We start from the raw sequence: 144,179 nt of genomic DNA on the forward strand, positions 1-144,179 counted from the left end.
GGGGGTGCCTGACTGTCCAGGGGGGTTGATGGCCCAAGGAAAGGAACTGCTTGTCAGTACCCCAGGGAAGGTTGCCTAAGGGGAGTCCACCCCCACCCACCCCCAAGCCCCAACACCTTTTGTCAGCAGTTAGGGATAATGTGGAAGAAGGATGTAAAATTATGAAAGCAGTCCATAATCGTAACTTCCGCTCCGCTTTGGATTGGTTGACTCGGTACATGGCTTATGGCCGTGACTCACTTCATATGGATTTCACATGAACTGAAGCGAGCGTCACCGTTTCACAGACTCAGCGCGGCGGCTACTAGAAGAAGGAAGGAGAAAACCCTGAGCGGCCGTTTTAATGAGGGGTCCCCTGAATAGCACACAGAACCAGACTAAATGTGATGTGCCGCTTAGGAAAAAAAAAATCAGCCGTGATGCGGCCGCGGCCTTGTTGGGCAGCTTCTAGGGGCGGAGCAGGCAGGAGACTGCCAGAGAGAAAGCATTGAGAAAAGGCCAGTTTCACTGCCCCTCTGGACAAACCACTTCGCACAGCCCACCTGGGGGAGATGACCACAGTCACCCCACTCTCCGGCCCTGACACACATGCAGAGCATCAGGGGCCTGGGGGAAGACAGCCCGACAGCGTCAGCTGAGGTGCAGAGTGGCACCGACTCCCACGGGTCTGGCCTAAGCACCCACTTCCGTCACCGCGTGCAAGGGCACCGCACAGCTCACCTTGGGAGATTCTGGGCCGCCTAGGAAACTCGGGGCTGCTGGTCACCTTGTTCGGCGTGAGGGTGACACTGAGTGAAGCGGACTCCCATCTGGTAGAACAGGGGAAACTTTCTCTGACGGGTGAGGCAGAATCCCCTGTGGGGCTGAGTGCGAGAGGCCAGCAGGCCACAGGGTTGCCTCACCTGGTCCTGGCGCTGGCCCTTGCAGACCCTCGCTGAAAGTCTCTCACCAACGCCCTGGTGATCCACTTAGAGTATCCGCTGGGATACTCTGCCCTCCCGGACCAGCCTCGGCCTAGCAGCCAACTGCATGTGCAGAGGATTTCCTGAGGCAAACGATCCCAAACAACTCGGAGTCTTCCGAAAGCACTTTCTGAAGCATTTGGTTTATGATGATCACCACAAATCAATCAATCAAAAAGGGGAGGTCGATTTCATTCTTTCTAAATGTTTCCTCAGTGGTACGATGGATGGGTGGAACAAAACTGGCTTGGGAGCAAATTGTCTTAAGCTGCTCTGTGGTGGAGAATTAGTCATCTACAGGCTAGGGCCAGGTGAGAAGGGGCCTGAGAAGACCTTCTTAATGGCTCATGGTGGCCGTGGCCACAGTGACAGGAAGCGCTAACAGGGCCGGCTGACTGCCCTGCGCTGGGCTGGGCCAGTGCCTTCCGGAATCCCGTGCAGTAACGGCCATGTGGCAGCAAATGCCCATTCAAACCAGCAAGCGTGAGCCGTCTCAGTCCATACAGGGCTGGCCAGTGGGGATCAGCGTGAGCTGCCCTCACCCGCCAACTGGAACCTGTGCTGCGGATCGGCCACGGCTGCCGATGGACGCACGCATGTGGCCCACCCTGCTGGGGTGGTCCTTCCCTGGTAAAGGCAAGCTAGACACAGCCCGGATCCAGGATGGACAGGCGTCCATCCGCAACCCAGACTTTAACATGTGCCTGGAATCAACCCAAGCAACCACTGCAACGTTCGGCCTGGAGAACGTTCGGCCACGGGCACCGCTGGCTGCCCACCCTGACCAGGCAGCTCGTGTGTCCACGCCTGGATCCTGACCACACACCGCCGCCGCTACCACCCCTCTGCCCTGCAGAACCACCAGCAGCTAAGGAGAAGGTGAACTTACTGCATCCTTCCCACCAACACAGCCAGCTTCTAAAACAGCTTCCAAGCTAAGGCTGAGTAAAATGGGGAGAATCTCAGAGTTCCACTGAGCACCAGGGGGTCCGCACAGGGTAAGATCCCAGCATTCCCGTCCCAGGACTGGGAGAGGGAGGGTCATGTACTCCCTGGAACAATGTTTTAGGTCAAACAGAGCCCGGAAACCTTTTGCATTAAAAAAAAAAAATACTTCCTTGGCCATTTCCAAGACCTCAAGCTGAAGTACTGAAGTACTCAACTGCACCTGAACGGCAGCATCTCCTGGGTCGAGGCTGGGAAACAGGCCCTGGGCACGGAGCTGGGGTGAAGGCTGTGGTGCTCATGGCCGGCAGTCAGGTCTGCGAGTTTCTCTCTTGGTGGTGGTATAAGGAGACGGGGCTCTGAGTAGAATTAGGCCTTGGAGCAGGCGGAACAGCAGCGGAGATGCACTCATACATCACGCTAATGAACCCCATTACTCTCAGAAGGAGGACTTCCCGGGGACAGGACAGCACAGCGGGGCGCTGGGCTCTGCACAGCTTGCCGCCACCGCCACCACCCCCACCCGTCTGCATGTATACCCAGCTCCCAGGACCTGCCTCTCCACCAGGGAAGCACCAGGGAAGCTTCCAGGTGGCAAGCAGCCAACCTTCATGATCTCCCTCCTCCCGCCCCACAGAAGAGCTTCATGGACAGTCCCTCGGTCTTCAGAAAACACTGCCCACGTGGCCCCAGGCCACTCCCAGCAGAAGAATGCCACCTGAGCTGACCAAACGCCTGAAAGCACAGAGATGCTTTGCATAGGCACACCTGACTATGCTAACACCGGGCCCTCGTCACTGTTGGGTGGCCACAGGCAGACGAGAGCAAGCGCCCAAGCAAGAAGAACATTCCCTGCACTTCCAGTGCTCCCCCAAAGGGCAGCTGGTTTCCTGGGCAGTTAGTTGGGACCAGTGGATGGGCCTGCTCCGTGAGGCAAAACATACTGGACCAAACAGAGGTCCTGGGAGGAAAAGTCCGAGGGACAAGGACGGGTGCTGGTGACAGAGGTGAGAGGGGCTGGACGGCCCTTTTATAAGGAAGAAGCCCCAGTCAGGGGCCGCAGGCACAGTGGTGTGCTCGGGTGTGCACTCTGCCCATGCCCCCCAGAGTCACCTGGGACCCGGGCACTTCTAGCAATCAGGTGGCACCCCCAGAACTTGTGGGGAGCCGAGAAGCCCGCCCAGGGAGCAGTCAGCTTCTCAGCCCGACACTCTCTAGCACGTGAGGTGGAAAGACCCGGCTGGCAGCGGAGATGGGAGGAAATTGTCTCCCCCAAATCAAGTATTGTCAGGAAATATCAAAGTAGAAATCTTTGTAAGCAGCTCTTTTGCATTTAACATTCAGGTAAAACACTAAAACCTTATAAAACAAGAACCTCTACTTGAAAACGCATCGAGAGGCTAGCAACAGGAGTCCTCTAAGTCGCCCAGGATCCTGTAGCACAGAATGGAGTGCTCCTGGGCCAAGGCGGCCAGCTCCTTCAGGAACTCCGGGAAGAGGGCCGCGGCCAGCATGGTGTTCCGCACCGGTGCGGGCAGGTTTGGGGGGGCCCCAGATACCTTGGCTCTGTTGGTCAGGAAAGGCTGAAGCACCTTGGGGGGGCCATCCAAAAAGTTCCTGCTAGTCCTGGTCCAGGATGCCTCCTGACTGGGTTCTGAAAGCAGAAACAAGGGCTGTCAGTGTGGGCCCCCCCACCCCAGTCTTCCCCGTCGTTATCAGGGGTTCGGTTCCTATGGCCCGTCAGTCTCAGGGCCCAGCCCTGCAACAGGGTGAGCACCCAGCATGTCCTACAGCGGCCCCAGCCGGCCACCTCCAGGACCGGGCCTGTCCAGGGACTCTGAGGCACTTCCACCTGAACCCACAACTCTCCAGGCCCAGGCTGGGAGGAGGGGAAAGAAATGAAGACGGCTTCAATCAAGTGGAGAAGTTGTTTGATTAATTTTTAAGTTTGCCCGAATCACGGGAATGTTGGAACTATTGAAGGGCCGTGAGGTGCTGCCAAGATCAGAAGAGAATTTCCACTACCTGGGGCGCCAATCACAGCAAATGTTTTGGGAACCTCCATATAAGGGCAGTTTACAGGGGGTTTTACCACGGGTTAAGTAACACAGGTCGAAAACGCTAGGAACCCAAATGATGACACTCTTCAAATTTACATTTTCCTGTCAAATCAGTTTCACAAATTGAATTGGTTCCATTTCGTTGATGGATTCTAGACCACCTCCCACCCGAGTCGAACCCTGGGAACCCCACTGCTCTCGGTGGGTTCTGACTCAGAGACACCCTGGGTGCCAGAACGCGAGCGCTGCTGGCCCTCGCCATCCTCACGATCGCCCTGAAGCTTGAGCCCACCGCTGTAGCTGCGGTGCCGATCCCTCTGGGTGAGGGCCTTCCTCGATTGCTGTGAAACGGTGTGCCTTCCCAGGGACCGGTCCCTTCTGATAGAGAACATGGCTGAAGCACGCGAGATGTGGTCTCTCCATGCTCACTTTCAAGACGCGTTCTCTGGCTTTATTTCCACCAAGACAGATTCGCTTGTTTTTCTGATCAAGCCACAGCCAAACTCACTGCCATGGAGTCGGTGCCCACTTACAGGGACCTGTAGGACAGGGCAGAACCGTCCCTGTGAGCTTCCGAGACGAACTCGTCACAGACGGAGAGCGCCCCATCTTTCTCCCAGAGTGGCCGGTGGTTTGGAACTGAGGCCGACTGGAAGCCACTACACCGCCTGTTCCCGTGGCATTCTACGACAGTCACTGTTCTTCGCCAGCGCACCGATTCTCCCCAGGCTTCCTTAGGAACCACCCAACTCTCCCGTGTGTTTGCGGCAGCGGGGAATACCCTGGTTTGTTTGCATCAGCCACGTGTTAGTCCTCAAAGTGACATCTTTACTATTTTATTTTTAATCATTTCATTGGGGCTCTTACAAGTCTTGTTACAATCCATTCATCAATTGTATCCGACACATTCGTACATATAGTCCATCGTTGTTTTCTAGAGATTTACTTTCTGTTGAGCCCTTGGGATCAGCTCCACTTTTTTTCTCCTCCCTCCTCTCCCTAACACCGGTGGCCCCTTGATAGATTGTAGATTGTTAATTATTTTCAAATCTCACACTGACCACTGTCTCCCTCCCCTCTGGATTCTGTCATTCTTCCCCCTGGCTGGAGGTGTGTGGTTATGTCCTGGTCACCATGTGCTTCAAGCCCTCATTGCTTTGATTAAGTGGTGTCATCTGCATAATCACAGGTCGTTAATGAGCCTTCCTCCAATCCAATCTTGAGGCCGCTGCCTCCTTCAAACAGGCCCACTCCTGAGAGGCCTCGCTCAGCTCGCAGATCACACAAGCAAGGCGACAATATGGTGAAACCATCTCACTGCTCCTTATAAATCATTATACTCAAGTTCTTCATTATTTTGACTGCTTTTTGGAATTCAGTCCCATTTCCAACACTTTCCTCAGGGTGGGAAGCCTTCACGACAGCACTAAAAACTCTTGACATTTATAGTACTTTCCACATCGTACCACTATAGTCTTTAGAGTTAAAAAAAATCCTCCTTTGCTGCTTTAAATGTCCTATTAAATTAAAACGATAAAGAACAAGAAAAGTCGGGAGTCTGTCTGTCTGCTGCTACCTTTCAGCTAAAATCCATGACAAAGAGGACAGAAATGGTAGGGCGTCCATGAGAGAGACTGTCAACCTTGGAGACTCCCCTCTGCCCTGCCGCACTGGCCCTGAGCCCTGCAGTTCTCCAAGTGGCCCAGAATAACTCCCCAAAGAAACGGATTTGCATGCTGGTGGCAACGGTTAAAGTGCTGGGCTGTAACCGCAGGATGGAGGTTCAACACACCCCCACCCAATCCCACACCACCATCCACCATCCCCCCCCCCCCCCCCCCGGCACCTTTGAAGAGGGCAGTCTGGGCCACAGACTGTCTGGCAGCAGGTTCAGCTCCTTGGGTTTGGGGCGTGAGGGGCTAAGGTCTGCTACTGCTGACTCTGGTTCTTCTGCCTTGAATCCCCTACCACACAGATCTGCACTCAAAAGTCTTACTAACCTCCCGGAGCCTTGGTGGCATCATGGTTATGTGTTGGGCTGCTAACTGCAAGGTCAAGATCAGGCTTCCGATTCCTATAAAGAGGGATCGTCTCTGAAACCCACAGGGGCCATTCTGCCCTGCTCTGTAGGGTCACTGTGAGTCAGCATGGACTGGGTGGAGTGAGTTTTTGAGAAGGGGCACTAGGTACATATACTGGGCTACCTCCTGGGTGGGGTGACCTCAGGCCCCATGCTCTTCTCCTTCCGGGTGCTTTCTTTGTCTGTCAATTGCTCACACGTGATGGGAAGGGTTCAGTGACCTCTTGATAAGTGCCGACCCAGCCGCTGACCTCAAGAAGCATTGCCTGTGTTCTGAGCCCAGGGCCAATCCTGCTTCAAAACCCCAGTCCCATTTTACCCACACCTCCAGAGGCCTGCATCCGGGTGCTGAGCCCCACCCCCATCACAGTCCCTAGGGAGAGGGGCAACCAACTGCTCAGCAGGTGCGGAACGGACAAGTGCAGGAACGAGCCACATGAAGTCCTGGCCCCCCCCTTCCCCTCCCCCCCCCTCGCCTCACTAGAGCTGGGTTATCCGGTTTCTCCTCATCTTCCGCTTTCCCTTTCAAATGCACTCACCCTCCTCTCTCCCAAGAGGGCTGATGGAGGAGGAATCCATGAACAGAAAGTGCCGCCATCGTGAAGCCTCCTTTACTGGGCTTGAACCCAGGAATGAATGTCGTCCTCGCTAAGCAAGGCAGGGGGACGCCCTGGGAGGAAGACCATGGCCACGGCCTTGCAGGTCTTCTGTGCAGGGGCCCAACGACAGGGGTTCGCCTCGGTGGTGCTGGTGATGGTCCCTATGGGCAACCAGCGAAGGGTGTCGTGCGCCCCTCTGCACAGTGGTGCCCGGTCGGTCCCAGAGTTAGGAACCGGGGAAAGCGCTCGGGGTGTGAGGTAGCCAGGAATCGCAGCCCATGGTGTGGAGGTATTGGAAATAAAGCCAGGCGGCGGCTGCTCCTGAGAGGCAGGAGCGCACGGCAGGCGGCACAGGAAGCCCCTGCTCCAGAGCACGCGCCATGCTGACACGTGCAGGGCGGTGGGGCGGGGGCCTGAAGGGAAAGGCAGGGAGGATGGGAAGTAGAAGCCAATGGCCGAATCCGGCGTGGCTTCTGGAATGTTTCCCTGGGTCTGAAAACCTGCACTGGGGGGAGGGACGCGGGGGGGGGGGGGGACAGAGGCACCTCCTGAGCAGGGTTGGCACGGCCTGAGGGCAGTGTCCAGGCACTGGCGCCATCCTCTGTGGGTCAGGCGCCAGTTTCGTTCAAGGGCGCAGGCACCTCTCATTCTCTTCACGCTTGTGAAGATGTTTAAAGTCGGGGTAACGGTGTCGCTTTGCTGGCCTAAGAGAAGTTAGAAAGCCGGGGGGAAACTCGTGGAAACGGACGGTCTTCTAAGGGAGGCTTTCTACCAGTCGGAGCCCCCTCTGGGTCACAGACCTCAGACCACTGACAACCTGGGGGCGGCTGAGGGTCCCTGGTACATGTCCGGCAGGCACGGCCGGCTCCATCACTCCTCTCCCTAGGCGTGCTGTGAGGGCTCAGGCAGCAGTGCTGTCAAGGGAGCAGTGGGTGTGAGAGTGGGTGTGAGAGCGTGTGTGTGAGCGTGTGTGCGTGCGCGTGCACGGTGTCTGTTCATCAGCAGGAGTCAGGCGGGACCGTCTCACCCGGAGAAGCTCAGGATCCCGCCCCCCTGGGCCTTCAGCTCCATCTGCCCCGTCTGAAACGGAAGCAAACGCTGCATTTCTTGTCCACCTCGCAGAGACAGTGTCTCCCGAGCCCACTGCCACGTAGTGGACTCTGCCTGACAGCTGACCGGCGACAGGCTTTCCAAGCTGTCCACCTTGACGGGAGCCGATGGGTTTGGGTTCCACGGGCCCGTGGTTAGCAGCCCACCATGGAGCGCACAGACCAGAGAGACACGTAGGCCACGTAAGCTACTGGTAGGTGACGGCAAGCCTCCCGAGTCACGGTGGCCCTGCCCAGTCCGGCACCATCTTCACAGCCGCTGCGACGGCTGAGCCCACTGTCGTGCACAGCTTTCGGTTTAAACCAAACTCACAGCCGTTGAGTCTATGCCAGCTCATAGCGACCCCATAGGAGCCCCGGTGGCATTGGTAGTTATCTGCAAGGTCAGCAGTTCTAAACTTCTCCTGGGGAGAAAGATGGGCTTTGTACTCCCGGGAAGGGTTAGTCTCGGAAGCCCACAGAGGCCGATCTGCCTTGTCCTACAGGAAGGGCCACTATGATGACCTTCCATACGGTAGACTGCGAAACTGCTCATCTTTCTCGGCGGCCCTTCGCACCAGCAGGTACGGGGTGTTCTCCGTTCTGAATGTGGGCTGGCCCAGGGACTCGTTTGGCCAGGGGAGCACAGCAGAGTTGACTGTAAGTGGATCCTGAGCCTGAGACTAGCAAGACTCACTCAGAACCGCACAGCTGTGAAGATGGCAAGACGGAGCTAGCCATGGATGACAAGGAGCACATACAACCAGTCGATTTGGGTTCTTATCTGGTGAAGCCCAACACCCTCCTCTTATTAACCTCTTGCTGTTCAAGGTTTGAGTGTCACCTCAGGGCCCATCACACCCAGGGCTGAGCGAGAGTGGGAGGCAGAGAGAAAGGCAGAGACAAAGAGACAGATAGAGCAAGCGAATGCAGGGCCTCTATTTAACAAGCAGCCCAGCAAGGCCAAGTGACTGCGACCACAGGCAGCCAGAGGCAGGGCCAAGCCTTCTGCGTCTGGGTTCTTCTCTGTTGCTTTGTGTTTTAGTCTTTCTGAAACCTGCCCTGTGTCTGCGGCCACTCCCAGCCTTGTTTGAGGCCGTGGCACGAGGGCAGGCCAGATGCCCCGTCTCTCTTCTGCGTGGGAAGCACCGAGGCCGGGCAAGATGGGCATTTTGGAGTTGGTACTCGCCAAGGCCCAAGTCACTGCTCAGAAACAACTGGTGGGATTTTTGTTTTGTTTGTTTGTTTGTTTTTTAAAATCCATCCCACCCAAGCTTTCCTGAGGCAGGGCCTGGACTCCCTGGCCATGCCCAGTCCCCCCTCAGCACCGATGCCACCCTCCCGCTCCCTCTGCCTCAGAGCATCTCCTCCAGAGCCAAGGAAAGGGTCTCTCAGGAATTTTAGGCTGAGTGTCACCTTCACTCCCCACAGTCCGATCAAGCAGTTAGCTCCTCGAGCCCAGCAGCGTGTTTGTGCTTCTGCCTGAGAAGGTCTGAGAGTGTAACAGAGAGCGCAGATGTCCTCCGCAGGTCGGCGTTCTCTGAAGAGAGCCTGGGTGTGCATGCTGCTTTCAGCACAGTCATTTACTGACAGCAGCGCCTTTCCGAAACCGTTCTAAGGAGAGCGAATGCCCTTGACTTCCTCCCTCGGTGTGGAAAGAAATCAGATAAGGCCAGGTATGGGCGCATTCTCCAGCCATCCCCTCGGATAGGCGACACTAATCCTGGGCTGTGTCCTGGTGAGTGACAGTAACACTGCCGAGGCTTCTCCAGATGGAGAGTGCTGACTCACGGCGCCCCGCGGTGGGGGTCTGAGACCAGTCTTTCTCCGATGAGCTGCTGCTGCTGGTCTATCACTGCCGACCACGCGGGCTGCAGCCCAACACGCTCCTGCTACGCCACCAGGGCTCCTAGGTGGAATGTACAGGAATCAAATGGTTGCAACCATGGGAAGAGAGGAAGCAGCCGCTCAGTATCCAAAACAAGGGCAGGGGCCGACTGTCCTATGCGAGTTCTCGGGGAGGCGGGAGAAAATGAAAAGGAGGCCAGGAGACACCGAATGTGACGTCAAGTACGCTATTGTGGGAGGTCGGTGCTATCCAGCCGGTTCCAAGGACCTAAGGCGACACGAGACACAACCGAATGAGGTACCGCCCAGTCCGGTGCCAACTTCACAACCGTTCTCATGTTTGAGCCCGCTGTTGCAGCCGCTGTGCCAATCCACCTTGTCAAGGGCCACCTTCTTCATCGCTGCCCTCCACTTCGCCCAGCGTGATGTTCTTCTCCAAGCACGGGTCTCTCCTGACGACATGTCCAAACTTCATGAGATCAAGTCTCATCACCCCTGCCTCTAAGGAGCCCCTGGCTGGAGTTCCCCCAAGACAGATCAGTTGGTTCTTTGGGCAGTCCATGGCACTTTCAGTATTCTTCACCAGCACCACAATTCAGATGCGTCAGTTCTTCTCTGTCCTTCTTTATTCAATACCCAACTTGCATATGCACATGAGGCCATTAAAAGTACCACGGCTTGGGCTTGGGTCAGGCGCATCGTAGTCCTCAAGGTAACAAACATCCTAGCTTCTCAACACTTTACAGAGTTCTTGTGCAGCAAGCTTACTGAATGCAGTGAGTGACCGTGACCTTCAGAGTCCAGGAAAGGGTGCAGTGTCTGTGAACCCAGGCAGGATACCCAGAGCAGGAGGCTGGAGAGACACAGGGGAGACCCCGGTTGGTTACCTTTGGTTAGTGACTCGGGGGCCAGGTCACACATGTCCACTCGGAAGAGCAGGTACTGCTGGGCTTGTATGAGGAGTCCTGGGAAGTCTCTCTCCACTGAAGCAAACTGCTCGATCTTGTTTTTCACAGATGCGAGGACCTGTCAGGAACAACGGTAATGGAGCTGGGGCTTCACCAGGGGAGCACCGCCCCACCCCGTTAGCCTTTGAGCTCCCTGGTGCCGCCCTCAGTGCGGGGTAACTAGCAGAGAACTAGGCATTTATTTGCTCATTTTTAACTGTCTGGGTGTTCTTTGTAGGGCACCTTGGAAACATGGAATTCAATGAAGCTTTGCAGGTTGTCTAGAATTATCTAGACAACCTGCTTAACAGGAGAACAGAGGGATTAAAAACACATAAACAGCAAGGGAATAAAGGGAGGGAGGGAGGAGAAGCCCCACCCCTGTGCAGTCAGGGCCTGGCTGGGGCTGCAGGGCGCAGGGGGTGTACCTGGTAGAGGGAGCGCACGCTGGGCTGGAAGACCATGTTGGTGTTGAGCAGAAAGGAGCGCAGCAGGGGCTGCGGGTAGCTGGCCAGCTGAGTGATGATCCCAATCAGCAGCAGGTTGACGTGCAGGGAGTTCTCCAGCATGTTCTCCAGCTTGGACAGGACCACGCTGATGAAGGGGCCTGCATGAAGAACACACGGCTCAGGGCTGGCGGGCCTCTCCCTCAGCCAGCAAGGGGCCCCTGGAGTCCCAGCTGCCGCGGCACACAATGACAGCCAGGGCTCCTTCCGCCTCAGACCCACCCAAGCCCAAAGGAGGCAAAGACACTGGGGAGCGACTGTTTTCCTCCCGGGAACAGTGTGGACGACTGAAGAAAATGACCGGATTTGTGAATGGGAGCGGGGGAATAGACTCAGTAATGTAATGCTTTAAAGTCAAGTCTGCCTCGCTCCCTCGCTACACGCCCAGGGGCTGCCCCAGCTCAGTGGCGGGACGTGCACCACGTCAGGGTTCCTGTGCAGTCACCCCCCAGAAGCCAACAGTCAACTGCGGAGTGGATTCTGACGCAGACCCTGTAAGACAGCGGTTCTCAACCCTTCACTGGGTCACCCGATTCTTAACAGTAGCAAAATTACAGTGATGAAGTAGCAACGAAAATAATGTCATGGTTGGGGGTGACCATGACATGAGGAGCTGTATGAAAGGGCGGCTGCATTAGGAAGGTTGAGAACTGCTGCTACGAGAGGCAAGGAGCCTGGCTCCCTGGGGATCCTGTGACGTTCTGTGCGGAAGTGGACTGTAACATCAGTCCCCCTCAGTGAACAGTGAACACTGACGACTGCCTGACGGGGCTCCTTGCGCAAACGTTCCAACCTCCCTGCCATGGAGCCCTGCTCGCCCACAGCCACCCCACAGGACAAAGCAGGACTGCGCTTCTGAACACGGGAAAACTCAGTGACAGTTCGGAATGCCACCGGTGGTGTGTGGGGACCGTGGAGGGGCAGTTTCTTGCTCCTCTCCGAGGAGGGTGATGCATAAACTAAGCATCCATAAACAATTCCTTTTCCAGAACGTCTGAGATGACCTCTACGGCCACTCAGTCCTGCCCTTCACGTTTCTCCCTCAGCACCCTCATCCTGGACCCCAGCCCACCTCCAGCTCCTAGGATGGAGGCCTCCCGGGATGTGGGGCCTCTCAGAAATACCTCTGAATTCAGAACCCCCTTCCATCCCAGTCAGCTCTGCCTTGGCTCATAACCTCATCCTTTCTTTCTGGACTCTATTTTCATTGAGATCTATTCATGGAAAGACAGATGGATGGATACAAAAAGTATAAAGATAACCAATTAAAACAGAAGCCGCCTCCTTGTAGGCAATAGATTCCAGCATGTTCCCCCAGAATTGCGAGTCCTTGGTATGTGGCCAACCATGGCCCTTTTAGGCATCAAGTTGCTGACGACAACTGGGCAGTCTGCACATAGCGGTAAGCGCCGGCGCCAGGCCTAGAATTCAGCCTCCCGTCTCCAGAGCGGCTGCTCCGCGCCAGCACACCATCGTGGCCCCAGCTGGGTACCTCCGTCTGGCTGCCCCCATGCACCTCTCCAGCGCGGGTGTGCCTGCTCTCTACACCCAGCTTTTAAGCTTAACTATGGTCCTTCAGTCATCCTGCCAGCACACCCACGCCGCCTCGTTCTTCTCCGCGCCACAAGCTGCCCCATTGCTCTGCGTGGCCTTTAGTCAGCCCATCTCCAACCCGTGGGCACTGGGAGTGCGTGCCGTCTTTTGTTCCTAAGAGGAGCCGTGGTGGCAGAGTGGTTACACACTGGGCTGCTACCCGCAGAGCCCGCCGTTCAAAACCACCAGTCGCTCTGTGGAAGACGGACAGGGAGTTCCACCCTCGTAAAGAGTCACAGTCTCAGAAACCCCCAGGGGCAGCTCTACACCGTCCTATAGGGTCACTGTGAGTCAGCCTCAGCTCGATGGTAGTGAGTTTACACGGGCATCGTTGCGTGTAGACAAGAGGGCTTCGAAATGTTTATGGATTAATCCCATTGTGTGTTCACTCCATTTCCCACTAACATTTTGAAGCCACCTGAAACCTGCAGGCACAGAAGTATGAGGCTGCCACTCCTAGAAACAGTTTTGCTGGATCAAAACATGGTGCGTTTGGAATTTCAACAAGCCTACAAGAGTCTCTCGGGATACAGATGAGACTTCCTACCCCTGTAGAGCAGTACCGTCTCAGGAACCCACACCGGCAGTTCTCCCTGTCCTCCAGGGTCGCTGGGAGTTGGAAGTGACCCGCTGGCACGGAGTTTGGTTTGGGTTTTGACAAGTCTCTGCTGTGATCTTCCTGGCACCAGCTTCCCTCCCGGCCACCAGGGCAACTCTGCCATGCACAGGTCCTGCCACGACGTGACTCCCCAGCTGGGCCCAGACTCACTGCCCTCGAGTCAATGCAGAATCGAGTAGAAGGGCCCCTGGGTTTCCAAGACTGTTAACTCTATGAGGGTGGAAAGCCTCATCTTTCTTCCACAGGGCGGCTGGTGGTTTTGAACTGCTGACATTGTGATTAGCAGCCCAACATGGAAGCATACACACCAGGACTCCTAACCAAAGATTCCCACCCCACCCCCCCAAAAAAAACTGGCATCAACCAAAATTTTCTACCTGCTTTCCCCACCTCCCGGCCCCCAAACTCCACGCTGTAGGCATTCAAAGGGGAAAGGAACAGAAAAGCACTCTGCCGACAAGTTGACTCTGACGCTCAGCACCCCTTTGTGTGGCAGAGGGGAGCTGCTGCGTCCCAGAGGGATTTCAAAGGCGGGATCTCAGGCCTGTCTTCCAAGATCTTTCTGGGTGCACTGAAGCCTCAACCTTTTGGGGAGCAGCTGTGCGGGCTGTTTGCAGCGCCAGAGACTCGGCTCCAGACATTGTCTTCCCACAAGCCGTGCACACACGCGCACACGCCCCTCAATGTCTGCCCTCCTGGTGACTCTGGTCCTCCTGGCCTACCATCCTCTGCTACTTTCACTTTAACCTGGGAGCTCAAGCACTACAGAGCCTTGCCAAAGCCCTCCCAGGGCTCCGCGGGGCTCTCCTTCAGAGCAGACTGGGCTTGGGGAAATCTGTGAGTTTGTTTTTGTGTCCTGAGTACTTAGCACAAGCCAAACGGATAGCCACGGGAGTCACAGTGACCCCGTGGGACAGAGGGGAACTGACCCACAGGGGTTCAAGGTATAATCTTTCCAGAAGCAGCCTGCCACATCTTTCTCCCAGAGTGGCTGGTGAGTTTGGTTAGCAGCGGAGAGCTTCACCACGTGAGACCACAGTTCTTCGTCCCTAGCATACCCACTGCCAGCTCCTGGCAGCCCTAAGTAAGGTGTCCAAGATGGCCAAGCTTTCCAAAGCAGACAGCCTCCATCTTGGTCCACAGAGTGGCGGGTGGGTTTGAACCACCGACCTGGCAGTTGCCAATCCATCATCTGACCCACAGTCCCACCAGGCCTTCTTAGTAGTTAGTACTCAACCCAAACTCACTGCCACAGAGTCAATGCCAGCTCGCAGCAACCCTGTGGGTTTCTGAGACTGTGACTATTGACGGGAGAAAGGCCAGTCTTTCTCCCAAGGAGCCGCTGGTGGTTTCAAACTGCTGACCATGCAGATCGAAGACCCAACTCGTAACCACGACACCACCAGGGCCCCTAGCAATTAGTACAGCACCTGCCAAAGAGCAGTACAAGAATGGCAAATGCACGAGCGAACTTAAACATAGCTCAACTGAAGAGCTGGGAGTCCCTGCAGAGAAGTCAGGCAAGCCCATGACTACAGAAATGCTCAGAAGCTGGGAGGCCGCAGAGCTCAGACCCAGAGGGGAAAAGACGTTTCCCGAAGCCTTGTACACACTTCAGAGGATGACAGGCCCCAGGTTTCAGGTGAAATGATCTATCTGTATCAAAGACTAACATTATGTTTTCTCCATTCTCAGGTGCGCCACATGCAAAAGACTGTTATTTCATAAGGTGCTGTCTGTGCTTTAGTGGGTGGTGCTGCCTCAATTTACAGGTTCCTCAGGCTCACAGCGCCTGTCCACGGTAGCCGGCTTCATTAGCCGTGGGTCGTCCTGCGGGCCTCGCATGCTGTGTGGGGGACACGGGGCAGGCTTTCAGCAGGGTTGCCCTTCCTGGGTTACTCTCCTAGGGAGCCCTGGTGGTATAGTGTTTAGGCACTGGGCTGCTAACAAGGTCAGCAGTTCAAAACCACCAGCCACTCCTTGGGAGAAAGAGGGGCTTTTTGCTCCCACAAAGAATTAAGTCTCAGAAACGCATGGGGGAGTTGCCCTATGGCAGTGGTTCTCAACCTTCCTAATGCCGCCACCCTTTAATACAGTTCTCCATGTGTGGTGACCCCATATGTGGGCGGACATGCCTGGAGACGGATAGAAGAGCGGTGTCTCAGTTAGTAAGACCATCAGAAATATGGTCTTAGGCGACCCCTGTGAAAGGGCCGTTCAACTCCCAAAGGAGTCATGACCCACAGGTTGAGAACCACTGCTCAATGGGGTCGCTGTGAGCTAGCATTGACTTGATGGCAGTGAGTTTGATTTGGGGAGGTTGGCTCCTCCTGGAGAGGTGCTAACGGCTAACACGCTCAACTGCTACCTGAAAGGTTGGCAGTTCCAATCCACCAAGAGGCTCATCAAAAGAAAGGCCTGGTGGTTGATCTGGAAAACCACCCACTGTCTCCAGGTTCAAGACTCAGCTTGGTGCTGCTGAACTAGCGTCACACCTCCTCCCGTCAGCCAGATTCACTCCCCCCATCCACACCCTTACTTACCTTCAACTGAAGAAAGCAAGCTTATGTAATCCTGTTACTTCTGACTGACTGGGTAGATGGAATGCTAATGAAAAGGCATTTACACTGAAATGTTATCTCCATGAGAATCTCAGGCCCTTTAATTTCATTTAAAGGGGTTCTCCCAGGTTCAACAAGTGTTCCGGCATCAGCGAACAGACAAGTAACCACCGGGGAGGAGGTGGCCATGCCCTGAGATCACATCAGAGGCTATAGGGCTGGGCTGCACTGGATGGTCAGTGATGACACCAGTCTCCTCCAGGTGGTCGTAGATGGTGGAAGCCTGGTCCCCGGCAGGGCCTGGGCAGAGAGCCCAATCTCTCTGTCGTCAGGACCAAACAGAGAATCCCAGAGGCCCAAGCTACATGCTCAGTGAGCAAGCACGGGAGTCCGCCTTGGGCCCAGGCCCGCCCCTCATCTGTCCTTCCAGGACCTCTCCTTGCTACTTGAACTCTATTGGGGCAGGGAGGGGGGCGAGCGCAGCATGCCACCTTCCCTGCCCACAGGGAACTCTGCACCAAGATGTGCAGGTTCAGATGCTACTGGTTGACATGTAGTGATACTTTCTAACACAAATTCCTCAGCCCCAAACCTACTTGCCTGCTACCCTTTCCTGTCACATGACAACCACCAGTGGCAGTGGGGTGCCCTGGGAGGCACCCTGGCTTTAAGGAGAGCGAGGAGTTTATGGACGAAAGATGTGGTGCTGCTCTGAAAGGAGCCTCAGGCAAAGGAACGGCCAGCTCATTCATTCAGAGAGGGCTGTCACTCTACTGGGGAGAGAGCCGGGAGGAAACCGCCAGCCCCACCCTCACGGAGCACATGGTCTAGTTGGGGAGATCCAAACCACACCAAACTCGCTGCCTTCAAGTCAGTTCCAAGCCACGGCAACCCTACAGGACACGGGAGAACTGCTGCTGTGGGTTACTGACATGAACTCTTTCTTTCTCCCTGGGAGCCGGCTGGTGGTTTTGAACTGCTGACCTTTTAGTTAGGAGCCCAACAAGTAACCACTATGACACCGGGGCTCCTAGTTGGGGAGAAAACCATTCATTTTAAAGCAGCAACACGTGAAAAGTGGCATACTGGTCGCTTGTCGGGCTGTGAGCTGCGAGGCCAGCAATTTGAAACCTCCAGGCACCCAGCGGAAGAAAGAGGAGGCTTACCGGTAGCCTCGGCAACTCACCAGGGCAGGTCGACCCTCTGCCAGAGGGTCGCCACGAGTCGGCAGTCAGTTTTCAGTGTGGGTGGAGTAGTGAGTTCAGAGAGTTTGCTGAGCAAACGAGACCGTCGCTGCACAGAGTGACAACGTATAATTAAACTGAAATCAAACCGCTTCTCTTTACCCTTGACAAGAAATGTTTTCCCCTCGGTTAGCTGACAATGTGATTCACTCCTCCACTCTCCTGAGCCGACCTGCACAAACCCTTTGGAAAGCACAAAGCAATGTAAGGCGGTCACCTGTGAACGGAGTGCCCTGAGTCCTTGCAGGGTGGTGGCTGGCCCCGGCAGTCTCCTCTCGGGCTCCAAACGGGGAAGGCGCGGTCTCGACAGGAGTTTCTGCCAGGAGAGAGTCAAAGTCATCCTCATCCTCCTCTACATCCTTCTTCCGTGCCTCCTCTTTCTCCTCCTCTTCCGCCTGGGTCTCGCCTCCCTTCTCCTGGCCCTCCTGTGTGCCAAGCACAGGGTTAGGCAGAGTCTGTTCCATCAAGCCTTCTGTGCCCGAATCCAACTCTTTAATGATTTGGTCGTACTGGGCAATGAGGTCTTCACCCTCCTGGCCGAGCGCAGGCAGCACTGCGCAGAGCTCGGCCTCACAGGCAGGGGTGTTGGGGCCCACTTCTGCAGGGGCGTCACTGCCCACTTCTGCAGGGGCGTCACTGCCCACTTCTACAGGGGCGTTCTCGTGGGGGGGCTCCTGGGGCACAGTCTCCATCAGGTCCACGCTGGCCTTGGCATGCTCCTGTCCTGGGTCTGCTTCAGGCTGGGGGCTGGGGAGCGGGCCATTGTGGCCGGGAGTACACAGGTCCTGGGTCTGGGCCCCGACCGGGGCCTCCATGGGGTCCTCGCAGTCCTTGTCTGCGCATAGCCGGTACACCATCACATCGTCCTGGAAGTCCGACTCTTCGATGTACGACCCTTTGAAGAGCTGGATGGCGTTCTTCTTCATCTCCTGAATGTGTTTGGGGGGATCGATGGGCGCCGGGGGGCCGGGGCTCTCCAGAGCTGAGTCGGGCCCGGGCGAGTTCACGTCGGCCCCCGAGGAGATGCCCGTGTCATAGCTATCATCCCACTCCAGCTCTGTGTGGCCCTTGTCCTTTCCGGGGGCCGGCTGCGCGCTCGGCTTACTGGGGAGTGGGCACTGGAGCCTCCACACGGGGAAGGCGGGGTCCTTGCTGCCCTCCTCGCACAGGCTCCGGAGGAAGGTCTCAGGGTCGGGGGACTCCCCGTCATAGAGGGCGGACCAGACGCGGCAGTCCCGCATGCAGTGCAGGATGTTGGTGTGGGCCTCCCAGAGGTACTGCAGGTAGCTGATGTCCAGGGCTTTGCCGTACTCCACGATGCAGGCCGACGGGGACGAGGTGGCGGGCAGCGGTGGCGCCTCGGGCCCTGCAGGGGAAAGCAGCAGCAGTGAGAACGAGCCCCTGATTCTGACGGGGACAAACAGCGTGGACCAGAGGGGACTCACTCAGCTTCGGAGACTGGCTCACCAGGGACCTGACTGACCAAGTGATTTCTGAAGTAACAAGAGACTAGCTTCTCCAAAGCCAGGAAAGAAAAGGTTGGAGTGGAAACCCTACACTGATAGAAGCTAGGCATCCTGTGCTCGCCTGCCAATGAACAGTTGGCAGGTAAAGTCTAGCCACCCGGGAGTGACTTGGAAGAAAGGCCTGGCAAACAAACCAGTTGCTGAAAACTCTGCAGAGTCCACTTCTCTGGCACAGGGGTGCACAAAGTTGGCCTGGCTTGGCACATAATGGTGACGGGAAATGGAAACGTTAACAAGCAACCCAGGGGGGCTAGATCGCAGCTGCGGAGAACACAGCTGCTGTCCGGCAGTGGCCCCTGGCAGATCCTCGCTACGTTGGCTGTGTCTGTTTTGTCTGGTTTTCTGTACTGGGAAGTCAGCAACTGGATTCATAGTGACCTGGGGCACAGACCGGGGTGGAGCGGGGTGCGAGGAAATGGGGCATTCACAGCAATGGGGACAAGAGGGAAGAAAATGCTCCAAGGTTGATTGCGATGATGAATATGATGGACCCACGGAACTGTATGATATCTGAAAGCACTACAAGGAGAAAGATTGCTAAGCATGGCAGCCCCTCGGTTGTTGGGAGGGTCTCACGGGGGGCATACCCGGCGGGCGGCAGTGCCCGCTGTCATAGAGGTCCTGGTTAAAGTGCGCTTTAAAGGGCTTTGCCAGTAAAAGACCTGGAACCCACGTTGGCAGTTGAGGTTTTTAAAGAACAAACCAAAAACAACCACCTTGGGTTCTTACTAATGACTAATTCATTCTGCTTACCTAGAAGGAACTCCGATGGTGTAGAGCAGCGGCTCTCAACCTTCCGAATGCTGCGACCCTTTCATACAGTTCCTCATGTTGCGGTGAGGGGTCTCGACCCACAGGTTGAGAACCGCTGGTGTGGAGGGTGACATGTTGGGCTGGTAACTGGGAAGCCAGCAGTTGGAAACCACCAGCTGCTCCCTGGGAGGCAGACAGGGCTCTCTGCTCCCATACAGAGTTATGGTCTTAGAAACTCACAGGTCAGTTTTACCCTGTCATACAGGGTTTCTTTGACCCGGCACGGACTCCAAGGCTATGCATTGTTTTAGTTTTGCCTCCTTGGAGACTCTTGGGATGCTGGTAAGTAGTCCTTTTAACACAGTAATGTTTCTTGCGTTACTAAAGTACCTCTGACTGCTTCTGGCGTTGAAAGATCTCATCTTCAACCCTGAGATGAATATGAAAACATCTGCACTTACTTTGACATTTTCCCTAGGAGAACTTACTCAGACAAGGACTTACTCAGCAGCCACTGAGCTGACCCTGACTCACGGTGACCCGCGTGCGCAGAATAGAGTTGGACACCGATGGGTTTGCAGGGCTGTGACCTTCCAGAAGGCAGATCAGAGTCCTGACCAAGATTGTGTGAATCCGACTCATAGTGACCCATAGGACAGAGGAGAACTGTGTCACGGGGTTTCCTAGTGTCGGTCAGCAGTTCGAAACCGGGAGCCAATCTGTGTGAGAAAGATGAGGCCTCTCGCTCCGATGAAGATGTACAGTCCTACTGACCCACGGTGACAGCTCTTCCCTGTCCTACAGGGTTTCTCTGGGCCGGAATAGTTTCTTGCTGCTGTTGTTGCTGTTAACTTTACGAGAACAGAGCAAGCGCCAGGCCTTTCCTCCCACAGTGCAGCCGGGGAGAGCCAACTACCAGTAGTCAGGCTCCCCAGGTTGCCAGGGAGCAGAGGCTGGTAAACAAGGTGGCCCTGAACTTGTACGAGGTGGCCGAGGACACTACTCCACAAAGAGCCCAGGAGGATCGCAGCTCCTCTAAGGACTGACTAGTTCTGAGAGGCCCCTCATTAGGCGAACTGAATAAATTAGCTATCATTGCCATTTCAGAAATTCCAAGTTTTATAACAACATCGGAGAGAGTATCAAAAGGTATGGCTACTAGGATTCCAGGCCACGCCCGCAAGGACGTGTAGAAATAAGACACGCTTCGATGTGTCTCTGCGATCAGTGGGGGTGACAGACGAGCGGCCGCCCTCGTGGGCTGTCTTAAGCTAGTTGGGGTGCCTTCAGGAAAAGACAAAGTTCCGATCCAAACAGCGGCCTCCACAGGGTCTGCTGGGCCAGTTACATCCAAGGCGGAGCCGTCAGCTCTGATGGCTATTTTTGACAGTTTTCCGTGGCCTGAGGATAACCTGGATAGATTTTCTCAAAGGACAAAGCACAATCAGGAGGGCTTACTAGGAAGAAGTTTTTTTCAAAAACACTGAAAATGGTACTGTTGAGGGATAATTCCAGGAAAGTTTTGCACCACTGAGGAACTGGTGTCTGGGCTCAAAGAACGTTGAAAAGGAAGATGATTTGAGTCCCTTAAAGATGCCAGAACCGCTGTTTGTATGCTGTGTAAATCACCGCGTGTAGATTTTTTCTGGGAAGGGCTGGAGAGATGGGAACCCAGCTTTCAGAAGTATATAGACCTAGATGGAGGAGATGTTAAGAAGCAATAGCTTCACACTTGGCTATCCCTGCTTAACAAAGGTGCCTATGGCTTTATACTTTCTGACTTACCCTGGTATTGTCGATAGACAAGCCAGTCACAAACCTGTCATTTTGGAACTGAAAGTGAGGGCTAATTTTATATTAGCTTTAGCTGTGACTGACCCCCGCCCCCGCCCCATGCCCCTTCCCTCATTCTGTTTCAGAGACGCGCTGGTACGTGTTTTCAGTCATTGAGAGGGCTGCCAGGATGCAGCTTAAAGCAAAGACCTGGGAGTGCAGACCATGTGCTTCACCTGCCACTGACTGCAAAGTGTCTACAGCTCCTGATGATGCATCAATGACCAACTGTTCACTGCTCTCACGTCGATCCCGGCTCACCTCATCCTTACAAGGCAGAGCAGAACTGCCCCTGTATGTTTCTGCAGCTCCTTGCAGATACAGAATGACTTACCTTTCTCCTGAGGAGCAGCTGGTGGTTTTGAACTACTGACCTTGCAGTTAGCAGCCCAACGAGCAACCACGGTACTGCCAGGGCTCCTACTAGTCATTCATGACAGAAATGGGACTCACTGCATTATCTCCTGCCTACCGAAGAGGCCAGCAGCCCAGAGAACTGGGCGTAGGCACCCACCTGCGCTCTCATGCGTACACTTGGACCAGAGGATGAAATCCCGCTCCTGGTGCCCCAGTGTCAGTGTGATTCCGCTGGAGCAGCAGACCGGGGTCAGGGCCAGCAGCTTGGCCGCAGACACGGAGTAGCAGTCTCTCTCCTTCACGGCCCACCGCTGACTCAGCATCATGTGGTTGCAGGGGATCAGATACCTAGAACAGAAAGAGCCTGCATCAGTCTTTGCACACCACATTTCCTGTCAGGGCCCTCCGGAAGCATGAGCAGGGCCCGTCAGCCCGCCTCACCCATCCCAGCTAGACATCAGGTGTCACCCCAACTTAAAGTGTGTCAGAGGCTTTAAGTCCATTCTCCTCCAATTCCATTTGTCCACAAACTTTGCCAAGTCCCCTGGTATTAAAGCCGCCCCCCCCCCCCCAATGGTCATCGCAGCACTGTTCGCAAGTGCAGGAAGATGGCAAAGACCTCAATGCCCACCAGCAATAGAAGGGCTGAGGAAACTGGTCCCCATGCTGCACAATGTTCGAAACAGTGGTGACACCGTGACGCACCGCAGGGCATGCATGGCCTGGAGAACAGTCTGCTGAGTGGAATTGGTCAGAAAAGGTCAAAGGAGCACTGGCAGTGTAGTGGTTATGTGTTGGGCTGAGAACTGTAAGGTCAGCAGTTTGAAACTGCCAGCCAAGGAAACTTGAGGATTGCTAATCCTTGGGAAGTTCTGTCCTGACCTATGAGGTCACTATGAGTCAGAATCAATTCAATGGCAGTGAGTATTATGGGGGAGTTGGGGCGGGGGTCAAGATGAAGACTTTCATCCCCAAAAGGGTAGATTTTGGTCAAGCAGTGGGCTAGAGTGTTGATGGGTGTTAACTTGGTCAGATTGGGAGATAATAGCCTGTAAGAGAGAGAAGAGAAATCAGGGTGCAGGTGAAGGGTAAACTATAAGGGGGGTTCATTAGCAGCTTAAACTATTGTATACAAAATTAGATATAAACTCCTACCTACGTTATAATAAAAAAATATGATATGGAAAAGAAAAAAAGAAGCACCATGACCTTGGATCACAATGATGTCGGCATTTGCCTCAAGAGAAGTTGCTCCTGGAACAGGGCCCTACACCCACAGCTCTGTTGCTAGCCAGGAGCTGTGGCTCCAGTGGGCACGGAGAGGTCACGGCTGCAGCAGGAGCCTAAGAACCACTTCTCAGACTCAGCCCGGAGCGCATGAGGAAACAGACACACGGCGGCCGAGGGCGCACCAGTGGGCACTGGGCCCCAGACCACACCAAGAGCTTCCTGCTGGAGGTTGGTGTCCTTAAGAGGCTGCAGCCAAGAACAGTGAGCAATTGTTGCTCAGACCCCCGAGCACGTTGGTGGGCTGCACGGGGAGAATAAGGTGGTCTCAGAGAGAACGGGAAAGAAATGTGGCACAAACCTCAAATGATTTTACCAAGCCAGACAAACTGGAACAAAAGAGAATAGAGGACCCCTGAGCTGACTGCATGAATCTGGAACTGAGACCACACCCCAAGATCACGTTGGAGTGGAACAGCCGACGGACATGCAAAGACTAAGACCTAAAACAAGACTGGTGGCCCTCTTCAAAGCCTGACGGTCAATAATGATTCACAAGCACAGGTGAGAAGATACAGGGGCACGGAGACCCAGAGTCCTGGATGGGGAACAAATGGAGCTCGGACAGAGGATGCTGACACCATACGATCAGTACACCCAGTGTCGCTGAACAAGATGTGTGAGGTTGTTGAATGGGAACATGCTACAATTTTCTATGAAAATGTTCACCCAAAGCCCAATAACACATTATTCTAAAAAAGGAAAGGTGCTACGATGATGGATTCAGTAGAATAGATAAAATGTACTCTCTGAGCTTAGCGTGGGGTCTGTGGACATTCAGTTGTTTCCCACGCTGCCTATTGAGCCCAATGCGGAAACCCATGTGCATGTCGGTGACCGACCCACCCTGAAAAGCCTGAGTCAGGCAGAAAGAGAGTTCAATCTCTCCAGGAAGCTTTACACACACAGCTTTAAAGAGATGTCCCAGGTGGGAAATGACTAACTTGCCATTTAACCTTTAGTTCTTAAAAGAAAAAAAAAAATCGAGCCATTGAATACTCTGACCATCTCATGTGGTTTTTTATTTGCCTCTTTTTCCAGGTGCTGACAAGTTGATCCCAACTCCTGGCAGCCTCCCATGTGCTGAGCAGGACTGCACTCTGAGGAGTTGTCAAAAGCCCACTGCCACGCCTTTGCTTTCACCCACGGGGCCTCTGGATGGAGTCCAATCACCAGCCTTTGGATTCATAGTCAGGCACTTAACAGCTTGCTCTACCCAGGGGAGAGGCAGAAAGCCAACCAATCAACAAAATAAGTCCACAGTAATCGAGTCAACTCCAACTTATATGAATCTACATAGGTCACAGCAGAACTGCTCCACAGGGCCCTGAAGACTACCAGACAGCTCATCTTTCATAGGTTTGAACGGTTGACCACGCTGTCGCCTAACCTAGAGCACTACTAGGTCTCCTTCGGGGGCCCTTCCTCTCCCTTGTCCTCAGCATATACACACACTTTAAGCCTAAACTGCCACCACTGCAATCCAGACATCCCGCCAGATGGCTGATGGGATAGCATCTTCTTCGCTTACTTTCAAAATTGTCAAAGGTTCTGAGGACTGCAGGACAGACAGGGTGGTAGGGGAATAAGAGGGGGCTGCTCTAATTCCTGGACTAGCTTCAGAGACTTGACCCTGAGCCTTATTAAAAGAGAGACAGATGTTGAGGGCAGAGAATGAAAGAGATCTGCTCGTGAGGATCTCTGCAGGAACGAAGTTCTGTGATCATAAATGAAGCAGGGCAGAGGAAGGTGGTTCCATGCTACCAGTGATCACTGCCACTATGCGGACGAGACAGGGGCCGGGGGAGCAGTGGAGCTTGACCCACCCATTGCATTGCAGACGGATGACAGCCACCTCCTTGGCCTCCTAAGCTTTTTGTAGGAGACAGAGGCCTCGCAGAGTCAAATCTCTGTGGCCCTTCGCCTTCTGCGGGAGCTGGGCCTTGCGTCCGGATCCTCCCTCTCCTGCTGCATCGTGTGCTGATCCCAGGAGCCGTCAGCAGACTACCCACGGGGGACTCATTCCACTGACTTTGGACCTCTGCCCGCAAGTACTATGCTGAATGAAGCCAGTCATTCACAAAAGGCCAAATGCTGTAAGATTCCACTTGGAGGCAATGTCTAAGGAAGACGGCAAGTCTCCAGAGATCACAGTTTGTCTATCCACAGTTCCCGGGGCGGGGGTGGGGCGAGGGAGAGGGAGACGCAGTGCTGGGGACACTGAGCTTGTCGCATGACGGAGAGCTAAAGGAGCAAATAAGGCTGGAAGCCGAGCATACCACGAGCACAGTGCACGTCCCTGAACTGCAGAGGTGGGTGTTGCTGAAATGCCAAATATTTTGTGACACAGACATTTACCATGTTTTTGTTTTCAATCAGGAGAGATGAAAACAGAACAGAATAATGCAGGGGCAGGAGGCTGTGCATGGGCACCCAAGCCCCTGCCTGCCCTCTCAGGAGTCCGGCTGGCTGGGCAGGGAGAGGGAGAGGCAGAGCCAGCGCAGAGGGAGGAGCAGGAAAGAGGACGCTGGGCGGTATGTTGGTGGTGGGGTGAACTATCCTAATATGGGATATTAGGATAGTTCTATGTCTCTGCCACTCCCACCAAGCAGGGTGGATAAAACACGAACAGGGGGGTTGGTCAGTGTTCGTTGTCACTCTCCAGATTATACGGATAAGCCATTTCAGAAGCAAGAACAGAGAGAAACCCCAGGACCAGCAGAAGAAAGGCCAGCGGCGAAACCTGTTTGAGAGCTCCTTCTGAAGCGGCAAAGCCAGAGGCACCAGACACTGCAGCAAAGGAGCCAGTCTGAGACGAGAGGTCGAGGCAAGGGGACTGAGACAGAGCAGATGAACAGCACCAGGCCTGCAGGGCTGTGAGGCAGAAGAGCAGGCTGCTTTACTGGCACACAGCGAGGGAAGTCAGGGGACCACGTGGCAGAGAGTCTGAGGACCAGGAGAGACTTGCTGTTGCCTGAGGACAGGTGTTGCTGTGGACCGATGACTCTATCCTTACTGCTTCCTGATCCTGACTTGTGACAATTTATTAACTTCCCTAATAACGCCCTTAATCATGAGCATTACCTAGGAGTTCCGTGTGGCCAGCAGAACAGATTATTGAGCCTAGCAGAAAAGTAGAGTGCCGTGGGAGACATAGTTGTCCCGGAACAGGGGAAAGGGAGATGGAGGGTGGAGGCCTGTCTGACCTCTGCCTGGTGGCCAGATGGCTGCTCCTCCTCCCTGTGGAACCATTGTCACATGCTGCTGTGGCACCTTGGCTGACAGATCCACTCAGACTCCTCGCTTGGAGACTGGCCCTGCAAGTGCTGGCTGACACAGTGCAGGGGCGCGGGCGCTTTCAGGAGGCAGCCAGAGTGAGCTCCCAGAGACCTGTCTGGGGTTGTTGACATGGATGCTTCTGTCCTCACAGGCTGGTAACGACAGGGCACATTCCTAGCACACAGGAGTCACTGTATCCTTATTCTGATCGTTAATTATTTAAGAAGTAAATGGCTTCGATGCTTTTTATACAGTGCAAGAGCCCCATGAGTGTTCACAGCTCCAGTCAAGCATATTTCGTTCCTCAAGTCGATCGACATACATTTCTGCTCTTTGTTTGAGGCATAGTTAAAGGGGGGCAGTGGGAGATGAGAGGTGGGGGAGAACACTGGGTCAAACCCAATAAAGTTATTTATCAAATAGCACCTGAGAGTAGCTTGAATCTTTTTAATAAATCATTTTATTGGGGGCACGTACAACTCTTATCATAATCCATCCATTGTGTCAAGCACATTTGTTGTCATCATCATTTTCAAAACACTTTCTTTCTACTTGAGCCCTTGGTATCAGCTCATTTTTCCCCTCCTTCCCTCCCTCCCTCCCTCATGAAACCTTGATAATTTATAAGTTATTATTTTTTCATGTCTTACACTGACCAATGTCTCCCTTTATCCACTTTTCTGTTGTCCATCTCCCTGGGAGGGGCCTGTAGGCAGATCATTGTGATTGTTTCCCCTTTCTTCCCCCACCTACCCCTTCCCCTCCTGGTACTGCTACTCTCATTATTGGTCCTGAGAGGTTTATCTGTCCTGGATTCCCTGTTTCCAGCTGTTATCTGTGCCGGTGTACATGCTCTGGACTAGCCAGATTTGTCAGGTAGAATTAGGGTCATGATAGTGGGTGGAGGGGAGCATTAAAAAACTGGAGAAAAGCTGTATGTTTCATTGGTTCTATACTACGCCCTGGCTGGCCGTCTCCTCCCCAAGACCCTTTTACTGTAAGGGGATGTCCAATTGCCTACAGATGGGCTTTGGGTCTCCACTCTGCACTCCCCCCGCATTCACGGTGACATGGTTTTTGTTCGGGGTCTTTGATGCCTGATCCCATCAACACCTCATGATCACCCAGGCTGATGTTCCAGAGCAGCTAGGTTTGAACTTCAAACCTTGTAGTAAGCAGCTCAGTTCGCAGCCCACCACACCACCAAGGGCTCCTTCCAGGGCAGAGAACATATTTCCCTCCCCTTGCTCACATATTTCTCAACCATCGTGCAACCTGGAGCTGTGTTCTCCTTTCCTGGTGATCAGTCATTAAAATCAAGCACCGTCACCTCTGAAACTGTTAATGAAGCACACACGGAGCCTCCTGCTACACACCAGCAAAAACATACACAGCCGTGAGATACTGAAATAACCCTCATCACAGGCCAACAGGCAAAAATCCATACAGCAAGGCTGGTGAGTTTCAAAAAATGAGTTTGCCTCTCAAAGGAGTTCTGCCGTATTCATCTTACTCGTTGCGCCCTAGATGGGCAGGCTTTTTCCTGGTGCTGATAGAAACGCCCAAAGCGCCTGCGCGTGGCAAACATTCCCAGACACGCTCACACGCGGCTTCTCTTTCAGCAAGGCAGCGCCATGGGGGACAATGGGCCAGTAGTGGGCCAGGGCGGCACTGCCTGGTGGGGCTCTCTTAGAAGATCGCCAGGCCCTTCTTCCTTGGAGCTGCTGGGTGGGTTTGAGCCTCTGATCGTTAGGTTCGCAAACAAGCCTTCAACAAGAAAGAGCCAATCCCCAAACCAGAATAAAACCAGAGTGGCTACCAATCAATTCTGACTCAGGGTGATCTGTCAGAACGCTGACACACAATCAGTCATACCATGGTCCACAGGGTTCTCAGTGGCTGATGGTCTGGAAATGGATTGCCAGGCCTGTCTTCTGAGGTACTTCTAGGTGAACTTAGGCAGAAAACGAGACTAGGTCAAATCAAAACAGCAGCTCAGAGGCATACGGCCAGGAACTAGAGGTTCTCATGTGTCTACTCTCACTCACTTGTCTCACAGACTCCCCTAGGCAGTGCGGTAGGGCTAGAAATATAGGAGGTATTTAATATAAGGGCCAACTTGTATTATTATTTTTCTTATTCTCACTAAAGAAACTTGGGCTCAGAGAGCCTAGGGCAGATAGTTACGCCTGTCTTCTGATCCCAGACCAGGCATTTCCCACACTGTTCTATTTAATGTTTGTAATGTCACGACCTTCAGGAATTTTCCTGGGAAATAATAAGTCCTTATCTATACCAGAAAGGAGCTCTGATGGAACTGTGGGTTAGGTGTTGGGCTACCTCAAGGTTGGTGGTTGAAACACACCAGCTGCTCCAAGAGAGAGAGATGAAGCTGTATCCTCCCATAAAAACTCATAGCCGTGAATCCCTAGGGAGGCGCTCCTCTCAGTCCTACAGGGTCGCTATGAGTCAGAACAGACCCAGTGGCAGTGGGTGTATCCTCAGTGACCAGTCCAGACTTGGCCAGGTAATACGTGCTTCACCCATAGCCTGATTTCCTTACCATCACCAGGTACCAGCCTGGTCTCTGCCGTCTCTAGAACAGGGTTTGACACACAGGGGCAGACAGCAGGTGACAGGTGTTTACCTGGTGGGGGGGTCACTGAGCAGCATCTGGGCTACAGCTGCCCTAATGCCACAGCCTGGAAACGTATTGCTCCACCCTTCAGAGAAGTCGTCCCGGACAGGGAAACAGACTGCTCTTGAGGCCAGCTAAGGAGCATTACCAAAGAACTGAACATTTAAATGCAATGAGGTTGTGGCCAGGTTGGAGGCAAGCCTGGTTGGGGGTTAGAAAAAGGGCTTTTTAAACAAGTCGTTTCTGGAATCCATTCTGCTGCGCTGATGCCGCTGTGGCTGTGGTCTCAGGAGAGGCGCTGGGAGCTCACGTAATCCTTTTAGAGCAGACAACTCCCGCTCTGCACCCAGACGACCCAGGGAGCTCCTCGGTGACCACATCTGTTCTCTGCTAATGCCTGAAGATGAGTCACTGATGACCTGATTTAAACCCCCCGCCCCCAAAGTCTAAAATCTCTTCTTCCACTTAGACAATTATTTGGTGACACTCCCCCATAAAGCAATCCTTCTGTCAGGTCCTCCATGGCACATGACACCAGCCTCTCTAGTCTGATATTTTTTCTTGCTTTCTTTTATAGACTGTTCTAAAAGCAAGAAACCAGTTGCCATAGAGCAGAACTATGCTCCACGGGGGTTCTAGGGCGGCCAGGGGTTTCCTCAGAGGAGCCCGTCCACAGACTCCCATTCCTTACAGGGTGCGACCTGCCACAACCCCCTGGAGGGTCTATGAGCACCCAGCCAGCTGGCAGCACCCTGGAGGAGTTGCTGATTCTGCGTCTCCGATCAGGTGGTGAATACACAGACTGCTGGGAGTCGGACCACCCTGATGATACCCAATGACAGCAACTAGCTCCCGGTGAGTGTTACGGGGTAAATCGTGTCCCCTCAAGCACCTTGTAAATCCCAAGGCCTCTCTCTACCTGCTGTGCCTGGTGAGCAGGAATTGGATGACTAACTGCAAGACCAGCGATTCACACCCACCTGCCTCTCCAGGGAGAACAAGGAGGGCATTGTTCCCGTAGAAATTCACAAAGGGTGGAAAGCTGACACAAATGACTGCAGACCAGACACAGTGGCAATGGGGTTTGGGGTATACCTGGGGACATCATCTCTTTAGAGAATCACGTGTCTTTGTTATGCTGACACACCTGCAAGTGCAGGGTGTGCCCCAGGCATGAAGGGAGCCGGTTGAGCGGTTGCACGCAGGCACGCCTAGGGTGGGGGTAGAGAGGCGTCTTCCCCCCCACACACACACACAAAGGGCTCCTAACTGTGAGAAAATAAATCTCTGTTTGTGAACGATCTCTGTTTGTGAAAGGCACCCCTTGTTATTGGAGCACTAGGTCACTAAGGCACCAGAGGAACCTCAGGCTGTGCCCAAGAACACAGGTCCTCCGTGCTCTTTTCCCAGAGCCACCGCTTTGGGAACGTGCTTCCCTTCTCCCTGGAACGCCTTCTCCTGGGCACGCTCTCCTTGACCGATGCCAGAGCCCCACTGAGGATGAGTGGAAGATGCCAGGCTGCACAGAGATCCTGGGATAATAACTCTCAGTTTATCCCGCCCTCATGCCTAAGGACGGGCATGATGAAGCGCCAGGAAGCCCACCACAGAAGGACATGGGGGAGGGCACCCAGACCCTGACTGTGCCCTGCCCTCACAGGCCATCTCCCCTGCTCTTTTTTGGTTTAAATTCCACACCAAGAGCAGGGCGTGAGGAGCTGCAGCCTGCCGCCCACTCTCCCTCTAAAGTTTGTCTCAGTCCTGACCCTCCTGTCTGCCACGCAGCTTCGGGGGCTCCACTCCCGGTGGTGCTGGGATGGACCATGAGACTGGTCAACTCTTAAGGGTCAGGATCTGAGTTTCGAAGGAAGTGGAAACGAATGCACTGCAGTCTAGCCCAGATTCCCAGAAGCCTGATCTAGATTAGTTTTGGGGACCAAATCATTTGCTAATCATAAAGCATTAAACACATGTTCCAAAGCAGGAGTTTCCTTCAGGGCAGGTGTGGTGTTCCTGAGCCCCCTACATGTAGTAACACATCAGTGTCATCTTAAGTACTCACTGATGGCGATGGGGTTCTGTGCCAACTGTTAGCAATACCACAGGGCAAGGCAGAACTGTTCTGCTGGGTTTCCCACATCTTTCTCCCAGAAGCATTTGCTGGCCCAAACCAGGGACCTTTTGGTTCACGGCTGAGAGCTTAACCCCTGTGGCACCAGGGCCCCGCCTGACTCCCAGTAGCCATCGTGCAGTGCCAGCTCCTGCATGAAAGCTGGGATTCTGTAGGACACGCCATTTCTACCTTGTCTCTTTGTCTACTCCACACCTCCTTTCGGAACTGTCCACAGACAGCACTCAATAAATACTTACTACACCTGGCTGACACACAGGCCAGACAGAGCCCACAGCAGCAGTCAGAAATTATAGCTCCACAGTACTGCATATTTAGAAACGGTGTTTTCAGTATCACGGGTCTCCTAACAGTTGTACTCTACTCTGGGCAGACGCACTACCAGGGACCAGGAGAGCGTTCACACACTCCTGAACATCCCCAGATGCTCCACCTGCCTCTCCAGGGCCACGTTTGTCATGCAGTACAGATGGCCTCCTACAACTTTTATTAGTGAAACTAAAATTAACCTTGGGAAACAACGTGGGAAATCTAATTCATGTTCTTTATGATTTTCCTCCATAGCTGCCCTAATACTCACTGATTGTGACTCACAGCGACCCTAGATTACCAAAGGAAAATAAAGCTGTAGCAGAGGTGTGTGTGTGTGAGTGTGTGTGTGTGTGTGTGTGTGTGTGTGTTGTAATGGAACAAAATGCCAACTCACCTTAGAACCAGCTGTAACATCACATCTTCGCAATGTAAGCCGATGAGCGTTCTGAACAATGCCAGGGACACCACACAGAGCTGGGGAGCGATAAACACACATTCTATTTCAAACACTGGATGAGAGCTCTGCCTCCCACAGATGCTAAGTATCTATCTGAATTACAACATAAAACACCCTCATTTCGGAGCAATTTTGATAAAAAGCAAGGAGCTGCAGAGAGAATGTGAATTCGGGCTCTCAGTAGCCCTATAGGATTATAGGATTTGATGGGAAAGCCTATGCCTGCAATTATGCAGAACTACACTTCCACCAAATGCATGTCCTCTTATGTCTAACTTTTAAAGATATGTATGTGCCCTCCGACTCCCTAAAGTAAAAGTGGGTGAGGGGCGTGGACAGTGGGGGTGGGAGGGAGAGAAATGAGCAAACAGAGAGGAGAAAAGGACCCCCTGGTTCTATGGCAGATCTTGTACATTATTTTCCAACATGGCACTGGCTGGTTACAAAGCAGCAGAGCTAACTGCTTAGACACTGCACAGACCCTGCCCCTTCTCCATTTAAGAGTTCTCTGCCCCACGGCTCCTGTCTTATTTCTATCTCCCATAATGCTGAGCGTGTGGTGACATATCATCATTACAAACTCATTAAAAACAAGAGTTCTTCCTGGTTTGCTATGGAGTACAGTGGGAGCTCCGAATCCATTTGCAGGGTGCACACATGGAGTAAGCCCGGGGTGAATGCACTCCGATCACAGTCCAGGGATGGGAAACCCTTGCTCTCATGCACAGTGCACCGGAAAGCAGATTATTGCAGCCGCAGTGCTGTTAAACGTTACCATCCCCAGTCCTTCCACACGGCGTTCCTGTGCTTGGAATGTCTTTTCCTGCCTCCTCCACAGGCTAACTACGACTTATTCTCAAAGACGTCGCGTAAGTCAGCGTCTTTCTTCTCTTCCTCCCAGTCCTCCTGCCCCGCGCTCCTTTCCTCGTTCGCAGCTGCTGTCCTCCCTGTCTGTACTCTGCCCTTCTGAGCACTGCGAAAACCAGGGTCCAGGATGCTTAGCGCAGAGTGTGTGTGTGTGAGAGAGAGAGATTGATTACTGTGTCTAGCTCTTTATTAATTCAACAGACAAGTACCTTATCGCATGTATAACTTGCAAATGCTTTCTCCCAGTGGGTGGCCTTTTCGATCTCTTGCTGCAATCATTTGCAGCACAAAAGTTTTTACTTTTGATGATACCCCATTCAGCTATTCTTCATTTTTCACTCATACCTGTGGTGTCCTATCTAAGAAACCACCGCCTAATCTAAGGCCACACATTTTTGCCCCCAGGTTTTTTTCTAAGTGATTTATAGTCTTAGCTGTCATACTTAGAGCTAAACATTCATTTGAGCTCATTTCTGTATGTAGCAAGATCTAACTTCATCTTGGCCGCCTTTTTTCTGAAAGTCTACTTTGTCCCGCATAGAGTGGTCTTGGCACCCACGATGAAAATCCATTCACCATAGATGGCTGGCTTTGTTTCTGGATTCTGAATTTTAGTCCACTGATCCAGATGTCTGCCCGACTGCCCCTGCCACCCTGCCTTGATTATTGTAGCTTTGTAAGTTTTAAAGCTAGGAGCCCAAGTCCTCCGACCTTATTTCTTCTCCAGAGTGTTTGGCTCTTGCAGGTCTCATCCATTCCAGCATGAACACTCAAATCAGCTCGTCAATTTGGACAAAGAAACCAGCTGCGATTTTGATAGGGACTGCATTGAATCTGTAGATTCATTTGGGGGAAGGATTGCCATTTTAATAATATTAAGGCTTCTAACCCATAACCAGGAAATGTCTCGCCATTTACTTACATCTTCTTTAGTTCAACAGCGTTGGATGTCAGAATCTGACACCTTCGGATTTTCACTAATTTGGTTGCAGTGAGATATATGAAAATGTTATTCCTGTGTGGCTCTACTTTCCTTCCCCTACCTTTGCGTTATTGTCATATACATTACAGCTATGTAATCTTACAAACCCAGGAATGCAGTGTTATAATTACTACTCCTTTGCTTTTTATGATGGTGAGCTACACATAAAATTTCAAGTGTGTAGTACAGCGGCAGGGAGCACATTTACCATGTAGCGCAACCATCGCCACTATCTGTTTCCAGAATGTGCCATCACCTCAAGGGATCCATGAAGCCATAGCTCCCCACCACTCTCCCTGCTCTGTCCTGGTGCCGGCAATGTCTAGCCTACTTTTCGTCCCTCACAATGTGCCTATTTTAGATGTTTCATATCAGTTGGGTCAGACAATGTGCATCCTTTTTGCGTCTGGCTTCTTTCACGTACCATGAGTTTTTCAAGGTTCATTCATATTAGATGTGAACTCCATTCTGTTTTCTGGATGGATGGAGTTCCAATGCCTGTATGTATTGCATTTTGTCTGTCCATTCATTGGTTGATGTTGCTTTCTGAAACTATGATGGCAGTTCAATCGAGCCAGCCTTTGGGGAGTGGGGTGCAATGTGTAAGAGAATTTTCAAAGTTGATCGGTGCTCCAAACTAAAGGGGGAAAATGCCATTTCCACAGAGTCGATGCCCACTCCCTGCGAGCCCATGTGCTACAGAGGAGAACTGTTCCACTGGGTGTTCTTGTGGGTCATCTTTATGGAAGCAGATCACCAGGCCTTTCTTCCATGGCTCCTGGGTGGGCTCTCACTGCCAATTCCTGAGTTAGTGATAGAACACAAACCATCTGCGTGTCCCACAGAGCTAACGATGGACTGCTTAAATGTACAACCAACCAGGCTCATGTCACTGTTGTTAAGATGTGGTGACACCTATAGAAGGTTGAATGGGCCAAAGTTGTCCAGTAGATATATTTATAACAGCTACTGAAAAAAAAATGTCATTGCTGAGGCTGCTTACATACAACCAAGCGCCTCGTGGGATCTGGTTCCTTGGTTTGGAGGGTTAGGGTCATGGTTTCTTGGGACATCTCAGTTAATTGGCCAAATAAAGTGTTTTGAACTTCCCCCTATCTCTTGTTGTGCAGTGCCTGGGGCTTTAAAAGCGGCAAGTGGCCAGCTAAGGCACAGTTATTGTTCTCCATTCACCTGGAGCGATGGAGGGCGTGGGAGGGTCAGGAGTGGGAGGCAGTGATGGAATGCTGGGCTAACTGCCCCCATGAGCCCCCGGTGGTTACCCTCCATTCAAGCGAAAGGAGAATGTACAAATGTAAAAAGTGATATGTAAAATGACGTATAAATGTAAAAGGCGATGGTTACACACTCCAACGATATCATCAAGGCCAACGAATGTGCACGTAGGCGCTGGGAACGGATGGGTTCACTGCTGTGCACAATCCCTGCCACAATGGTGAATTGCATAGTTGCATGTAGGTTGGACAATGGTCTGATCCCCAGACTTGAGGCTTTCCTTAAACCTCAGTCCCCGTGTTTCTCTGCATCTCGACTCCTCAGTCTGCTCATTTTGACCGATGTCCTATATACATACTGCCCTAGAGTCTGTTCTGACTCGTAGCGAGCCTACAGAAATGGGTAGAACTGCCCCATGTGGGCTTCTGAGACTGCCACTCTTGACAGGGGCAGAAAGCCTCGGCTCTGTCCCTCGGAGGGGCTGGTGATTTCAAATGCCGACCTTGCAGTTAGAAGCTCAATGTGTAACCACTATGCACCAGGGCCCCTGGTTTTCACCCAAGCAAGTGCCAAGCCAGACAAATGGAAGGAAAGGCCCCATGAAGGTCAGTATGTGCCACCTCCCTGCCAGAAGGACTCAGGGAGCTACCCGCATGAAACTGATCATCTTTTCCCAAACAAAAGGAAGGTAATGGCCACTCTCAACAACAACAACAACAACAAAAATCACGGGAACAAGAGAGTGAGAACAGGCATCATGTCCTTCACCCAGACATTCACGGTCCTGGCATCTGCTCGGCTCTCCTCACCCGGAACGGCGTGTTGATCCGGCTCGTGAGAGTGTCCAGTATGTGGACATTCTCGTGCTCGTGCAAAAGAATGAAGCGCAGGAAGATCTCCAGCAGTGCTGGCTCCGAGACGCTACGCAGGAAAAGATCCAGATATGCAGTGGTGGTCATGACCTCCTCCACCGTCACCTGTGGCCAAAGGTGGAACAGAAAGAGCGCAGGTGAGCATCCATGTGAGGCTGTGGTCCAGGCCCCCAGTGACTCCCAGCCTCACCAAGGGATGAACAAGCCTGTCCTGAGCACACATACCAGAGCTCACTCCCCCCTCCCCCGCACCTCACACGGTGTCCCCTCTACCCCAGGAACCGCAAAGCAGGGCATCCTCAAGGAAGCCAAACACGTGAACCACTCTACCCATTCGTGTCAATCATGGCGTGCTATTCGAACGCCATCACGATGGGTGTAATTTTAAAAGGTAGGGAGGAGAAAGAGATGCTCATGGACTGCATTTACATGGTTCACAAAGGATTAATTATTAGGAAGTTCAGTGTCACTTGTTCCTTAACAGTGATTCGGTAAATATGTCTGGGGCAGGTCAAATATGAGGAGCTGGAAGCATCGCAGTGCCTTTTCCACCCATCGGTAAGAGTCGACATCAGAGAGCCAGCCAACAAAGTAACAAGACAGTCCACGCCAGAGGAGAGGGACAGCCAGCCAGGGCTGCAGACGACCAGGCTGGTCATTGGAAGGTTTCCAGTCAGATGACTGGTGGGTAGGTATAGAGTGCTATGAAACTTATTAGGAGTCCCTGGGTGATGAAACGGCTAAGAGCTCGAGGCCTCGCTGTGATGTTGGCAGTTTGAGCCCACCCTGAGGTGTCCCAGAAGACGGGCTGAGAGCTCACAGCCTTAAAAGCCCTCCAGAGCTGGAATCAACCCCGAGGCAACCTGCAGCAGCAGCAAGAGCCGACTGCTTCTGCAGGAGCCCGGGCTGCTTTCCAACTGAAATCGGTCTCTTCCCCTGGTATCCGTCTCCTTCCTCATGCAGGCAAATGCCGGTCAGCATCGGCTCTCGACCGCTCTACCTACCGTTGTCAGGAGAGACCAGGCCCTAGAGACGGACATCATGCTGGGTAAAGCAGCGGCAAAGAGAGAGGACCGCGGTACGATGGGCTGGCACAGGGGCTGCAGCCACGGGCTCAGACATAAGCACAATTGTGAGGCGGGTGCAGGACGGGGGAGGTGTTGCTCTAGGTGCAGCTCAGCTCAACGGCACCTCATCACCCCCAACACAGCCCACACCACAAACAGGTCCACACCGGGACGTGCAGGAACCGCCAAGGAAAGGACTCTCCCTTTCGGACTCCAGCGCCACACCCAGAAATCTTAGACCCCCATGCCGTGAGCCTAGTGCCCTGGGCATGTGCCATGACAAGCACGGCAGAGTTCGAGGGGCCATCTCCCCCATCTTCCTTGCCCCTCCCCTTTGGGGCGCTGCTCCACTGTACAGCACTGTTATCAAGCTGCTGGTTGGGGGCTCCTGTCCTCTCCCCCTTATAATTCTCTGCTTTCAAAATCCACACACGGGGTTAGAAGCTCGACCTCCAAACCTGCCACGGCCATGCCGGCAGGCCGGGGGTGGCCACGCCACGGCACACGCTTGATGACACCCACGTTGACTGCCGGCAGAGACTCCTGTCTTGCTTCTGAGTTGTATCTTGGCTCGAAGAGTGCAGGTGGGAATGATAGCATCATCAGTTTGGTAGGATTCCTTTATTCTAAATAATGCATGCCAATTCAGGAATTTGAACCCACCCTTGGGAAACTTCTGAAACTATATTCCTGAGTGGCCAGAGCCCAGCTCCAGGATGCAAATGCCCTGCCCTCTCCTGTTTGCTGGGGGACCAGGACCAGGACGTGAGCCCTCAAATGTCTCAAGCCATGGGTGCTCTGCAGGGCCCAAATGGACAGAGCTCCCTGTACCCCCGCAGAGCACAGAGAAGCAGGCCACCCTCAACCCCTAGGCACAGGTCCCCTTGAGAAGAGCACTTCTCAGGACGCTCCTGCTTCGGGAACACACTTCCTGTCCTTATGCTTGTGGTCTCTAGTCCCATGTGCAGGGCTCCCACCTGATCCCCTTTATCACTCCAGTGCAGTGAGCAGACATGCCTCCACCCCCACCCCCATCCCAAGATTCATGTTTGCCAGAGCTGAACGTACCTTTCCAGTCTTCCCTGTCCCCTCTGCTTCAATGATCCCAAAGAATGGGGGCTTTTTAAATATCACGATTTAGTAAAATTCTAAAAATAACTGATATTACCAAGTATAGCTAGGGGGGAGCAATTTATAATAACCCCAAGCACACAACTCTGTCAGCTCACGTCTATTCCATTACCACCATCCCAAGGTCCTTTCTGCAGTAGTAGTGAGTTATTCATTAGCTACAAACTTCAAGGTCAGCAGTTCCAACCCCACAGTAACTCCAACGGAGAAAAAAAGAGGCTTTCTACTCTCATAAAGAGTTAGTGCCTCGGAAACCCACAGGGGCTGTCTCAGCCTGTCCTGTGGGGTCTCCATGAGCTAAAATCGACTCAGTGGGAGGGAGGGTTGTTTGTTTGTTTATACTGGGTTATCTAAAAGGACTTAAGCAAAGTCTCATTCCCTAACAATCATGATCACTGGGGAGAAAAGAAAATTAGTACTGATCCTGAAGGGGCTATGGGTGCCGCTTCTGTAAAACAGAGTTTTCAACTTCCTTCTCAAGCACTGCTAACCGGGTGCATCAGGCAGGCCTCCTGCAGCTAAGGAATGCAGCAGCTTCAGTCCCCGCCCCTGCGTGACACCTGCCCTTAATCATCTCAGAAGCACAAAGACAAACTCCAGCATCCAAGTCCAGGCTTCCGGGCTGACGTGAAAGGAGGGCATGAAGTATTTCTTGTTTATTACTCTGAGGCTGGATAAATGAAAGGATTCTGCTTCCTTTTAGAAATCAAAGCTGTCGTTTATAAAGCTAAGAGGATTTTAAGAAGGCACGTGGAGGGGCAGCATTTACATAACGTGCTATAAATATTTAAAACCCAATTCCATCAGACATCGGGTTGCAGACTCTATAAATCGAGGTCACACTCACCTTAGACAAATACCCAAACCAGGACAATCTGGTTCTTTCCACTCCCTTTCTTCCCTCTGCCTCTGCACCATCACAGCCCCTGGCAGCCTTTCATCTCAGATCATCTTTTCCTGCCCCATTATCTTACTTTTCAGGAACCTCCTCTAATCTCCTCAAACAGGCAGCCTCCTGAACAAGAATGAGACCAGCGCCTAACTATGATCACTTGAATCCGGATGACAAACCACCAGAATATAAAACCGAGTCATCACTTAATAGCCTAGAGAAGTATTAGCAAAATAAGAAAGTAGCTTCCTATTAGAGGTCAATTATAAAAGTCAATCAATCTGTTCATTTTAGTGGAATCAATATTTACGTTCTTTGGTCTCTAAAGGTACTGCCGGTAGCTACACATTTCCATGAATCTACTAGTACAGATAGTGAATGGGGCTCTTTTACCTTACTGTCATATCACACACCATAAAGTTTAAGAATTAAAGTTCACCTGTGTCATGCCAATCACTTACTTCGTGTGTGTGTGTGTGTGTGTATGTGTGTGTGTGTAAGAGAGAGAGAGAGAGCGCGCGCTGGACAATGAGCAAAGAAGACTGAAGGATAAGTGTTGTCTTTGCATTACAGTGCCAGCTAAGGATAATGAATTGTCAGATGAACAAACAATTCTGTCTTGGGAGAAGGAGGACAGCCAGAACACTCCTGGGAAGCAAGGATGGCGAGACAAGTTCTCAGGAGTGAACAGTCCTTGGGAGGGAATCATGTTTGATAAAAGCAGAAGCTCAGCAAGAACAATAAAAAAGGAAGGGCCTCGGCCACATGGGTTGGCACCGTGGCTAAACAATGGGCTCAACCACAATGATTGTGAGGATGGCATGATCGTCAGTATTGGGCTCTATTGTACACAGGGCTGCTAGGACTCAAAGCCAACCCCCAGCCCCTAACAGCCATCACAGCAGCTTATCCGTGTTACGTACTACATGTGGACTGCAGCAGCCTGACCAAAATGTATCTCCCACCAAGAAAGAATTACCCTGACAAGATACACCACAGCCTCGACCATCAAGAATACAGCTCCTACGCAGGCTTGTGTGTTACTTCTCAGAAGGGAACCCGGACTCAGCCCTGTGATTCTCTGTTCTCTCTAGTCCCTCTCAAGGGTGCTTCACGCATCTCCCTCAATGGATGTCTTTCATGGATAGAAGTGAAAGGAGGCCCAGCAGGGCTGTTAGGCATTGGACTGCTAACTGCAAGGTTGGTGGTTCAAACCCCCCAGATGCTCTCAGGAAGAGAGGGACAGTCTCTTTCCCTAAGGATTTACTATCTCAGAAACCCTATATGGGTCACTATGAGTCAGAATCGGGTTTAATGGGTAGAGAAATCCATTTGTCGGTTCAGTAACAACCTAGACCAGCTTCACATAGAAAACACCGGACTACACTGCACGAGTCAGAGTAAATGCTATTTTGGAACACTTTTTAATACAGTTTTGTTCAAATTATTTAAGAATAGATTTCCTTGCTATATGTTCAACAAAATTATAGATTTATATATAAGTGGGCGAGGAGCCCTGGTGGTATAGCCAGTTATACACCTTGGGCTGCTAACTGTGAGGTCAGCGATTCAAACCACCACTTGTCCCAGTGGGGAAAGATGAGGTTTTTATACTCCCGCAAAGTTAGTCTCAGAAACCCACAGGGACAATCCTACACTGTACTATAGGGGTGCTGGGAGTCAGAACTGGCTCAATGGCAGTCAGTTTGGTTTATACATAAATGTATAAAATAGATTTCTCTGATTCTGGTCAAAATATTAAAAACATGACATCAGTACTGATATAAACAAACCAATTTACAATCTTTTCTGCCACCCTTTCTTCTTCTGTTTTTTTAAATCCGTTTACTGGGGGTCATTGCAGCTCTGATCACCATCCATCCATCCATCCATCCATCGTGTCAAGCACATTTGTTGCCATCACTATTCTCAAAACACTTTCTTTCTACTTGAGCCCCTGGCATCAGCTCATTTCCCTCCTCCAACCACCCTACCGAACATTTGATAATTTATAAATTACTATTATTTTTTCATGTTTTACACTGACCAATGTCTCCCTTCACCCACTTGTCTGTTGTCTGTCCCCCTGGGAGGGGGTTACATGTAGATCATTGCGATCATTTCCCCTCTTTCCCCCACTACCTTTCCCTTCCCCTCCTCATATTGCTACTCACATTCTTGGTCCCGAGGGGTTTATCTGTCCTGAACTCCATGTGACGAGAGCTCTTATCTGTAGCAGTGTCATTGTTCTGGTCTAGCCAGATTTGTAAAGTAGAATTGGGGTCATGATAGTGGTGGGGAGAAAGCATTAAAGAACTAGAGGAAAGTTGTATGCTTCATCAGTGCTATACTGCTCCCTGACTGGCTTGTGTCTTCCTTGTGACCCTTCTGTAAGGGGATGTCCAATTATCTACAGATGGGCTTTGGGACTCCATTCTGCACTCGCCCTCATTCACATTGATATGGTTTTTTTGGTTCTGGGTCTTTGATGCCTATTACCTGATCCTATCAACACCTCATGATCACACAGGTTGGTGTGCTTCTTCCATGTGGACTTTGGTGCTTCTGTGCTAGATGGCTGCTTGTTTACCTTCTAGCCTTTAAGACCCCAGGCACTATATCTTTCGATAGCTGGGCACCATCAGCTTTCTTCGCCATATTTGCTAATGCACCCATTTGTCTTTAGTGATCCTGTCGGGAAGGTGAGCCCCACAGAATTCTGCTACCCTTGCACCCAGGTCTCTGTTCTCCAGCATCGTCTAGGCTGTAAGATGCTGAGATCAATTCTCGGAACAGGATGTCAACTGAATTTATAGTCAACCTTCTCTTTCATCTTAGCCTGTGGTATATCGGTTACGAGTTGGACTGCTAACCACAACAAGGTCAGAAGTTCAAAACCATCAGCTGCTCCATGGAAGATGAGACTTGTGACTCCGGAAAAGTGTTAACAATCTCGGAAACCCACAGGGCAACCTACCCTGTCCTAAAGGTCGACTGTGAGTTGGAATCAAGTGGGTGGCAGTGAGTTTTGATGTTTTTGTTTTCATTTGGATGAGCTCCAAAAGTGCATATTAATTTTTTACATGAAGATTTCCAGCTTATCATAAATGGACAAAGTACAGAGTTTGTTTCTTTCTAAAAGGGGGTGGGTGGGAAAGGGGGAAATGAGCATGAGTCGCATTCCACTTCTGCAAGTCACACACCCAGCCCAGCCAGCATGTCCACAATTGCGGCAGCACATTAACTTAATACATAGTGTAGGGATGAAATTGAGCATATAGACATCTGACCTTTCTGTAATCAGCTCTAGGCCAGCAATTCCATTTGCATCTAAATTAGAGCCAGCATCCTCCCTGTGATGCCAAGTTTATGTGTCTTGAAAAACGCATTTTCCTACCTGCTAAGGCAGAACCTACCTTCTGTCTCTCGGGCAGGTGGCAGGCAGGGGTGGCAGGTGAGTACTGCATCCTCTCTGGATTCAAATTCACAGCCCTTCTTTGACTTTCCCTTTGATGTTGGAGAGACTGATGTAAATACTGGGTCCCTGGGCGGTCTGCAAGCCCTCAGCCCCGGAGGCTCCACTGCAGACTCAGGCAGAGGGGAGATTCAGGTGAACAGTGGGGGTGAGGGTGGTGGGCTGGCACACAAGTAACAGGGATGAGAGGGCCTTTACAGGGAACACAGGCAGAGTCTGCCCTGCCCATGTCAGAGAGAAGCAGCTTGTGCATAGGACAGCATCTGGGTGGGCTCTTCCCAACCACTGTTGTCCGTCAAAGGACACAAGTGCAAAGAAGAACATTCAGGAACAGATAGAAGGCAGACACCTGGTTCTCTGCGAGCAGTCCGACTGATCCAGCCAAATATTCAGGACAGAAAGCATTCAATTATTCAAGGTCTGAGAACAGTCTGCAGCGATGAGTCAGCCTCCCGCCCTCCTCAGCACCCTCGTGCCTCCCTTCTGGTGCTCAGCCTCAAGGCCACTGACACCCCGGGCCAGGTACAGCCAGGGAGATAAATGGAGGTGACAACCAAAGTCAGTAAGTCTGGCTATTTGTTCCTAAAATATTTGGGGCAGGAGGAAATGTAAATGATGGCTAGAATTGGGGCTTTGGCAACATATTTATTTTGTGGAAAAGACGTTAAGAATAAAAACTAGTTTTTGTCCTTCTTTTCTAAGTTTTCTTCACTGCATCTGTAGTAACGGTTACAATTAAATGTAGCCAACTTGTCCCTTCTGAGGGGAAAGTGAGAGTGGGCAAATCACTTTTCAGGCCCCTTCCAGGTGGTAAGAGGAGCGCTGAGGGCCTAGCGGTTACGCAGTAGGTGGTGATGTATGGTCTGAAACCACAGTCCGCTCCGTGGGAAACAGACGGGCCTCTGAACTCTCATAAAGAGTGACAGTCTCAGAAGCTCCCAAAGGCAGTCCTACCCTGTCCTCTCGGGCAGCTCTGATCCGGATCGACTCCCTCGCAGTAAGCTTGGAGCTTGGTTTTCTAGGTCCTGAGTGGGGAACATCTCTCCATCTACCCAACAGGAGGCACCCTGGGTCTGTTGGGGAGCAGGGCGGCCGTGAGCCCGAGGCACACTGTGGGAGGCGGCGGCACTGCCCTCCAGCTGCCCACACTCTGTGTGTGTGAACAAACTTGGGCTTGGAACAAGTTTGATCCCCTCGGACCCCCTGCTGAGATGTTCCTTCCTAGTCCAGATACACTGGATCAGAAACTGCATGTGGAAATGGCAGTTATCTACAGGGGGTTGGACTGGGCGCACCCGTGGGAAGCTCTGGAAACAAACATCATTCTCACTGACCATCCCTCTCCCAACAGCAGCTCTGATGGCATACTGGGTTATGTGCTCATAGGAAGGCCGAAGTTCAAAACCACCAGCTGCTCCTCAAGGGAGAGAGGCGGCGTTCTACTCCCTTTCATAAAGGGTTACAGTCTCAGAAACCCACAGAGGGTCCTCTGGGGTCACAATGAGTTGGAATCAACTCGATGGCAGTGAGTTTGGAGGATTTTGGTTTTGATTCTTCCCCCAAGGTTCACCTCTATCTTCTGGGGTTTGGTTCACTTTGGCACTACTTTGTTCATGTGTTCAGTATGCAGGTTCAACTGCCATGGATACTGCACTTTTCAGGAGCTGAGTAAGGCCTTTGGGACCATAACAAATTACGGAAAACAGTAGGAAGGATGAAAACTGTTTGTGCTCACGAAGAACTTGTACATGGGCTAAGAGAGTCTTTAGAACAGAACAAAGGAGCATGCCACATGACTTAATATCAGGTTGTACTCTGCCACCCTAGTCATGCGATCTGAATGCTGAGCAAACTCTCGAGAAGCTAGACCAGCTGGAGAAGCACACAGCATCAGGACAGGGTCAGGCTTACTAACAAGCGGTGATAGCAGATGACATAACCTGCACTTGATGGTGGAGATCAGGGACTGCAACCTCCAGCCTACATTGCAACTCAGTGTACGGAAAACCAAAATTCTCATATCTGGATCCACAGACAATTATCATGATAAAGGAAGAAAAGGCTGAAGTTGTCAAATATTTCTTCTTGCTTGGATCCATGGGAGCAGCAGTCAAATAACCAAAAGAGCTATTGTGCTGGGCTCACCACACCTGTTGCCCAAGACCTCTGAGAACAAAGATGCACCTGTCCTCAACCATCACAGCCATATTTGGTTAAGTCCTGTTACCTCAATGAGCTACCAGAAGTGCGTCTTGGTGTCCCTCGTTCCCAGGTATCACTTACTGGTCATGCCTAGGTCATGCGGCCATATAACGGCTGCAAAAGAGGCCAGGAGAGGGGGCCTGAGGCCTCCTCAGCTTCCAGGGTGGGAGGGCAGGTCCTTCTTCCCCAAAATTCACATTCAAAACACACACATCCTGTCCCCCCAGACTGGAATGACAGCACAGCTTCCTGTGAACACGCAGCTCAATCGAGAGCTCCTAATCTATGGAATCAGCCATCGCTTGTAATAGCTGAGGGAGAGTCAATCTGCTGTCGTGGACACTGTGCCTCCCCCTGCCTTCCTATAAGAAGTGCTAATGAAGAAAAAGAAATAAATACTATTCACCAAATTAAACTCTCTTCTTTGCTATGCTGAGCAAAGTATGCAAGATGACGTCTTGCCATCCTTGCCTCTAACGAGCACTCTGGCCTTACTTCTTCCAAGACAGATTGGTTTTCCCTTTTACCGGTCTATAGTACTTTCAATATTCTTCTCCAGAACCATGATGCAAATGTGTCGAGTAGTGTTAGATCTTCTTTATTCAATGTCCAACCTTCACATGAGGCAAGCTTCTCATATGAGGCATGGCTTGCATCAGACGCATCATAGTCCTCCAAGAAACATCCTTGCTCTTCGACACTCTAAAGAGCTCTTGCTCGTCAGATTTACCCAATGCAGCATGTGCTGTAATCTCTTGCCTGCTGTTTCCATGGGCATTGATTGTGGAGCCAAGCAAGACAAATTCCTTGACAATTCAATCTTTTCTCCACTTATCATGGTGTCACCTACTGGTCCAGCTGTGAGGATTTGCGTCTTCTTGACATTGAGTTGCAATTCATACTGAAGGCTACAATCCTTGATCTTCATCAGCAAGTGCTTCAAGTCCTCCTCACTTTCAGCCAGCAAGGTTGCATCATCTTCTTCTAATCCTGATGCCACGTTCTTCTTCATATAATCCAGCGCCCAGACTGAACAAGTGTGGTGAGGGGATGCAGCCCTGATGCACACCTTTCCTGATTTTCAACCATGCAGTATGCCCTCGTTCTGTCCGCACCTTCACCCATCCTTTAATATTGTGAACGTAACTGAAGAAATGACTGTGAGTGGTCTTCAGTGTGAATCCCCTGGGTACCTGGGGCACGGCCAGGGAAGGGGGCATCTAGAAATGCGTCAAGATGCAAATCAGCAGCCCTGTTACGAATAGAAACACTTGGTTTTCGTAACCCATGCTGAGGAGGCCTCCATTCATCAGGTAGTCAGATACATTTAATAACAACTGTACTGCAGAGGAAATTTTCGTTGGGTAATAAGTAATATTTCATTGACAACACAGTGCCCAATTCCCACCATGCTTTTAAATCACTGCAACCTAGAAAGGTGATCCATGGGGGTGGGGTGTTTCTTCAGGCTCCAACTCCCTGCACTCCCTCGCCTTAATGAGTCAAACAGGACTACTGAACTCCATCTTGGAGGAAGTACAGCCAGAGCTCTCCTCAGAGGTAAGGATGGCGAGTCAGCATCTCACGTACCTTGGACATGTTGTCAGGAGTTACCAGTCCCTAGAGAAGGGTGTCGTGCTTGGCAATGCGGAGGGGCAGTTAAAAACAAGAAGGCCCTCAAGGGGACAGACGGACACCGTGGCTGCAAGGATGGGCTCCAGCATGGGAACAAGTGTGAGCATGGTGCAGGACCAGGCGTGTTTCACGCTACTGCACATAGGGGCACTAGGCGCCGGACCCACCGTGACAGCACCCAACACCGGCAACAGGGGATTCAAAAGAGGCCAGCTTTAAACTCGACAATCGCCCTACCAGCAAGTCAGTGTGGCTCATATCGACCCCACAGGACAGGGTGGAACTGTCCTATGGGTTTCCAGGCTGTCGTCTATCTACTCTGGTCTTTCTCTTGCAGCGCGGCTGTGCCTTAGAATTGCTGACCTTGAAGTTAGCAGCCTAATGCCAAACTTATTACACCATCAGGGCTTCTTTGTAAGGCCAACAGCAGAGGAGAAATCACTCATGAGCCAGTGTCAACTAGAAACTTCTTTAAAATGAAGCTCCAGAGAACAATTACTAGAAGGTACCATCTGTGTCCCCCACCATCTCCAACTCAATCTGTCCGCTGGGTCAAATCTATTATTTAGGCATAAAATTGTGCCATTTTCCTAGACATCAAAGTGGTAACAGAGGGCCCTTCTGCTGATAAAAGCCAGAGTGCACTCCTGGTTTCTTTGCCGGAGAGATGGAGAGACAGACCAACCCTACGATGGAAGGCCGAGAACACACAGATGTCTACCTGAAGTCCTTCTGGCCTTTGTTCTCCACTGTCGCAAAACTGCTCAGCCCCTAGCTGTGGGAAATCAGAGAAGCATCCTGTAGGAACCATTCTCCCTCACCAAGAATGCAAGTGAGCTAGAAAAATGAGGGGAGAGCGGGCTGGCGAAAAACAGTTCGTGTCAGGCAAGAGAGAATTGCACCAGGACAAACAGACTAACCTTCCTTTCTGGCTTTCCTTGCAATACCTTTAGGGAAATATACAGGGCGTTTATTGGGGATAAAATGGAAATGTTGTCTTCGAAGAACACAGACAAAGCATGTGAGGTGCACATCAAGTTTCAGAACCGAGCACCTGGCTCCTGTCTGCATTTGTTTCCAAGGCGAGCAGCACCTGGCCGCCTCAGATAAGGTGGGGCTTTGTGTGGGGTACTTTTTGTTGAGGGAAGATAGAACCCTTCCTATCTTTTCATAATGCTGATGTTTAAGAACCTAGCCTTTGCCACAACACTATCTCCCCTGTGCACTTGTTATTATTTTTTTAAGAAAAGAAAATATGATTTTCTATTTCAAATCAGAGATAATTACGAGTTTAATTGATAGCCCTAATTTTTCTCCCCACCAATGGGAGAGAAATGGCCTGAGCTGATGGGGAGAGGTCAGAGATGAGGAGCCGTGCGGAGCCTGTAGACTGGTTCAGACTGAAAAGCTTGCTCCGTGTGCATGCTGGGAGGAGGGAGGCAGCGTGAGAGGGCCTACTACAGTTCATCTGTCATTTGCTCGGACTGGTTTAAAAAGCCTCATCTTTCTCTTGTGGAGTATCGATGGGCTCAAACTACTGACCTTGTAGTCAGAATCCCAACACATAGGCCACCACACCAGGAGGGCTCCTGTGAGACTAGACAGGTAAGAGCAGTTCTGTGTGCTACGGATATTGAGATTCATGTATTCACGATCCTGGTGCTTTTTATCTCCATATTGATAAGACAATGAAAATACAATCACTCACTTAACCTCTGTAAGTTTAAAAGTCATAAAATTAAGTGAGAAGGTTTGTGCTAGGACAAACAGCAGTACCAGGTATGTATGGGGTCAAATTTTGTTTAATTAAGTCCTCCTCTAGGCTACTGGGGACCCATCCTTTGAGCCAAAACCAGGCCAAGTATTTCTGCGCATCAGAAAAAGGGACCCTCTAGGCAGAATTGCCTCCTGAGCCCACAACTTGTTAAGCAGATGGTGTGGCTACAGTAGCAGGTGTCTTCCTGCCAATTAGGTAAGGTGCCACTTCCTGTGGGTGGACAGAGCACGCTCCAGGGCACACAGTGTCATTGGTGAAATGGGAACTTCATTTCTCCTAGGCTTCCCTGAGCAGGGTGTGCTCAGGGAGTGAGCAACCTCCATGCCCTTATCAGTGGCCCTGCCCAGCCTGGGCCTTTCCAACACTCACCGCTTCCCAACCAGAGCAACAAAGGTGCTGCAGCAGATTCTGCAACTGCCTTCACTCCTTCTCTGTCTTCCTTGGGAATCAACCCTAATTTTGTACATAATTTTAAAATATCTCTGCTTCCTTTATACCTAAGTGTGGCTTGTTGCCTATAGCTAACCTCACTCAAACTGAGAGTGCACCCTCTGAAAAGTAAATCGATGTGCTTTGCAAGTTTACTGCAAAGCGAGCCTCCTCCCTGGCACTTACCCAAGTACCTGCCATATAGGGGACACTCGAAATACTTTTGTCGCATGAACAACTACAGGAGCGTTTCATGCCAAAAGCAGTTTAACTAATTACTATCTGTGGCCCGTGGTAAAGCAAAAATGCAATGTGAAGACTAAGCTTATGACCAACCCTCAAATAATTCCCCAACACATTAAAACGGTGTTTTTCAAACCAGAGCCTATAACAAGGAACATATCTGATAATGATATGTAACCTCTATCATTACTAAGTGAAACGCACTCTGGAATTTCCTACTCTATTTTAAAACCTTGTATCAACAGGACACTGTCTGTTACGGCAGTGAGAGATGCGCTCCACAGGTGGGAAGATTAAAATACTACTGGGGAAGAGCTGCAGCCTCAAAGCATAATTGGCTTCAATGAGGTGGATGAAGTAAAGCTTTCAGAACCCTCGATTACTGATGGGATGAGAAGAGACAGTTGGAAACACCCATGAGCAATCAGAAAGTGGAACATACAACATATAAACCTAGGAAAATTAGAAGTCATCAACACTGAAACGGAACACATTATGAACCAGCACTGCCCATTTTGAATCACACGATCCTGTGGCTTATGATGTCGGGAATGAGAAGGAAGGCATCATATTCATTGTCAAAAAGAACACTTCAAAATTCTTAAAGAAGTACAAAGGGGTACCGGGACCCCCACCCCCCCAGACACCTCCCCCAAATGGTAAAAGCTCCACTGAGTGGAGCTTTCCTAGTACACAATTTTTTCTGTCGGGCGAGCATTAAGTAACTCAATCTGAGTTTGTGTACCCAGTGGCATCACTTGGGAAGGTTCTCTCTGGTCACAGTGAATTTTTTTCACAAGAGCATTTTGCTCTAACCTCATTTTTTGTTATGGCTGATTTAAGAGAACAGTGTGCACCTGAGAATTTTTGTTTCCTGTTTGGGAAAAAAAATGCCACAGAAACTGTTGGGATGTTGAACACAGCTTACACAATGCTATGGTGTACGAGTGGTTTTCTTATTTAAAAAGGTGACATGTGGATTGATGACTCATAGTGCATTGGAGTTTGTTACACCAAGTCAAAATGTTAATCAAGCTTTCTATTTAGCACTTCTGAAAAGATTGTGCAGCAGTGTGGGACAAAAAGGGCCTGGTTTGTGGCAGGCAGGTGACTGGTTTTGTCATCACGACAATGTACCTGCTCACACAGCCATGTCCATGTGCCAGTTTTTGGCAAAAAAGCCCAGCATGCCTCTCTTTCCCCACGCACCTTATTCACCTGACCTTGCTCGGTATGACATCTTTTTATCTCTGCTAAAGAGGAGGCACATGAAAGGAGAGAGATTTGACAACATAGAAATGGTGAAGGAAAAAAAGAGAGGTGCTGTCAGCCATCCAAACAGATGAGTTTGAAAAATGTTTTCAAGTGTACACTGGTACAGATAGGAACTGGAAACACAGGGAATCCAGGGCAGATGATCCCTTCAGGACCAGTGGTGAGAGTGGCGATGCCTGGAGGGTGGAGGGAAGGTAGGGTAGAAAGGGGGAACCAATCACAAGGATTTACATATAACCCCCCTCCTTGGGGGACGGATGACAGAAAAGTGGGTGAAGGAACCGTTGGAAAATATAAGACATGACAAAATAATAATAATTTATAAAGTATCAAGGGTTCGTGGGAGGGAGGGAAGGGAGGGGGGAAATGAGGAGCTGATACCAAGGGCTCAAAAAGAAAATGTTTTGAGAATGATGATGGCAACAAATATACAAATGTGCTCGACACAATGGATGGATGTGTGGATGTGATAACCGTTGTATGAGCCCCCAGGAAAATGATTTTTAAAAGCAAAGAGCCTGTGCCTCTGAACTGCCAATGATACAATCTGCCATGCACGTTCTCATGTGGCAGCAAGGAGGTAACGAGATCTGATGGAAATGCCTTCCTCCCCAGGCTCGGGGGGAACATAAGGTGAGGCACTGAAAGACTACCCCTAAACTGTCTATGGGTAAGCTAAATTAAAGAATGGAAAAGATCATCCATTTCATGTTCTCTTATTCTTCTCAGAAATGCTAAGCTCACAGACTTTGAATATTGCTTTCCAAATCATGAGCTTCAGTGTTCTCAACTGTAAAATGATTGGTATTGAATTAGATGTTCTACCTTCTGAACTCTAAAAAAAAAAATCTGAGTCTTTGATTCTGTGTAAGTGACATGACACCAAGAGCTAATTTCAGCTCTTTGCCATGGTGATTTTATTATCCAGAATAACCAACACATAATTCTACTTTAATGAAGTGTTAAGGGTGTTAGCCACTTTCATTTGATTCATATGTTTGACCAACTGCATATTTATCGAGGGCTTTTTTCATGTGTATAATGTATTAGCAGCTGTCCCTTAAGATACTTATTAAACCAGCTGGATAATGAAACAAGTGCTAAACTTAATAATACCAATTCTAGCTCAGGAAGGCTTATTAACAACCTGCAGTAAGCACATAATACGACTTTGCTGGCTGAAAGTGAGGGCGACTTAAAGCACGTGCTGATGAAGATCAAGGATTGCAGCCTTCGGTGTGGAGGGATGACAACTCAATGTCAACAACATCCAAATCCTCACAACTGGACCACTTGGTAGCATCATGATAAACTGAGAAAATATTGAAGTTGTCAAGGATTTCATTTTCCTTGGATCCACAACTAATGCTCATGGAAGCAGCAGTCGAGAGATCAAATGATGCATCGCATTAGGTAAATCTGCTGCACAAGAATTCTTTAGAGTATTGAAAATCGAGGATGTTGCTTTGAGGACTACGTAGGGTCTGACCCAATACATGGCGTTTTCACTGGACTCATATGCGTGTGAAAGTTGGACACAGTGTAAGGAAGACTGCGGAACAGTGGCACACCTGAATTATGGTGCTGGTGGCGAATCCTGAAAGTACCATGGCCTGCCAAAAGAATAAACAAATCTGACTTGGAAGAAACATGGCCAGAATGCTCCTTAAGAGGAAATGATAGCAAGCCCATTCCCTGGAGAAGGATATCCTACTTGGTAAAGTAGTAGTAGTTGTTGTTGTCAGATGCCAGTGAGTGGGTTCCAACCCATAGCAACCTTATGCCCAACAGAACGAAACACTGCCTGACCCTGCACCATTCCACACATATGCCATTCTTATGCCTGAGCCTACTGTTGAAGTCACGGTGTCCATCTAGCTCCCTGAGGGGCCTATTTTTCACTGCCCCTCTACTTTAGCAAGCATGATCTCCTTCTCCAGGGACTGGTCTCTCCTGACAACACGTCCAAAATACTGAATACAAAGTCTCACCATGCTTGCCTTTAAGGAGCACTCTGGTCATACTTCTTGCAAGCCAGATTTGTAAAGTTGGCGGGCAGTGAAAAACAGGAAGCCCTTCACCAAGATGAACTGACACCGTGGCTGCACTGAGCTCAAGCATCCTGTGAGATGGCAGGGGACTGCGCAGGATTTCCTTCTCATGTACCTAGGAACCAACTGGAAGGCACTTAACAACCACCGCCGCCAGCTCACCAGGCACACAGACATGAGAAAAATGAGCCTGTGTTTGAGTACAAGGCTTTAACCCAAAGTAGGTTTGTACAGGGACTTAATGAATGGGTATGTGTCTATCAGGAGGGACCAGGCCCTGGAAAAGGAACATCAGGCTGGGTAGAGGATCTGCGAATAAGAGGAAGGCCCTCGACAGGATGGACTGACACTGTGGCTGCAACAATGGGCTCACACGTCACAACGTGAGGATGGATGGCACAGGCCTGGACAATATTCCATTCTGTGGTACCTAGGATCCTTGTGAGTTGGAACAGTCAACAGCAGCAGCATTTGTACCGGCACAGAAGTGGAAAGGATACGCCCGTGGGCCTACCTGGAGTGACCCTAAAGAGAGCAGTGAGCACAGGGATTTCACTGCAGACTTTCACTGGAAAGAGGCCAAGGAAAGTTAAGAGGCAGAATGCAACCAGATTGGGAGGGATTTTCAAAACCAGGTGAAGAAATCTAGAAGACCTTCCGCAACTAAAAAGGCCATTATAAGTTCACAGGTTTGGGAGTGACATTTAAGCTGTTTTTTTAAAAATATGAATTTGATCTACCTATTATAAATTACTTAATTCTGACCTAGTGGCTTTATAGACAAAGGAGAATTACCTCACGAGGTTTCCCAGGTTGGAATACTTACAGACACTGCAGAACTTACTTATTTTATTTATGTACATATAATAATATTTATAGATATTGTGGCGCCTGCCCATGGATCAAGAGGCAGTTGTGCAAACAGACCAAGGGAATACTGCTGGATTTAAAAATCAGGAAAAGTCCGAGTCAGGGTGTATCCTCTCACCATACTTACTCAATCTGTGTGCCGAGCAAATCATCAGAGAAGCCGGCTTCTATGAAGAAGAAAGTAGCATCAGGATTGGTGATATGCAGATGATGCAACCTGGCTTGTTGAAAGTGAAGAGGATTCGAAGCACTTGCTGATGAAGATCAAGGATTGTAGCCTTCTTCATGGATTACAACTCAATGTCAAGAAAACAAAAATCCTCACAACTGGACCAGTAGGTGACATCATGATAAAAGGAGAAAAGGCTGAAGTTGTCAAGGATCTTATCTTACTTGGATCCACAATCAATGCTCATGAAAACAGCAGTCGAGATCAAAAGACAATTTGCATTAGGCAAATCTACTGCAAAAGACCTCTTAAGAATATTGAAAAGCAAAGATGTTACTTTGAGGACTAGAGTGCACCTGACCAAAGTATTTTCAATCGCCTCATATGCATGTGAAGTATGGACACTGAATAAGGAAGATCTAAGAAGACTCGACACATTTGCATCGTGGTGCTAGGGTAGAATACTGAAAGCACCACAGACCGGTAAAAGGGCAAGCCAATCTGTCTTGGGAGAAGTAAGGCCAGGTTACTCCTTAGAGGCAAGGGTGGCAAGACTTCATCTTGCATACTTTGGACATGTTGGCAGGAGAAATTGGTACCTGGAGAAGGACATCACGTGTGGTAAAGTGGAAGGGCAAGGAAAAAGAGGAAGGCCCTCAACCAGATGACGGCCACAGTGGCTGTTACCAATGGGCTGTGGCATTGTGAGGACGGTGCAGGACCGGGCAGTGTTTCGTTCTGTTTCACATAGGGTCATTATGAGTCAGAACTGGCTCAAAGGTACCTACCACCACCACCACCACCAATATTTGTAGAAGCAAACTGTCACACCTTTCTCCCGCTAGCAGCTGGTTGGTGGGTTCAAACTAGCCACCTGTTGGTTAGAAGCCTTGCTTTTAACTACTGTGCCACCAGACTCCTTTACAGATACATTATGACTTCCTAATTAGCTTGTTTTCTAGGTTTGTTATTTATAATTCAGTCCTAGAAAACAGAATTCCCAAACCTAATGCTTCCTCTCATATGAAGGATGTCTTAGCAGAGTATCTCAGGCTTCTCTCTGCTTCTCTCAGTCACTCTTCCCCTGGGGAGGAAGAGTACATTGTCATTTTGATAAATTTGGGGTTCACATTGCTCCATTCTTCTGAGAACAGAAAGTATACCGTCCCTGCCTCAACATGGCACACGTTCCATATGGGCAAGTCTCCAAAAAGTGTGTGTGACAGTCCAGTGCTGCCCATGGACAAGTCCATGCAACTCTTAGAAAATCTTGCCCACAGGTACAAAAAGCCTGAATTTCCAGTATCTATATCACTGATAATAAAGGTAGCATGTTCATCTTTCATCTGCTTACTAATTTTCCTTATCTCCCAACTTGTCAGAATTCAGATTAGAAGAAGTGTCTGAAGGCACTTGGCTCTAGCTCCACAATCAGCAAACCCAGCTCCCCCAATTAAGTGCAAGGAGGCACCCCACTCCACAAGGGAGCCTCCTGCCCAAAGGCATTCAGTTTTACTTGCTCTGTGGGCTGAGAAGCCCACCACCGACTCATGTCCTGGCTCTTGGTTCTGCCTCTGCTCCTTAGGGGGTCAAAGCTGTCTCTTTCGAAAGAGGCTTACTGGGCAGGAATCTTGGGATCCAAAATGTATGCTCCACTCTTGACTCTTCTCTCTTGCTGGTCTGCAGAGCTAGACCTAAGTGCCATCAGGTGCTCCTTCCTGTCCTGCTTCTCAGTTCATTTTATACCCAACAAGATGACAATCACAATGACTCCTGTTACTAACCACTCACAACTGAATCCTATCAGTGTCTTCCCCCACCTTCTCTGCACCAAGCCCATCAGGGAAAAGTCATCTCACGGGAGTTCAAGATGAAGGCTAGAACCGCTACTTTAAATAATCCACTGCACGGCAGGCCACACCCATAACCTCAAAGGACACTAACCTTCCTGACACATCACAGGTCCCTCAGTACACACTTTCAATCCATGCTGATTCACACAAACGATGTATAGTATATACTGAGAAGCATCCAAGAACTGATACTGCATTGTTCATATTACCAGCTTGTGGCAAGTGCAAAAGTGACACACAGGTGTACTGTGTGCAGCACTTGTGGTTTTTCACTCCCTCATCCTGTCATCTCCACTTCCCAGTGATATAGTGCTTTCTGGATGGCCCAAGCCTCATGGCACTAGAAATGACTTCTACCCCAGTATTCTCAAGAATCTGTCAAAAGGAAGTTGCTCCCAGTGACAAATCAGGACATTACTCCAGAAAACAGCTTCTCTGAAGCAACCTCTGAGCACCGTTCTCCAGGAAGCCAGAGGGAGAGGTGAAATTCATCATTAACCAACAAGAGAAACAAGGTGCTTTCAGAGAGACACCGATTTTCTCACTGTCACTAGGACAAGGGCCAACAATAATCAATGCCCTTAGATGAGGACAATCATAGTAATACATGAAAATGCCACTCACAGAAGCATTAACTTCTGGCCCTCGTTGCTCCTGACTCTCCCTGGAAGTGCTCACATTCCTCAGATCACTCATGGAGACAAATTCCCACCACCAGCCCCTAGAGATGTAAGACTGGCGTCAGTTAAACACAATGATAACTGTACACTATGCAGTCCAGTGCACTGCCTTCTCCCTCCACCCAAGGAGAACACTGGTTATCGAGTATGGATTCCCAAAGTTCAAATCATTAAAAAGCCATAAAATACATTTGAGTTGAAATACAATGATCCACCTTTTCCACAACATCATACACCAATGTCTCTCAACCCTGGGTCCACCTTCAAATCACTTGGGAGCTTCTAAACCATAACCATGTACATGCCCTAGGCCATCTACTTAAACCAGAATCTCTAGATGCTAGGCCAAGCCAGCCCTGGTGGTTCTGGATGAGAGGTGCACCAGTGTGACAACCACTATCATAAGCCCATGACCATGAAGACCATCCATTATGCCTATCAATTCAGCCAATCAAACAAAAGAAAGGGGGGGGGGGCAGAGTGAGCTGTGAGATTTTATGACTAAGAGTATGACTGATGGTATTCTTTCCAAAGGAGACTAGACTGCAGGAACCAGGGGCATGTGAGTGAGCGAGGAGGTCTCCCTGCCCACGCTGCTTACTCAAGTCACCAAGACACCCAGAGCCTCGGATACCAGCTTCTACCACCTGCCACTCGAGACAAACACTCTGCAGTCTGTGAAGGGATTTAACATTTCTAGTAAAAGAAAATAAAGAAGAAATTTAGAAGCTTCTAGAACCTCAATTTATCCAATTGGGTGATGGAATACTGCACATCCTTGAATAAGTTAATTGCCCAAATGAGCACCAGAGGAGTTTCCAGGAATGATAGTTGAGACTGACTAATACCCAACTGTGATGGAAAGGCCCATTACAGAGGAGCTAATGTTTTGAGTTAATGAGTAAAAGAATTTGAACACTGGTTGAAAAAAGATGAGGCTGATATATTACCCACTCCTTACTCCGTTCCACCATTAAAAAGCAGCAGCAGCACGGTCAATTACATGCCTTATTTTTAGCACTGTAAAGTACAATGTGACCCTACCATCATTCTGTGTGGCTAACCCCACTCTCATGATAAGAACAAAGGGTCCCGGGTGAGAATCTACAGATAATTGAGTAAAAATATTTTCCATTTTTCTTCTTAAAGCAGAGCCACCAGAAAAGTAAATCTGAGAGCATGTTCTTAGGTCCACTAGGTGGTGCAAACTCTCCTTTTCAAGCAGGCACACCTATGGAAGCCAGAGTCAAGGCAGATGCAAGATGCAAACCAAGAATTTCCTGCCCTGCACCGGGGACCTGGAGCAAAGAGGATTTACTCTGTAAGAAATCTTCAGATTTTGCAATTTAAAGAATAATGAGTGGAGTGTTTTTCTAAATTCTACATTGGGAGCTCAAGATTTAAATTTATGTCATGGAAGGAATCATGGAGTTTGGGTTGCCTGCAGAGGAGAGTATTGGAAAGAGCACGCAACTGAAGCCGTGAGACCCGGATTTGACCTGAGTACTAACAGTAATCAGTTCTGGGAGCCCACGCAAGTCACTTCATCCTCGCTGGGCCTAGATTTCTCTTTATCTGAAAAATGAGGCTCTGGGACTACACAATCTATAGAACTATGTCCATCCTAGCATTCCAGGAGTGAGCATCATACATTTCCATCTCTAGGAATGGCGCCGGGCCATTGCTCTGCTGTGTCTCAGGTCTCCACAGGGCCCAGCCGACTCCATGGCAACCTGACGACAACAACATGCATAATGTAACATCTACGCTTGGATTCAGCAAGACCTTTAGGCACAAAGGATACGGTTCAGGACAATGACGCCGTCTATGAGGTTTTAAAGACTGAGACTGTATTGATTCACTCATTGGCCTGGGGTGCTAAAGATGGTCCCGTAATGATTGATCACCTCCAAACTCCATGTTGGGGTGTTTTGAGTCAGAGTGCACCAGCAGTCAGGCAGCAGGTTTGAGTTGTTTAATGTTACTGGGTGCCAAATATTTAGCTAACACTGTGATCAGCAATAAGGACACAGAAACAAATGAGAGTCCCTTATCTTGAAGTAGTGGGTGATGTGTTGGCCTACTAGCCACAAGGTCAGCAGTTTGAAACCACCAGCTGCTCATCAGGAGAAAGATGAATCATTGTGCTCCAATAAAGACGTACAGCCTTGGAATGAAAACCCAAAGGGGCAGTTTTACTTTGTCCACTACGAGTCAGAATTGACACAATAGGCACCTGAAACCGAAAACAAAGAGTTTGCCTACCCACCCTGAACAACTTACTTACAAGTACAGAGCACATTTCAAACATGGGTCTTGGAGCACTGCCAAGCCTTCGGAGATGATTTTTGTTTTATGTTTCTTCTCCTTTCTTCTATAAAATATCACCCTTCTTATTTTCCAGAAATGCTGTCTCAGATCTAGATTTTCACAACAATTAAGAGTTGTCTCACCTTCACCAACAGCTATCTCTAGGGATCCTAAAGACCCCTTTCTTTTCTTTTTTTAAAATCATTTTTTAGGGGCTCATACAACTCTTATGACAATCCATACACACATCAATTGTGTAAAGCACCTTTGCAAATTCATTGCCCTCATCATTCTCAAAACATTTGCTCTCCACTTAAACCCCTGGCATCGGCTCCTCATTTTTCCCCCTTGCTCCCAGCTCCCTCCTCCTTCATGAACCCTTGATAATTTATAAATTATTATTTTGCCACATCTTACACTTTCCTACATCTCCCTTCACCCACTTTTCTGCTGCCAAAAGACCCCTTTCTTCAGATATCTTACTTCTCTCTCACCTCCATGCCACCTAAGGCTGAGGAACACCAGCCCATGAAATCAACACCAGCTACCGCCACACATCCCACCACAGAGAAGCAGTTCCAGCCGTCACACTGCTGTTGCTGGTGCCATCGAGTCGCTTCTGACCCAGAGCAACCCTGTGCACAAGAGAGCACAGTGCCGCCTGCTCCTGCGTCATCCTCACCATTGTTCCCATGCGAGCTCATTGTTGCAGCCACTGTGTCAATCCAGCTCATTGCGTCGTCCTCTTTTTCGCTGCCTTTCCACTGTCCTTCTGACAGCACGGCCAAAGACGGTAAGATGATGTCTGCCATCACGTTAGGAGCGAGTAAAATACTTGGTCAACTAGGGCAGTCTTATTTTTAAGTTGATTATTTGTATGGCCATAAATTATATTGTAAATATCCCAATGGTCCATTGCAGAAAAAAAGCTTCCCCACCCCTGAATTAGAATGTCAACATTTGGCCAAATATAATCTGTTTGCATGCCGTCAGTTCTAACCAGCTTCTCCTTAGCTTTCTCCTTTCACTTCCTTGCATGTGCCAGGTAGCAACTACACATACCTCGTCACCACGTCTATGTTCACAGATCTGCTTCTTTGTTCAAGAAGCAGGATAGCATCCATTGTGTACAAGCTAGTGTGATAAATAACACTACTGTAATACTTGTCCAATGAATAAGTAACACTGAATAAATGATTCCTGCTCCTATGGTGTCAACCACCTGGTGAAAGAGGGGAGACATATGAAACCCATAATAATCTTACAAAGTAACCTTCAAGTGCCACATGGATGATATCAAACAAATTCCAAAGAAATAAGCAGCAATTGCATATGCCTGCTTTGATCATGGAAGAGTTTCAGAAGGAGGCCTTACCCGGTCTGGACACTGGAAGATGAAAGAAATCAGGATAACAGAGTTGAAGAAACAAACTATCCACCATGTGTAAACCCTTTGGCGATAGCCAACTTGGCCTGTGGTTCCTGAGAGCAAGCGCACACCAGAAGGCAACGAATGGAGGGCAGTCTACCCCCATGTAGACTATACCTCAGAGGCTGCATGGTGATGCCAATAAAGCTCTTGGAAGATAGAGGCTCACTGGAGAGAGCAATAGTCAACACCCCTTAGGGGCATGAAAGCTATAAGCCAAGACCCCTCTTAGACCTCACCTTTAAAAAAATTATATCTTCCTTTGGATCCATTAAACATAGCCCTTTCCCTTCACTTTGTGAGTGGTTGCATCAGACTACTGAACCTAATAAATATGGAAGGAACTGATACCAGTTGACCACGCCCCAGGTGAATAGCTACAATGGTGGTAGGGGTCTAAATTGAGCATGTTACCAGGAGGAACCAATCCTAGACAAGGACACTATCTATGTATATTTTACATACATATACATATGTATGTACAAAATGTGCCAACTTGGCTAGGCCATGGTTCCCAGGATATAATCATCCTCTATTTTAGTGACCTGATGTAATTATCTTATATGCTATCAAAGTTAACGTCTATGTTAAAGAGGGAAGGTTAAAGGCAGTTACATTAATGATGCCAGTTTCAATCTACAGAATTAGGCTGTTGCTTCAGTCAATCTCTTTTGAGGTATAAAAGAGAATAAACAAGCAAGCAGAGAAAGAGGGACCTGACAACCAGTAACAAAAGCTTGCAGCACAGAACATCCTTTGGGTACAGAGTCCTTATATTCAGAACCTCCTAAGCCCAAGGGAAGACTGATGCCAAGACTCAAGAGATTTCCAAGGGATGACTGGCCCAGAGATGTTAAAAAGAGGCAAGGACCTTGCTGCACAGTCAACACTTCGAGCTGGTGCCCTACATTTGAACTTCTAGCCTCCTAAACTGTATGAGTCATAACAATCTAAGTAGAGCTTTAAGAACAATGGGGATTCCAGAACGCCCTCTTCATTGTATGTGCATGGACATGGATCAAGAGGCAGTTGTGGGAATAGAATAAGTGAACGTTGCATGGTTTAGAGCAAGAAAGAGGCGCTTCAGGGTTGTACCCTCTCACTATACTTATTTAATCTGTATGCCAAGAAAATCATCAGAGAAGTTAGCTTATATGAAGAAGAATGTGGCATTAGGATTGGATGAAGGCTTATTAACAACCTGCGATGACACATCCTGCTTTCGGAAAGTGAGGAGGACTTGAAGTGCTTGCTGATGAAGATCAAGGATTGCAGCCTTCAGTCTGGATTACAACTCAATGTCAAGACAATAAAAATTCCTTACAACTGGATCAACAGGTAATGTCATGATAAATGGAGAAAAGATAGAAGTTGTCAAGGATTTTGTCTTACTTGGATCCACAATCAATGCTCATGGAAGCAACAGTTAAGAGATCAAATGATGTAATGCTTTGGGTAAATCTTCCACATAAGACCTCTTTAAAGTGTTGAAAATCAAGGATGGTACTTTGAGGAGTAAGGTGTGCCTGAGCCAAGCCTTGGTATATTCAATAACCTCGCTTACATGTGAAAGCTGGACATTGAATGTCTTCCTTACAACTGACGAAAAATCAATGCATTTGATTTATACTTCTGGCAAAGACAGAACCATGAAACACCAAAAGAACAAACCAATCTGTGTTAGAAGTATCGCCAGAATGCTCCACAGAAGCAAGGATGGCAAGACTTCGTCACACATTCCCTGGGCATGTCATCCAGAGAGACTAGTCCCTGGGCATCCTGCTCGGTAAAGTAGGAGGTCAGGGGTAAAGAGGAAGATTATCAGTCTTCTGGATCAAGATGGCTGAGTGGTCACATGGAGATCAAGACCCTCTCTAAGAACCAAGGAAAGGAGAGAGGGGAGCAAGCAGTCCAGAGATCAACCTAACATCTCTAAAGTCCAGAGACAGTGGGAGTGGCAGAGGGCAAGGGGTAAGAAAGACGCCTAATCCTTCTTCCTCCCAGAGCAAACTGCCGATCTCACGGCATACATGAGAGACTCAACTCCCCCCCACGGGCATCCAGACTGCCCACACACAATTTATCCCTTGGTGGGTGGGTGCTCCTGGGCGAGTAAACCCTCAGGTATACATGTGTCCCTGGTCTAAGCCCTCTTGGCTAACAAAGGTCATGGCTGTAAACTCTCCGGCAACCTGGTTTCCCCATCACCCCCTGGCAGCAAGTGTGTGTACCCGAGAGGTAAAATCCTAAGCTTAAAAGGCTCTAGCCCTTGCCATGCACCCCCAGCTGAAGTGCTAGCTAAACTAGGTGCCCAGGCTGGCTATTTCACACACCCAACTCCTGGTCAACACCCTCATTAGACCACCCCAGATAGATGTCCAGTTCTCCTTGACACAGAGGGATTTCTGTGATGGTTACAATCATTGTCAACTTGGCTTTGTATGAAAGTGTAGGGGAGGAGTCCCACCTATCAATCGGGTCATAGTCTGCTGAGGCCTCCTGGGACATGTGACCTTTTTACAAGGGAGACATTGGGGACCCCTCCTCTACCCCTTCACCTTCTGGTTTTGTTTCTCTAACAAGATAGGCTAACACAGTCCCCAAGGAAGAGCTGACTCACAGATGTTGAAAGCAAACAAGAGTCTTTCTCCATGCTGACAGAGAAAGCCTTCCCCTAGAGCAGCGGTTATCAACCTGTGGGTCTCGACCCCTTTGGGAGTCAAACAACTCTTTCACAGTGGTCGCCCAATTCATAACAGTAACAAAATGGCAGCTATGAAGCAGCAACAAAAATCATTTTATGGTTGGGGTGCTCACCACAACAGGAGGAACTGTATGAAAGGGTGGTGGCTTTAGGAAGGTTGAGAACCACTGCTCTAGAACCAGCATTCTGAATGCAGGCATCTAGCCTCCTAACCCGTGAGAGAATAGGAGTCTGAATGCCTATTGGTTGCATACAGCCCACCTGTGGTACCTGTTAGAGCAGTAGGAGCTAACGAAGACCAACACATGTGCAGTAGAGGGTCGGCTACAAAGAGGAAGACCTCCAACAGGACCGACTGATGCAACAATCGGCGCAAGCGTAGCAACAATCACCAGGGTGGCGCGGACGAGGCAGCGTTTTGTTCTGTTGTGCACAAGATGGATATGAGTCAGAGCTGACTCCAAAGCACCTAACCACGTCATAGCCAATTGGGTCACAATTTGTTCCGTGAATGTGCAAAAGCGGTGGGGGAAATCGGGCGTATGGCCACGGAACGATGAGGCAGCTCTCCACCATGCACATCCCACGGCCCTTGCTTGGGGCGCCACAGCTATAAAACATTCGAAGATGAAGTGCCTAATTAGGCTGCAAACAGTACAAGACCCAAGACAGTAATTACAAGACTCCCTTTCCTGAAAAAGAGCAGCTGTTCTGATAGGTTCTCTTAGAACCTGTATCCACTTCTCAGAGGCTTTCCATACTAAGTATAAGTCAGTGCCAGAGTTTGTCCACAAGTAAAAAGTTCTGTGATAAATATGGACCCTCTGAGACTTTCTGATAGACTGATGAAAGGAAAGTATATTCCTCTACGGATCTAAGTATCTGTGTGCATTACCCTTCCACTGAATAACTAGAATACTGGACGGGGAAAAAGTAATGCTGGTTACAGTCAACTGAAGAAAACCTTGCAATTCTGTCAGCATTGTGTTACCTGAGATTACAGTCAATCCTTATTTTCCCTTCTGCTCGTAGCAATATGCATCTGGTGGGACCCAATCAGTGGGAGAACTATGATGTTTTAAAACCAATACACTGTAACATGCATAATATGCCAGTGAGCACTGCCAGTCCCAGATGGATAAAGTTTCCATTGGAAGGAAACTGAATCACACTAGCCTCATGGGCCACGTCTTGTGAGCAGGGATGACTTCCTAGTAAGAAACCGTGACATCTGTCCAGCACCCTGACTAGTGGATGTGCTGTGGATTGAACTGTGTCTTCCCAAAAGAAATGCTCAATGTCCAGCCCTGTAATGCACCTGTACGTGTGACCTTGTTGGGAAACAGGGTCTTTGAAGATGTTATCGGTTGACAGGTCACCCAGGAGTATGGCTAGTACTGACCCCATGGGTGGAGTCCTTATAACAGAGGGGAAGAGACACAAAGAGACACACAGGTACGAGACAGCCTTATGAAGATGCAGCTATAAGTCCAAAAAGGCTGGAAAGTGCTGGAAGCTATCAGAAGCTGGCTAGACAATTAAGGGTCATCTCTCAGACTCTTCCAAGAGAATGTGATCCCGTCAACATGCTAAGTCCAGACTACTTCCCAGCTCCCGTGCTGTGAGACAATAGTGTATGCTCGTATACGTTGGCCTAATTTTGTGGGGCTTGGGGGCAGCTGCTCTAGGAAACCAATACAGAGAGAGGCGTCTCTAAGTCAACCCCTCCGCCCACACCACCCCCGGGACCCATTCTTAGAACCCAAGACTCTCTTCTCACTACAAATCTTCAGAAACTACTTTGACCTGCGCTGAGGTCTGTTAGTCCAGCCTTGAGGACTGACAGGGCTTTGTAGAGAGGCTGGGCAAACCTTATCCCCATTTTACTGTCTGGCTCATTTGGAAAGGGCTTAATGGCACCCCAACGTGCTCTTAGCTATCTTCTTGCGATGCTCACCACATTCCTAGGAGGTTGACAGGGTGGTGAGTATGGCATTTGACAAAACTAGATCCCAAAGGGTTCATTAAGATACCTCAGATCACATGTAAGCCTGGAAGCTATGTCTTTAGATTCATAACCAGTGAGATAGCGTCAGGAGCAAAGGTCTCATGGGAGGACAGTGACCAAGATTTCCCCAGGTGTGGCCCTTGGAACACCTGGGTGCTATCTGAAGCACAGATTCCTGAGCCTCAGCCCAGCCTGTGAAGTCAGTATCTCAATGACGCTGGAGTTTGAGTTTTCAAAGCTTCTGGCTTTGAGAACTGGGACAATTCCTAAATAGGAAGATAACCTACGAGCAACCTGAGCTGATAACACCTTCCTCTCACGCTGATTTGAATACGGCGAAGAACGTCCAAGGGTCTGCATTCTCTGAAGTCCTACCCACGTGCAATGTGGGACAGGAAGCAGATTATCGAAAATCCAAATACTGCAATATTGAATCTGGCATAAAATTACCTGGTCAGTAACATACAGCGTCATGCAAAGGCAGTCTCAGAAATATCATTCTAGACACTCATCTGGTTAGATTGCTAATAAGAGTAGGGGCACTTATTTCGTATTACGTACCAGGGGCACTGATGAGTATTCTAAATGCATGATCTCATTTCTTCTTCCTAGGAACCCAACGAGGTAGCTATGATTAGCCTACATATCCCACATGTAACATGCGGGTCCTTGCTCATAGTCACATTGCTAGTTAAGTAGCAGGGAGCCAGAACTCAAATAAGGTCTCCAACGTTAGCGCTCATGTTTTAAACGGCGAAGCTCGACTGCTTCCCAAAGTTGCGGCCATTGGATATAATGCATTAATTGAATGCATTCCACAGTGAACACTAACTCTTAGTTTTCAATTACTGAATCAAGCCTTTCCGAGCCAGAGCCCCTTACAGTTCTCGCTGAGATCACTGAAGTCTGTTTAATAGCGGGCTCTCACTGGACGGAGCAATCATTAATTTCGGCTGTCTGGAGCTGGCCTGTTTAATAAGGGTTTTCAGCCGCGTTTACTAGTACTACTGCAGCTCCATGTTACAGTGCTGCAGGGCACGACAGGACCGGGCCTTTTAGCTATCTGCCTCAAAGGCGATTACTGCTCGATACAGCTTCCTCATGATCTTCCTAGATAAATGTGGAGTCAGAGCACTGCCTGGGTCCCACCCATCCACCCCAGCTAAGCCAGCCTCCTTCCCTTTATCTCCCTCAGCCACCACTGGATCGCCAGCAACACACAAGGAACGCGCAACACCACACAGACCTGACAGTGGCAGGGACCATCCAGCACAGGGAATACCCGTTGCCCCAGAGTCAATGGAGCCTCCCTGCCTGCCTGCCTGCCTGCCTGCCTGCCTGCCTGTCAGGCCGTGGAGGCAAGAACAGCAGGTTCTGGCAGGAGGCCTCATTTTTCTACAACATCCTGGGGTTCCCTTCACTTAACACCAGACAAGCAAACTGAAGGCCAAGGCAGGCCCACTGGGAAGCTTCAGCACCATGGGGGCCATAATCATTGTGTTAGGCAGGGTTCTCTAGAGAAGCAAGACCAGGACACTTAGGATTTTATGTATATAGATGGATAGATACCTACAACAGGAAGAAATAAACAACTAATTAGTCCACAGAGCAGTACAGAGGGGTCACTTCAACTCACTTCTGTGAGGCAATATACTGGCAGCCCTAATAAACAAGTAAGTAAGTAAATAGATAGATAGATAGATAGATAGATAGATAGATAGATAGATAGATAGATAGATAGATAGATGGATGAATAATACACACACACACACACACACAGGCAGTCCTTCAATTCACGCGGGCTGCTGGGTCCAAGTTAGGGAAGCAGACAGCAGTCTGGCCACAGGCAGCAAACAGTAGGGCAGGTCACCAACAGTCAGCCAGATGACAGGATTTGGCAGTCCCCAGCTCAAGTGATGTTTACACCAGCAGTGTGGCGAAACAGGTCGCAAAGGAACCTCAAGCGCTAGTGACACAGTCCATGGGTTGAGTGTCCCACAGGTAGTATGTAGCTCGTAAGTTGCGGCAGAGAACAAGTTAAGGCAGCCAGCCCCACACTGGTCTGATCATCAGAGAGCAAGAGACAGAAAGGTGAGCCTTACCGAGCCACTTATCTCTTTGTCCTTCAATTAAACTGCCACCTTATTAGTCCCACATGTGTCTATTGGCCAGGTTGGCACAATAAACCTACCTATCATAATCATCTTAGGAACTCATTTGATAAAGAGTCGGTTACGCATTAGGCTGCCAACTACAACACAAGTGGTTCAAAACCACCAGTGGCTCATTGGGAGAAAGATGAGGCTTCTTCTCCGGTAAAGAGTTACAGTCTTGGAAACCCACGGGGGCAGTTCTACTCTGACCTACAGGGTCTCTAGGAGTTGGCGTTGATTGGTGGCACCGAGTTTGGTTTTGGGGTTGGATTTGACAAGGTATGCGAAGAACCAAGTTCCATGAGAATAATTACAGCTCAGTATAATTACAGAGGGAGGAAAGTCATTGGCAAAAACCACATAGTGATTGGGGGCAAGGGGAACACACCAAAAAACCATGGGTCAATAATGCATAGGATGGGTCTAAAACAAATGATTGAAATACATAAGTAGAAAACTGAACTGATCTCTCAAATTAAAAAGAACGCATTGCCATCGTGTCAGTGCCAACTCACAGAGACCCTGTAGGTCAGGGAAGACCCGCTCCTCAGTGTTTCCAAGAGTATCTGGTGGTTTTAAACTGCCGACCTGACAGTTAGTAGCTCAATGCATAGCCACTGCATCACGAGGGCTCCTTGAAATACAGATAGCAAGCTATTAGTCCTCTGTTTCTTTCAGTAATGTTCACCAAAGCTAGCATGGCAACTTATCAAAGGTTGGAGCAGAGAACCAGCACACGTGAGAAATAGATGACTTCCCACATCTATACACTTGACTCTCTTTCCCCCTCATTTTTTCCACCGAAAGGAACAGATGAAAGAATGAAGCTCCCTAGCACTGGTGGCAATGAGATGGAAAATTCCAGATGCTTTTGAACAGCAGCTGGTGAGGGTGACAGAAGAGAAACCAGGAACATGGCGGGCACACTCGCCCTTCAAAGGCACAGCAGCGTGTTGGCCGTGGGAACGAGGCAGAGGGTGGATTGCCTGCCTTCTTCTGGCCCGGGAAGCCCTTCGACTTGGAGGGCCGGGAGGAAGGCTGGATGGAGGAGCGGTGTGGAGAATGGTGCAGTGGCAGGCTGCTCTTGCACTTCTCACCGGGGACTGACGCACAGTGTACGCACACAGGGGGGTGTACGCCCTCTGCCACCACAGCACCCAATTGTAGCTCATCAATTTTTAATCCTAGTAATAATAACTGGAAGATGGTAACTAACCACACTTAAAACTCCTCCCCCTCAATCATTTTGCTGGACATTAAAGTCCAAAACTTGCCTCACCAGAGAGAGCCCAAGGAATGGAATCGCAGCCCCTACCACCACGTCCTCAGCAAAGGGTAGCTGTTCCCAGCACCTCGAAATTTCCATCTTTCTGCTTTAGGTCCCCCCAAACTTCCATCCATCAGCTTAAGTCAATAAGCCATGAATTATTGAGCGTACGGGAGGTAGATCATGAATATGTATACGTGAGGCTGAAAGACAAGATTGTAAAACAAATGGGCTTCAGAGTGGCTTATATGAGCCCAGCACTCACACGTCTTTAAAGGGACGGCAGGAATTATTCTGCCCATGTATATTGCGCGAGCGTGGTTTTAGCACATCTGAGCTGGTGAGAGAAAACCATTTTCCTGGTAGATGTTGTGCTTCTGGTGTTCCAAGTGCATTTGTACGGAATAAATTGCTGATGAAACACAGCTGGCTGCTCTCTGCAAAAACCAAAGGCACGGGTGTTCTCTGGGGTCACAGTCCTATCTGCAAATGCCTGTGAGCAGACTGCAGAAAAGATTGATGCCTAATTCATTTCCCTTCCCTCCCTCCCTGCCTTTCAGCACATGCCCCACAAGATCTCCCTCTACCCACCCCACGTAACCCCAAACTTTTGCCTTAATTTCCTAACCATTGCAAAATAAGGGAAGCAAAATAACTCACAAGGCAGACCACTGCCCTAGTCCACAAGACACTCAACAGCAATCATGTGTCTCAGCCCATGGTTTGGATCACACAACCCTTTCCTTCCACACACCCTACCTGTTCCCCCCTTTCTAGTCGTTCTGCGAGAGCCAAGGCAGAAGCTAAAATCACCTTCACCTGCTATTGCCAACCACATGCAGGGGTCCTGCCAGCTCAAGCACCCTAAACAACATGCTGGGCGGTGTTCTTCCAAGCCAGTGGCAATGCCAACTGGCTGTCTTCACTCTGCCATGCTGCTTGCTGCTCCTCGGCCTGATGTCACTGACTTAAAATAAAAACAAAATCCTCTCACTAGGCCATGCTTTCAACCTGGGGGCTTCCGTCTATTGGGGTAATCATTCCCCAACATGTACTGATCACCAAGCATGCACAGAACGTCATGCTCTCCTCCAGAACCGAGGTCAGCCAACATTTTCTGTAAAAGAGCAGAGAGGAAATATATATATTTGACCTATGATGTGCATTGTCAGTTTTATTAACAACCTTTGAAAAAAATGAAAAGGATTCTTTACTGTCCTAAAAACTCACTGCTACTGATCGAGTCAATGCCAACTCATAGTGACCCACTAAAACAGAATAGAAACTACCTCTGTGGCTTCTGAGAATGTAATTCTTTATGGGTAGAAAGCCTTGTCTTTCTCCTGCTGAGTGGCTGGTGGTATCGAACTGCTGACTTGTGGATGGCCACCCAACTCGTAGCCACAGGCTGGACTTGGCTTAGCTCAAAGGCCCACAGTTTGCCAAGCCCTGCTCTACAGGCATGAAGAGGCATACAACGTAGACCTGAGAGTCACACATTCTTTCTATTCATGGCATTACCAGTGTACCAGCACTTTTTTTCACAGCATCCCCAAGACAGAAGAAATATCCGCCAATTCCATTTAAGTTCAAACAATCAAATACGCAGTCCTAAGCATCTGTTGGTCACTCGGATGAAGAATCAGATGGGACGCTGACACTCTCACTTCTTGTTCCACCTGGTTTTCAGGTGGCACTTGCTTTTAGCAGTGCACACCAGTAGCAGAGCTTTGTACAATGAGTGGCATGTATGTGATTCAAGGTTGGCACTGTGAACCACCGTGAAGTAGTAGTTCACATGGTGCCCGACAGATGGCGCTGCATTGCCCTCATACATTGAAAAGCTTTCACAGCGCCCCTGTGAGTTCACAGAGAAACCCAGGACACCCTGGAGCTTCATTGAGAATAGCAGATACACAGCTTCCCGAGGGCACTGGTATAGAGGTCAGGTCCAATATGAGAACAGACCTAAAGGCAGGAAGGAGCTCCAGGATCAACCACGGACACAGTTGCTGCGGAGTCAATTCCAGCGCACAGCCACCCAGTAGGACAGAGCAGAACTACGCCCCCTCAGCGGTCCAGGGCCGTAATCTTTACAAAAGCTGACTGCCACATCTTTCCAACCACTAGCTTTTCTGAGTGGCAGCTAAAACCTTCAACTGCGGTGGCACCACAGCTCTTGGGTGAGGAAAGGAAGGCCCATCAGCAAACACTGATGTGTGAAGTGTTGGGAGAGGAAGACCGAAACTGACCTGATGGGAATAAGGAAATACTTTTTAAAGGATGTTAAAATCTTATTTAAAATATTGGTAAAAAAAATAAAATATTGGTACTTTATGAGGGAAGAGTAACAAAAGAGTCAAGAAAACTCAAGGCTTCTAGGGCAGCTGAGGAGGAAAGACTAACATGACTCAGTGGTGTGGACAAGGCCATGGATGACAGTGGAAGCCCCAAATCTATGTGCAGGGCCCACACATGGACTTCGCCTCCATCTAGTCACTCCCCTCTGACTACAGTCCAGGGAAGGGACTAGCCTGCTCTCAGACCGAGAACACTGAAAACTCAACTGTGGCAGAGGGAGTTGGGTTGAAAGTTAATACCTGATGATTTGATCTCTTTTGGGGCATCACTTCCTCTGCCATCAAGTCAATGTTGAGCAACCCTATAGGGCAGGGTAGATTTGCCCCTCTGAGGCTCTGAGCCGGCAAACCTTCACATCCTTTGCCTGTGCAGGTGCTATGGCCTTGTTTTGACTGATGGTATTAAGCTCCCCACCATCTCTTCCAGAAAATGTAGTTAATGTGATTCCTTTTCACTCCATCGAGTGAGAGCCACATATACGCTGTTGGAAAATGGTATGAAGAAATCATTGGTCTTATAAAATTCTATCATGTAATTTTCAGCTTTAATCACTTTTCTATCACCTTAGCCTTCTATTCCAAATATTGATTCTTCCTCTTTGTTTCAAACTTTTGCATTCCATTCACCAGTAATGAGGTGGTTTATTGTGCCAACCTGGCTGATAAACACATGTGGAGTTAATTGAAGGGTGAAAGGATAAATGGCTTGGTGAGCCTCGCCTTTCAAGTTCTCAGGTCTCTTGCTTTCTGATGGTTGGACCAGGGTGCAGCCACCTTAGCCAGTTCCCTGCTTCAGCTGACAAAGTTCACTTCTTGCAAGACATCCCTGAGGAAGCCACATGGACCTACCCCGATACAGCCCTGGGGGATGGAGCAGCCGTGTGGAGACCCCTGCCAACACTGAGATGCTTATATGTTCACTGACTCGGTTTTCCTCCAGCAGTCAACATCACTGTGTGTTTTGTGGGATGGAGGAGGACTGGAATTTTCCCACAAACTTTCTGAAGCCCAATGGGAACATGGAATTAAGCAGTTACCAATCAACTATACAGTAAACATCCACAGTGTTTCCAGAAATTTTGAAATTGCAATTTGCTAAAGCACTAAATCTAAATATGCTCCTCCTCTTCAGGTGACATCTATACTTGCTAACTAGTTAATACTCTAAAGGTTCTGACACTAATAACTAAGTGTGTCGGGTGGCTACCACTGTCCCTCTAGATCAGCGGTTCTCAACTGGGGGTCGTAACCCCTTTGGGAGTCAAATGACCCTTTCACAGGGGTCCCCTAAGGCCCTATTTCCAATGGTCTTAGGAAATGAGACACCACTCTTCATCTCTAGGCGGGTCTGCCCACATGCAGATATGCCCACATATGGGGTCACCAGACGAGGAACTATATTAAAAGGCCATGGCATGAGGAAGGTTGAGAACCACAGGAGACTCGAGATCCACAATCCACTTCCACTCTGCCCAGTTGATCCTGCCCATGGCTGGTTTCCACAGGAGTCTGCCCAGTGGAGTGATCAGGAGAGTGGGCGAGGGAGGAACATGAAGTGTGGCCTTCCCCACTTCTCCCTCTCTGGTCTCCTTGACATGCATTCAGGCCCAGCGGCAGGGTAGTAGCTATGGTAACTGTGACCACTTGTGGGTTAACTCTGGCCATAAATTCTCCAAGTCCTTGCCCCTTGAATGTGAGTAAGCTCTGTATCAAACACATTGAAAAAATTAAAAGTTCAGGGGAAAATGGAATGAATGCACAATAAAAATTGTCCACAAACTTTTGGAAGCCCTCCTCCTTTGTATCTCTGTTGTATCTGACAAACATTCTCCACAGGTATCGGCCAGCTCCCTCTAATGCAGCGGTTCTCAATCTGGGGGTCGCGACCCCTTTGAGAGTCAAATGACCCTTTCAGAGGGGTCGCCCGATTCATAGCAGTAGCAAAATTACAGTTATGGAGTAGCAAAGAAAATAATTTTATGTTTGGGGGAGGGTCACCACCACATGAGGAACAGTATTAAAGGATCACGGCATTAGGAACACACCGATATTTCTCTCACAAAGTCCCATGAATACCAACAAGTGGGATAGTGGGATAAATAGAGCTCGTGAGCAGTCTTGAGACAGGTCGGGCCAGGAGTTGCCACAGCATAAATAACGAAGAGGTTTCAGGGCATTGTGCATTTCTGAATTGTGGACGAGGGCCTGGGTCCTGCGTGTCCTGAAGAAGATTCTGCAGGCCCTGAGTGGAAGCAGGTCTGCCTGTGCACGAACACTGGCATGGAAGCCTCGATGGCCAGGCCCCCCCCCACCCCCACCCCGGGGAGTGAAGAGAGCCCCAGCCGAACAGCAGCCTAGGTGGGACTGTAATATACATCGGTGGAGGGGGGAAAAGTGGAGTCAACCTTCACTGTCAAGCTGTCTCACTCGCAAACCTTTAGCTTTTGCCCACAATTCCTTGCAATCACTTGGTCTCTTTTTAAGAAATGCTGTGGAAATGTTGTTTGTGGGTATCAACTGTCACTACAGCGAGGATGAGTTCACTTTTGTAAAGTGCCCACATTGATGGGAGGTGCCCAAAATGACATGAACAAATTAGGGGCTGCACGAGCACACACAGGGAATTCATGTCTGAAGCTCTGTGAGGTTTATCTGTCCAGGAAGGGCTGTGGGGGAGGCAGAGCGGTTGGCGCCAGTCTTTGAGGAGCCCCTCCCATGTCAAAGGAGCCCAGGCCGGGCACCCAAGAAACACCTTAGCCTGGACTGCTTTGCTCATCTGCCTCTGGGCACTGGATCTGCTACAAGAGAAAGGGCTTCTTCCTCTGTCAACCTCTGTGGCGCCGGGGCCCTTCCTCCCTCCCCTATTCCCTTTCTGAAAAAAGGTCTCTCCCTATTGGTATATCTTTTAAGATAGCAAGCAGGGAGAGTAGTAGGGTGGGGTGGGGATTCAGTCTTTGCCCTAGACATTAAATAGCCCTTGGGATAAATGGTCTGCAGTGTAATAAAAGGAAAAACCAAACTCACTGCCTGCCAATGAGTCAAATCTGAGTCGTAGCAGCAGAGTAAAATTGGAGTTCTAACGCTGTAAATTTTTACAGGACCAGAAAGCCTCGTGTTTCTCCTGCTGAGTGGCAGGTGGGTTTGAACAGCTGACCTTAGAGTTAGTGAGCAGCTCAATTTGTAGCCCACCTATACCACCAGGTTTCCTGGTTAAAAAGTTAAGGAATCTTAATTATGGGTTAGAAATGTAAATCCAATATACTAGCAGTAACTTTCACTCTGTATTTTATAGATTCAGTAATGACTATTTTCCCCCCAATGAACATGTATTGATGTTATATTATTTTAATGCTGCATTGTAATTATGGGAACAATTGGAAATCATATTTGTCAATCTATGTAGAGTGCTATATGAAATGGTGGCTATTAGCTCTCTGAACAACTCCCTGGGAACATCCTCAGTGAGGACACTCCACTTGGCACAGAAACAAATGGCCTTGTCTTTGTGTACTGTCCTTCCAACCTCCTAAGGGTACTGTGTGGTGCTCTGCACGGAAGAGAGGGAAGAGATCCAACAAAGGTGGGCTAGCCCCAGCAGCTCACCTACCATAGGAGAGACAGACACCAGGAGGTGCAGTAATTGTTCAGACTGTCGCATACACAATCCCGCAGTAACAACAACAACAACAACAACAAACATCTGCCAATGGAGCAGAGAGGCATACAAGCTGAACAGGTATGGAAAAGAGAAGAGAACCACACCGAGGTGTGTACGTAGGTTTGGCAGAGGATATTTCTACAGATATATTTGCATATGCAGATGTGTTTGCACATATGTGCTATAAGTATATCCACACATAGTTCAGCACGGGGGGCGGGGGTCAGCCCAACACCTTGAGAGAATGAGGCACTGATCTTGGGGTTGAGAAGCAGAGTCTTGGACATTACTTGGCATGAGCTGGCGTCAAGTGGAGATCAACTGGCATAACTCAGTCCATAAGAACAACATTCTAATTCCTCTAGCGGCTGGGATTTTAAGGGCTTACGGGGGACCAGCTGGAGCAAAGAGGGGTGAAGAGACACTCAAGGAAGCAACGCTGCGAACCACAGCTTTCACGATCCAGAGACCAGAAGACCTGGTGATGGCGGTGACCACTGCCCTGCAGGGGCTCAGAATCACAAGTCCTGAACAGAGCGCGGCACACAAGTCAGACCCCGCCCAACTCGTGGCACTGTCCTGATGGATCCTGATTGAGCCCCCACAACCCACAATTTTTAAAAAAAAGTTTTTTAAGAAAGAAATAGATCGACTCTCTGCTCCTCCTCATGCCTCTCCCGTTGCTGTGTAGTCCCAGCTGCCTCCCCGAGACACGATGGTGAAGGTCGAAGCGAACGGATTCGGCCACATTGGGCGCCTGATCACCAGGGCTGCTTTCAATTCTGGCAAAGTGGATATTGTTGCCATCAATCAGCCGCTTCATTGATCTGCACTACATGGTCTACATGTTCCAGTATGATTCTACCCACGGCACGTTCAATGGCACCGTCAAGGCTGAGAATGGGAAGCTTGTCGTCAATGGGAAGGCCGTCTCCATCTTCCAGGAGCGAGATCCGCCCACATCAAGAGGGGGGAGGCCGGTGCTGAGTGTGTCGTGGAGTCCACCGGTGTCTTCACCACCATGGAGAAGGCCGGGGCTCACCTGAAGGACGGTGCCAAAAGGGTGGTCATCTCTGCCCCTCTGCCGATGCCCCATGTTTGTGATGGGCGTGAACCACGAGAAGTACGACAACCCCCTCCAGACTGTCAGCAATGCTCCTGCACCGCCCACTGCTCAGCCTCCTGGCCTCAGGAACCCGATAGCAGGCAACCAGGAGTCGGCGGAGTCAACTCCATGGCAGCGGGTAGTTATCATTCATATTTGCAACATTGCGGCATATTGATAAAAATAATATACAATATCCTGAACAACGAGCAACTAGAATAATTACCATTAGTATAGCAATGATATGGGACATTACTTTATGTCACTTAGGTCCATGAGGAAAAAGATGAGACTAAATGAGGAAGAACATCTAAATGTGTGAGACGACGTGTGGAAAATTACTGCCAAAGAATCTCAGTAGTACTTCTGCCGCCCTCCAAGGAAGAACAGCCCTGTGTGCACAGGCTTATCCCTACCCTCAAGGCCCTTCCAACTCAGGGCATGCCTGAAGGACAGAGGAGAGCGGCTCCTCCGTGGTTCCAAATGTAAATCTTTCTGGAAGGAGGCATCTGCATCTGGCCCCAGCAGAGTAACTGGTGGGTTCGAAGCATAGGACTTGTGATGAGCAGCTCGATGCTCATTAACTTACTGTGCCACCAGGACACCTTAAGGCCCTCAATATGGGACACCCCACTGTACCTCAGAGCGCCAAGATGGTAACAGGAGGACAACTTGCATACAAAGACAAGCACAAGTCTGTGTTTTCTGTAAATAGGCCCCCTAATTTCTAAGGGAGATGTCATTTCTCAGACTTGATCTCTGAAAACGTCCTGGGAATCTCAATACTTTGATGTTTACAGTTCATTTCCTGCTGCAATTCTTGAAAGTAGATACAATACAAAAATCCTAGGTGGACCAAGTACCCTGCTGATTTTTTAAAATGAAGGCACCATTGTCAAAGTGACCCTCAACGGTCAAAGAAGAACATGTTTCATCAAGGCCTAAGGCTTGAACCTAGAAACTTAGCAGCATGTGTGGGTCCCCGTTGCTGTAATCAGGCATTCTTGGAGTCTGCGAAGTGACCGCCCATGGAAACAGAACTTCAGCGTGTATAAAGGTGGACTTTTATATCTCTCCCTACTAGAACTGCTGATTCCAATGACTTGACACACGAAGATTCTGTGAACCATATACTATGCATATCTCTTTATGAGTGAAGAAATGCCTACTAAAAAATAAGAATTCTACGTACATTGGTACCTCTACAGCCCACAGAGCAAAAGATATCTGTTGAATAATTACATAAAATGAGTGTCATAGGAATTAAGAGTAGCAATAATGAGACCAGCAATCTTCAATAGGACCGGAACCTAGTTTCACTTTATTTTTTACCATCACAAAAGTCTTACAATTAAAAAAAAAAAACAAGAAAACTTCTATTAAAGAAATGACAAACCCATGACGCCTGTACTGTCATTGCCCCTCACCATGATTACACGACAGACCTCACAACTCTTCGTGCCAAACTTGGCTTCAGAGGCAACTTAACAGAGAACAGCCATGAGCCATGAGCCAATGCAGACACAGGACTTACCATCTATTTGCCAATCCTAGCTTAGCTATCTTACTTGACACTCACAATGTTATGTTTTATGGCTTCAAACAGATCCCAACATACTTTACTTATAGATATTGTTTGGTATCGCTCAGAAATGGGATGGAATAAGAAGGAAATCCACCTGCACCAAGTCACCTCCATTTCCTCACCTTCCCCAGCCAGTTTCCATTACTGTGGAGCACACAGGCAGGGAGTGACCATTCACTTAATCACTGACCTTATGCAGGGCAGGAGCCAAGACGGGCACCAAGAATCCATTGTAAATGTAATTGACAAGCTGATTGCGAATCAAAGGGTGAGCCACCTGGGAGAGACACGGGTAGATCATGAAAGAGGGAACCGTTCAATGTTTAGGTCTTCTTAAAGCCGCACATCTGTAGGCACACTGCATTTCAAAAGGAAACCCAAGCTTTGGCCCAAATATTCAATGCCCGCAGAATAATTCAGACTTCAAACTGCCTTGTCATTTTTACCCCAGATGGCTGGTTAGTGTGCTTCTCTTTCTCAGCTAGAATGAGCAGAAGTGTGACTTCCACACTTTTACAGACTGGTCATCTAAAGTTTCCACTTGATAAAAAAAAAACACTCTGTTCTTGACTCACTGCCACCCTTTAGGAAGAAGAGCAGAGCTGCCCAGGAGGATGTTCTTGACTGCACCCACTTCTTGGGGCGGACTCCCGGCTTTTCCTTCAGTTAGTGGTCAAGTGCTCCACCATGCCACCACCAGGGTCCTCCGGAACAGGTAAAAGGATTCATAAACTTAAATGAATCAACTGCAGTTTATAATTTTGCCCAAAAGTTTATCTAGCTTCTGTCTCAATTTGTGGCTAATGGTTTACAATGTATAGATGTAAAACTACCGAAAGAAACAATAAAATGTACTTATTTAGTCAGCAAAAAGAATGTTCCCATGTTGAAGACACATTTTCCAGGTGTCATTTATTTCGGGGAGGGAAGCCCTAAGGCTAGCTTTTCATAAGAAAGAGATACTGTTCAGAAACAGGACACATTATCAGAGTTGCAACACTTCCGATATGTAATTTTTCAACATATAAGGGCATGGGTAACCCTTTAATACCTTTTGTAAGTAATACCCCAAAACCGATAATAATAATAATAATAAGTATGTGGGTTCAGTTTTAAAATACAGTATGAAATACACAATTTCCCTGCTGTTACTTGTGCCCATTTGCTCTGCTTCCCTTTCTTAACTAAATAAGTAAAGTCAAACAATAAAGTAAAAAGCAATTTCTAGGGAAAAAAAACTAGATCTTTAAATTACTGATAATCTCTTTCTGTGTGTACATTTGGAGAGGAACTAATAGTAGTTCCATCTTTTTTTATTTCTGCATACTTCTGCAAGAAAATGTTGACGGATTGTAATATTAAAAAATAACTTAAAATGTAATTCATTTATCTTATATATAAATAAAACTTCCTTTGACTTAGCAATAAAAATGAGATGGGAGCTAAAGTAATTTACTTGCATTTTCTTCCAGAAGCTATTTCTTTATTTGGGATATAAAAAGATTATAATGAACATTTTTCATCCTGCAATCACCATAAAGAAAACTCGATTTCATAATAAGACCAAAATTAAAGTAATATTTATGTTGCATAGAAATAAAACAATTTTTGGTGGAAACCTACTACACAGCCTTAACTATCTATAAAATTTTATTTAAAATGGTAACAAGAAATGTGAAGGTAGAAATCTAATCAAGAAGCCAAATATGAACAGGAGTTCAGCAGTAGTTCTGCCCCACCCCAACCCCCACCCAAGTAGGCCAATTTCAAAGCAAATTTAATTTGTGTTGCTAAGAAGATGCTTAACTTCTTCTAAATTCAATTGGGATAACAATATTCTTTATGTAGTATGCACCATTAAGCAAAATAAAGTGTTTTCCTTTGTAGACTGCAAAGACCTTGAAATAAAAGTGGTATAAACTAGAGTACTTAGAAGACTAAAAATATCTACTTAATGAGTCAGACATTGAACTTATTTTTGATAGTTAAGTGGATAATCAAAATAGAATTAACAAAAAATAGAAGTTTTTTAAAAAAAATATATAAAGACAATTCACTACTTTTCCTCTCCATTAAAACTTCCTAGAAACTTACAAATGAACATTCTCACTTTCCCAAGTGCATTCAGTCTTCTTAAAAGCCAAAACCAAACTCACTGCCACGGAGTCAATGCCGACTCAACGTGACCCTGTAGGACAGGGCAGAACTGCCCTCGTGGGTTTCTGAGACTATAAGGGAGGAGAAAGCTGAAATATTCCATTAGCATCGTTTAAAAGGAAGGCTTAGACGAATTAATCATTCACAATGCTTATGTTCCAGGTGGGTCGGAATCAACCCTGAACTCTGGTACCTGTATAACTGCATTACAAAACTCCAGGGAGTTCATGAACTGGACGAGAGGCGGGAGGAGGAGCCAGTCGTCTTTCAGAAGGCAGTGCCATTCTTCGCCTTTTTCTTCTAGCTTTGTAGGCAGGGAAGAGTAGAGACCACTGAGTCCCGTTGCAAGTACCTGTATTCAGGAAAAGAAGACACAAACAGCATCATGGACTCCTTCCCATTTAAGTTCTTCACTTGCATCAAACAGCTCCCAGGGGACACTGACCTGACTGGTCCCCAGACGGCACTCTGAGTAGCACGGTATTAAAGATACCAGTTGGCTAGGAAGGATTCAACAGGTGCAGGCAGTAAGGAAGGCCAACGTCAGCAGAGAAAGAGCAGCGCTAAGGCATCGGGCAAACACACACATGGTTGACATGGACTGACATGGCCTGGTGTGCTAACCAGTATGCTGGGGGCATGAGGGGAACGAACACACACACACACACACAGGAAAAAAATCATGATTCCTGCCTCTAAGGAGCTCAGGGAAGGGAGAAACTCATGACCAATATTTTATAGTACAAGACAATGAGCACAATACAGAAAAGTACATATTCCCATCTATAGAAGGAAACCTGGCATGAGACAGCCCAGACATATGGTCTCAGAGAAAACAACCATGGGGAGTTCCTTGTCAGTCACGGGAAAGGTCATGATAAGGTTTACAGTTGATAAGAGCACAGCTAGTACCCCACCTGCTCTTCAGTGAAAGGAAAGGAACTGGCAGGGTGGGATCAGTCAGGTAAGGATGGAAATAGTTCAGACACAGCTCACATAAGGTGGCTGGAAGCTGGCCGAGCCATGGCATCTACCACTCTAGCATCAATACAAAGCTCGTGAGATTTCCTCCCTCACTCCATGCCCTGTCCTAAAATTCACCTGGGCTTGGTATTTGGTAGAGGCAGATAAGAACTCAACAATGTCAAGTTATCCAAATTGGTCATTAGAAAAAGGGTGGTATCTTTATAACAGAGATAGAAATATAGAAAAGGAGTAAATTTATTGCTCATGCAGACCGCTTGTTTATCTTATAGAATATAAACTCAAGTGTGTTACACTGGGTTGACTAGAGAAACAAATCCAGTGACATATGTTTAAGAAAGAGCTTTATATCAAGAACTATATATCAAGAAAATATCCCAACCCATTCCAACTCAGTCCAGAAGTCTCCCCTTCAGACTCAGGCAGCCACATGCAATGATGCAGAATGCAGGAAGATCACAGGCCGGTGACTGCAAAACTGTGTGAACCCCAAGTCTGAGGAAACATGGCAGGGCTCTTTTTAGCTCATGTAAGATAAAAAGTGATGCAGACAATAGCCTTGGGAAGGTCCCCTTACATCAGTTCAGGGCTGTAACCTGAATAAGGGCATTACATCCACGCTAATCCCATTACAAATGACTGGCTGATCATCTGAGATTACTTTATATGGGATCATCATGTCGTTATACAACAATTAACCACTGAGAATCATGGTCCAGTCAAGCTGACACTTACTCTGGAGCTGACACAATTCAATCCATGACAGATGGAAACATTCAGGAAAATATACTGAAGTAGATCCAACAAAGGGGGCCTGCTTTCGACTGAGATCACAAGATCAGCAGTCTGAAACACCAGCTGCTCTACAGAAGCGAGACAGGGCTTTCTCCTCCTGCCAACAATCACAGCCTTGGAAACCCATGGGCACTTCTGCACTGTCCTCGAGGGCCACCATGAGTCGGCATCAACTCAATGGCAGTGAGAGTGCGGGCGGTCCCAAAGAAATAGTGCAGTACTCATGGCTGTCACAGGCCAGTGAGAGACCAGGCGGCAACTGCAATCATGTGCTAAATGTTCATAGCACACAATAAAAAATATATGGGGCTGTGTTTATAGATGTCATGTCCAAGCTGTTAACGAAAAAATAAATAGAGATTAACCAGAAGAAGAAAAAAGAAGGCTATTCCAAACAGAGTGACTAGACTGCATAAGAACTCGGAGGGGAAAGAAATATACCTTCCAGGAACTACGAGAGCTCCGTGTTGTTAGAGCCACGAATGAGAGGGGGAAAGATTGACAACTGAAGAAGGAACTGTGTCGTGCAGAATGGTGTTGTCCAGGATTAGTGCTTGTGGGACACCTCGGAAGGGAATCCACTAGCTACATGGGTGGATCTGAGACTGGGGGCAAAAGATCTGGGCTAGAGATGGCGATGTGAAGTGATCCACATATACTAGCACCTCCAGTCACTCAAACCAAGAAGAGGAGGATGCAGGGGGAGATCAAATGCCTCCAAAAGAGACGGGATGCTTCATTCCATCAGCTGAGTGTGAGATGATGGTTGTACTTCCCAAGAGTGACTAGAGACCTCTCAATCCAAGACGGGAGCCCAAGAACCCAAGGTTGTTGTTAGTTGACTTCGGCTCCAAGAGACACCATGGACAACAGAGCAAGCACTGCCCAGTCCCCTGACATCTTCAGCACTGCTACGCTTGAGCTCAGTGTTGCCGCCACTGCGTCAATCCATCTCCCTGAGAGCGTGCCCCTTGGTTGCTGACCAAGCAGGATGTCCTTTTCCAGGGGCTACTTGCTTTTGAAAACATGACCAAGTACAAGAGACAAAAAGCCACCAGTGAAACACATGTGACATATCAGTGACGGCAGCCCGAGATCATGAGGCAGAACAGGGAGTGGCACCAGGACCGTGAGGTGAGTCCCAGGCTTTCCCATCCACAGAACAAGGCAGAGTCCGAGGGAGCGTGCGGGTAAGACAGACACAAGGCTTAGGAGAAGTGTTCACCAAAGAAACTTTCGTTCTTAACATTTTGTGACCTGGAAGCTTCTCTAATAAACCGCACACTCGTGACTATTGGTTGTGAGCTGTGTGTGGCCACTGCACTGCGTTATCAAACCCAGCAGCGAAGCAGCATGGCATAGGGGGAGGGGTGGCCCGAGCAGGGTAAAGAAGGATTGAGAGTTGAGGTGCGGACTTGGATTCTCCTTCTGTCGACTGAGCCGGAGAGTCCTTCTCCACCAGGACTTCTGCCCCTGCCTCTCATCAAGCAAGGGCAATGAGAAATGATTGGGCATTTATTTAAAAGTCCTAACTCAGCTCCTTCTGGCCCTTTCGGTTTCTTAGTCTATATAAAAAAAAAAGCTTTTTAGTGGCATCCATTTTTCTCGAGTTAAAATGTAAAACAGGCGACACTGACATGGTAAAATTCATAAGACCCTCGGTTCTCTGCACATGGATTAAATGGCTGGTTTCACTGATTGTGAAAGTGTCTTGACCTTGATGGAGCGTGTGCTGAAATAAAGTTGATGTTGATTCCATTTCCTACAAACTTCGTGAAATGCTCTCATATCTTCCGTCACCTCATAAGCATGTGAAAGCTGGACAACGACTAATAAACCAGAGCAGAATCGACACCGTCGGATGGCAGCGCTGGTGGAGAATCCTGCTGGAAGAAGGAACCAATCTGTCTTCAGAGAGGTACAGCCAGAATGCTCCTTCAAAGAGCAGATGGAGAGACTTCACCGCACACACTCTGGACGTGCCATCTGGAGGGACAGTCCTTGGAGAGGAATGGTAAGTTCAGTGAAGTCGAGCAGCAGTAAGGAAGCCCGTCAGGGACAAGGATTGCCACAGGGGCTGCAACCATGGCCCAGGCATAACAATGAGGTGGGGATCGAGCAGGACCAGCCAGGACTCTGTGCCCTTGCCCTGAAGGTGGCTGTCGAGACCACTCCCACCCAACTACTATCCTGGGTGTAGGGAATACAGCAGTAAACACATGGCACCTTGATTTCTTTTTCAAGATCGGGGCACCCGTGGTCCCAAAGGAGAAAGTCTCCTACTTAAAGTAGTTAACTCCTTGTCACCATATGCAAACAAGCCACTTTCATTTCGGTTCTGAATGTGACCCGTGTAAGGGGCCTGTAATAAATTAGAAACCTCTGGCAAGACAAGAGAAGCCAATAGATCTCCTTGAAGAGAAAGCGAATCTTGGTGCCACATTTGTGAAATCAATTACGTTTGCTAACTCATGCTAAATTAGCTGCAGAACAAAGGCTTTAATTCTGCATACTCCTGATTCCTTAACACTTTAAGGCTTTGAAGATGAATTCATAAAGACAGGCTTAATTTGTCTGACTAAAAAGCTGGGAATAACTATTCAGTATATCAATATAATTACAGCAACATTAATTTTTAAATTACATACATCAGTGACAGTAATTAAAAATAACACACACCTAACACTCACTTTTTTTAGGAGACTATTCTGAAAGGCCTGGCTAGGATCTGAACAGAAGCCTGCCCGTGTGGAAGGACGGTGTCCTGCGACAGCTGGGCATGGGGTCCCACCACGGCTCTGCCTAAAAACGGGACTGGACAAGGTCTCTGCAAGCTTCTTCAGACTGGAAGGACACGTGCAAGAAAATATTCTGTGGAATAAAGGGCGTGCCACCCAGTCTTGAGAGCAAGATTTTACATCTTGTTGCAACATACTCTCTCCCACGCTTCTGCTCAGAGGACGGATTCATTCATCCAGCCCATAGATGTTTCTAGGACACAGATGGAGGGCAGGTACTGTGGAAGGATAGTGCTGGGGAAGGAGCTAGCAGTGAGCAAGTCGCACCTGGTGGGGTGGGGGAAGCAGACAATAAGGTAACCGAGGCGAGAAAGAGGACAGAGAAGGCGCTGTGGACATGCAGGTGAGAAGGGGGTGGGCGCGTGTAAGGAACGGGAGTATGACCAGCAGGCATGAGAGAGGGGCCTCGTTGCTAGCGGGTGAGGCGGGGCAGGTGCCGAGTCCCTGCAGCCCTGCAGAGGACAGGGACATCTGCCGAAGGGAGTCTGCGAGAGAGGGACAGGATGAGATCAGCACTTAGCAAGCAGGAGTAAATCCCCAATTCCCAGATGGAAAAGAAAGGAAGGTAGAGCAGCATAGCTGAACATGACAGTCTAGAAACGACACCCCTCGTTCTAAAACGTATTGTTCCTGACGTTAGGAAAAGCCTACGCCGGGGGCTGTCTGAATAGGCCAGGAAAGAAAGATGAAGGGTAGACTTATGACGGCTCTGCCACGTGGCACTGGGCTTTGGCTCCCTTCTGTAACCAGAGAGGCTAGATATGGCCTCCGCACCATTCTTGCATTTACCAGTCGCTTAATAAACATTTATTCTTTTAAAAATTTGTATTCCTCAAGAGAAAAACTAAATGTAAGCTTCTTTACAACAACACTCCTCAAACGTTAAGACCCTACCGAAACTACTTGGAAAATTAAAAACACACCTTAAGGAAAAGAGGTACATTGGAAGTAGAAAGAGGGCCGGGGATGGGGGAGGGCTGTGTTCTTTCTTCCCTAGGATAAAGCAGTAGAGTGAAATCACGTTCCTTGGCAATTAAATATCTCAAGTTGAGCATAACTATCACTGAGCTCTAAAATTAAATGTACCTTTATGTAAAGGCTCACAAATTCCAAGTAGAGCATTAGGAAAAGCTTCAAAGAGCCTCGTAACTGAAATCAATGAAGCCCCTCTCACAATAAACCCTTTCTCTCCGCGCTCCAAGGGCACATCAGTGGACAGACCCAACATACTGAGCACGTGGTCCAACTTCACAGACTGAAGCTGACTGAAATAGAACCTCAGGCTCAAGTTCTGGCCTAGCGCAGCTCCTAACACTTTCCTTTCCCAATGACATCCATAAATATACTAAAAGTCACACTTTCTTGGATATCTGGCCAGAAAGTAACTCAGTTCTGTAGATTTCAGCTCAATCTGTCATTTTACCCTGTTTAATCTCAAAAGGCAATAGCAGGTTTGCAGTTCATTTTTTCCCAAAATCAACAATTTAATAGCATGAGCTATTTCCTTTCAAAGTTCAGTTTCTAACCAAAAACTACTCGAGAAGCGATGAGGAAGCATGGATCTGCATATGCAGCAGCTAATTTGAAATCAGAGGGTGCTGTGGCCTGCCTGTGGTTTCCTGCCTCCTGTATAGCCGCACCCTGTCAGGGGGGCGCTAGGATGCTGCACAGGTTTTCATCCCAGCTTTCAGATGAAGATGGGCTAGGAAGAAAGTCCTGGCAATTGGCTAATGGGATCACAATGGGTCTGACCCACAACCAATGATGGGGTGGTACAGGACCACTACTAACCACTAACCACTACTGCAAGTCAAATGTCCAGTCACCATGTTAGCCTTTTATTGATATTGACCCCCCCCCCCAAAAAAAAGAAGAGTGAGCACAACACATTATAGCTGTCCTTCAGCCAGCTGCCGCTGAGTGAGTTCCGGCTCATGGTGTCCCCACGGGTGTCGAAGTAGAACTGTGCGCGTCAGGGACTTCGGTGGCTGGATTTCTTAATAGGTAGCCAAGGCTTCCTCCATAGGAACCTCCGGGTAGACTCAAAGCTCCAACCATTGAACTCTCTGTCGTTCTCAGACTCCTTTATTCCCAGCAGGTTGGGTGTTAACTCAATATTGCTCATTTATCTTTCAGACTGCCCTTGGCAGGCCAGTGACTGGCGTTCTCTGAGTTGCGGTGCCTCGAGGAGTTGTCAGAGCAGTACATGACAATAACGATGCAGCATGTAAACAGGTAAGGGTGCGAGTCCGGCTTTGGGTCAACCTGGGGACACTGGGGGGGAGGGGGGGTAGAGTGCAACCTCTCAGTCAGGACACAACCTGATGCTGCCTCCTTGGGGGGGTGCCCTATTTCCAGGAGGCCCCTGTGGAGAAGCGGCCTCTCTCGCTTGGCCCTCTTCTCTCTCCTACTTGCTTGGATCCTGCATCTGGTTTCTGGGGTCGGAGGCCCATGTGCCTGCAGAGCCTGAGCCCTGTTGGCGCCCCACCGTGTTCCTACCCACCTTGGATCCACGTGATTCTGCACCCACTAGCCTGTCACCTCCCTGCTTCGCTCCATCCTTGACCGGAACCTGCGTGAGCCAGGAAGGGCCTTGGGCTAGCATATGACCCATGGACTTGAGTTGGACTGGGCTGGGTTCTTTCCTTGATATAAAGCTCTGTCTTGCTATCAATTTCCTCCTTATACATATATGAATGTCTCTGGTTTTAGTTCTCTAGAAATCCCATCTTACCACAGTTAGCAGAATGGGTCACACCAGTAATATTTCCAGGGGCGGAAAGAGGGACCAGGAGCGAGAGCACTGAACACGCCAGGGAACACCGGTCCTTAACTTTAAACAGAGAATGGCACCAGTTAATTTTAGCAAAATGCAAAGTCTTTTAGCAGATGGCTTTAGTCTGAAGCTAGCAGCAAAACACCTGGTAGGGACCATTTGATACAACCTGCCAAAATAAAAAGCCTCATAAATTTTGGATATGGGATAAATAACATTCTACTTGTGGCTGTGGATCTAAATGTCGCTTATTTTCATTTGCATTTCTTGATTTATGGATCTGTTTTCTACTTTTGCTGATACGCAATGAAAGCCAAGGGTTTAACTATCAAATACTTGGTTTAAAAAAAACAAAACAAACAAACATCAAAAGACATGATAGATACAGAGAGGCTTCAACCATTGCTGGCCGCATACTGTTCCCTGAAGCAGCCTTCTTTTCCTGGGAAAGCACAACTTGAGATAAGGGGAGGCCAAACCAGCAAGTTCTTCTCATTGACTCCTGCAAAAGTTCCCATCACGGTCCGGGTTCCTGAAAGAGTCATTCCTCTACCAAAGCCTGACTGATGTTAATACACTTTGACAATCATACTAATTGGAGAAAGCTTTTTGTCAATTGTGGGCCTTAGTCGGATGCTTTTATCTTCAACATAAGGGGGTCTTTTTTTGAATTATGTTGTCAGGTGTAATTAAGGAAAACTGGGTACAAATGAGATTATGGGATCTATCCTGAGGGGCAACTTAACACAGCAAAGCTCGGGGTTCCATTTTGGCAAGTAACGTCAGCTGGAGATGTTGTTTTCCCTCCAAGGTTAATGAACAGTACAGTGTTGGAAACACATTTACGAAAGCAATGGCTCAGGGAAATCGGTGAAAATCTAAACATTAGATACACACTGCTCCACTCATGTCCAAATGTGAGTACATTTTTTAAAGCACGAAATATTTCAAACTTACAAAAAATAGAAACCCACCCGAACACTTGACAGATACTGTCTTGTGTAATTTATTTAAAGCACTCTAATTTTTCAAGAAGTAATGGGGAGGGGGAAGAAAAAAAAAGAAGTAAAAGATGATATAGAGAGCAAAACTGAACCATGATCCCACTGGTAGCCCTTCCCTTTGTTCACACCCCAAATATAACCAGTCTTGATCTGAGTTCACACTGTTCTTGTGCTTATTTTTTAAACTTTTACTCTACACACGTACATCTAATAAACAGCATACGTTACGGTTTTGTGTTTTAAAAATTACATAAATGCTAACATATTACATGTCGCCTTTGGCTACTAACATTTTGTACTACGTTTAGAGGAAGTGGAGGTCAATGCTGCATGTATTTATATGTGATGTGTGCATTCATTTTGAATGCTATTCCACAGTAACTCAAACCCAAAGCTACTGCCATGCATCGGCCAAATGGCAACTTCCTGTATTCTACAGAGTAGAATGGCTCCCCGGGGTGTGCTTGGCTTGTCCTTTTTACGGGAGAAGATCACCAGGCCTTTCCTCTGCCGTGCTGCTGGTGGGCTTGAACCGCCAACCGTTACGTTAATAGTCAAGCACAAGGCACATTTAAATAATTTTTAAAACATAAAACCATGATATATGAACAAACCGGTGTATCTTCATCTAGTATATTTCTCATTTTCTCCAGCAAACATTCATAAACAGGTATCCTTATAAACACAAGCAAAATCTCTATAGGGCAGGTATCTAGAAGCGAATATGCAGGATCACATTATATGCAAATATTCATTTCCTCTACGCTTTGCCTTGTTGTTTTCCTGAGTTATACTAATTTTTATTCTTCAGGGCTCCTTTTCCCACACCCCCGTGGCATCACTTGGTGTCATCAGATGTCTAAAGATTAGCCAATCTGATGAGTATTGCCTAGCATTCATTATGGGCTAAATTTGCATTTCCCTGATGCTAGAAAATTTGAGCAGATTTTTCCCTGCTTATTGGCTTTGGATGCCTTCAGGGAATTACCTGTTCATATTATTTGCCTGGTTTCTTCACAGGTTGCTTCAGCTTTTTCATATTAATGTGTAATATTATAATTTTCAAAATAAGATAATTTGGGTACCAACTATTTATAGGAATAATGTATTGCAAATATCACCCCCAATCTGTGTGTGTGTGTGTGTGTATACGCACGCGTGTGTTTTAAATACCAGTCTTTTCACCTTTTCTTTATGGTTGGGCTTTGTAGACAGCCTTGATATTGTATTACTTATACACATGGTGGTGGTTTAAACACAACAGCCTTTGGGTCTCACTGCCAAGATTCAAATCCTGACTCTATCTTGTAACAGCATGTGCCCGTACATGAGTGTGTTGTGAAGGTACATAAGCTGGCTGTTAAGAGACAAGGCCTATGGACTCCAGAAGCAATGCAGCCAAAATCTTCCTTGGTCGCTCCAGGTCTTCATGGAGTTTGTTGAACAGACCACTGTTCAGGAACCGCTGTATTTTCTATCATTTGTGCCTTTTCCTTTGGTCAAGCACCAAGCTGGAAGCTTGCCCTCCTGTGGGTTCTACCTAACAGTGATCACTTAATACAAGCAACCATCTAAGTGAAGGGTCAACTAAGTTCCCATGGAAGAAGCACACTAGCCTGTGTGATCCAAGGATTGTAAATAATAAAATCCAAAACTTAAGGAGGAACAGTTTCAGAGTTTAAATTGTGAACACCTGCTTTGCAGAAAGCTATGGATGACAGGGGACACCCAAAATCCATTTGCAGGGTCCCCACATCGATCAAAGCTCCTGTGACTCCTCTCTGGCCACAGTCCAGAGATGTGACTATTCAGAGCACTGTAACATCAATTACGACAAATGTAGTCGGTTAAAGAGTAACGCTTTATCAACTGAGCTCCCTTTTGACACACTTTACAGTTACTTCCATTTTTTGTACTTTATATTTTCTTTTAGATTGACATTTTTCTGTGTTTTGTCTAGTCATTGTTGTTGGATTTTTCACTTGTGCCTTGTATGATTTTTTGTATATGACACCCAGCATAGGTAACTGGATTCATAATGGCAAGGCAGGCTGGGGTAAATGGGAGCTAACGAACAACAAAAAGTATGAGAATAAAGAAACTGTTCCGAAATTAATTGTAGTGATAATTATGCAACTCCTCTTAATGTGATTAAACTATCAAATTGTATATGTGAATTATATGTGAATAAAACTATTATATTTTTTATTTAAAATGCCGATCATTTAATGGCTTTGTGTCTCAAATTTCCTCAGCTGTCTACAAAGGGAGTAACGCCAGTACCTGCAGGTGGTAAGAGAATCGGATAAGTTAATCAATGTAAGGCCCTGAGAACTGTTCACAGTAAGCTCTCGGCAAATGTAAGGCACTGTGGTTGTCAATACTGATAATGGCCTCAGCTATTCTTGCAGCTTTCCACAATTTTATATGACCTTTAGGATCGACTTCTTGTGCCTCATGAGAAACCTTATTTGGATTTTTTAAATTTAATAAATCATTTTATTGTGGCTCTTACAGTTATTATAGCGATCCATATATCAATTGTGTCAAGCACACTTGTATATATGTTGCCATAATCATTTCCAAAACATTTTCTTTCTACTTCAGCTTTTAGTATCACCTCTTCTTCTCCCGCCCCTGCCCCCCCCACACACACCTTATTTGGATTTAAATTCACATTAATCCTTTGCAAAGTGTACCTTAGACTTACAAAAATGTAACTATTGATCAAGCTTAGGCATCACCAATAGAGGCAAACCTAATGTACAAAGGGGCTTAAATACATTCTAAGGGAAAATTCCACTTTTCCACAAAAATTTTAGGCCTCCTTGTTTGTATACCTCTTGGTGATGGCAAGAGAAATATACAGCACCATCTATAAAATATTCTTGTCAGAGAAAAGGTAAGCCTGAATGGAATCAAACCTCTAACTTTGAATTTTCAGGAAATACAGGGGATAGAGCCCAGACGCCACCATAAGAAACACGCAGACCAACCCAGACTGTGACCCCTAGAGGTCAACGGCCCAGGCTCTTAAAAATCAAGGCCATGTGAATAAACAGTGGCAGGACTATATAGATTAATATAAAGGAAAAATAACAACTAAAGGCGCGCCTCACATTATATTTTTGGAGGGAAAAAAGCAGCCACATAAATCATTCAGAGCATACTTGTGGAACTGGATATAAGATCATACTAAGGAACCACACCTGTATCTCCTCACTCATTGACTCCAGTTACCCACCATTCCACAAGGATAACAGCAATTCAAACCGCACAAGCCGGCAACTGAGGACAACGGGGCTGTGGGTAGCAGTAATGGACGCTGAGGCCACTACTGTCACGGGTAAGGTGAAGCTGCCAACGTGGCCGGGCCATGTCTCTCAGTGGTTTGGCAACTTTGTCATGATGTGATTTAGTAGAACTAAAGTAATATGATTATCCTCCATTTTCACATAATGACCTGATCTTGGAATCTAACCGTGTCAATAACTGGGACGTGGGTATATTGTATAATTTGCTTAGATACACTGATGGTGTTATAGCTTTCTGGGGGGCTAACTTTAGTCCTAAGAATCCACATTAAGTTGTTTTCCCTCAGATTTAAATGGTACAGGCAAAAACCAAAACAGATGACCAAACAATGGCAAAGTGGTGTTAATTTTTAATCTAGGTAATGCATATATGGTGTTCATTTCAGTATTTTTTTCGCTTTTCTGTACTCTATTTCATAATAAATAGTTATAAGAGAAAAGTTACATATATTTTATGAACTGATTGGGAGAAAACCACAGCTTTATAATATTTACAGGGTGCTTTATAATTTAGAAGGCTTTATAATTTTTTGGTAATGGCCTTGCGCACATCAGATTTGTTTCAAGGTAGCTTATACCTACCCTGCTTTTGTAAAGTGTGCTTTTGGAAATACGGTGTTTTAAGTTGCCATGGTTAGCTGGGTTTTGCATATTGATTTGCATCAGTCAGCCACAGTGAACCACGTAAATCCTGCGATGATTTGCTTTTGGATCTGTTCTCTGTCTGTAAGACACAACTACTGAAAACACTTCTAATGAGCCCAAAAAGCCAAGGAACCACATACACCTCCAATACAAAATGCTTTTTCCTCACTTTATAGTTTCCAAAACCAAAACGAACTCACTCCCACCAATCAATTCAACTCATGGAGACCCCATAGGAGGGTGGAACTCTCCCTGTGGGTTTCCAAGACGCACCTCTTTATGGAAATGAGTTGTCTTGTCAAAGTCTGTGTCTCTCCATGGAGTGGAGACCTCGCGGATCACAACAACACATAGTCACGATGCCACCAGGCTACTTAAAGCCTTAACAAATTTTATAAAGTTCTATTTTGGTAAAAACATAGATAACACAACTTTTCCCGATTCAACTTTTTTTCCCACATGTACAATTCAGTGATTTTGATTATGCTTTAGGTTATAGAACCATCACTACTATATTTTTTCAAATTATTCCACCACTATTAACAGAAACTCGGAGCCCCTTAAGCGACGACTTTCCCTCTCCCCCGCCTCCCCGAGCCCCTGGTAACCACCAACAAACCGTGGCATCTGTGCATGGGCCCATTCCCTCTGAGTGACATCGTACAATATTGGTCCTGTTACGGCTGACTTAGTATTTCATTGACGATGTTTTCAAAACCCATCCTCTGTGTGGCACGTACCAGAACTTCACTTATATTTACGGCGGCCTAACAGTCGGTGGGACATACACATCACATTTTATGTATCCACTCTCTGCTGATGGACAGCTAAGTTGTTGCTACCTTTGGGTTACCGTGGATAGTGCTAGATTGCTGGACAGTTTCCGACGCACTCCTGCTTTCAGTTCTTCTCAGTATACACTTCGGAGTGTGACTACTGAAATGTATGACAGCTCCATTGTCAAGTCCTTCAACCCTCACCAAATCGTTTCTCACAGCAGCCGTACCATTTTGAATTCTAACAGCAAAGGGCGAGGGTTTTAACCCCTCCACATCCTCACTTTCCTTTAAAAAAAAAAGCATCATACCCATACAAGTAATGATGAAACTGTATGTCATTGTGTTTTTAATTTATATCTCTGAAACGTCACCACTCAAAAAGAAACAGTTGCAAATACTCATTAGTAATCAGAATGTGGATGAACAAATATGAATCAAGGAAAATGAGAAGTCATCATAAATAAAATAGACTGCATAAAGATTGATATCCTAGGCATCAGTGAGCTGAAATGGATTGATAAGGACCATTTTTAATCTGACAACCATATGGTCTTCCTTGCCAAGAATGACAAATTTAAGAGGAACAGCATGGCATTCATCATCAAACAGAACACTTCGAGATCTGTCCTGGAGCGCAGTGTTGTCAGGGATAGCATACTGGCCATATGCCTGCAAAGGATACCAGTCAATGCAACTACCGTATACACTCGAGTATCAGCAGACCTCAATATCAGCTGAGGCGCGTAATTTTACCACAAAAACTGCATTAAAAATGTGCTGAAAAACGGCTTACACACGAGTATATATGGCATTATTCAAATCACTAAGGCCAAAGATTTTAAAAATTTGACGTTTTTATCAGCTTCATCAGTGTGCAATTGATCAAGCATGCTATCAAGATGCACTGATAATTACTGATGATGAAATGAGAAAGTTGAAAACACACTGGGGTGAAATACTAAGGGTGTGCAACAGAGCAGCAAAGCAATGAAGTCCCCAAGGAATACCAAAAATAGAATTTGGGGCCGGCAGACTCAACTGGAAAACACTCATAAAGGTCAACAAATAGACCTGGAACTATTTATAGGTGTTTCTTTTTTGTGGTTGTTGTTTTATTTTTTGTTGTTTTGTTTTGCTTTGTTTTGTTTTTGTGCTTCTTATTGTTTTCGCATGTCAATCTAGTAAGGTAGGTGGGATAAAAAATCTGGGGGAGAAAACACTGGAATCAACGTTTCCAGGGGGAACACAAGAGAGGAGGAGGAAGAAAGAAAGGGAGTGCCAACCCACCCAAGGGCAAGGGAACAATAAGTGATCTAAAATTGATGGTGAGGAGGGTATAGGATGTCTAGTGGGGCTTGATCAAGTGCAGTGTGGCCAAGGGGAACTACTGAAACTCAAATGAAGGTTGAACGTGATAGTGGGACAAGAAGAAAGTAAAAGGAAGTAAAGAATTAGGAGGCATAGGGCATTTATAGAGGTCTAAATACAGGCATGTATATATGTAATATATTTATATATAACAATAGGGAAACAGATCTATGTACATATATTTATATGTTAAGTATTAAGAAGATGGACATTGGGCATCTACTCAGGTACTCCCTCAATGCAAGAACACTTTGTTCTGATAATCTGGGATTCTGTGATGTTCACCTTCCCAAATGATCGCTGAAGACAAAATGGGTGCATAAGCAAATGTGGTGAAGAAAGCTGATGGTGCCCAGCTATCAAAAGAGGTAGCATCTGGGATCTTAAATATTTGAATCATCTAGTTGAAAAGCAACAAAGCCCACAAGGAAGACGTACACCAGCCTGTGTGATCATGCGGTCAGTTATCAGGCATCAAAGACCCAGAACAAAAAATCATATCAATGTGAATGAGGGGGTGCGGGGAGCGGAGACCCAAAGCCCATCTGTAGACAACTGGACATCCCCATGTGATCACAAGGAAGAGGCAAGCCAGTCAGGATGCAGTATAGCACCAACGAAACATACAACACTTCTCTAGTTCTTTAATGCTTCTGCTCTCCCACTATCATGGTCCCGATTTTACCATACAAATCCAGCTATACCAGAGCATGTACACAAGTACAGATAAGAGCAGGAAACACAGAGAACCCTAGTGATACCAGAAGGGGAAGGGGAAGGTGGGGGGGAGACAGGAGGAACTGATCACAATGATCTACATATAACACGTTCCTAGGGGAATGGGTGTAAGACAAGAAAAAAATTTTTTTTATAAATTATCAAGGGTTCATGAGGGATGGAGGGGGTAAAATGAGGAGCTGATACCAAGGGCTCAAGAAGAAAGAAAATGTTTTGTAAATGATGATGGCAACCTATGTACAAATGTGCTTGACACAATGGATGGATGGATGGATGGATGGATGGATTGTGATAAGAGCTGTAAGAGCCCCCAATAAAGTGATTTTGTTTTTAGTTTAGTTTTGGAAACTCTATATAAGGTTGCTCTGAGTTGGAATCAACTTGATGGTCGGTTTAGATAATAAATAAGCATCCCTGTTTATATCTCCACAGGAGAGGGAGCCAGGGACCAGACTTCAACCCGGTGCACTAAGACGTGAATGCAACATACTGTCATGAAGCAGGGAACCAATAGAGAGGTCTACAGGGCCATCCCCAATCCAAACTACGTGGACAAATCTTCCTCCCCTCCCAGAAGAATGCTCTACAGAGGACAGCACTGAAGTGACAGCCCAGGGAGAGGGGCACATCTCATCAGAACACAAAGGAGCAAGCGAAGATGGAAGGAGAGAAAATGGAACACATCCTAGCCCACCAAGCCTCAAGGCCGATATTCCTGCTCAGGGCAGCCAATGTACAGAGAGGACCATAGGGCCGGCCCCACTAGAGACACGATGTCCCTTGCTGACCCATAGCGCTACTAGGGACAACACTGGAGGCACAGTGCAGGAATTGAGCCCGATCTGACCCCACCACAGCTGGGCAAAATGCTAAGGGCATGCAACAGAGCAGCAAGGGGAACAAAGCAATGAAGTCCCGGGGGAATATAAAAAAATTTTTTTAAGACTTTGGGGCCAGGCCATGGCACCCCATTAGTCTCGACCAGAAAACACTCATAAAAAACAAACAGACCTGGAATTATTTATAGTTGTTTCTTTTGTTGTTGTTGATTTTTTTTTGTTGTTGCTGGGGTTTTTGGGTTTCTTTTGTTTTGATTTGCTCTGGCTTGTTTTTGTGCTTATTATTCTCTCTGCAGTCTATCTAGATAAGATAGGCAGGATAAACAATCTGGAGGTAAAAACAATGGGACCGACGGTTCTGGGGGTACATGGACAGGGGAGGTACAGAAAGGAAGTTGGGTGTTAACAAATCCAGGGACAAGGGAACAACAAATTATCTAAAATCAATGGCAAGGAAGGCGTAGGATGTCTGGTGGGGCTTGATCATGGGCAATGTAGCCAAGAGGAATTACTGAAACCTGAAAAACGGCCAAACATGATAGTGGGACAAGAAGAAAGTAACAGTAGAGGAAAGAACTAGGAGACAAAGGGCATTTATAGAGGTCTAAATACAGGTATGTAAATATATTTATTAATGACAATAGGGAAATAGATCTGTGTACATATATTTATTATTAAGTATCAAGTTAGCAGGCGGACATTGGGCCTCTACTCAAGTACTCCCTCAACACAAGAACACTTTGTTCTATTAACCTACCATTCCATGATGCACACCTTCCCGACATGATCGCTGAAGACAAATGGGTGCATAAACAAATGTGGTGAAGAAAGGTGATGGTGCCCAGCTATCAAAAGAGGTAGCATCTGGGGTCTTAAAGGCTTGAAGATAAGCAAGCAGTCATCTAGCTGAAAAGCAATAAAGTCTACATAGAAGAAGCACACCAGCCTGCATGATCATGAGCTGTTGATGGAATCAGTTATCAGGCATCGAAGACCCAGAACAAAAAATCATATCAATGTGAATGAGGGGGTACGGGGAGTGGAGATCCAAAGCCCATCTGTAGACAATTGGACATCCCTTGACAGAAGGGTCACAAGGATGAGACAAGCCAGTCAGGGTGCAGTATAGCACTGATGAAACATACAATTTTCCTCTAGTTCTTTAATGCTTCCTCCCCACCACTATCATGACCCCAATTCTATCTTACAAATCTGGCTAAACCAGAGCATGTACACGGTTACAGATAAGAGCTGAGAACACAGGGAATGCAGGACAGATAAATCCCTCAGAACCAATAATGAGAGTAGCTATACCAGGAGTATAAGGGTAAGGTGGGGGATGAAGGGGGACTGATCACAATAATCTACATATAACCCCCTCCCTGGGGGTTGGACAACAGAAAAGTGGGTAAAGGGCGACATCAGTCAGTGTAAGACATGAAAAAATAATGACAATTTATAAATTTTCAAGGGATTTTGAAGGAGGGAGTGGAGGAAGGGGGGAAAATGAGGAGCTGATACCAAGGGCTCAAGTAGAAAGAAAATATTTTGAAAATGATGCTGACAACAAATGTACAAATGTGCTTGACATAATGGATAGATGGATGTATTGTGATAAGAGCTGTATGGGCCCCCAATAAAATGATTTTTAAAAACCCCAAAAGAAATGGCATTGAAGTTGCATGATAGAACTTGGCAGGACCAACTGTTTATTAACTAGAAATATCTTTTTGCAACAGTATAAGCAATGAATCTATATGTAGAAACTACCATATAGAATACACCAGAATTAAATGGATTACATGTGGGAAGAGACTATGGAGTCAGAACAAGGCTAGAGGATCAATGAAGAGATCAATTGCTTACAACAAGTTCAGGTTGAAATTGACAAAAATCGAAGCAAGTCCATGAGAGCCAAAGTAAAAGTGAACGTCACTGACAGACAAGGAGGGGAATCACGTGCCCAGGCTACACACGGCTGTGAAAAAGACAGGCAAGAAATAAACAACTGAACTGATGTCAGAAAGGGCTCTAACACTTTCTCTCAGAGTAACTAATGAGACAGGAAGAAATTATGACGTAAAAGAGAAGGACAAAAAAATGGCAAAGGCAGATCAAGATGACACGGTAAAACAATACAATAAAATGTGGACAGAACTAGAGTTGGAAAACCAAAGAAGAAAAATGTACTCAGCATTTCTCAGGCTGAAACTAACTAAAGAAAAAAGTCAAACATTGAGCTGTAATATTAACAGTTTCTACGGCAAAATATTGTACAGCCAAGGAAGCCCCCAAGGAAGATGGAAGGAATACACGAAGTCACAGAACCAAAAGAACTGGTTCACATTCAACCATTTCCAGAAGTAGCTTGTGATCGAGAACTGATGATCCTGAAGGAAGACATCCAAAGTGCAATGACGAATGGTTGGGAACAAGGCTTCAGGGCTTGACGGAATCTCAAGTGAGATGTGGATACAGAGCTGAAAATGGTCACTCGTCTATGGCAAGCAATTTGGAAGACTTAGCCAACCCACTGAAAGAAAGATTTGTGCTCATTCCAAAGAAATCTATCAGAGAGCAGAAATTATCCAAAGTATAATTAATGTTACATAAAAACAATGTTTTGCTAAGTAATTTTTAAATGACTGCAGCAGTCAGAGGAAACCGCCAGAAATCCAGGTGACCTGGAGAAATGCTGATGTCTCAAGTTAGACTTCCTGACTGCTGCTCCATGGATGCTGACTGTAGATCCGAGTAAATAAAATCTCCGGCAATTTCAGTGTTAGACACACGCCATCAGGAGTCAGGAGTACCCAACCCCTAGAGAAGGATTTCATGCCTCGTAAATAGAATCAAGGAAAAAAGACCCTCAACTAAACGGATGGACCCAGTGGTTAAACAGAGCAACGATTGTGAAGCTGGCACAAAAGTAGGCACTTTTTCCTACTGTGCATAAGGCTGCTATGGGTTAGAACAAATTCAATGGCACCTCATACTAACAACAATAACAGCTAATAACAGTGAGCATGTTTTCAAGTGTCTTGTGGCCATTGATGTATCTTCCTTAGTGAAATGTCTACTCAAGTCCTTTACCTTTTTTGATTGGGTTGTTTTCTTCTCTGTTGTCAGGTTGTAGGAATTCTTTTACTATTATCATTACTAATAACAATAAACCATTTCACTGGGGCCTCTTACATTATAACAATCCATAAGGCAATGATACCAAGTGAACTTGTACAGATATTGCCACCTTCAATTTCAAAGGCCTTCCTTCTTGAGCCCTTGAATATCAGCTCCTCTTTATTCCCTCCATCCTCGGTCCTACCACCGTTGTTAACCCTTAATATATTATGTCTTATTATTATTTTTATACATCTTACACCGTCCGATATATCCCTTCACCTACCATTCTGATAGTCATCCCCCTCGAGGGGGGTTATACCACCATCGTTGTTATCAGTTCCCCTTTCCCCCCTTGGGTTCTAAATCCTTACCAGATACATGGTTCCCAAAATTTTTCTCCCAATCTTTAGGTTGCCTTTCACATTGCTGATAAAGTCCTTTGATGAGCTAAAGTTTCTAATTTTGATGAAGTCCCATATAAGTATTTCTTTATCTTGCTGCTCATGTTGTTGGTGTCATAGCTAAGAATAGTTTAGAACCAGGTCCCAAAGCCATTACTAATGATGCTTTCTTCTAAGAGTTCTATGATTTTAGTTTTCACAGTGAGCTCCTGGATCCATTTTTAATTCATTTTTATATATGGCATAAAGTGTGGCTCCAGCTTCATTCTTCTGCACAAGAAGACAGGAAAACGTTTCCCCTTAGAGGTAAAAGACTTGAAGTTATGTGGGTTTTGTCCTGTGATCTGGAGCTATAACCCTTGAGGCAATTGGAAGCTTTGGGCTGGAGCCCCCACAATACATGTGAAGATTTGTGTTGTGCAGCGGGGTCTCGTCAGAGCATGAAAGAGTTCACCTGGGAAGCCACTATCAACCCACCTCAGGAGCAATGATTGAGCCAATTATATAGGGCTAACCAATAAAAGCCTGGCACACTAAGGCTCAGAGAGCATCCTGGTTGGTGAAGGGACATCTCTGAGACATGGAAACTCAGGATTGGGCATTTTTCCAGACTTTGCCCATGTATTTCTTCCTTAGCTTGATACTGATTTATATTGTAAGTTCTTCTATTGTGAAATCCTTATACTCTAATAAAACCAGTAGCCCTCAGTATAATATCTTCTGTGAGTTTATGTTCCGGTGAATCAAATAAGCCAAGGACAATGCCATCTTAACTTTTAAGGTCTGTGCTAGCACCAGGGAGCTAGAGGCAGAGAGAGAGTGCGGTATAGGCTAGGCGGCTGGCGTTAGAAATAATGGAGAAGTGGGAACACACAGGGAGATGATTGATCTTCACATTCTGGAAATCGGGTTTATGCTGATTCTCATCCATAAGCTATCATCATAACCTCACCTCCAGCAAGGAACACAATCTTGCTAACACCTTGATTTTAACCCAATGAGACCTATTGGACTTCTGATCTATAAAACTGCAAGATTATAGGGTTTTGTTGTTTTAAAAGCACTATTTGGTGGGTTAGGGGGTCGGATCTGTCATAGCAGCAATAGGAAATGAATCCAGCAATGTATTCCAAAGATTAAGGGTAAGAAGTTCCATTTTAGTCAGAGTTGTATTATTTTAAAGGGGCTTTTAAAAAGCTTTGTATTGTTGAAGGAGATAAGAAGGAGAGATTTAATATGCTGGCACAGGTTAGGAAAATCAATTCTTTACTTCTCATTAGACCAGAAATTTTTGTACAATCCTTTGTCCCACTGCCAGAACCCAATGGAGAGAGGAGAGATGCATGGTAACCTGCAACTCTTAACGAAAACTCTGTTTTTCAAAAATTTTACTAATGTGCTTACTCTGAAATAAATATCCACAAGATACCAGGTGAACCAGTTTTATCACTCAAAAGAATAATCTAGTAATATAAAATAGATTGCTACTTTGAACCTGAAAGAAAAATACAACGCTACTTAACCAGGCCAATATTAACGTTTTCGGCAGGTCAACTCTTGACTGTTGAAGATCATCCTTCAAGCTACTGATATTAAGCGTCTTGGCCCTGTAGCAGAAAGTCAGAATTCCCTCACCACAGCCCCATGCCCTCACACGCTTCTAGGTGCCCTCGTGACCACCCTCAAGAAACACCCCCGAGGGCTAACTAACAGAGGACCCAATCTACCTATGGCAACTTGCCGGCCCTGTTCCAGCAGCACTCACTTAATGCTCTCATGCAATTCCAAGAGAACCAAGCATATTAAAGGCTATGTAATTTACAAATAAATAGAGTGAGATGGTTCCCTAAAAGAAAAGACAATGTAAATAGGAGGTTGGTTTGTTCATGAAGTGGCACTATCTGCTAAGTGTTGGGCTACTAACCACAAAGGCGGCCATTCAAGTCCAACAGCCACTCCTTGGGGGACAGGTGAGGCTACCTGGTCCCATAAAGATTGACAATATCAAAAACCCGACACAGGGTCGGTCTCTCTGCGTCCAAATGGACCTAATGGCAGGGGGTTTGGTTTGGATAGCACACTAAGTATTAAGAAACTCCAGCATTTCTTATTATTACCTCAAATTGGAAATATGACTTTGTTTTTTAAAAATAAAATTCGTGTTTTAGATTTACTACGAGTGGTCATTATCTTGCTGGGAACCCAATTAGTTAGCAAAACCACCTGGGAAGGGTCTTACCACATACCATGGCTTAGTGGCACCGAATCCCCCTGACAAGCTAAGACTATGGAAAAGATTGGTTTCATCCATCTCTCTAGGAAAAGAACTCAGATCGCTCTAAGCCAGGAAACAGTACCACAGATGGTCTCCCTGTTGGCTGATGTTGAGCTGGCAATGCTCAGCCAGATGACATCTCAGCTTAAGACTCCTCTGCTCCCTCAAAAAGACTTCCACTACATGTGTTTCCATGAAAGAGCCAAGTTCACGTCGCTGAAGGGCAAGAGACAAACAAGTACTGAACATTAGCCCAGGAGTAAGGGGGAACACGCAGGGAGAGCCACGTACCGGGCAGAAATAGGTGTTCTCCACGATGTGATGGGCCACCATGCTGTTCTCAGCAGAGAGAGACATGATGAAAAGCAGAGCATCCCGGGCCTGCTGGCCGACTGTCCCCTCCCGGTGAATGAAGGGGATCAGAAGGGAGAAGATGAGAAAGTTGGCCGCCCCTTGGTCCTCACTAGTATGGAAGAACAGCTCCAGAATGGATGGGTCTTTGGCAAGGATGGAGCAGAGCTGATTAAGCAGGACAACCAGCTTCCCTTCCACAGTGGGGGTGGTTGTTCCAGAGCACGAGCTCAGCAGCATCATCAGTGGCTTCAGAATGGGCTTGTGGTGCAGCAGGGGCTGGTGCGACTGGGTGACCAACATTTCATACATCCTTAGCTGCTCGAGTTTCGTCTCATCAGTAAATTCCCGCCTCAGGCTCCACAGGAACAGTTTCTCCATGATGTTCTCGGAGACCACAAATTCCAGAATTGGTCCCATCGCGGCATCCTTGGCTTGCTCTTCAATCAGCAAGAAGAGCATGTGCTCCACGTAATTCTGCACGGCGCTGGCCTCATCTGCAGGGATGGAGCCGTGTCGCGCCTGAGCATTCTTCAAGGGGTCATGCTTCTCTAGGATCTTCACAACCTGGAACCAAATCACACATTCGTCACCACTGGCTTTACCAAAGCTGCAAGGAACCCGCAGGAGCCACGGCCCACAGCCAAATCCAGGTGAACCACTCATCCCCCTCTCTCTTCCCCCACCTTCTCTCATGGGAAAAACTAAAGAGGTTAAACTCTAGACAGATGTTTGAAGATCACTTATAATAGTTATAAAACCTGGTAACCTAAATATCAAAGAAATAGTATGGCTGCATAAATTAAGCCATCTTCATCTTTGTCCTACTATTAGAGAGATTAATTTTTCAAAAAGAAAAATTATAAGTGATATAGGAAAACTAAATTATTTGTAAATATGGAGAACCATTCCTATTAACTATAAAAATAATCTTTAAAAAGCTTGAGAGAAAGATGCAAAATAATAGCTCTGTGTTCAGAGGGATAATAATTTAATTTTTCTACACTGTCAATTGTATTGCTTTTAAATTTTAAGTACACTGATTATAAAAGGAAATCTGACTACCCCTGTATTCTCCTGGAAATACACCTGCAGAGGTAGTTTGGAGACACGGTTTCCGCAGGGAGAGTTACTCCTGTGTCCGGGACCGAACAACACCTCTGCCTCCTCTGCTTGGATGGACCCTCTTCCAGCCACGGACACAGCCTACCAAGTACAAAACTAATGAACAAGAGACATGTCTCTAACAGAATCAATCCCAACACGTGGCAGATATTGAAACTAATTTTTTTAAAGATTTGAACTCTGTTCATTTTGCGTTCTGTTTTGTTTTGTTTTAAAGCCAGAAACATGAGACAACAACTTACAAAATTAATCTCTAAGTAGGTCATTCTGTAGTTCTGGTCTGCTTTCCTTCCATACGATTGCTGGCATTTGAACGCTTCCTACCTCTCTCCTACCATTGCTACCAAGACGTCTACTTGAAGACCTGGAGATGGAAACCATTTTACATCTCAGCTGCCATCTAACTGTGTGACTGGTAATGCTGACCGCCATTGACCATCAAATGTACTCCCTTTAAATGTGGACACGGGATCACTTTTAAACAGCCGGCTATTTTATTAGCACATCTTTCTTCCTTCCTGCCTTCTAGAACTGCAGGCTCTGTGGGATCCGTTTGGTTTTCGCACTCCCCTTCCTAATCCAGCTCTTTGATGTGCAGTTACATGTTCTATATTTAGGTTATGTAATTTTTTGCAAGTCACTGGGGAAGCTGGCAAATGTGCAACGCCGTGTCAGCATGCATGAGCAATGAGGACAGTTTATTCTTCAGCAAAGGGGCTAAGGAAGAAAAGAAACCGTTGGCAGCCAGGCAAGTACATCCACACAGAGAGTGGATTTCCCCAGAATCTGCACATCTACGGACGGCCACTTCAAAAATTGACAAAGGCTCTCACGGGGGAGAAAAAAATCACCCCAGCACCCTGGAGTTGTTTTTTGTTTTTTTTTTTAACAAGGAAGGACTTGGGTTAGCAGCTACCCAGAAGGTAAAGGCCCAGCGGCTGGTGGCCTCAGCTCTTTTCATGGGCGACAGGCCAACTCCACAGCACCCAGTTAGTTACACACACCCTCCACTCTCCACCAAGCCCTCACCATACCTGCCAGCCTGGTGATTTCACTGGCAGAAATGCTGGGACCTGCTCTCTTTCTTTCTTTTTGCTCTGGGCCTTGGCACCACCCCACAGGCAGGGATCAGAGGACCATGTTTGCCCAAAGGAGATCTTCCACCCAGCACAGCTTGTTCTCCAACCCGAAAAGGAGTCTAAAGAACAAATTAGCTACAGACCCTATCAGCTCTTTAATTTCAAAGTCCACATATTGAGTTTACTTCAGAGCGATATCATTACAGCTGGGCCTCTGGGTAAAAATATAATTATACTTCTTGTGTGTGCTTAGACTGTCCAAACTGGCCCAAACGGGGACTGTGCCTTAGACTCTGGTAGGAGTGCAGAAAATTAACTCCATCTTTCTGGAAAGCCATCTGGCAACATGTAACAGAAGTTAAAAGAATTTTCCTGTCCTTTGACTTACTAATTCCATTCTGGGGGGAAATGTTGTAAAGAAACAGCCCAAGAATAACTTAAATATTAAAATGTGAAGTGTTAAAATTGTTCACACTAAAATTATCTTCAGATAATAGAAAGTAAAAATATCATTGACCCAAACAGTCAGGAATCAGGAACCTACAATTAAAATGTTACCTCATTAGACAATAATGCTATTAAAAATAGATACCAAGTGAACCTTACTATTATATTAAATAAATGAAATAATTTAAGTTCAAAAAAACAAATATTGACAAATGGATGGATTAGCAAAAAAGCTGGGAGATAATATTTTATTTAAAGTTAATGATCACTCCTCTCATGTAAATCTAATTTCATAAGATATGGTAAGTAAAAAATGAAAATAGGCAATGTAATTTTGTACAGATACCTTAAAAATAAAAGGGTTAAAAATAAGTGATACTGGAAAACTGCTGTCTCTGAAATTCTGAAATTAATTTGTACATATACATATATATTCTAAATACTATGCATTCACAGGCATATATATGCATGTACATATTACATATACAATGAAAATGTACAGTAAAATTTACATAATCCCAAATTATATTTTTCTCATGAATTAATCTTCATGTACATTATTCATTTCAATGCATTCCGTTCCAAACAGATCTCTTTTTTTAAATTTTGCTGGGGAAAAAATACTTCAAATAATGAACTGAGATTTTTATATAGCATGCAAATTGCTGAGCAGTTGTGTGTGTGTGTGTTTTTTAATGGAAGCACCTTATCCTACTTCTAGTAGCTGCCCTTTGATGTAGCTCTCTGGGGTAGTGGGCCGAGAAACATAAAAATGGAGCGAAAACCACCTGCTAAGACATTTCACAGTCTGCGAGTCATCTGCAATGGAGCAGACACGTCAGCAGCCGCACACCTGTGAGTCAGGATGTACCGAGTGATCTGCAAAGTACTGAAGATCCCTGTGTGGACACATGGCCCTTCCCTGGCTCCTTAGGTGTCAGGACCTTCCCAGCCACCGCCCTCATCCTTCCAGGCAGACACACCCATGACCTGCTTGTACAAGAGGGCTCTGGGTGCTCACACCCTGGACTCGGGTCCTACCCTGCCAGGGCCTGCCCAAGAGACCTCCTGTCTGGGCAGCGCTTGCACTCAGAGAATGGCAGTTGCAATGCTGCCCAGGTGGCGCCACTGTCTTTCCATTTCTATAGTCTGAAAACTGGCATGACCTGGAATTTTTTTTCCCCCTTCTGTGATCTCTTCCCACATGGGTCAACATTCCGTGTCCTGGACATCGGCTTGCTGCCTAGTGTCACCCACTCACCAACTCTTCCCCTCTAGCCCTGCAGATGCCAGCATCCAGGCTGCTCACGGTGGCTGCTCTACACTGGCTCTCTCCCATGCTCTATTTTGCCTCAGCCTTCCCGAAGCTAGCATCCCTCACTACCCACTCAGGGACTCAGTTCCTGGGGTGGGGGGCAAGGGGTGGGCTGCAGGACACAATGAATGGAGCTAAAGGGATCCAGGTGAGTAAGAAGGTGAAAGCAAGCAAAATATGGTTTGCCAATATTTCCTTTACAAGACAAACTCACTTTGTCAGGCTAAATATACCATCTAATGAACTAATCAACTCCTGAAGAAGCTGCGATTAATTAAGTGGACATGCTGAAACCAGAGAGAGAGACTTAACTGTTTTGTTGATCATAGCTAAGCTATTGATGGACAAACTTTAACAAAAACCGCCTGGTCCATACACCTGTGGACCATGAGCCTGGATTAGACATACAAGGGGGGTTCCAAAAGTTCATGGAAGAAAATGGAATCGCAAGACAATAGAATTCTTCGACAAAATTTTTGAAGCCCTCACATAGATCCACATGTAAATTACCATATTTCTTATACTCTCAAACAAACACACAAATGTTGTGTGGACAACGATGCTCAAATGCTCAGTAGACCAGTACTTGTTAACTTGTCGACCTCACTGCAGAATCATGTGACCTGTAACTAGGATTGTTGGGGCTAAGTAAGGTGACCCGATAGCCATGTGTTCCTTTCGAGAATGTAATATATCCCTCTCCTTGGCCCAAATGATGACTCCTATCAGTTAGTGTTAACGGGCCTGAATATTAAATATTCAAAAATTCTAAATAGGAGACTCAAATGCTTTCAGAATGAAACTGTGCATTAAGACACATAGACCTCAAGCTGACAAGTGATTCTCCTTCTGGATGAGCACAAGTGTTCCCCTGTCAGTAGCTTATCTTCGCTGTCACCTTTTTTCGTGTTTCATGTAGACAGGATTGTAGCACTAGGTGATTCCTATGCTGCTTTGGTCAGAGCCAAGTTATTTCAAGAGAGTCACAGGAGTGCACGCCACACTTCCAGCCCTGGGAATGCTCACTGAACAGGATCTATGGGAAACACCATGGTCTATCACACAGGCTATCTTAAACCCTGATTCATCTGTTTCAAAGAAGGGCAAGATTGAGCTGTCTTAAATAAATTTCCACTTAATATACCCAAAAACTACAATGAAAGGAAGTGTCCATTTGGTCCTGATGCCTTACTTAACATGTCTTTAGATTTGGATACTTTTTGCATACCTCTATTCATGGAAGAGCCTTCTTTTGAATTAAGGTAACACTGCTTCTCTTTTTTTTTCTTTTAAAAAGTAATGTAGCTTGCAAATGGAGGTGTTCCTTGGTCTGATGATCAAGGAGTGAGAGAGTGAGAGAGTGAGAGTGTGAGAGTGTGAGAGGGTGAGAGTGAGAGAGTGAGAGTGAGAGTGTGAGAGAGTGAGAGTGAGAGTGAGAGTGTGAGAGAGTGAGAGAGAGAGTGAGAGTGAGAGTGTGAGAGTGTGAGTGTGAGAGAGTGAGAGTGAGAGTGAGAGAGTGAGAGTGTGAGAGAGTGAGAGTGTGAGTGTGAGAGAGTGAGAGTGAGAGTGTGAGAGAGTGAGTGTGAGAGAGTGAGAGTGTGAGTGTGAGAGAGTGAGAGAGTGAGAGTGTGAGAGAGTGAGAGTGTGAGAGTGTGAGAGAGTGAGAGTGAGAGTGTGAGAGAGTGAGAGTGTGAGAGTGTGAGTGTGAGAGTGTGAGAGAGTGAGAGAGAGAGAGTGAGAGAGTGAGTGTGAGAGAGAGAGTCAGTAACACTGCTTTTCAATAGATGTGCTCTTGCACTAGTTTTTAATGTCAGCTCCAATCCCGAAGCACCAGAGATTTGTCTAAATCTGGGACAGAGCAGGAGAAACCAGAAACTATATCTACAATCCATACGTCCTTGCAACCAAAGGCACTCTGATAATTACTGCCATACAGATGCATATTAGCAGCCCTAGTCAGTAAAATGACAGAATAAACCTTATACGCCCAGGTACCACATAAAACAAAACGCTAAGACTGTATGAAAAGGACAGTATGTAAAAATAGACAGGCGAGCACTACTACTTGCAACGCTACAAAAGCCAGTCTTATCAGCAGCTGTACACTGGGAGAGTTGCTGACATTTCAACAGGTTCAGCCACCTGACCGTCTGGCAGAAGCACAAGTGAAGGCCGTGGCCCTGTCTCTGAAGAAGATAACTTGTCTCAGCATTGCTTTCCACCATCGAGTTTGAGGCTGCTGGTAAAGGTGAGGAGACTGGTAGGGGGTTTTAATGCTAACACCAGTTTCCTAAGATGAGAAGGCTACTCAGAGCTCTCTAAGCTTCCCATCGCTGGAAGGCTGGACTTGATTCTTCTGAGGTTGGTCCTAGGACACGGCACTGACTGTAAGGTGTAGGGGAGCACAGCAAGCGAAGGAGATGAATGGGAAACCCTGAAGCACACATTTCAAATCCCTGAATAGGTACTCTATATACGTCCTCATAAGGAGCCTTGGTGGCCCACTGGTACATGCTTGTTTATGAACCAAAGGCCATCACGGAGACCCACAAGCCCGTCATGGGCAACAGATGGCTTCCAGCAGACGACAGTCCTGGAAATGCGAGACAGCAGCTCGACTCTGTCCTGCATGTAGGGTTGGATAAGTCGACATCAACTCCACACTGGCAGGTTTGGGTTTTATACTTCTTTAATGGATTCAACCTACCTGGAGCTCAAGACGAGACACTCTCATAGTGCCTATTTTTCTATGAATACAAATATCCTAATAAACATCTACTTGTCATTATTGTGGGAAGGCAGAGACAAAGCCCTGGAGACTTAATTAGCTTAGCTAGATGACTCAGTTCTTTCCAAACCCCTCAAAGGGTGGGTAGGGAGGGGGATTACTAAACTCATGGCTTTTCCTCATCCATCATCATTATACTATCTGAGCTCTCATGTTTTCTGAGCCAACATTTTTATATAACAGCTTATTTTTGGAGTCTGGGGAGGGGGGAAAGGAGTTGCTTGGGGCTTTTAACTAACTGCATGCAAAGACAGGAATGGGCATTTCCAATACTTTTTTTTTAAGCCTACCACTTCTGTTTTCCTGCCCCTAAGAGCAGACACCATTTAATACAACAGACACGGATGCCATGCTTGCAAGGAGAGAGGAGAAAGACGAACAGAATGAAGTGCACATAGCTTTGCAAAGCACTACTGTGCCACCAACAACAGCGAGTGGCTCCGGTTCATTCGCAGAGCAGTTGAGGGGAGCAGATGATTATGCAGTGGACTGAAGCTTCTTACTGTTCTTACTCTTTTCCATTCAGTGAAAGCAAAGACGCAAAGGCAAACAATAAAAATAAGTCTACTAGCTTTATTTGGGAGAAAAACGAGGCTTTCTACTCCTGTCAAGAGTTACAGCCTCAGGGGCAGTTCTATAGGGTCCTATAGGGTCACCAAGAGTCAGAATTGAATTGACTAGATTTATAATCTGTTCTTTTAGTCTATTACAAAAGTTAAATGCATACGTGCATCTCCAGATCATTAAATTCAGGTCCAAAGAACTAACTGGTAGCAAATGATACAGTGTGCAACAAATCAGTGTGTGCGCAGCTGTTTTGTAGGTTGCCAAACTCTATAAAGTCGCGTTTCCTATCTCCAGCTTTTCAGTTCAGCAGTCCACTACACATCAACACTGTACCATGCTATGCCTCTGGGCCCTGGGGACATAGATAAATTACAAACATTTGCTGGTCTGGAAGAACTTGTGGAGAGGTGTAGGAAGAAGATCCAGTAGATGCCATGTTAATGAAGGGTGGCTAAAGGAGAATCCTCAGGATGCTGTGGGATTAGAAGAGATGGCAGGGGCAGTTTCCTGGGAGAAATGGTGCTGCCGAGGAGTCCCTCCCACAGACCAGGTGTTTCACGATGGGGAGGGACAGTCCGGGCAGAAAGAAGAGCATATGCCTCGGGCAACCAGGCATGCCACAGCAGGAAGGGCACTGCCCAGGCGGGGAGGTGGCTAGGTACAACGGGTAATTAATTCTATATTTCTAAATCTCATAGACACCCTATAGGTCAGGGTAGAACTGCTTCCATGGGTTTCCTAGACTTTAACTCTTTACAGGAGCAGAAAGCCTCGGCTTTCTCCCTTGGAGCAGCTGGTGGTTTCAAACTGGTGTTCTAGCAGTTAGCAACCTAATGCGTAAGCTTACAGGGTTACTGAGTCAGAACTGACTTGATGGCAGTGTTTGGTTTGGGTTTGAGGGGAAGACTAAATGGGAGTCTAGGAGGGAAGAAAACCGGCCTATAGAGAACCAAGTGTACCATCCCGACCTGGACATAGGTGGTCAGGGGTCACTGAAGAGTCCAACTAGAGAGAAGACCCAGCCAACCTGGGTTTTAGATTCTTTGCTCTGATACCTTCAGGCTGAAGAGGGTACCTCACAAAGTAAGAAGTCCAGGGCAGGGGCCCCTTCACATAGCCCAAGACAACCACAGTCCTCAAAAGAACTATTTTGGGACTGCCACCCTGCAATCTTTGGAATCTTGGATCCCTTTGGAAACTCAAGTGCACCCTTAGGCCAATCAAAGCTTCCCCTCTGATGACCCCTCCTCTGAATGCCAGACTGCTTTGGATGGCAGTTGGTGATGGAATGAGCTGGCCCAGACCGGCTGCGCAGTGTGTATCCTGTCCCATCAAAGTCTGCTTTCGATTTTACGTATGCTCTGCAATGTTGTCCTTAGTTGTCACGGGGTCACTCTCATGGCAAGTACACATGTGCACATGCACATAGTCTAGCTGCTCCACCTGCTTTCAAGGCTGTGAAGCCCATCATCCGGGCTTTCTCCCAAGAGCCTCTGGGTCAGTTCAACCACAGCTTTTCCAAGAGAACTCAGGCTCTTAGCCACGTGCACCGCCAGGACTCCACGCGGCTGAAATGGAGGCTAAGAGTCAATAGTACAAGAGAATCGATCAAACATGCCAATGTAGCTAGATTTGTATCTAAGTATCCTAACAAAGATCTATTGAAAGTCTCACGAACTGCCCAAAGAACTAACAAGTCTGTTCTTGGAAGAAGTATGGCCAGCATACCCCTTGAAGCAAGGATGGTGAGACTTTTGCCTCCTGTCCTTTGGACATCTTGTCAGGAGAGGCCAGTCCCAGGAGACGGGCATCATGCTTGACAAAGAGACAGATTGACACAGGGGCCAAAAACAGGAGTTCAAACACCAGAGCAATGGTGAGGATGGCCCAGGACAGGGCAGGGTTTCTGTCCACTGTGCACAGGGTGGCGATGGCACCTGCAAACACCAAAGAAACGACGTCCCGCCAACACAGACGTCATTGTCTCTCATCTAACCTGCAGAAAGCCTTGTGCTGGGTAACTAACGGAGCACTTCAGCAAGGAACGCGTTGGCAACCAGTTTTGGCTAGGCCACATTTCTCACCAGCTGCACAGGTGGTCTTGGGATGCCTCAGGGGAGCCCAGAGGCTGCAGTCACAGTCGCCAGAGGAATGTAGGTCAGACTTTAGCTCATTTCCCCAATCCTCTACAACTCTTCTTCATCCAAGCCCGAGCAACTCACAGCAAAATGCTAATGTATGAAACTCTAAACCAAATAGCATTCCTTCCTATCAGCTCAGGAGCTCTTCTGTTCTACCTAAATCATCTTTTCCCAGGGCCAACCTAGCAAAATCTCATTTCCCTCACTGCCCAAGCCATTCCCTGTCCCTTTTCTTAATTCTTGTAATCACAGTGATTCATTTTGTATGGCATATCTCCATTGTCAGAGTTCTGGTGGTGTCGTGGGCTTCTCCTCGGACTGCTAGCCACAAGGCCAGGACTTGGAAACCACCAGCGGCTCTGCGGGAGAAAAAGGAGGCTCTCTCCATAAAGAGGCTCAGTCTCAAAAACTCTCACAGTCATTCTACCCTGTACTATCAGGTCACAATGAGTTGGAATTGACTTCAAAGCAGTGAGTTAAGGATCTCTTTGGTTGTCTCGCTTATCAAACAATTAACTTACCGTATATACTCGTGTATAAGACAAGTTTTTCAGGACATTTTTATGCAGTTTTGTGGTAAAATTAGGTGCCTCGGCTGAAATTCAGGTTGGCTTATACTCGAATATATATGGTATATATTCTTTAGGCTTACATCCTGTGAGGCTTTGAGCGATGTGTCTCAATGGACTCAGTAAATCTGTGTTGAACAAGAATGACTGACGACCACATGAATGTCTTCATCCAGTAATTTCATTCATCAAGGTAACAAGAAAGCCTTCAAGAACCACTGGAAGGAAGCAGACTGTGGGCATTTTCCTGATTTACTTTAAAGTCAAGTCTAAACAGGTATGAGACTTGCCCAAAGTTAAAGGAAACTCTGAACCAGCAATAAGCCCAAGAGCGTCTTCATTTTGCAAAAGGAAGTGTTTAATCACCAACCAACATTCCATCTAGCTAAATTATCCTTACCCTCAACTTGATATTTTACTCTTCTGGCTAGAAGTATTTCGTATTTACACTAAAGCAAGGATGGGATGTTTCAGACAGCAAGGACGGGATGTTTCAGAATGCCTGATAATGTACAGGACATTCATATTGGATATGTAAATAAATAATATGACTGACTGAGACCAATGTTTACATATTCCAAATCCAGGGGGATGGCGGGGGAGGTAGACATTCTAACTATACTTCAATAGCTTTTTTTTAAAAGCTTTCCCAAGACAAACTGACAGGACAGGTAAGTTGCCTACACTCCATATAACCCAGTGGTTGATGATGTACCATGTCTCTGAAAGCTGTCACCTAATACTACATAGACTGCATCACTGTTGCCCCAGCAGGAATGACTACAAGCAGAAGGATTTATACATGACCAAATAAGCAAATTGGAGAGCCCAGAGCAAAGAATGCCCATTGGATTGATAGGCTTTATCAGCCAAGCAAAGCAACGGGGCTGAAAAGGTTCCCAATTCAAAACATCTGTTGGAACATGCTATTAGTTAAATTTTAAAAAAACACCTATTTCCAATATTTATACATGTCCTTACAAATAAATTAATAAACGTGTACTAAAATGAGTATGCCGCATATAGTACACATACAAAATAGAAATATTTTACAGATTAAAAAGATAGAAGTTGGTCTTATAAAACAGTCATTCCACACGCAGGTGGGCACACACCTTTGGGGATCACTGCCTCACTCTGGAACCACTGCCTTAACACACTGAGAAGAGTACCAAACTAAGGGTGGACGGCTCCTGAGTAACTTTCTTCCCTTTGCTAATTCACCTGTGCCCTCCATGTCCAGGACAAACCATTCAGATCCGTTTCCAACAGCGAAAAGACGGGATGTGAAAAGTACCAAAACATCTAGAAAGCTTTAGAGTGAACAGCGAAAGAAGCTGCCGGGTAGAAATGATCCCGCAGCAGAACGGACTGTGCTCAGCTGAAATCTATACTGAGTCCCTTATACTTGCTGTGATGTGTAGGCTCGGCGCTTTAGCCCACAGGCTGCTTCCGCCCCCAGGAAGGGACTAGGTGGTCATTAAAACACCTGTACATAAACAGCCACTTAGCAGCTCACCTGGGGAGTGCAATTTTAGATAAGCCATAAAGAATGCCAGTTTTATTTATTTCACTATTTGCTAACTCCCTAAAGAAAGGGGTGGGCTAGTAAGATTTGCTGAACATTCGGCCTATACACATAGATCTACACCCAGTATGACATCAAGTCAAAGAGACGTCAAAATAATCAAAACGCCTCACATAATCAGCTTTGAAAGGAAGAAGACAAAGGGTCTTCAAAAAGTTCATGGAAAAATTCCAGTATCTTTTCATTCTACTTTTTCCACAAATATTTTCAGGCTCCCATATATTTACACACAGCCAGGAGCGTGAGGAGTGGCTGGTGATTCAAACTGTAAAACAGGAATACAACCCAACTCATAACCACGGTGCCATGAGGACTCCTGCTACATAACCAGAAGCAAATTATATAACTTCCCAAATTTTCTATTGCTTCAACTACAAAATGAACATGCTAATACTACCTTACCTGTCCACATAGAAGAGTAAATGAGCAAAGGCTTTTGAGGTATTCAGCAGGGCTTGGTCAATATTTAGTAAATGTATATTTAAATATTATTCAAGGAAATGGGCAGGGAGGAGGAAAGAAAGAAGGTGTGGTTATGGCAGGTATATTGCAGTGATCCTAAGGACATTTTAGCTTTCTTCTCACAGATGCCCTAATTGCCTCTGTGAAAACAATACGTTTCTTAAACTCCACATGCCTGTTCTAGGGAAGGAATAAGAGAGAGCTTTTTTCTCTTACCACCTGAAAGGGGTTCCCCTTCTGGTGTTTCTGGACATCTAGTTACTTGGCACAAAGGTAGGACACCTTGGTTCAGTGTGATGACCCCCCACCCCACCCTCCCACCCCCCGGGGGCTGCCTGAGACCAGCAGAGGAGACAGAACCCACGCCTTACCTGAGCCCAGTGGTTTTTAAATACAATCATGCATGTTTCTGGGTCAACCCCCCGCAGGCTCACAGCCTGCTGGAGTTTGCGTTCCTTGGCAATGGATGACATCATAAACTTTCATAAATGAATGCTTCTAAGTCATATTTAATTTTCAGGAACATTAGGTAAGCAGTCTCTAACTTTCAAGTCTCACATTCAAAGTGTAACTTCTTCACAGTGTACTGCCATCTTCAGAAGCCTGCAATGACAATCACAAAAACAGAAGTATCTCATTAGGTTTGTATATTAACTACGACACTGACTTAAATTTAAATCAAGCCCCAGTTTCTCAAAGTCCAACACAGAACAAAATATCTATGAAATAGATCTCTCAATCTAAAGGCTCTCCTATTTTCTCTCACTTTTACAAAAAAAAAAATCATCAATGCTATTATTTAGAGAATTTGGGGGGGTTTAATCTCTACCACTTAAGATGCCCCCCCAACCTACCCAGACTGTTATTCTAAATCACTCCAGGCTCGTTTCTACAAGAAAATATTAATATGAACTCAAATTATATAAAAATTCAAATTATACAAAAGAGCTTCATAATACATCAGTAATCATAATATCAATGTTTATGAAAGTTTAAGCACACTCAGTAACAAGAAAGCCACTTAATGGTGACAGAAATAAATGGCTTGCTGTAATTTGAGGGGTAGGGTAATACAATAGCACCTAGAATCCTAGGCCAAATATCATTGTTGTTGTTTTTTTTACTCACTGACTGTCATACTATAATTGAAAGCATTCTCGATCATTTTGTGCCTACAAAACATGTTAAGCTTTCTAGTAGTTCAGAAAAATAACAGAACTCCATACGTCTTTGCCAAATCAGAGCCAGAAACACTCCATTAAATGAGAATCCTGTTGGGTGTGAGAGCAAGGCAACGTATTCACAAATGAAAACAAACTATGTGCCTAAAACAAAGACATTCTAAGACTCCTTAAAACCATCAAACTCATTGCCATCAAGTTGCTTCCAACCTTATAGGACAAAGAAGGCCCATCCTTTGGGATTCCAAGACTACACGTCTTAGTGGGAGCAACCAGTTTCCCCTTTTTCTAAAGAGCAGCAGGTAAGTTCAAACTAATGACTTGTGTCAGGCAGCTCAGTGCGCACCACTAAGGCTCCTTAATCACAGAGCCAATAAGAGGGGGAAAGAAAGATATTGAAGTCTGTCATGGATTGAATTGTCTTCTCCCAAAATACAAGTCAATTTGGTTGGGTCATAATCCTCAATCATCGGGCAGTTATATAATTTAGCAGTGCCGTGCTGTAACCATCTCCCGAGACCAGACAATCCGTTGGACAGGGCTTTAAGGTATAATGCAGCATTCTCACTCCAGCCTTACTTGAGAAGAGGAGAGAGAAGTGTGCGTGAGCAGAGTGCACTCTAGGACCCCGAGTCCCTCCCTGAGACCTTCGTAGGCCCACGAGAAGACTGTTGTCAAGACACCTGCAGATCTCCAAGAAATACTACGGCCACCGATGTGAAAAAGAGACATAGTCTTCTCTCTAAGAGCCAACAAGAGAAAGCCGTCCCCTAGAGCTGGTGCCCTGAATCCAGACTGGTAGCTGTGCAAGGATAAATGTGTTTGTCAAAACCACTCACTTGTGATGTTTCTGTTACAGCAGCACGGGGGAACTCCGACGAGGTCACAGCGAGTGGGGTCAACAGGATCACGCGGTACAGGCTAACCAACCAACCAAAGCAACAGGCCAATGGTTTATCTCGTAGCTTGATAGTCCATAGAAAAATAATATGTCACAGTTACCGTTATCACAAGAGCATTAGCCATGACCCAGCCCGTCAAAAAGGGTGAGAAGCTCTGTTAATGTGGGTAAATCAGAAACAACTTGATGGCGAGAGCTTATCTGAGGCAATGCTCTGAGAGAAGGGTAAAAGCCTCCATAAGTTCATTTATAAGTGGAATTTTTGAGCCTCAGAACCAATTATTTGGGTTTCTATTATTTATTAAGGGAAAAATATATTCAGTTCTCAAACTTCTCAGTTTTCAAATAGGAATTTGAAACAACTTGAATTCGGCAACCCAGGTATCACTGTACCTGTGTGTGTTTTTTATAACTATATTTCATTATTTAAATTGATAAATTTCCCAACCTATAATTCTTCAGAAAAAAATTGTTTTCAATAGAGCTGTATCCACTGCCATTAAGAGCCTTTTCCATGGAGAGGCATGATTTATTAGCCAGCTGCTATTTTCAAATCAGGTGTGGCCACCCTACATTTATGGGGTATACATCCACCAGTCATGATAGCCCACCCACACCCTGCCTACAATCCCGATGGTCTAGTCACCCCACTATGTTATCAGTCTAGCCCTCACAAAATTTCAGTGTTCAGTGATAAATGAAACAAGATTCTAAATCAACTTCCTCCTTATACTAAACACTGAATTTCTATGAAAATGACAAATTAGAATGTTTAGATTCATCCCAGAAATTGAAAAATCAAGCTCCAGGATTTTAAGATTTTTCCTCAAAGAAGGGGAACGTACAGATACCAAACCAAAAGCTAAACCCATTGCCCTCAGGGTGATCCCAACTCATTGAGACCCTACAGGACAGAGTAGAATGGCCCGATTTGGTTTCCAAGACTGTAAATCTACAGAAGCAGACAGCCTCATCTTTATCCCTTGGTGTAGCTGGTAGGTTCAAACCACAGTCCTTGCAGTGAGCAGCCAAACCCTGAACCACTGCCACCACGGCTCCCATACCGTGCTCCAGCTTCCCCTAACTCATGCACTCTCTACGATCCCTTTACATTAGTTCTCAGAAGGCCATTCCGTGCATTTGTTTCAATTCTGAGACTGTAGTACAGCCAGGATAAGTATCATGGCCAGTCTTTTTTTTTAAATCATTGTAGTGGGGGGCTCTTACAAAATCTTATAACAATCCATCATTCAATAGTATTAAGCACCCTTCAACATATGTTGCCATCAACATTTCCAAAACAATTTCTTTCTACTTGAGCCCTTGGTATCAGCTCTTTTTTTTCCTCCCTCCCTCCTACCCTTGTGAACCCTTGATCAATCATATATTCTTATTATTGTTATTTCATGTCTTACACTATCTGTTGTCTCCCTTCACCCACTTTTCTGTTATTCATCCCCCTTGGGGGGGCTATATAGTCAACCTTGGGATGAGGTCCACCTTTCTCCCCCCACCTCCCCACCCTGTCCTCACCATCACCACCCATTCTTAAAAACTTACAACTTGGTTCTGAAGAACGTGAGTTTCTTAATTCCCAGGCAAGTGCTCTTTCTAGGAAACTATTTTCCTTTCTCCTGGATATAATCTTTGGCCCGATTCTCTTAAAGAATCTGTATCTTCTCAAATCAAAGTGTATCCCATTTGGTTTATGCTCTGCCAATCAAACTTTTGAGTCAGATGCTTAAAGAATCTAAGTGTGTCATAAACAAACTGTTTTTTTTTGTTTTTGTTTTTTTTTAAGAAAATAAAACTTGGGATTGAAAGAACTGGAATGATGCAAGCCAAGGCTGAGAAAGGAATAACTACCAGAAAATCCTTGAAGGGAAAATGCTGGCTGGAATACTCAGAGACCAAATTAATATTCTCATTCTCTCCCTCGCTCCCTCCCCTCTCATATGTTATCCGATGACTGAAGCATATTCGTCAACAAGATGACACTGGGAGGAAAGGATAGCTCCGTGTTTCTGAGACTGCAGTAAGGATGGATTCCCTCAAGGCCCGTGCTGCTGTGGGAACATTTTCTCCGTTTTCCTGCTAGCAGCCTAATTTGTTTGCTTTTCGCAGCCATGCCAGCCTTTTCACATAGCTCCCAGATCACGGTTCCAAATTCCCTGTTCTTGCCCTCCTCTCTTTGGACTAACGTCTCACACGCTGGAGCGCTGCAAGTAAAGCTTGCGTTCCTGGCACGTGTTCAGCCTGCTCGCCTCTCCTCCCCCTCTCTCTCTTTGCCATACACAGGAGTAATGCATGCACATCGATTCCGTTTTCATGGTTGAGAAAGAGCTCTATAAACCAGTTCAGAGCCTTAGAAGAGATTTTTTTTCCTTCAACAAACTTCCAGCACATAAAAAATTACCCCGAAAAAACTCTTTCCGCAACAGTGGGTTTGTGGTGACATTGTTAAGGGTTGTTTTTTTCACATTGGGAGGAGAGCAGTGGTGATGAGATGAGCTGTCAAAATGCAAGTGGGACAGCCTGAGAGTTTAAAACAGCTTGTGGCTGCAAAGAGATGAGGCCTAGCTGATTTCCAAGGACATAACAGGATAACCACATTGCGAGCTCTCACTCATAGTCACAAAGGAAATTACCCTGAAAGAAAGCATAAGTCCACTAAACTGTTGCTGGCAATAGAAATAAGTGACATAAGAGTCACAGCTATTCAGGGGCTCAAGTAGGAAGAAAATGTTTTGAAAAGGATGAGGGCAACATATGTACAAATGTGCTTGATGCAATTGATGCATGGACTGTTAATAAGAGCCCCCAACAAAATGACTTATTAAATTTTAAAAAAGAATCACAGTTATTTTTATTTGTCTCCTATTTTGAAAGTATGTATCTTTTATTTGACTATGATATAGTCAAGTATGAGTATATGCTTCCTCATCAAGGATGATAAAATGCCATATATCCATAAAAGCTTGTTTTCTAGTCATCTAGATCACACCTACTTATCAGTGTAAACATTCTGTCAATCTCATTACACATCGTATCTCATTTCACATTGCTTTGAAAAGCTACTATCCTTTAAAAAATGTTGTAAATGGGTCAAAATCACATTTTCCTATACTACTACTAACTTGTATTTTGATGAAGCCATATTCCACTATCAGACCAACCTAAAAAATAAAATAAAAACTTACTGCTGTCAAGTTTTTTTCTGACTCATAGCAACCCTATAAGGCAGAGATTAAAACTGCCCTGGGTGTTTCCAAGGCTATAAATCTTCACAGATAGCCTCATCTTCCTCCCACAGCACAGCTGCTGGCTTCGAACCACTGACCTTGAGTGATCAACAGCCCAAAGAATAGACCACTCACTACACCACCAGAGCTCCTTTCAGACTGAAAGAACACTGAAAACACTGTGGCATCTAATCATATTATCTCATGGTACTCATCAATTATTTTATTTATTTAAATATAACACCTTCTAACATGGAGTTAACATTTTTCCATATGGAACAATAATGAGATGTCCACCTCGGAGCAACAGAGGCAAGAAAAGGTTTTAATTAAGGTGGACACATTCCTATTTGCAGGCTATGTGGAGAACAAACAATAAACAAGGCGCAGTCAAAGCTATAAGGCAAAGAACCTTGATGCACAAAAGGAGAAGAGAGGGGAGGTGAAACAGAGAAATCCTGTGGCACAAGAGAAGCAAAGCCAGGTCTTAGCAGAGTGCGTTCTGGAGTCAGGAGCAAGGTCTTAAAGGAGAGGGAGAGGAGCAGCGGATGCTCCTTCTTGCCCTCTCTGCTCTCCCTCCGGACTGTTCCTTGGTCGGTTTGTGGAGAGAGAGAGATTAGAAGTAGAGAATAAATGGGCTACGAGGGACATAAGGGTTCTTAGGCTCTAAAGATGAAAATCTGAAAACTGAAGTCCGCCTTGGGGACTTCCAAAACCCTGGTGGCACAGTGGGTTGGTGTTGGGCCAGACACAAAGGGATGGGTTCAAACCCAGCAGCTGCTCTACGAGGTTATCTGCCCCGGAGACTGACAGTCTGGGAATCCCATGGAGCAATTCTGCTCTGTCCTCAAGGTCCCTAGGGAACAAAATCACCGTGAGAGCAGTGAGTTTGGCTGGTGTATGGGGGGACTCAAGCTCTCAGGACTCTATTTAAACTCTAGTCAACTGTGAGGCCTTGGTTGAAAAACTGGGCCCTTAGAAAGGGACAGGTTGGGAATAAATGATGATTTCTTAGGTTTCTTCCAGCTCTAAAGTCATCATTTCATGTATTTTTTGGCAAGAAAACTAAGAAGCATATCTCAGAGATATTGCTGGTTCAGTTCCAGGCCACCGCAATAAAGCAAGCCACCTAAGCTTTTTGGCTTCCCGGTGCACATAAAAAGTTCTACTAGACTAGCTCACTGTAGCCCAACGTGTGTGCAAGAACATTATGAAGAGTTGAAATGTCTATCATGAAGACTGCCAAAAATGTGACACAGACACACAAGGTGAGCACACACTGCTGGGAAAATGGCGCTGATTGACTTGTTTAATACGGGATTATCACAAATTGTCAATTTATCAAAACTACTGCACTTGAGAGAGCATACTAAATCAGAGTGCAATCAAATTAGGTACATGGCAAGGACTGGGGAGCAAAACTGTTATACTAATGGGTAGCAGGGTCATATAAGATCAGCCTTTGTATAAAAATGTTGTTAAGTATTCTAGTTATAAATAAGGCTATTATATTCCACCAAAATCCGTTTCTCTTTTTAAAACTACAATAAGAGGACCCACCATTTCAAATGCAGCTCATGGTTTTAGGGTTTCCCTACCCCCAACCCCTTAGCACCTGCCAGTAGGAAAAACTCATTGTTTTTAATGCCCTTGGGAACACCCCAAACTGGCTGCTCCTAGAAACATAAAAAGCCCATTACTATTAATGTGCCTATCATGTAAAATTCCATCGAAAGGTAAAAAGACTCTTCAAATACTGGGAAGACCTGAAAAAAAGGGGGAACTTTTGCCCTCAATTATAACTGATAGCAGTGAGAGGGATTCATTTTGGGTCATCCTACTTCAGACCACCTTTGCTTAAAGCCTAATAAAATTCTATTAAACCTAAATAACCGAAATCCTCCCTGTCCGCTAATCCCCTGGTCGAGCTGCCAATCAATGCCACTCCCCACCCCCTTACCCCCTCACACACCTCCTGACCCTTGTCCTAAGCCTCCCTCAACTTGCTATAGTCTGACTTCAGTTTCGCTCCTGGTGAGACACCCATCGTTTAAGCAGCATCTTTTGTCCCATGGAATTGTAGGTCACCAGGTAACAATGAAGTGTACGCAAAGAAAACTCTCTCAACACACATATTCAAAGTGGTTTCAGGCCTCCAGAAAGGCATGTCTCAAAAGAGTAGCAAAATTGCAAACAGCCCCCTAATACTGCCATGAAATAATCCTATGGTGTTTGACTCCTTGATTTCGTAAGAACAAACTGCCAACTAGGTAATACCCAAGTGAAGTTCAACTAAACAAGAAGCAGAATGAATAGAAAAATTAAAATGTTTAATTATTATTTAAATTCATATCTGAAATTTGGTTTTAATTTTCATAGGCTCACATAGTATAACATTATTGACAAGGATTTGGAGCGAAGACTTTAACAACTTAAAAAAAATTAGCCCATTCATTGTTAACTGAGCAGAAAGTTTCTAATAGACTTGGAATGATTTGTTAAAACATGAAAAATAGACTCTGTATGGGATCAGTCTACCCAATAACCCCAGTGATCAATGCAATCTTAGTGAAAGGTAGCTAGATAAAGGGAGTTGTCTCCACCAAATGCCTGCGCTAAATAAAAATTAGCTGTCCATGCCACAATAAAGGGGCTGGAAAGAAATCAGGCACACTAATTCGACACCTATGGGAACATTCAGAACTGAGCATGCTCAGATCGAAGTCATCTAGGCCAAGGTGGACCTCGCCAGGGTGGGAGGGCCACCTGGGTGCACAGACTAGGCAACTGCCACGTGACATCACACAGGTGTGCCTCAACTCTGCCAATAAGGTCGACCAAGACTCTCAACCATACCTCCCCAGGCAGTGGGAATAGGCGGGGGTAAAAGCAGGCCATGGGCAAGTCATTCTTCCCTCTTTCTGGTGTGCTCTGCGAGTAGAGAGTAGGAATTTCTCCCAAATGTGCAGCAGCTTGTAAGCACCTGTAGGGTTCCCCCGGGGCTGCATGCTCTTGGCCTCTGAGAATTTCATGCTTATGTGTCCACATGCTGGTTCCACGCTCCTGTCCCAGTATTCCTTCCATGTGTGTCCCCCCCCCACCGTGCTCCCCTGAAACCATTTCCAGTTGCGAACTTTCCCACAACCCCCACCATGTGGCCTTTCCACAGATAGCGTGTACTGTCTGAGACTGTAATACTTGAAACTTCCCTTTCCCTCATAAAAGTTACTTGGATTTACAAAAGTGCTTCTGCCGCCAGAATTCTTTCAGGGTTGAGAACAAGGACCGAGGTAAACTACCCCAGAAACCTAACAGTAGTATTTAGCATGAGCCTTACACCACTATTTTGCTGAAAGCGATTAAAAGATGGCTTAGTAAAGATTTCTACCACAATGCCCTTAAATTTAGCTAAGCTAATGCAGAAATGGAATCCCAGGGTGGAACAAACGATTATGTGTTCAACTACTACTTGAGAGATTGGCTCAAGCACAAAAGGACAAGTACAACATGAGTCCGCTGAGGTAAGCTTTAAAAAAATGCAAAAGGGGCATAGGGAAAAAGCTACTGTATACAAACATTCCTGGGGTGAAGTCCAGGTAGTATGGCAGGGGTCAGACAAAATCCAGGGGTACATATGGTAGCCAACTAAAAAGGAGGGTGGGGGCAAGAAAAATAAAAGGGTAGAAATGTGTAGGGGGGAAACAGAGCACTAACCCACCCAAAAGGAGGGTATTGTTTCTATCTCCACAGAGAAAGAGGGACCAGACTTCAACCTGGTGTTCCGGGATGTGAATGCAGCATGCTGGCACGGAGCAGAGAGCCAGTGGAGCGATCTGAGGGCCCAGCCCCAATTCCAACTACATGGACAGTTGCTCCTCCCCCCAGAAGAATTTGCTTTAAGAGGACAGCTCTGAAGCTGCAGCTGGGGAGAGGGACATGTCTGATCAGAGTACACGGGAGCAAATGAAGGGAGAAGAGAGAGTGGAGCACATCCTGGCCCACTAAGCCTTGAGGACAATATCCCTGTTCCGAGCAGCTAAAGCACAGAGAGTACCATATGGCTGATCCCACTATGAGACACAATGTCCCTCAATGACCCATGGCCCTACGGGGGACAATACCGGAGACTCAGTGTTGGAATTGGCCACATCTGACCCAACCACAGTGAGGCAAAACACTAAAGGCGTGCGGCAGAGCAGGGACATCCTGAGAGAGTGCCAAGGATAGACTTTGGGGCCAGGGCATGGCACCCTAACAGACTCAACTGGAGGACATGCTTAGAGGTCAAAAAACAGAACTTGAACTATTTATAGGTTTTTCTCTCTTTTTTGATTATTTTTTTGTCACTGGTTTTCTTGTGGTCATCGTTTTGTTGCTTTGTTTTGCTATGTCTTGTTTTTTGTGTGTATATTAGTATCTCTGCAGGTCTATCTAGATAAGATAGGCTGGATGAATTGTCTGGAGGAGAAAACAATAGGACCAATGGTTCTGGGGGGACATGGAAGATAGGGTTCTGGGAGGACATGGAAATGGGGGAAAGGAGGTGGTGTTGACCAATCCAGGGACAAGGGAACAACAAGTGATCCAAAATCAGCGGCTAAGAGGGTGTAAGAGGCCTGATAGGGCTTGATCGAGGGCAATGTAACTGAGAGAAATTACTGAAACCCAAATGAAGGCTGAGCATGATAGTGGAACAAGAGGAAAGTGAAAGAAAATAGAGGAAAGAAGTAGGCAGCAAAGGGCATTTATAGAGGTCTAATTACAGGTATATATACATGTAAATATATTTATATATGATGATGGGGAAATAGATCTATGTGCATGTGTTTATAGGTTTAGTATAAACATAGCAGATGGACCTTGGGCCTCCATCAAGTACTCCTTCAATGCAAGAACACTTTGTTCTATTAAACTGGCATCCCATGATGCTCACTTTCCCGATATGATTGCTGAAGCAGAGCAGGTACATAAGCAAATGTGGTGAAGAAAGCTGATAGTGCCTGGCTATCAAAAAATATAGTGTCTGGGGTCCTAAGGGCTTGAAGGTCCAAGTGGCCCTCTAGCTCAGAAGCAGCAAAGCCCACATGGAAGAAGCACCCCAGCCTGTGTGACCACGAAGTGTCGATGGGATCAGGTATTAGGCATCAAAGAACAAAAAATAAAATGAGGGGGAGTGCAGATTGGGGTCCCAAAGCCCATATGTAGGCAACTGGTCATCCATTTACAGAAGGGTTGTGGGGAGGAGACGAGCCAGTAAAGATGCAAGTGTAGCAACAATGGAACATACAACTTTCCTCTAGTTCATAAATGCTTCCTCCCCACACCATCCCCACTATCATGATCCCAACTCTACCTTACAAATCTGGCTGGACCAGAGAATATACACTGGTACTGATAGGAACCAGAAACACAGGGAATCCAGGACAGATGATCCCTTCAAGACCAGTGGTGAGAGTGGAGAGATCGAGAGGGTGGAGGAAAGGTAGGGTAGAAAGGGGGAACTGATTATAAGGATCTATATACACTCTCTACCCTGGGGGATGGACAGCAGAAAAGTTGGTGAAGGGAGACATGAGAGAGTATAAGATATGACAAAATAATAATAATTTATAAATATTCAAAGTTTCGTGAGGGAGTGGGGAGCAGAAAGGGAGGGGGGAAACGAGGAGCTGATATCAAGGGCTCAAGTAGAAAGCAAATGTTTTGAGAATGATGATGGCAACAAATGTACAAATGTGCCTGACATACAATGGATGGATGTATGGATTGTGATAAGAGTTGTACGAGCCCCCAATGAAATGATTAAAAAAAACAAAAGATTGGCTCTTTGAAACCAGAGGTACCTTGAAAGGCAGCCTTGCCAATCTGCTTCCAAAAACTCACAGCCTGGAAATCTTTCCAGAGTCACCAAATTCTGGGAAGATGGTGGTATAGCCAGACCATTGTTCTCCCACAAACCAAACACAAAATACAACAAGGAGCTGTCCTGCTCTGAAGCTTAGGTTTCCAAACTTGACTGATAATTGGATTAAATGGGTTATCTAACAATCACAAAAGCACCAACAGCAAAAGGCAAACTAAGCAGATGAACCTGATAAAAATTTCATTGGGAGGATATCTTCAGAAAGCATATATCTGACAAGAATCTAATAGCCAAAATAAACCAACAATTCAACAGCCAAAAGACAACTACCCCGATCATAAAGTGGGCAAAGCACTTGAATGGGCATTTCAACAAAGAAGACAATCAAATTACTACCAAACACATGAAGCATGCTCAGCATCATTAGTTTTCAGAGATACAAATCAAATCCACAGTGATATGCAATTTCACTTCCACTAGAATGGCTAAAATTTTAAAAATAAAATAAATTTGGCAAGTATATCGAAGATGGAAAATCCTTCAATCTTGTACCTAAAGCGTGAAATTCTTTTCTTCGATTCTTTCAGCTTGAGATATGCTGAGTTTTGTCTTCTCCTTTGGTTTTTTAACTCCCGGTCTTTGCACATTTCATTATACTAGTCTACAATGTCTTTGCAAACTGCCCCCACAGAATTTTCTTTTCACCCTTTCTTCATCATTTCTTTCCCTTTTTTCATCTTTTTTTAAAAACATTTTTATTAGGGGCTCTTACCATACTTACATTAGATCAACCATAATTGTACAATTGCTGCCCTCATCATTTTCAATTCATTTTATTTTCTATCCAAACTCTTTGCTATCAGCTCCCCTTTATCCCCCCTCCCTTACTCTACCACCCCCTGAATCCTCAGTATATTATATGTTAATATTTTTTTATTATTTTGCCTTAACTTACACGAGCCCATGTATCCATTCTCCTTAAAATCTGATGTATGTTCCAGTCAAGTGGGTTTATATAGTCATCATAGCTATCTGTTCCCCTCTTCCCACATGCTCAGGAAGTCAATACTCCCCTTACTGTTTCTGAGGGGATCATCTCTCTTGAATTTCACGCATCGAAAAATCATGTTTGTACACATGTGCATATGCAGGAATAAAAAGATTAGTGTGGAAAAACTAGGACCATAATAATGGGAGGAGGAAATTTTAAAGAACTAGAGACTACTGCTGTACTGCACCCTGGATATATCATCCCTTCCATGTGGCCCACCTGTGAGGGGCTATGCAATTGTCTTACAGATGGGCTATAAGATGCCTACATTCCTTCTCATCAATTTGATTGCTTGTCTTTGAACTTCTGATACCTCTTCCCGCCAACACCTCATGATCACACAGGCTGGCATGCTTCTTCCATGTGGGCTTATTGCTTCCTTGCTAGATGGTTGCTTGCTTGACTTCAAGTCTTTAAGACTCCAGAAACTATATCTTTTAATAGACGAGCACCATCAGCTTTCTTCACCACATTTGCTTATGCACCCATTTTGTCTTCAGCAATTGTGTTGGGAAGATGAATAGCCTACATTTCCACATTATTAGAACAAACTGTTCTTGTACTGAGGTAGGATTTAAGTAGAGACCCAAAGACTGTCTGCTTCCCTATTATAATTACTTATATACACATACCTAGATAAATACAACCATCTTCATAGATTTATATCTTTATATATATATATATATCTATATTTAGTTTATTCCCTAGGTGTTTCCTTTTGTTTTGTTTTACTCCTGCCCCACTACCAGGCTTATCCCTTGTTCACGTCTCAGTAATTTCTCTGATACAGTAAATTTAATTAAACACTCCCAGGGACACTAAATCTTTTGTTCCCTTGCTATTCCCCTGGTCCTGAAGTAATTAGCTCGCCACTCCTCTCCCATGCCCCACTCCCATCAGTCCTGTTGCTGTCTCCTTGGGATTGCTTAATCTATTCATCTTATGTAGATATGCACACATACGTAAACACATATAAATAGTTCCAGGTACAACTGCTGACCTTTGTGTGAATACCCCCTTGACTAGTCCAGGTGAGGGGCCATGTCAGGAGTCTACTTTTGGAGGTTCCTCGGGGGCTTCATGGATTTGTTCCCATTGTTGCTCTATTATACTCCTCTCTTGGTTTGCCCCCCTGTGGGGAAGTCAGATTGGCAACCCTCCCTGCCATCAACTCTTGTTTGCTTTAGCTGCTCTGTCTTTAAGAGTAACTCTCAAAGTCTCTTACATCATTCACTTGGGTGTTCTCTTTCTTATCATTTTAATGATCTTTGCTTTCTGAATGTTATGAGGTTCTTGATGTCATCCCACAACTCATCAAGTCTTTGATAGCTGGTGCTCAATGAATCAAATCTGTTCTTGTGAGGGTTGCTAAACTCGGGTAGGATAGACTCAAGGTTGTAATTTAGCTCTCATGAGCTTGCTTTCATTTTCTTCAGCTCCAACCCGACATGCAAATAAGCAACGGAGAGTCTGTTCCAGTCAGTCCCTGACCTTATTTTTGGCTGATGATAATGAGCTTCTCTATGTCCTTCCCACAAATGTAGTCAATTTGATTCTAATGTATTCCATCTGGTGAGGTGCACGTATATCATTGTTGTTAGTGCCATCAAATTGGCTCTGACCCATAGTGACCCCACACACCACACGACAAAAATGTGCCTGGTTCCATACTAGCTTCACAATTGTTTGAGTCCATTGCTGCACCTACTGCGTCAATTCATCTCCTTTGTGGTTTCCTCTTTTTCTTCCACCTCCAGCTTCACAGAATGTTTTGTCCATTCCCAGGAACTGATTGATCTGTCCTGTTGACATGTCCAAAGTACATAAGGCAAAGTGTCACCATCTTCACGTCTACAGCGCAGTCTGGTTGTACTTCTTCCAAGACACTTACATAGTGGCTGTTTGTGTTGTTGAAAGGGAACTACAATGAAGAAGTCACTAGCTGGGCAAAATTGGGCCATGTCATCTCCAGTTTAGTTTCCATCAAGGTCATATTTTTCAACTAGTGAGTCTTCCTCATTGTTTTCACCTTTCGCATTCCAATCATCAATAATTATGAATGCACTTTGATTGCATGTTTGATCAACTTCATAATGATGAAGTTGGTGAAATTATTCAACTTCTTAATCACTAGTTTTAGTGGTTGGTGTATAAATTAAATAATGGTTATATTAATTAGACTTCCTTATAAGTGCATAGATATTATCTTAAAACAGACAGCATTGGATTTGAGGTTAGATCTTGAAATAGTCTTTTCTATGATAAATGTGAAGCCATTCCTCTTAAATTTGTTATTCCTGGCACTGTAAATCATACCATTGTCCAATGCAAAATTGCTAATATCAGACCATTTCAGCTCACTAATACCTAGGAGAGAGATCTTTATGCATCCCACTTCATTTCTGATGACTTCCAATTTTCCTAGTTGATACTCAGAACATTCTTTGTTCCAGTGATTAATGGATGTTTACAGCAGTTTCATCTCGTTTGGAGTCTTGCCTTGTCAGCAACTGCATGTCCTGAAAGCTTTCTCCATCCATGTCATTAAGATCCATTCTACTTTGAAGGAGCAGCTCTTGCACAGTCATGTGAGTTCCTTCCACAGTCTGAAAGACAATGTCCTGATACTATTCATAAAGTTTCTACCGGCTAATCCCTCATCCGTGGGCAGTTTAGTCCATCCTTTGAGTATGGTCTGAGTCTGGGAGCTGTGCTAAAACCTATTTCACCACAGGTGGTGGTGGTGATTACTGTTGTTATTGTGAGGTGCCAATTCGTCCATTCCAACCCCTAGTGACCTTAGCACAACAGAAAAAACACTGCCCAGTCCTGCACCATCCTCACAATCGTTCCTTGCATGAGTCCATAGTTACAGTCATCTCATTGAGGGCCTCCCTCTCTGTCATTGTCACTCTACCCAGCATGATGTCCTCCAGGGACTGGTCTCTCCTGACAACATGTCCAAAGTATGTAAAACAAAGTCTTGCCATCCTTGCCTCTGAGGAGCACTCTGCCCATACTTTTTCCAAGACAGATTTGTTTGTCCTTTTAGCAGTCCATGATACTTTCAATATTCTCCTGCAGCACCACAATTCCCCATGGGTTACCCTATAAGTATTTGAAACATTGGTGGCATGGCTTTCAGAATCATAGCCACACGCAAGCCATCACAGTATGACAAACTGACGGGTTAGCAGTGTCAGACAAGTCAAGCTAATTAGTATGATGTTTCAATGGTAAACTGGCTATGGAAAAATACGCATTCGAGTGGTGAACTACTTTAAATCAGCAGGTTTCTTAACATATACTTTCAGGATCTTCCACCTACTCATAAATATAAGGAAAACAACAGTCTTTAATCTTGCTATAATACTGGTATGAGTGCTTGAATATAGCACGAATACTATGTTAATACAAATGAAAGTATCCCATTAAAATAATCATTTAGTTACTGAAGAGAGAGTTGTGGAGTTGTATAACCTCCAAGTGGGTTCTGCCAGCCTTTGAGTAACCGAGCTCTTGAATAATGATCAGTTCAGGCCTCAGCACTATGTACGAAGCCATGCTGGCTAAGCGCTTCCACCTTCAGTTCAATCACTTCAAGTGAGTCATCAGAAGTACAAAAGGATGCGCATTTACTATCATGTGAGTAACAGGCTCAGAAGTCAACAACTGGCTGATCTAGAACATGGTCCCATGTTGGCTAGGTCAAACCCAGAAAGGCTCTTCCCATCGGTCCATGAAGAGCTGGCGTCTGTTGTACAAGATAAGCATGGCAGAAGTGGAATAACCCACTGAGGCTTGCACACATCAATGCACATATCTTGCCTTGAGGCAGATGGAGTAAGGAGAGACCCTCTGTGGTACGTGGTGTTCTACTATCATATCTTCGTGATTATAAAAATGAGTATTCCCTTCAAGTAAATGCAAGCAGTCCTCAGGCTATGAATGAAATCTGTGTCTCTAGGTCTCTAAATGGAGTTTGTAGGTGAGCCGGAGGAGGGCATCCAAGTCTTATTTGGCCTTACTGTGGTGTAAGAAAAGGCTTGAAGACTTCCCAATAATTTGAAAGTTGTCCATTCAACAAGTGAAGTTGGTTGTGATGAAGAACTTGTTGCAAGCAGGAGTTAGTTCAATAGTTTCAAAGTGAGGTCAAATTTATATGACATGAAAGGGCATGTATAAATTGTCCACTTAAAATCCAGGGATTGTCTGTATAATAATCCCTCCACCAAATGATACCAATGTTGTACTAGGATTTAAGACTACTTTTACCCACATCCATGAGTAGATGGAAGATTCTGGATCATTAAGACATTATATTGCTAAACTGAAAAGCAGTATCTTCCAGGCTCACTGGAAAGGCTCAGAGGAGGAGATATTGAACTCAGAGTTGCTCCCTCTTCAGGAACAACGTGGGTCTTGGTCGTGGAAGATAAAGGCAAAGACTTAAAGAAAAACTGTTAGAAGAAATAAAAGTGGATGCATCTCATATCTCTCAGGTGGGAGCTTACACTTGTGCAACTGGACAAGTCTTCAAAATAAAACCTGCTCAGCAAAATAATTTAGCCAGTATTTAGCCAGTAAATTCCCTTCCCACCTTACAAAGTGGCATAACTAATACCAACAATGCCATTAAACACATGCTGCATGCCAGGTACTATTCTAAATACCTTCTTTACACCATTAACTCGTTACATCTTCCCAGTACTGTGAACCATTGTTGCTCTTTTTTTGCAAATAAGGTAATTGAGGTAGCAAAAGAAAGAAAAAAGGGGGGGAAAACACACTGCCATCGAGTCAATGATGGCTCATAGGGACTCTAGAGGACAGGGTAAAACTGCCCCCTATGGGTTTCTGAGAGTGTAACTTTACAGGAATAGAAAGTCACATCTTTGTCACATAGAGCGGCTAGTGGACTTGAACTGCTGACCTGTAGTTAGCAGCCGAAAGTGTAACCCTCTGTGCCACTAGAGCTCCTCCAGAGAATTAAAAGAAGTTGTCTAGTGAAGGCCACGCAGTTATCTTAGGGTCTGATTTAGACTGTCGAGTCAGACGTCAGAGGACGTGCGTGTAACCACTATCACTCAAACTACAGTGATAGGCAGCCCATTCTTCAGACAGGAAACAACGGGAGAGATCCTAAATATCAGTAACAATGGCCTGGTTATATATATCACGGTACTACCATGTAATAAAGTACTGTCACAGTTGAAATTTTTGATAAAAATGGATTCAAAAGTAACAGTCATTCTGAACGTAACGGTATGGAAAGAATTCCAGGTGAGGTACAGAGAGCAAGTACAGAAGGCCGCCTTTTGTGTAAGAAACAAAAGGCTGCGTTATTCTACATACTTGGATATGCACTGACTGTCTCTATGAAGATACACAAGAAACTGCCACAGTCATGTCAGCAGAAAGGCACTGAGAGGCTGAGGGATGAGTTATGGGAGGAGACTTATTTCTCACTGTGTATTCATCTTTATATTTTCAATTTTGTAGTGTATGCACTACTTAGAGAAAACAGTTCCTTAATTTAACAAGATAGAAACAAAAGAGCACTCTAAACCAAAGAAGAGTACCTAAATCCAGCTTAACTGTAGCAATCACAATGTACTTGAAGTCTCTTCTTAATCCCAATAGTAGAAAGAGTGCTTACACAATGACTAGAACCTGAAGGGCATAAACATGGGTTTAAAAAAAACTCACTGTCGAGTCATGGGGACCCCATAAGAATACCTTAATAACTTTTTAAACTTAAATCAATATAATTATCACAAAAAAAACTTAATAGAAAAAAATGCAAAGGAAAACCAAGTAACTTCCCTAGGATAAATGAAGATAAAGATGACATATCCGGAAAGTGTAAAGAATGGAGGCCTCTTTCGTTCATATACAGACTATGAAAATGTTAGAAATCTCTTTATAACTGCAAGTTAACTGCAAGGTCAGCAGTTGAAAACCACCAGCCACTCTGCAGGACAAAGTGGGACCATCTACTCTTTTTTAAAGAGTTACCATCTCAGAAACCCACAGAGGCAGTTTTACCCTGTCCTATAGAGCCGCTATGAATTGGAATCAACTTGCTATCAGGGAGTTTGATCTTCTGGCTTTTTAGTATATACTTGTGGTAGTTACATAATTTTATGTCCATTTGGTATATAAAAGTGTAGGGGTGGAGTCTAGCCTGTCTCTCAAGTCACAGCCTGATGGTGCCTCCTTGTTGGCATGGCCTTCTCATAAGGAGAGTCGTGGGAAACTTCCCCTACTCTGCCCTCTCTACCTTCACCTCCCTGCTGGCAAGGCACTTTGAGACCTGCCAGTGTCCTGGAGATGCATCCACCACCATCCACAAGTCTTGGATCCACAAGACTTTGCACCCACTGGCCTGTGATCTTCCTGCATTCTTCATTGCTTGTAACTGTGTGAGTCTACAGAGGGACTTAGGGACTAGCATCAGACTTATGGACTTGAGTTGAACTGGGCTGGGATGTTTTCCTGATATATAAAGCTTCTTAGTGAAAATAACAACTAATAAATAAATAAATGAAGATAAAGCTTCTTGATATAAAGCTCTTTCTTACATCAAGAAGCTTTATCTTCATTTGTTTCTCTAGTTGGCCCGGTCTAACACAACATTTATTAAACTACTATACAATAATACTTACTAAATTATACATCTACCGTTTACCTGCAGACTACAGATTTTATTGTTACAGGAATCTGTAACGTTAATGTTCTGTCAGCGTTTCTTTCTATATCGGTGATTTTCCAAATGGGATCTGAGGACCCCTGGGGCTCTCTAAGATGCTTTCCAGGGGTTTCCAATGTCCTCAGTAAGTTTTTAAGACCTTTTTTTTTAAAGCAAAACAAATCATTCAAAGCAAATATAGCTCATGATGAATATTTCTCAGATCCCAAAAGCTTTCCATTTTGCAACTGACTGTAGCTAACCTTAGCAAAGGAGCCCTGGTGGCACCAGGGGTAAGCCCTTGGCTGTGGACTGAGCCTGCGTCAGTCAGAGGAGAACTCTCCATAGAGTGCACAGGCTCCCAGAAGGAGACTGCGTCCTCTATGTCTTACAGAGCAGCCAATGGGTTCACACTGCCAGCCTTTCGGTTAGCAGCCCAGTGCTCAGGAACCCAATATGGACCCTTTTCCTTTCCATCTAATCTACTAAATTAGAATCTACATTTCTTAAAAATCACTTTATTAGGGGCTCATACAACTCTTTTCACAATCCGTACATACATCATTTGTGTCCAGCACATTAGTTCGTATGTTACCATCATCATTCTCAAAACACCTGCTTCCTACTTGAGCCTTTGGGATCAGCTCCTCATTTTCCCCTCCTTCCCCACTCCCCCTCCCCCTGAACCCTTGATAATTTATAAATAATTATTTTATCATCTCTTACACCATCCGATGTCTCCCTCACCCAGTTCTCTGCTGTCCATCCACCAGGGAAGAGGTTATATGTAGACCTTGTCACCTGTTTCCCCTTTCTCCCTCACCCTCCCTACACCCTCCCGATATCACCACTCTCACCACTGTTCCTCATGGGCTCATCTGTCCTGGATTCCCTGTATTTCTAGTTCCTACCCATGCCAGTGTACATCTTCCGGTCCAGTGGTTATGTAAGGTAGAATTGGAATCATGATAGTGGGGGGCGGGGGAGCATTCAAGAACGAGAGGAAAATTGTATGTTTCATCATTGCTACATTGCACTCTGACTGGCTCATCACCTCCCCACAGCCCATCTGCAAGGGGATGTCCAATTTCCCCCAGATGGGCCCTGGGTCCCCACTCCATACTCCCCCTCATTCACAATGCTATGATTTTTTTTTTTTGTCTTTGATGCCTGATGCCTGATCCCTTTGATGCCTTGTCATCTCACAGACTGGTGTACGTTTTCCATGTGGGCTCTGTTGTTTCTCAGTTAGATGGCCCCTTGTTTATCTTCCAGCCTATGGGACCCCAAATTCTATATATTTTGACAACTGGGCACCATCAGCTTTCTTCACCACATTTGCCTATGAAGCACACTGGCCTGTCCCAACTCCATCGCTGAGGACAAAGTGGGTGCATAAGCAAAAGTTGAGAACAAAGCTGACGGTGCCCGGCTATCAAATGATATAGCATCAGGGGTCTTTAGGCTTGAAGACAATCAGGTGGCCATCTAACTAAGAAACAACAAAGCCCACATGGAAGAAGCACACCAGCCTACCCTGACAGGAATGCAGAATCTACATTTTAACAGGGCCCAAAAAGATCACCTGAGGACCTAGGTTAACTGTAGTCTCTGACTCAGTATTTCTGGGGTAGAAATGCAAATTCTCAGCAGGAGGTTGCACCAGAAGGAACTGTTTGAAGTCCTCCTATCCAGACATCCCACAATTAAAGAGCCTTGTGTAACACATAATCTGGGAGGAGGCCTGATGCCGTAGTGGTCACTGGTTGGGTGGCTTGATGCCACCAGGCGCTGCAAGGAAGGAAGAAGTTTGCTCGCGTACAGCCTCAGATGCCCACAGCAGCCATGCTAACATGCTCTCCGTGAGTCAGAACCAACGAGATGGCAGTCAGTTTACGGGTTTTTAATATGCACTTTCAAAGGAAGACTCTAATTTCTGCTTTAACAAAGAAAGCAGAAACAGTGCTCTGGAGTCGGTTTTGACTTAGAGAGAATATAGGTCAGAAAAAAGCTGCCACTGCCGTGTCCAAGGTGGGAAAAAATTTTGGAAGCAGACAGCCACATTTTTCTCCCCAAAAGGAGGTGTGAACTGAGAACCTTCAGGTTAGCAACTGAGCATGTTAGCCACCATGCCACCAAGGCTCCTGTGATACCTGCTTTGTGGGCATGGGGCCCAGAATTTAGGTTTACAGGAGGAGAAAATGAAAAGCTGAAACAGCTTCTATGTTACGCAGTTGCTCTGCCACAGTAAGGATGGCTTCCTGATGGGAGGCCTGCCAGCCCCCAAAGCAGCCCCATGGAGAAGTTGTCCCGTGGGGAGGCAGACATTAATTGATCTACAAGCCTCCAGGAACAACGGGCTGGGTCACAACGCTCAGCTTCAATTCCTCTACACTTGCCCCTAGAGTGACTGGCAAAGAGGCTCGGATGGTTTTAGGCGATCTCTGTTTCCTTAATTAAAACTCTTCATTAAATTAGCATATGGGTATCAATATCTTTTATACAGAAGGGCAAGGAGGGAAAAAAGCAAACAAAAAAAATCAAAGGCAGCGTTCTAAATTAAGTTTGGCTTGAGATAACATTTTACACTTGGCACTCTTCCTTCCTGGGGTTGGTGCTTCAGGTAGAGAACGATGCGCAGGATTAGACAAGGCCTCCTTCTTCCCCTCAGAAGCATCCTGCACTTTAACGTTAATTAGTTTCCCAAATCAAAGGAGTTGTGAAAAGGGTACGAAGCAAAGGGAGTCTCAGTTCTTTTTTTTCGTGCCAAAATTTATTATGTAATCTTAACATTTCTAGCATTGTAATTCATTTCCGTTTTATGTCCTAGAAAATGAACAAACCCGGTGATGTCTGACCTATTACTACTAGAGTACAGTTGAAGCGTCCCACGGGATGAGCCCCAGGGTCAACACGGATAGCAAACCAAAAAACGAATGCACAGAAACTGCACACAGTCAAAATTGCTACCAAACATCCCATAACAAGGTACTTGTTGGAAACCAACATGCTTTTGTTCATAAGGATGGAGACGCAGTGGAGTCCCCAACAAAGCAGTGGACATTTGGGGTCAGGCTGCACCAGACAGAACGTGTTCTCAGACGGAAGAATTGCTTTAAGCACACTGAGATGCTCCCACTGTGAGAGGCAGGTGGGAATGAAGACTAGCAAGGAAACAGCAAGTGCACATCCACAATCCCTCAGGAATCAACTTCAATCAATCTGCAGCTTTGATATAATCGTTTTCCTTCGCTCGGATTCTTTTGGTCAAAGACATAAAGGCAGGATGAAATAATGATATAGCATTGACGCTTTCTACCCAATAACTGCACTGGAGGAGCTTCACAGGCATTAACTACTTGTAGGTGAAAATCGGTATAAACTTCTAAGTAAAGTATACTTCTTACTTTTATAGAAAAGGAATCTAATGCCAGCAAACCACCCAGGTGAAAACGCAAATAAAATCAAAGATGCTTCTGTTAAATACACATGTCTCTGCTTCAAAAAATATTTTCTATTTATGTCTATTTATGTCTAGAGTGTTTAAACAGTCACAATTAAATATTCAGTAATAAACACAGAATGTTGTGGAAATGTTTCTTTAAAGTAAGGGAAGTGATAATGATAAATTGGGTATGAATACTTAGAAATGTCAGCACATGTCTGGATTTAGATATACCTGATCATGCTAACATTAATATTCATTGATACTATTACTCAATATCAATACAATTACTTAATAAGTATTAAATACTTTTTTAAATAAACAGATCCCCGAGTGGTGCAAACAACTCATGTGTCCTGCTGTTAACCAAAAGGTTGGAGGTTCAGATCCACCAAGAGGCACCTCTGGAGAAGGACCTGAGAAATCAGTCGTCAGTAGCCCTGTGGAGCACAGTTCTAAGCGGACACGCATGGGGTCACCAGTTTCCAGGGACTTCACATGCCCAGTTGGTTGTCTCCATAAGTAGGTAGGGAAATTAGTAGCAATGACTTCTGTCCCCATCTTGGTCATCAGGAGCCACCCAGTCAGTCCTCACTCATAGAGACCCCATGCCCAACAGAACAAAGCCCTGCCTGGCTTTGTGCCATGCACACGAACGTCAGGGCGGAGTCCACTGATGCAGACCCTGCGTCAGTCCATCTGCTAGAGGCCTTACTCTTTGTAGTGACCCTCTATCTGACCGAGCGTGATGCTCTTCCCAGGCACTGGGCCCTCCCGACAACCTGTCCAGAGTATGTGCGAGATAACATCTCACCATGCTTCTAAGGAACATTTCGACTGTACTTTCAAGGCAGATTTCATTGTTTTTCTGGCAGGTCATGGTCCTCTCATTATTCTTCACCAGGGCCATAATTTGAAATCATCAATTCTGTGGTTCCTCCTTGATCATGGTCCAGTTATGTGTATGTAGATGAGTGTTGAAGATGCCATGGCTGGAGTCAGGAGGGTGTCCGTCTTCAAGGAGGCAGCCTTGCTCTTCAATGCATTAGAGAGGTCTTATGCAAGGTCTTATGCAGCAGACGGGCCCAAAGCAGCCCGGCATTTATTTTCTGCACTGCTGCCGCCATGAGCATTGACTAGGGATCCAAGCAAGATGCAAAACTCTGAAAACTTCCATCTTTTCTGTTTATCATGATGCCTCAGCTGTGAGGATTTTGGATGGCCCTTATCGTCCATACAAAGTGTTAATATCTAGGTTCTTTCTGAGACATTTGAAGAAAATGCTGACATTTAAAGCTGATACTCCATTTTGAGAGCTTCCAAAAATGTGCTTAGTATAATTAAATACATCTAAAATATGAGTACTAACCTTAGCCCCAGAGAATCTTTCATATGTCGCTTATTGAGAAATAAAATGATTCTCTCCCAAAAGGTGTCACAACCTTTTCTTCTGTGTTCTGGGAATTCACGCTGAACAGTAAGAAAGGCATAATGTCTGTTGCTGTGCTGGGATCAGACAGTCTGTGTGACGATGTCACAATAATATCGTAACGCTAGCATAGTCGGTATTCTAGATTTGTTGCCTGCACAAAACCATAATTACTCGCTGATTGGATCAAAATGACTAGTTGGCTTCAGCAATTCAGTCTGCCAGGCAGCCGTCAGGGTAATTAGTTCAAATCAACAGACTATCAAAATGCTTAATGCTATTCTGAATCACGGAGGAGATGACCTCCAACAAGGGTGGGGACCTCCTTGCGGTGGGCTGGATGAGACCTGGAAATCATCAATACCAGCTAACATCACACGCCTCCTCCAAGGAAAGCAGTTCGTTCCCAGTCATCGCATTAGGTAATTAAGTGTGTGGCCCTCCAATGTTGCCACAAATATCCAAACGCTCCTGGGCAAAAAAAAAAGGTTCCCGGCCCTGGTTTACAAAATTGAGACAATTTGTACATTCACGTCCAACACCTCAGTTCCTCCTACATCCATGGACTATTTTCCTTGAAATTGTATTTCCTGGGTAAACAGTGGAATGTTTTTCCTCCACTTCAAGAAAGAAAGGAAAGTGACCATAAAAGCCAAAGTACAAAATTCAATAAAATCATATACTCTTGTTGCAAAAAATAGAAAGAGGAGAAGGAAAAAACATTGTTTCTGTGATTGTATGAGCCTCTTTTAGGAGAGAAACAAAGCTAGATTCTTACCAATCAGACCACCTCTCGGTGACTCAGATTCCATTAAAGGCCACAATTCTGTTGATTTGATGCCAAATGCTTCTAAGATGTTCTCACCCAAGAAAAGTGTGTTTTTTGAAAGAACAAGGAAAGCAATACATTTAAGAACTGGAGAAAATTTTCTTCCATTTACTTAGGTCAGTAAAACATCCATCATACAGAGACACAAACACCTTACAGAATAAAAGATCAGAGGTGCTACACTAGTCGAAGATCAAAGAGGCAGAGCCTCTGGAGAATCAAACAAGTTACTGTCTGAACAGATCCCCCTGTGATTTCTCTCCTAAATCTCATTTGTGGGATGGGGGGGGGGAGGGAGGGGAGAGGAGAGACCCGCAAAGTGGAATGCACTATCCATCACACATACAAAAAAAAGATTAAAAGATAAAATTAATTTTAGTTTGGCACATTCTCTGGAGAAAGAGTATTTTCAAACTCATTAAGTACAATAATTTTAGGACAAAAGTTTTAAAAGAGCAGAAATGGTGGCAATCTTCACATACTAACTACAACAATGCATGTGTACAATTATCACATGCTCAGTGTCACAGCATGACCCTGATGATCTATTCAGTAAGTGGTTACAAAAGTACCCAGGGGAACTGGATGCATCTAACACACGGATGCCCTCACAGTTCATCCCTCTTCCCTTAAGAAAGGTCCCTGGGTGGCCCAAAAGGTCGACACTTCTCCATTAACCTAAACAGTGGAACCCAGCAAGTGATGATGATCTGCTTCTGTTCAGGTTGAACTACAAATCCCACTGCCAGCAAGTCCATTCTGACTCATAGCGACCCTCTAGGACAGAGCTGCACTGCTCCTGTGGGTTTCTGAGGCTGTCACTCTTTACGGGAGCAGACAGCCGCACTTTCCTCCAGAGCGGCTAGTGAGTTTGAACTGCTGACAGCTCTGCTAACAGCCCAATTCAGAACACAAGACTCCACTAGATTAACACTAAGAAAACCTAACGGAACAGGTGTACCCTTTAAGAGCTGCAGAAGTTGTGGTTGCAATCAACTCGACAGTAAGATAATGTGTTGATAGGTGGATGATTTTGTTTCAACTAGACATTACTGATGTCTAGTTTTGCAAAACCAACACCTTCTTTACAGCAGACAGCTTTTCAACAACAAAAAAGGAGACTGTCCACATGGACATCCCCAGATGGAATACACAGACGTCAAATTGCCTACATCCGTGGGAAGACACCATGGAGGAGCTCAAGATCAGCAGCTAAATCACACCAGGGGCCAACTGGGGAACAGACCATCAACTGCTCATATATAAGTTTACAATAAAGCTAAAGAAAATGAAAACAAATCCACGGGAGCCAAAACAAAACCTTGAGTCTATCCCACCTGAATTTCAAGAATAAACCTGACACACTGATCAGTAATGACAGAAGACCTGATGAGCTGTGGGAGGACATCAAACCATCCTTCATGAAGAAAGCAGAGGTCACTAAAAGGGCAGGAAAGAAAAGATCAAAGTAGATATCAAATGACACTCTGCAACTTGCTTTTAATCATGGAGTCATTAAAGAAAATGGAAGAAAAGATGAAATCAAGGAGCTGAATAGAAATTTTTAAAGGGAAGCTTGAGAAGACAAAGACAAATATATAGTCATTTTACTGGGAGCTCGTACAGCTCTTATCACAATCTGTCCATCCATCCATTGTGTCAAGCACATTTGTACATTTGTTGCCATCATAATTTTCCTTTTTTTAAAATCATTTTATTGGGGGCTCATACAACTCTTATCACAATCCATATGTGCATCCATTGTGTCAAGCACATTTGTAAGTGGGTTGCCATCATTATTCTCAAAACATTTTCTTTCCACTCGAGCCCTTGGTTCAGCTCATGGACCCATGATAATTTATGTTGGTTTTTTTTTTTCATGTCTTACACCAACTGCTGTCCCCTTTCACCTACTTTTCTGTTGTGCGCCCTCCTGGGAGGGAGTTATATGTAGATCATTGTGATTGGTTCCTCCTTTTACCCACACCTTCCCCTTAATTTCCTGGTACCATTATTTTCATTATTGGTCCAGAGGGATTTATCTGTCTTGAATTCCCTGTGTTTTCAGTTCTTGTCTGTACTAGTGTACATGCACTCATCTAGCTGAATTTGTAAGAGAGAATTGGAGTCATGATGGGGGGTGGGGTAAGCATTAAAGAACTAGAGAAACGTATGTTTCATTGGTGCTATACTGCACTAACTAGCTCATCTCTTCCTTGTGACCCTTCTGTAAGGGGTGTCTAACTGTCTACAGATGGGCTTTGGGTCACCATTCTGCACTCCCCCTCATTCACAATTATATGATTTTTTGTTCTGGGTCTTTGATGCCTGCTACCCAATCCCATTGACAACTCATGATCATACAGGCTGGTGTGCTATCATGTAGGCTTTGTTTCTTCTTAGCTAGATGGGCCCTTGTTTATCTTCAAGCCTTTAAGACTCCAGATGCTATGTCTTTTGATAAGTGGACACAATAAGCTTTCTTCACCACATTTGCTTATACATCAATTTTTTTCAAAGACAAATATTATAACAAAACATGCAAGGACCTAGAATTAGAAAACCAAAAGGGAAGAACATGCTCAGCATATCCCAAACTGAAAGAACTCAAGGAAAATCCAAGCACTGAATTGCAATTTTAAAAGATTCTATAAGCAAAATATTGGATGATGCAGGAAGAACCAAAAGGAGGAAAGAGTACACGGAGTCACTGAGCCAGAAAGAATTAGTCGACAGGCCACCATTTCATGTGGGCAGCATATGAGCAAGAACCAATAGAGATGAAGGAAGAGGTTCAAGTTGCACTGAATGCATTGGCCAAAAACAAGGCTCTAAGAATTGATGGGATAGCCGTTGAAATGTTGCAGAAACCTGAAGAAGCACTGGAAGCCAGGAATTGTGGAAGACAGCTACCTGGCCAACTGACTGAGAGAAATTCCTATTTGTCCCCATTCCAAACAAAGATAAGTCAACAGAATGCTCAAACTACAGAATGAAATCATAGATAACTCATTCAAGTAAAATCTTGTATAAGATCATCCAACAACAGTTGGAGCAGTACATTGGCAGACAGCTGCCATTAGTTTATGCTACATTCTGAAGAGGACATGGAGCAAGGGATATTGCTGTTGTCAGATGGACCTTGGCTCAAATCAGAGAATACCTGAAAGATGTCTACTTGTGGTGTTTCATTCCCCTATGCAAAGGCATTGCACAATGTGAACCAAAATACACTGTGGATAACCTTGAGAAGAATGGGAATTCTAGAACACTTCAATGGGCTTATTCAGAACTTGTACAGGGATCAAAAGTCAGTTGTGCAAAAAGAACAAGGGAATAATGCATGATATATAATCAGCGGAGGTGTGTTTAGGGTTATGTTCTCTCTCCATACCTATTCCATCTGTTTGCTGAACAAATTATAAAAGAAGCTGGATTCTATGAAAAAGAATGCTACAACAGGATTGGAGGAAGGCTTATTAACAATCTGATGTATACAGAAGACACAATTGGCTTGATGAAACTAAAGAGAAAATAAAGCACTTGCTGATGAAGATCAAGGACTGTAGCCTTCAGTATGGATTACAACTCAATTTAAGGAAGATCAAAATCCTCACATCTGAACAATATTAGCAAAACATTAAATTGAAAAGAGTTTGAAGTTGCCACGGATTTTGTCTTATTTGGATCTACAATCAGTGCTCATGGAAGAAGCAGTCAATAGATCAAAGATAAGTCCTATTAGGTAAATCTGCTCACAAGACCCCTTTAGAAAGTCTGAGGGGCTGGCCCCAATCCCAACTACATGGACACTTCCCGCCGCCACCCCGCCACCCCCCAAAAAAGGAATTTACTGCAAAGGACAGAACTGAATCAGCAGCTTCAGTAGAGGGAAATGTCTGATCAGAGAACACAGAAGCAAATGAAGGGGGAGGAAAAGATATGGAACACATCTTGGCCCACCAAGCCTTGAGGATGATATCCCTGCTCAGAGTAGCCAAAGCACAGAAAGGACCAGATGGCCAGCCCCACTATGAGCCTCCCTGACCCACAGCCCTAACAAATGGCAACACTAGAGACACAGTGCAAGAATTGTGCCCCATCTGACCCCACCACACCGAGGCAAAAAACAATTCTCGACTACCAAAAAGATACTTTGTGGCCAGAGCATGGCACCCCATCAGATTCTACCGAAACCACTCCTCAAGGTGAGCAAACAGACCTTGAACTATTTACAGGCTTTTCTTATTTTTCTCATTGGTTTGTTTTTGTTTAGTTGCTTTGTTTTGCTATGTCTTGTTTTTTTGTGCAAATTATTATCTCTGAAGGTCTATCTAGCTAAGATAGGCTGGATAAACAATCTGGGGGAGAAAATGACTGGATCGACGGTATGTTACATTGGATCGACGGTATGTTAGATTGGATCGATTGCTAATAATTATATATATATATATATATTTATTTATTTATTTATAAAGATAGATATATAACACAAAAAATGAACAGTTAAATTATATACAGATAGATAGATATATAATACAAGAAATGAACAGTTAAATTATAAAGCAGTACAAATGGCTCAGTGCAACTCACTCCCATGAAAGAGTTGTGAAACACTGGCAGTCCTTCATGTCTTGAGGGCCGTCAGGTAGTCCTCTATAGAGAGATCCAGGCTATCCAGGCACAGGCAACAAACAGCAAGACAGGTCACCAACAGTCAGCCAGGTCACCAATAGTCAGTCCCCAGTTCAAAATATGTAAATTCCAATTGTGTGGCAAAGCAGGTCTTAAAGGGAACTCAAATTACAGCAACACAGTCCACAGGTTAGGTGTGCCACATGTACAGTAGACTGCAAATTGAGGCACAGAACAAGCTAGGCAGCTGCACACTGATCTGATGATCAAAGAGCGAGAGACAAGAAAGATGAAGCTCGACAAACCATTTATCTCTCTGCCATTCAATTAATCCCACATGTGTTTATCAGCCAGGCTGGCACAATAAACTATCTCAGATGGTTTCAGAGGAACAGAGAAAAAGGGGAGGTTGGGGAAAGGAAGTGGGTGTTAACAAACCCAGGGACAAGGGAACAAGTGATCCAAAATCAGTGGCAAGGAGGGTGTAGGAGGCCTGGTAAGGGCTTGATCAAGGGCAATGTAACTGAGAGGAATTACTGAAACCCAAATGAAGGCTGAGCATGATAGTGGGACAAGAGGAAAGTAAAAGGAAATAGAGGAAAGAATTAGAAGGCAAAGGGCATTTATAGAGGTCTAAATAAATGCATGTAAATACTAGGGACTGCTCAAAGGACAAACCAATCTGTATTAGAAGAAGTAAAGCCAGAGTGCTCCTTAGAGGAAAGGATGGCAAGACTTCGTCTTGCATCCTTTAGTCATCTTGTCAGGAGAGACCAGTCCCTGAGGAAGGCCATCATGCTTGGTCAAGTGGAGGGGTGGAGAAAAGAGGAAGGCCCAGGACACGATGCACTGGCACAGTGACTGCATCAATGGGCTCACAATCAAGTGGTAGCTTGCTGACACCTCTTTGAAGGTGCAGTCTTTGTATGAATGAAGGACTCTGAGAGCTGCCTCTTTCTCTGCCACTGCACCTTCCTCCTCACTAGGACTTCACTGGAACTCTGCCTACTTCAAGGAGTGACCCCATATGGGCCACCCAACTCTGGAGCCCAGCCATTTCCCACCGACTTTGGATCCACTCAACTTTGCACTCACTGCTCTGTGGTCTTCCTGCATGCTGCCTCACCTTTCTGCACCACCACATCGCTATATGAGTGTGAAGAGCTACTAAAGAACTCGCCTCAGCCTTAAGGACATGAGGTAGACTGAGCTGGGATGTCGTCCTGATATATACTTCTTGCTATAAAATTTTCTTGTGCATCCATGAGGCTCTCTGGATTGGTTTCTCTAGAAAACCTGCCCTAACACATGTGTTGATGATGAACCCATCAGCTCAAAGGAAAAGTACTTCATACATCCCTGTCACCAGAACAGTTTGAAGAACAAGTGACCATTAAGAATTGAGGGGTTGGAATAGAATTCAGAAATATAACCTGTCCAGTACAAGTGAGCAAACATGTTGACCCTGCCAGAACCTTTAGTTACCCAAGCTCCTGCCTTCCACCTGGCCTATTAATTTCTCTCTTCATGATGCCACTGTACTGTCTTCTTATGCACTTACCACGTTCTGCTTTGTGTTGCCATTTTTGAGAACCAAACTCTGGACTTCTTAAAGATCGAGATCACACTTTAACTATGAATCGATTATGATGTGTGGTGTGGGACAGCATCCAGTCCCAGGCCTCGGGAGTTAAGTGGCTCTCTATAGGGAGATGCCTGCCCCTCTAGTCCCACGGGTGAGCAAGGCTGCCGGGTGCTGGGCACTCACTCTGCCTCACGCACCACACTAACCTGTCTACTTTCTTTCCAACCACCATCCTCTCAGGAAGAGGCTGTAATCCTCGGCTTCACACATGAAGAAACTAAAGCAAAGGGAAAGGTGACTGGTTACGTGGTTAGTAGAAAGACGGGGAAGACTAAATGGAAGGGAGAAAAACATCAGTTAGCAGCCAAGGTCGGGAGAAGGGGATGCCTCTTGACCCCATGTCCATGCGGGATCATATCTGGGGGGTAACCCAAGAGAAGCAACTCAATTAAGCAGGAGTTAGAGGATGCATGTGATTCCGCACATTCCAGCCCCTGGTGTAGAATTCTACATATGGCAAATCTCCCTTTTACAGGGATTACACATTTGGGAACAGCAAAAGTAATGTCCTGCAGAGGCTATAAGCATCAGGCAGCTGGTCACTGCTAGAGTCCACTGTATCACTAGCGCAGTTTCAGATGGCCAGTCCAGTCCCGCCACTTTGGGGCTGTGCGATCTTGCGCAGGCAGGGTCTCATCTGTAAGGTGCAGATGATCCTCATAGTACCTACACTTCCTGGGGCTGCCAGAGAGGTTAAGCATGGCACTGTGAGGGAGGTGCTCAGAGCACAGGGTCTCTCAGTGCCAGAACACTAATGTAAGTGAGGCACTACCTTCAGCTGTTGTCCAGTCTGTGAGCCCTGGAGAGAAACCACATGTCAGGGATTGGAAACATAAGGAGCATTAAAACTCTCTCTTACAAAGTTAACTTGCCGCCTAGGTGTCCACAGCTGGCTGTTTGTTGGTGCTATGGGAAGGGAGGAGGTTGGCCCG

The 144,179-nt window shown here is 46.4% G+C and overlaps 1 protein-coding gene across 1 annotated transcript; it reads right to left on the reverse strand.

Annotated features, from left to right (window-relative positions):
* Positions 1–3,307: 3,307 nt before the first annotated feature.
* On the reverse strand, positions 3,308–112,811 carry FHIP1A (FHF complex subunit HOOK interacting protein 1A). Its single transcript, XM_075544801.1, has 11 exons — positions 112,707–112,811; positions 100,195–100,821; positions 78,258–78,416; positions 76,098–76,184; positions 35,517–35,684; positions 31,563–31,642; positions 21,679–21,869; positions 17,270–18,418; positions 10,958–11,136; positions 10,470–10,608; positions 3,308–3,561 (listed from the first exon to the last, which is right to left on the reverse strand). Exons 1-11 carry the CDS (start codon positions 112,809–112,811, stop codon positions 3,308–3,310), a joined length of 3,138 nt encoding a protein of 1,045 aa, XP_075400916.1.
* Positions 112,812–144,179: the final 31,368 nt, after the last annotated feature.

The sequence above is a fragment of the Tenrec ecaudatus genome, chromosome 3 (assembly GCF_050624435.1).
Source record: "Tenrec ecaudatus isolate mTenEca1 chromosome 3, mTenEca1.hap1, whole genome shotgun sequence".
NCBI lineage: Eukaryota > Metazoa > Chordata > Mammalia > Afrosoricida > Tenrecidae > Tenrec > Tenrec ecaudatus.

Excerpts from the sequence above, each read along its gene's own strand:
- FHIP1A (XM_075544801.1), bottom strand. The coding sequence starts at position 112,811 with ATGATGTCATCCATTGCCAAGGAACGCAAACTCCAGCAGGCTGTGAGC. Across the intron at positions 11,137-17,269 it reads TCAGGGCACTCCGTTCACAG|GCCCCTTCATCAGCGTGGTC; the intron begins GTGACCGCCTTA and ends TTCTTCATGCAG. Across the intron at positions 10,609-10,957 it reads GCGTGCGCTCCCTCTACCAG|GTCCTCGCATCTGTGAAAAA; the intron begins GTACACCCCCTG and ends TGTTCCTGACAG.